This window comes from Antechinus flavipes, chromosome 1 (assembly GCF_016432865.1).
Source record: "Antechinus flavipes isolate AdamAnt ecotype Samford, QLD, Australia chromosome 1, AdamAnt_v2, whole genome shotgun sequence".
In the NCBI taxonomy this organism is placed as follows: Eukaryota; Metazoa; Chordata; class Mammalia; order Dasyuromorphia; family Dasyuridae; genus Antechinus; species Antechinus flavipes.
Window position 1 is genome coordinate 65,347,345 of NC_067398.1, and position 144,179 is coordinate 65,491,523.

The 144,179-nt window shown below is 34.3% G+C and overlaps 1 pseudogene; it reads right to left on the reverse strand.

The window, feature by feature from the left end:
• Nucleotides 1-6,432: 6,432 nt before the first annotated feature.
• LOC127544084 (complement component 1 Q subcomponent-binding protein, mitochondrial-like) lies at nucleotides 6,433-115,038 on the reverse strand (annotated as a pseudogene).
• Nucleotides 115,039-144,179: the final 29,141 nt, after the last annotated feature.

Sequence of the window (144,179 nt, forward strand, 5' to 3'; positions counted from 1 at the left end):
CAGGAGGGGCGGGAATCTGAAAAGAATCACAGATCAATAGGAAATACAGTTTCTTAAAGGGACCACTATCCTCTTCATAATGATTGGCCTCCTCTGGTATGATTAGGAAAAGAATTGCGTATTGGTGAAGATTGGTTCCAAATGAGATTGGTTTGCCATTTAACTAAGGGTATAAATATTTGGCTTTTTCTATCAATACTTTATCAATATGATGCTGTTGTAGTGGCAATGCAGAGTTGTGGGAATCCCCTTTTGGTGGAAGGTCCAATGTGAAAAAATGAAAAAAAAAAAAAAAGCTGAAATATTAGTGACAAAAGAGGAAGTTTTAATTGACACTGAGAAGTCAACTTTGGTAGGAAGACTGACTTCCTGACAGAGAAATAAAAAGAGTTATCCCTGAGAAGATAAATTTTTCACTATGGGCCAGAGTTCTGGTAGGCAAGTTTGCCCTACTCTGGACTTCTGCAAAGATATGCAGTTTAGAATTATCCTTTATAGAAGTCTGCGGCTAAAACTTCCAGTTGAAAAGGAAGACAATACCCCCAGGCCTAGATACTTGGAATTTCAAGCCACTTAATATCACACCCAGATCTCCCAATTGAATGAAAATCCCTTTGAAGGCTTCCTGAATGGGGATTCTGCTTCCCAAAAGATCAGTGGGGGAGGAGGGGCAGAGAGGGGAAGACTTGCCTTAGAAAAGTCCAGTCTGAAACATAACTCTTCTACTAGACTCTTTGAAATCTGAGAGACCCTAAATCCAAAGGGATACAATTTCAGAGTGATTATTTTACAGATTAAAGGGGGCACAATTTCACCCCCATCAAGTATATCAAAGAAGTTGAGCCTCTGGGTAAGTATTACTTCCAACTATTTTGATACTTTGCATTATGTACACATTTTTCATTCCTCATCTTTGTTTTGCCTAGCAGTCACTCTTCCTGAAAGTTATCTCAGTGGATAAATATTCTAAGTGACTGCCCCAGGCAGTCACATTTGCCAAACAAGAGCCAACTGTTTAAAAGCCACTTTTACCTGGTGAGTAGTTCCTGTTTCAGTAAATCCATTCAGCAAATCCATTCCATAAATATTTGCTGAGTACTCAAAATATATTCTCACCTAAAAGGAGCTGACCTTTAGAAACATTTTTAATGCTTTGTTCTTGGCAAATTGTCCATTTTTTTTTTGTTTTTTTTTCATTGCTGATTCACTTATTCTTATCCATTCATATAGTTCTGAAACATGGCAGAACTGCTCTTTAATCATCCCAGATATAGCTGTGAGGGATGTAGAAGACCCTCATCCAAAATGATTACTCAGAGATCACTCAGTAGAAAGCAGAAAAGTTATTTATTAATAAATTCTCATGAGAATGAGCAATTCCACTGCAAGGAGGGAAAGAGAGAAAGCTCTCAATAGAAGGGCTAAAGATTTAGGAAAGATATACAGTTTTTATAGGTTTGTTTACAAAGGATTACATCATAGGTTGGGAAGCATTGAGAAATAGGTGCCCTCTCCCCTAATTGGATGTTAAACATTGGTGCCAAAGGCAGATTAGAAATGGAATGCTTTATTTCCCTGATTCTGAGAGGAATCATCAGTCAGACCTTCAAACTTCAAATTACTGAGCTGATGACACTTAATAATCTAAATATTGATAACATTTAACAAGGATAAATGTCATCATTTCTGGTTAAGTAAATATATCTACTTTTAAGTAAATATTGGCTTGCATACAACGTACTTATGCAGGTCAAAGAGACATAGAAATAATAAAAAATACAGAAAAAAGAATTTAAACATTCCTGTAAGTTCTTCATTTTATCTCTCCACTCCACACATAGCCTTCAGGGGAAAAAAAATGATTAAACATAGTCTGTAAATGAAATAGCACAATTAAAGCACTGACCTTTCTGGATTTGTGACCAAAATGATGTCGCAAAAATGAAATCTATGCTGTTTGGCTTTAAGTAGTTACAAATAAGGATCCCTAAGATCCCTGAGATCCAAAGGTACCAAGACCTTGGAACTTGTCTCTGTGATTTTAATTTCCTCCTACCTCAAAATGAAAAAAAAAAAAGAAGTAATGATGCCATAATAGAAAACTACTTCCAAATAAATTGAAAAATGTATAATAGTCTTGAACTTTGATTTTATTTATATGATATTTTATCATTTTAATTTAAAATTTTAGATTCCCAAGATACTAATTATATTGGATAAGAGAAAGGGCAATGAAATTCCTGTTCATGTCTTTTCCCAACTTTCCTTCTAGACCTGGCTCTTGTGATTGTAATGAATCTTTAGGTGACACTATAGACTCTATGGTCCCTCAATGATTAGCTTTTCTTTCAGGCAGGATGAAGTAAATTTTGAGGAAAGCAACTACAATTTGGAACAGGAGAGGATTTTAGAATAGTCACAAGAAGGTCACAAGACTAATATGTCCTTGGATAATTTGGAATTGGGACTATCCAAAAGTAAGAAGGATTGCTAACATACCAAGTAGAAAAAATAAAATCCAAAAGAATCTTGACAAGTGAGGACACTGGAATGAATCTATTAAAAAATTCAGTAGGAATAAAGGTAAATTGTTACACTTGGATACAAAAGAAAGATCAAGTTCAAAGTATAATAGAAAATGGAACAGCTATTTTGCAAAAGAACATAGTATTTTATTAGAGTGTAAATTTAATGCTATTCTGCTATGATACTTAGAAAAAAAAAAACCTAACACAAAAATCTTAGTATACATTAAAACAGATATAGTTTGCAGGAATGAAGAAGTCATAGTCTCACTATGCTCTTCACCTGTCATTAGTCACCTGGAGTATTGCATTCAGTTTGGAGCTAGAGTGTGCTGAAAGCAGCTCCTAATAGCTTGAAGGAGTCAATCATTAAACTTTTAAATATAAGGATTTATGCTTCAGAACCTGTATATGTTAAAAATCAGGACATTATTTATCATTTTGTAGATTAACTAGACTTAAAAAGAAATGGATAATGTTAATGATGCAGATTAAACTTTATATGTACCATGTATACATCCTCCTTGCCTGTGCCTCCCCCCTCCTCCCAGAGTGCCCCGAGTTACACATTTACAAGCACACTGATTCTTAATGTCATGGTTTGAAAAATCTCAGTAAAGTAGGCATTGTCTGACAGAAGGCAACCAAGATGGTGAAGGGTTTTAAGTCATTGCTAAAATAAAATCATCTGAAGTAATTTAGAAAAGAGTAGAGAAGACTCAGGCAGGACTGGCAGCTATTTTCAAGTATTTGAAGCATCGTTGTCATGTGGAAGAAAGATTGATTAGACCTGTTCTCTTTAGTTCTAGAGAACATCAATTGGAATGATGCATAGAAAAGTTGCAGAAAGCAAAATAGGGATTGGTGTCAGGTTAATCTTGCTAACTATTTGAGGTTTTTAAAGATGGATAAAGGCTGCCTCAAGAGCTAGTGGCTTTCTTTTTAGATGTCTTGAAGCAGAAGCAGGACGCTATTTGTCAAATTTTTTTTGGTGGAGAATACTTCCATGGATTGATTTGATAGCTAAATAGACAATCTATTTATTAACTTTTAGATTTCATGATTCTGTAATTATACCTAGGCCAGTTCTACAACTAAGTAACATTTTGTGTAATGATCCAATCCCACTTCTGAAAATTCCAATACACATTCATGCTTATTGCAAAGTCACACAAATCTCAACTGTATATATGTCATTAAAATAAGTAACTAGATACATGGTAGGGGGAAGAACTATTTCTGTCTTGCACATCATTTAATATCATTAACCTCATGCAGTTGAGTTTCATGTGATGCTACCAGCTCTTACCAGTGGAATTATCTTTCTGCAATTCATTTATTGTTCTCTACATTAAATGCATGAAAAATGATTACTACTTCAAAAATGTCTCAAAGGGATCAATGAAGAACAGCATTTGGAAAGGTATCTAAAAAACTATCCAAAACTGCTTGGATTTAATACAACTTGTTATTTCAATTCAGGGTCTTGATTAATTGCAAACAAATGATGATCAATATTAACTGACCATCAGTCATTTTCCATTGATTAGTTTTGTAAATCTTTGGTGAAATAAAATGTCCTGCCCAATTCCAATCATGGTCAAATTCTATATTTAAAAGTTATTTTATTAAAGTGATTTGGGTTGCAATATTTATTATATAGCAGATGACGTCATCTCATGACATCTCCACATAGTTGAACTCTCTTGGTTCTTTGTAATAAGTACATGGTGAAGCAGTGATAGAGTTGAAATGAGTTTTTTTTTTTTTTTTCTGTCCCATTTCAGCTACTTGTGAAATGCCATCGTGCATTAAAGAAGACATAATTATAGTTATATTTCAGAACTGCCTTTTTCTCTAGATGCTTTTTCCTGGGAGTGTGACAACATTCCCAGAAATATTCTCAAAACTAAACTTCATTAACTTACATCTAAATCTGATTCTCATAACATCTATGGTAAATAGCCAAACTCAATCCAAGGTCCCTAGTGTCTCCAAATAATTAACAAACAAATATAGGGTAGTTGGGAATCTATACAGAAGCTTTCACTCTTCAATAAACACCTAGACAAGAAATACTTCCCTATACAATTTTCAGGTGGTCAGATTTCAAGGAATTTAAACAACATCCCAAGATGTAGCTAGTGAAGAATTATTGAAGCCATATAGTTCTTCTTAATATTTCCCTCTATCAAGACAATAATCAACAAGCAGTTTTTAAAGTACCCATACTAAATGAGGAATTGGCAAGCATATAATGATCATATATTGATAAAGATCATCACAGGAATATATTTACAAAAGTAAGCTTTTCAAGAAGTAATATACTTATAAAAGCAGATTAAAACTCAATTACTAAGCATTTAAAATATTGACATATAACTAAATACAACAAAAAAAAGCACTGCAAACACAGTTTTTAAATCAGAAAAAAAATATCAAAAGTTTATTGTGAGCATGAATCAGTGAAATGCTAATATCATAAGGGAGACTAGAGAGAAAGAGAGAGAGAGAGAGAGAGAGAGAGAGAGAGAGAGAGAGAGAGAGAGAATAATGTCATAAGACAAATAAAATGATTAAAATATTTTAATACTAAGAAGAAATGTGTGGGCTGCTAAAGTAATAAGATCACAAATTACCAAAAAGTAATCATATGGCACTAGTAGATTTTTTTTTTAACTTTTTAAAGAAATTTTTTTAAGTGGGTTAGGAAACACAATTTATGACTGACAGTATTTTACCAAACTTTCTCCATGATAACTTCTAAAAAGTAATTGTTATGGGTCACTGTTTGTAGTGGCTAGAAACTGGAAATTCAATGGATTCCCATCAATTGGAGAATGCTTGGGTAAATTGTGGTATATGAATGTTATAGAATATTATTGTTCTGTAAGAAATGACCAGCAGGATGAATACAGAGAGGCTTGAAGAGACTTACATGAACTGATGCTAAGTGAAATGAGCAGAACCAGGAGATCATTATATACCTCAATAATGATACTGTTTGAAAATGTATTCTGATGGAAGTGGATTTTATTTGACAAAGAGATCTAACTGAGTTTCAACTGATCAAGGATGGACAGAAGCAGCCACACCCAAAGAAAGAACACTGGGAAATGAATGTAAACTGTTTGCATCTTTGTTTTTCTTCCCAGGTTATTTTTACCTTCTGAATCCAATTCTCCCTGTGCAACAAGAGAACTGTTTGATTCTGCAAACATATATTGTATCTAGGATATACTGCAATATTTAACATATATAGGACTGCTTGCCATCTAGGGGAGGGGGTGGAGGGGAAAAATCAGAACAGAAGTGAGTGCAAGGAATAATGTTGTAAAAAATTACCCTGGCAGGGGTTCTGTCAATAAAAAGTTATAAAATAAAATTAAAAAAAATTGTTATGGGCCAAAACTCTGAACTTGAAACAAGGATGCTTACAAAGTACTAAGTGGAATTGATGAGACAATGGTTATCTAGTTTAGCATGGTATGATTGATTTAATCTTACAACAAATAATAATTTCCTACTGATATAATGATTGGTTTATACTTAGTGTGGAACATATAAACAAGGACTGAGAGCCACAGAGAACAAGCTCAATAGAAGGTCTTGAGCCAAGGAGACAGAAATTCATTTCACCTTCAGTCAGGCTCCTGGTGGCTGGCCTGGCCTCCTGCACTTCACCTACTGAGACGAAGGTCCGTCTGAAAGGCTCTCCAGAAAGCTGCCCAAGCCTAGGAATGAGATAATAAAGGATTTTGATTTTAATACCTGGCTGTTCTTGTGGTGATTATTGAACTGAAAGGAAGGCTGCTCCCAGAAACCCCAAGAAAACTGAAAAAGAGAACATTACAGTAACTGTTCTCTTCGGGTCCACAGTAGGCTTTTATAGCCTCAGGCCTCCCTACTAGTACTTGACAAACCCTTTCAGATCTTCCTGAAAGTGATGTATTCCTGGTTCTAAAGCCATGATAAGTTTGACCAGTTCATCTGCAAATGTATTCACAAGTCAGGTCACTCAGAAAGTCTATCAAGTCCTCAAACAGGTCCTAGTCCAGGAAGCCTATGTTCAGTGTGTAGTTTGTATCCTTCCAGTTTGATTTTCTGGTGAGCTGAAAGCTAACTTCCTGGATGAAGAAAATGGTACTCTCATCTTCTTCCTGCCCAACCTCATTCTTTGGAAAATGACAGTCTAACACAAAGGTCTTCTTTGTATCATTCTTTACAACTTCCAACACCAAATTCAGAACTCTACTTGGTCTGCTTGTTTTTTCTGTCCCTCTGGTAGTTTATCATCAAATATGGGCAGGATACTTCAATATTAATATTGAAGGTTACTGTGATTCTCTCACCAGCTAATTTCCAGATTAACTTGGATTCTGTCCCTTGCACACCCAGTTCCTAAACGATGGGCATCTTGGGGGGAGATACGTGTTTCTGGATTTTTCTATCCTCTTCAATTTCATCTGGCAGGAATTCAGCAAAGGCATTGTCTGCTTTTCCCCCAGCCCCTTACCTCCTATGTGGAACTCCCTGCATGTGCACATGCCAGGTCCATATGTAGAAGCTGCAGGAGGTGGGAACCACAGGCCCTGGTTGCTCCTTGATTCATCTACTTATGAGGCCTTTAATAGGCAATTTGCAGTGCTCATGGCAGGACAGGTCCCTAGCTGGCAAGGGCACAACAGCGGGGGCAGCAACAGAGGACCTATGACTGAGACATGAAGAGGGAGTGAGAGTGATGAGTATTTTTTTAAGGATAAAGAAATATAAATAAAAACATAATATCTAATGCATTCAAATATTCCTGTTTATTAGGAACACCAGACCCAGCTGTACGACTGAAATGCTATCTTGGGAGAAAAAGAACCAGCACCCCTGGAGAGCATAAAAGTAATAGGTCAAAGACACTGCTGACTTCAGGCATTTGCAGGAGAGTGGAGCTTTTGGTTTGGTATTCCAAGTAAGAGAAGGGAACTGAAGTGAAGATACAGGAATCACTCTCCACTTCACCCCAAGCTTAGAAATGCTTATGTTAATTGTTCTCATTAAACACACACACACACACACACACACACACACACACACACACACACAAAGCTAAACAAGAAAAAACAAACAAATATAAACTGTCTAAGTTGAAAGAACCCAACAAGAGAAACTTATTATGGGAATAAGAAAGAGGGGGGTTGTCTTCAGAGGAGGACAATGAACTAAAAAAAAATGATATTTCTACCCGAAAGAGTAATATTAAATGGCTATCTATCCAAAAAATTTATAGAAGAATTCAAAAAAGACATCAAAAATCAAATAAAAGAGATAGAGGAAAAACTAAAAAACAAATAAACAAACAAACAAACAAACAAAAACAGAACTATCCAAGAAAAACAAAAAAGATTATAATGGGAGAAAGTTAGCCAACTAGAAAAGGAGATAACAATAAAGAAGAAAATAGTATTTTGAAAATTTGAATTGGACAAGGGGAATTCAGTAAAGTATAAGGTACCAAGAATGAACAAAACAGAATATAAAAACTGAAAAAAGAACAAAAAATGAAATATTATTAAAAAACAGCAAATCTGAGAACATATCAAGAAAAAAACTTATTTAAAAAATTAGACTACCATAAAGTTGTTAACAGAAAGATAGAATATTGACACAATAATGCAAGAAACAATAAAAGAAAATTGTCTTGGAGTAACAGAACATGAAAAAAAGAAGAAATTGACAAAAGCCACCCATCACCATGTAAGAGATTCTACATAGAAAACACATAGGAATATTATTATCACATTTCAAAACTCCCCTGATCCCCTATATGAAACAAACAAACAAACACAAAGCAAAACAAACAAAAAACAATTCAAATATGTTGGAATTAAAATTAAAATCTTTCAGGATTTATCAACAGCTACTATAAAAGACCACAGGTCCAGGGAATAATATATATTGACAATCAAAAGAATTATGCTTGTGAGGAAAAATACATTCAGCATGACAACTAAATGAAAAAAAAAAAAAAAAACATTCAAAGAACTTGCAGATTGGTAGAAAAAAACATATATAATAATAGCCATCATCAAAGACTAAGTTTAAGGCCCTCAACAAGGACAGATTATTTAGATTTTTTTTACATAGAAATGCATATCATATGTTTAAGATTGACATCAATAATTGGAATAGCTGAAAAGAAAGATTAAAGCAGAACTTAGTATAGTCTGACTCTCAGCAAAACTGTCCAGGAAAAGATAAAAATAGTAATTATGATAATATGAATGAAGTGCAGAGGAAGAATTGACACCCAAATATTAGAGAGGAGAGGAGAGGAGAACTGTAGTTATAAAAACATACTCATATATATATATATATATATTCACAAGAATAGCCATGTGTTAAAGTCCAAATCCGTTGTTATATCCTTCACAATCTAGTTTCCTTTCCTAGGGCTTGGGCTAGTTTTCTTAGAGGCCTTCTGGAATCTTGGTTTCAGTGGAGAAGGGCAGAAGGCCAGGCCAGCCACCAGGATACTGATGAAGATGGAATGAATCTGTCTTTCCTTGGCTCTAAGAGCTGGAGCTCCCAACTCCAGTCCACTTGTCTTCTCTGGCTTTGATCCTGGCTGAGGCTCCCAGCTTATATGCTCTCTTATAATTACATTATCATAGCTATGAATCTTGTACAACTATATTAAGTACTAAATACATGTACTGAACTAGAGAACTATTAAGCACCATGCTAAACTAGATAGCCATTGTATTATCAATTCCACTGACTTAACACCTTGTAAGAATCCTAGTTTCAGAGTTCTGGCCCAAAACATAAATTCATGTGTATATATGTATATGTATACACACATATCTCTGTGCTTAACTGTAGACTGTTTGTGGAAGGTGAGGTGGGATGAAAGAGGAAAAAAAAAAAAGAATAAAGTAAAAACTGCACAGTAGGGAACAAAAGAATTTACTACAAGTAAGCAAAGAAAATGACTGTCATGAATATAATATTTTCTATTTTTATATATGTTTTCTTGAAATGGAAATTTATTATTACATGTTTGGAATCACCCTGATGTTTTTCTGTGCACATAACAATGTTTAGTTTTGTTTTACTTTTTTTTTTCCTGTCTTTCTTTTCTTACTTTGTTATTTTTTTTTGTTGTTTTAATAATGTATTTAATAACAAATTTTATTTTAATAAATAAATAAAACATATGAAATGTAACATAAAACAGAATTCAGAATAAAAAAATAATCTTCTTATGCCCAAAGGGCTTTGGAATTGTACATACACTTTTTATTCAACAGTCTCATTACTGGGTCTGTATCCCATAGAGATAGTATAATAAGGAAAAAGGGCCTATATGTGCAAAAATGCTTAGAGCAGCTCTTTTTGTTGCTGTGAGGAACTGAAAATTGTATGGATGACATCATAATATATTAATGTGATAGAATATTATTGTTCTATAAGAAATGATGAGGAGGTTATATTACATAACTTATGCTAGTGAAGTAAACAGAGCCAGGGAAACACTATACACAGTAACAGTGAGACTTGTGAAAATCAACTGTGATTGACTTGGATCTTCTCAACAATGTCGTGATTCAAAACAATTTCAATGGGCTTGGAATGGAAAATGCTAATCACATCAGAAGAAAGAACTATAGAATTGAATGTGGATCGAAACATAGCATTTGCTTTTCTTTTATTTGTTGCTTGATTTTTTTCTTTCTCATGTTTTTCCCTCATTTAAGTCTGATTTTTCTTGTGCAAAATGACAAATATGGAAATAGGTTTAAAAGAATTATACATATATAATTATATCTGATAAAAAAAAACATTAATGTATTTGATTTAATCACATTTTAATTTAATTTAATTAGGTATTTCCTTTAAAAATACATATATCCACCCATATATCCTTAGCAGGAGAACAAGGTTGTAGCTTTTTTCATAAAGTTTAACAATAGATGTATAACAATAAAATACATACATAAATTTTTCATCTCAAGTCCCTTGTTCTTGCTATATGAAAGACTCATATACTCTTCCAGTTTCACATCTCTGGGAATAATTTAATACTGCTTTTTATAAGTTCACCATCATTATTATTCTATAGTCTATGCCAGGCAATTTTTTCATTCCTCTTGATGCGATCTGCATCTTCAAGTAATGTTTTACTCAATACTTTGTGATAATATAGATGTCATCATCAGAAGAATATTGATAATAAAAGATACAGATTACTTTCATAGTCATTGAGCCAGTAATTATCATAAAGCACTTACTCTGTGTCATACAGTTACATGGATGATAAATAATTGATAGGTGGATAGGTATGAATGTATAAGTATATATGTGACCATATATATATACATACATACACACACACACACACACACACACACACATATATATATATATATACATATATATGTATATATATGTATATATATATAAAGGTATTCATATTTGAATAAAAATGAGCGTATAGGGGTGAGAAACAGAGCAAGAATAAAAGAGAGTGAAAGCAAGAGAGAGTAAAAGATGAAAGAGAATTAGGGAGAAAGATAATAAATGTGGGACAGTAACAGACAGAGACAGAGAGAGGAGGGAGAGAGAGGGAGACAGACAGAGACAGATAGCAATATGATGAAATGTGAGCTGAAGTTAAATCATATAAATAAATTAAGAGATTGAGGTGAGGGACAGAGTATTCTAAGCATAGAGAATAACTCATAGGCCACAAATCTGTAGGTAGGTTATGGGGTTTCTACCCCAAGCATATGAAGTCTTTCCCAGTGGAATTGGCAGATGGGAACAATTGGTTTCACAAGTAATAAAGTATAATAGTGAGACATGCAAGATGTCAGAGTCATTCTCTGCCTCCCAGGCTAATGTGAGTACAGATTTTTGACTTGCCATTGGACTGTGATGCCTCTGAAAGGAAGTGGGAGGCTGAAACTTTGTTTCAATTAAATAAAGATATCACCTTGTAATGTCAGTGGTCCTCTTAAAAAAGATGAATTCTGGAAAGAAGGTGGAGTAGGTCAATAAATATTCAAGCTGTCCAGATTTAACCCATAACAGACTGTGCTTTGGGGCCAACATAGACTGATAAAATTAAGAAGACTTGGGAAATGTAATGTCTGGATTAGTTTCTGGAGGATCTCTGGACAAGCCTTGGTCTTTAGGTGGAGAAGTGATGAAGGCAGGAGAGCCACCATGAGACTAGATGGTCAGAGATGAAGTCCAAAGTCTTCTTTGTGACTGTGTTTGTGTCTGAGAGAGTCCTCTGTGTCTGTGGCTGAGAGCGTTTCTTCCTAGTCCTCCAGCTCTTAAATACATTGGTATGATTAGATCAGTACAGCAACTGAACATGTGCAACCATTACATAACCATATCATGTATGTTTAGAGAACCATTATCACACACCGAGTAGGTACATAAGTATAAATACCCTGCTGACCTTGAATCAAATAGATCTTTTCAGAGTTCCAGCCCTCTATATCTCCCTCTTTCTTTTGTTTTTGGAGGAGTGTCTTGATGTTTCTGTTTCTCCTCTCTACTGTTGCTTGTCCTTGAAGATTAAAAGATATGCTAGTGGTGTGTAAAATCTGATACTGTACACAAAAGTGTCCAAAATGTTTAGAAGTATATGCAGGTCCATTATTTGTTTTTATTGCTTGTGCTACACCCATAATTGCAAAAGCTTGTATAAGAAATTCAGTTACTACTCAGACTATCTCTTTTGCTGCTGGTATTGCAGATGTAAATCCTGAAAAGGTGTCTACTACAACACTGGATAAAAGACAGATAACCAAAAAATGGTTCACATCCATTTGCTGAATTTCATTGTGTCTTAAACCATGAGGGTTTTTATAGAGGGCTGAAACTATTGAGTCAATGCACTGAGGTCAGGATTGCCGAGCACTTGTGGTTAACTACCGATTGGACAATACTCTATGGACATGTGCTTGGAAAAATGGTCCTTTCCTCTATCCGTGCTGGCTCAATGATTGGTGTACACAGAGGATTGTAGAAGGGATTAAAGGGTGGAGTAAGACTAGCCAGAGTCACTCTTTTGCAGTAGACAAGGGAGAAGGTGGTCGCAGAGATTCTGCTTCCATCCTGTTCAATTATGCATCTAAGACCAAGAATAAAGATTAAGGACTTTTGCTTATCCTGACTCCAGCTGATTCTGAGGGATCTGGGGTGCTAGCATGATTGTCACAGGTTTTTCACTGGAGGGAACATAGGATCGTGGAAAGGAAGGCAAACTGTATAGCCTTTTACTATGCAACTAGCTTCCTCTTATGTTGTCCCAAATTGTAAACACAAGACTTAAGCAGCCTGATGATATTTAGAATAAGATTCTTGGGCTGCCTGAAATAAAGGAATATTGGCTAACAGAAGACGAACTGCCTTTGAATTTTCAACAAAAATAGGACTTGGAAGTCAACTATGAGAGTGGACATGCAAGATATCAATCTTACCTGGATGCTTTCTCACTTGTTCTTGAAGTTCCTTAAGGAGCTGATATATATATTAGAAGATACAAATTTTATTTGGGCTATGGCAATTCTTTGTACCATACCTACTGAATAAGCTAAATCAGATATTATATTTACATCTCCTGGATAATAAGTAAGAACTAGCATGATTGCATATAATTCATTCTGCTGAGTGGACAAAAACTGACTACTCTCTTTATAGTTAAGTCATGAGAGTATACAGCATAAATGTTACATTTAGATGCAGATATAAAGATAGTTGGTCTTTTAAGAGGGACCTTAGAAACCTTTTCTTGAAAAATCCATTGCAGATTACGTAATAACTGGGTTATCTTTAAAGGAGACCCATGTGTAAAATTTAGAGCTCTAGCCAAAGCATTGGGTAAAGAGTAAGGCTTTGTTATTGTTGTGCTGGGAGGTTCACCCACTCTATCACACTATGTCCTTGATAAAGGACTGCTGTAGGTGTCTCTTTTGTAGCAAAAATTGATATTTCCAAGGGTTTTTGAGTGACTCTTTCAAACACATTGGATAAAGCCAGTTCAACTTCTCTCAAAGCTTTTTGAGTTACTTTTGTAAGTTGGTGTGATGAGTTTAAGCCTAACACTGGACATCCATTGGATATCTCCTATCAATTTCTGAAAATCACTTAAGGTGTTCAATATCTCTGTTCTTAAAGAAAATTTTTGTACTATAAGCACCTTAGGATATACTTCATATCCTAAATATTAAAAAGGAGCATACCTCTGAATTTTTTTTCTGGAGTTGTATGCAATTTGTATTTCCTTAGTGTTTCTATGATCTTTTGTAGACATGTTTTTAACATTTTCTCCTCAGGTACACACCCCAAGATATCATCCATGTGATGTAACAACATAACTTTTGGAAATGCTTTTCTTACTGGAGTAAGAGTAGCAGCCAAACACATCTGACACATAGTAGGGCTATTTTTCATTCCCTGTGACAAAAGTGTCTATTCATATCTTTTATAAGGCTCATCTAAGTTAAAACTGGGCACTGAAAAGGCAAATCTTTTCACATTTTCCTTATCCAGAGTGATGGAATATAAACAATCCTTAATGTCCATAACCCAAAGAGACCATTCTCTAGACAATTGAGTAGGAGATGGAAATCCAGGCTGAAGAGTTCCCATAGTTTCCATCTGTTCATTTACTTTTCTTAAATCAGTCAACATCCTCCATTTTCCAGATTTTTTTTTTTTACAACAAATACAGGGGAATTACAAGGACTAAGACAAGGTTATAAGTGCCCTTGGTCAAGTTGCTCCTGTACTGTATCTAATAAGATCTGATTTTTTTTTTTTTTTTTTTTTTACTTTGTAAGAGCCACTGTTCTAACCACACTGGTATATCAGCTTTTCATTGAATGGGAATAGGTGAGAATGTTGACAGGCCTTCAACAGCAGCCCTGCCTAAAAAGCCAAAGTACTCAATTGTAATCCTAACTATTGTAAGATGTTTCTTCCTTATAGATTGATGGGGATTTTTTGAAGTACAAAAAGAGTAAAAACTCTTGTTTCACCTTCAAACATCTATCTCAAAGGGGTAGCACTAATTTCAACTGTTATTGATCCTCCTATTCCAGACTTATTGGTATCTACCTTAATCTTTGACCAATAATTGGACCAATGGGCACCTCTAATGATTGTACAGTCTGCACCCATGTCTACCAACCCTTTCAATGGTATGTCATTTACATAGATAGTGAGCATAGGATGGTCAGTTGTCACAGCTGCAGACCAGAATATTCCTGCATTCACTTGTCAAATCTTGGCAAATATCAACAAATTGCCTATTAGGAGTATGTATCAATAAACATGATGCTATATTTCTCCTGGGTGGTAAGTCACACATTGTCTGATTGTATTAGTGAGGTATTAGCTACACATTCCCCAATTTCCCAAATTAGTATATAGATAAACATGTTTTGTAATAAGCATTCTTGGGAGGTGAAATGATCAAGCCTACTGTGTGTGGAGACAAAGGATCTATAGGTCAAACAGGGACAGATTTTGCCTCTCCAGGGGATATCTCAGTAGTCCCGATTGCATTCAACTTTATTCTCAGCAATTGTAATCTCTTTCTCCCATAGGATTGCTTTTTGGCTGATTGGTCATGTTGGAGTACTGAACTTCTAAAGACTCTCTGGGTGTAACATAGGCTGTGCTTTTTGGCTGAGGCCCTGGAGCTGAGCCCCACTTAGCGTTTCCCTGAGCCAGTCTATATTCTGATGCCTAATGGAAGCCTTTGTTGCATTTTAGTCATAGGGTTTTGGGTCTTGTTTTCCCGTTTTTTTCACTCTATCTTTATGCCAACATTGAGCTTTCAAATGCCTTACTTTACCACATGGAAAGCATTGACAAGTCTCTCTGGAAGTCCCTTGCCAAAAGGAATCCTGTCTTTCCGTGTTCAGATCTTGGAAAGTCTTCATCATAGCCTGGGTATAAAAGGTATTTGTGCCCACTGTGGCACAGCATCTTATGATCTCATCTAAAGGAGCATCCTTATGTAGTCCTAGTATAATTCTTCTACAAACCTCATTAACATTTTCCTTAGCAAGTTCTAAACATATCCTTGTTATAGATTCCAATCATTAGGGGTTAAAACTTAATATATATATATGTATATATATAACATCTTAACATAAGACAATGTAGATGCATAAAGAGTCCAAGCCTTTTTCAGATATTTGATAATTTCCAGATTAAAAAGAGTATGTCTTCTTTTTTCTTGACCTGAAGAGTCAAACTCTTCAATCACAGAATAAGATTCTAAGTTCAAATCAGATGTAGCCTGTCCTGTCATGGGGTTGGACAAAGCTGCTTCATGGTTGGTGCTGATGGTGTCACTGCCCTTCCCATTCCTCTTACTCCCTCCACCCACAAAGGCAAAATTGAGGGAAGACAGTCAGGAGACGGGGAATGCCTATACTGCTCGTATAACTGAGCTGTGAAAGTGAGAAGCACCACACTCCTTAAATTCATCTGTGCTGTACTTAATTCCTTTCTTGTCCTATTCTCTATGCTTCTCAGCTGCTTTGTCAGTATCACTTCCCTCCTGCTCTTTCTCTTTACATTTCCTTTTCTGGCTGTCCACATTAACATTTTTCCTTTTTTTAGAATTTGTGGGATTCTTTAAAGCCAATTGTATTATATTGTATATAAGGAATGTTTCCTCTGAAATTGAATCAGGACTCATAGCTTCGTAATATTCACTTAGTTGCTCTTCCACTATTTCCCACATATTTGGCTCTAATTTTTTCTTCTTTAGAGATCCAAAAAGATGTGCACTCTAATATATTTGAGTCCAGTGATCTGCTTCCAAGTTTCCAACAAACCTTGCTTCTTGATTAACCTACCTATAAATTCTACATACTTCCCTTGTGTTATGGGCTAGAACTTGAAACAAGGTGCTAAGTCAGTGCAATTGATAGAGACAATGGTTATTTAGCATGGTTCTTTCTTAACATTTCTCTAGTTCAGTACATGTACTCAGTACTTTAGTTCTACAAAATTCACACCTTTGAGAGCATATATAAGCTAGGAGCTTCCACCAGTATTCAGTCAGGGAAATTCAGAAGCTAGAGAAGGCGGCAGGAGCTTAAGCTCTAGGAACCAAGGAGAGAGATAGGCCTCTAAGAAAGTTAACTGGAGCTCCAGGAAAGGAAAGACTTGGAAAGAGACAATAAAGGATTTAGACTTTAACCCCCAGCTGTAGTCTTGTGATTACTGAACTGAAATGAAGGCTACTTCCATAGACCCCAAGAAAACCCCAACAAGAGAAGATTACATTCTAGAGAGAATATTACACTTTTGGGGTGGAGGATGTGCTTTTCTATGTATTTGCCCCATTTCAGCTGAAAAAAAAAATGACTAGTTTAACCCTCACCAACTCTTCCCACTTGCCTATTTTTATACTTACCCTAATTTCGGGTCACCAGCACTGCTTCATTGAACTCAGCCGATCGTGACAGTCAAACTGATTTGTGCCCTGCTTTGCAAGGCCCTGTTTCTAGGTCATCACCTTTAGACACCAAAATGTAATGTCCAGGCTACCTTTCTGGAGGATCTCTGGATGGGTCTTGGTCTTTAGGTGGAGAGGTGAAAGAGGCAGGAAACTCAAGAGGATGGATGGTCATAGATGAAGTCTGCAGTCTTCTTTGTGTCTGAGAGAGTCTTCTGTGTCTGTGTCTGAGAAAGTGCTCTGTGTCTGTGGCTGAGAGTACTTCTTCCCAGTCCTCCCAGTCCTTAAATACTTTAGTGCAATTACATCACTACAGCAACTGGATATGTGCAACCATTATATCACCATATTACATTATATATATATATATAATAATAATATATATAATATATATAATAATAATATAATAATAATATATATATATATATATATATATATATATATATATATGTCACATTAAATATATTATTTCACACTGAGTAGATGCTTAACTAAAAGCACCCTATTGTCCTTGATTCAATTATACCTTTTCAGAGTTCTGGCCCTCTACAAGGGCAGAACAGGGGTTCTCCTGCTACATGTCAAAAACACCCAAAGAAAGATCCTAGGAGGGATTAACCACAGTGTGAAGTGCACACAATTCTAGGATAGCTCCACAGATACATCAAGTTAGGAGCCCTGGGTCTAGCTGGATTTGGCTGGAGCCTCAGCAGGAACCAGAGAAACTTTTACCTTTCGGACTTTGTATGGAGTTGAGGCTGTGAGTACGGAAATACTGAGTGGACCTTGACCAATCAGGAACGCTAGGCCCAGCTATGTTGCAGAGATGTAGTCTTAGTTGAGAAGGAGCCAGGACACTACATGAGTGCAGAAGTACTGAGGCTAGGATGCTGCTGTCTGTTACAACTTGCAGGAGGGTAGAGCTTTAGTTTGGAATGCCAGGTCAGAGGGGAAAGCTGAAAGGAAGTTAGAGATAACAATCCCTCTCCCTATGATTAGAAATACTTACACTAGTGTTTCTCATTTAAAAAAAAAAAAGTGAATCTTCAAAGAAAAAAAAAAAGCTACCTTAGAAACTTACTATGAGAATAGGGAAGACAAAGATTCATATTGGAGAAGAGAATACTCTAGCCCAAAGAGTAATAATATGAAATGGCTATATGCCCAGAGAGAATTTAAAGAAGCAATTTTAAAAAAAAAAAAAAAAGAACTTAAAATTAAAATGAAGAGGGTGGAGCCAAAATGTTGGACAGAGAGCAGGTATTTGTCTGAACTCTTCCTGACTTCACTCAGCATCAACAACAGATCATGACTCTGAAAAGGTATATCACTGTAGTGATAGAAATAATGAATATTTGGAGTGTCATCTAAGACAATCTGAGAGATGTGAGATGGTAGTTCAGATTTGTTTTAATTTGCATTTCTCACATCAATCATGATTTAGAGAATTTTTTCATATGACTATAAGTGACTTTAATTTCATGATGTGAAAATTGGCATAAAATTGTCATTCATATTTTGACCATTTATGAACTGGGGAATGACTTGTATTTTTATAACATTAACATAGTTCTTCATATATTTTACAAATGAGATCTTTTTTTTTTTCAGAAACACTATTTGGAAAGATTTCCCCCCTTCTTGGTACTTCCCTTTTAATCTTGTTTCTGTTGATTTTGTTTATGCAAAACCGTTTTAATTTAATGTAATCAAAGTTGTGCATTTTGCCTTCACTATTGTTCTCTAATTCTTTGGTCATAAATTCCTTTGTCCAAAGATGTGATAGATATAATATTCTTTGCTCTCCTAATTTATTTGTGGCATCATCATTTATGCCCAAACCATATAGCCATTTTAATCTTATTTTGGTATGGAGTATGAGGTGTATTATTTTTGATGTATTATTTTCCAGTTTTCCAAACAATTTTCATCAAATAATGAGTTCTTATATCAGAAATTAGAGTTTTGGGGTTTATCAAATGCTAGATAATTATAGGCCTTCAATATTGTGTTGTATCTAATCTGTTCTGCTGATCTACCACTCTATTTCTTAGCCAGTACAAAATGGTTTTGATGACTGCTACTTTATAATATAATTTTAATTTTGTTAATGCTAAGCCATCATAATTCATATTTTTCATTAATTCCATTGATATGCTTATCCTTTCTTCCAAATGAATGTTATTATTATTTTTTCTAGTTCTATGAAATATTTTTGGCAATTTGATTATGTCACTGAATGACTAGATCAGTTTAGGCAGAATTGTCATTTTTATTATATTAACCTTGACTATCAATCAATAAGCAATTGACATTTTTTCAATTGTTTAGATTTGATTTGATTTGTCTGAGAAGTGTTTTTTAATTGTGTTTATATGATTCTTGGTTTTGTCTTGCCAGATAGGCCCCAAGTATTTTATTTTTTCTAAAGTTATTTTTAATGGAATTTCTCTTTTCATCTCTTGCTGATAAACTTGGTCAATAATAAATAGCAATGCTGTTGATTTGTGTGGGTTCATTTTATATCCTGCAACTTTGCTAAAGCTGTGAATTATTTCCAGTATATTTTTCGATGATTTTCTACGATTATCTAAATATATCATTATATCATCAGCAAAGAGTAATAGTTTTATTTCCTCATTGCCTATTCTAATTCTTTTCATTTATTTTGTTTCTTAATGCTAAACCCAACATTTCTAGAACAATGTTGAATAATAGTAATGATAATGTGCATCCTTGTTTAACCCTGGATTTTATTTGGAATGTATCCAGCTTCTGTTCATTACAAATAATGTTTGCTATCAATTTTAGATATATATTGCTCATTATTTTGAGGAAAGCTCCCTTTATCCTTTTGATCTCTCATATTTTTAATAGGAATGGATTCTGTATTTTGTCAAAAGATTTTTCTGCATCTATTGAGACTATCATATGGTTTATGTTGGTTTGAAAAGTAAATAATTTAATTCTAAAAATGATTGGATCAAACAATCAATATTTAATTTGTAATAAATGTATTAAATAAATATGTGCAAGTGTAAGTGTTGAGACAATGGAACTAGGGTAGTAAATGTTGCATATATGTATAATATGTTTGCATATATGTTTATATGCATATGCATGTTTACATATATATTTATATAAGAAAAGTTTTTGGCTGGATATAAGTTATTGATAAATTCACTTAATTTTTTTACTATGTGTATATTATTATAATAGATTGAGTTTAGATTTCAAACTGTCAGAAATTAAGGAGTGATTCTTTTCTGTTATAGGTAAGGGAAAAAGGAGGTGAACAAGTGAAGAATTGTGTGTGTATATATGTATATGTATATGTGTGTGTGTATATATATATACATATTTACACACATACATATACACATAGTTGTATATATATATTCACATACATGTGTAGATATATGTATATACATACTATATATATGATGTATATGTACACACACACACACACACACACACACACACACTATACACACATAAACAACAGTATTTCAGCAAGTCTGTATTCCTAAAAGGATATATTGTTCAGTTTGTCTGGTTATATTATCATATAAGAAAAATTTCAGATATGATCATTGAATGTGTCTGCTTTGTATAAACTGGTTTTTGTATGCACAGAGACATATATCACTGGTATGCTGAAGGCTAAGTAGATCCTCTTTCATTATAGTAACCCATGAAACAAATAAATGTAAAAATAGAATGCATTACTGTTTCCATCTCTAGGTGACTAGAATCAATATCTAACAATATTTTCTAGAATTTCACTATGAAGTGAAATTGTATTCATTGTTTTATAAACTTTATTCTCTTTTATTTTCATGTGAAAATTGGAACAAATATTTGATTTACTATAATCCTCTGGTATTTTCCTTTTTCTCTAGGATCCTTTAGACTTTATTGACAAGGGTTTCACAATTATACCTGCCAGTTTTAAAAAAAATATATATTTTTGGTTGTAATTGATCTGAGTCCTATGCTCATATTTGAAGAATAACAAGAATCTCTTTTAATCTCTCTTTACATTTTGTGAATATGTGAAACAGATCAGAATAAGCCTCTAAACTGTGAGTGGCCAGAGCCAAATTAAGCAAGGTAGAGACAGGAGAGTGAGGGGAAAACATTTGCAAGTGGAACTTCTCTTGAGGAGCAGAGCTTAACATTCTGGGGCAAAGGCAGTGCTTTCAATACTTAAATGCAAACACACATATACACATACACTCACACACACACACACACACACACACACACACACATATACACATAAAAGAATGGACCATGACATAATCATTCCCAGTCTTTAGTAGTACTTTCCACAGCAGGCTCATATGTGGTCAATATAGGAATTCCTGAGTTCTGCACATTAATTGTCTCAAACAACAACAACAACAACAACAACAACAAAAACCAAAAACCAAAACCAAAACAAAACAACCAAACAAACAAATAAAATTAGAGTGGCAGAAGTGCAGTATCCTGTTCCAGTTTGCTTAACAGTTATAAAAATTAGAGATTGTGACTGTGATAAGAGGTATGTTGGGTGGTCCTTGGGAAATAGGGGAAGCTCCAGCAAAAATGAATAGTTATTATATATATGTATGTCCCTCAGTGGGTATCTGGTGCTGGTCAAAGGAACACACTTTTACAGAGGGTAGAGTCATTTAGAGTTCAAAATATTGTGGTTATGCCAAGTTTATGGCATAACAGTTTGCTTGTTGGGCCTTAGCTCTGGAAAATGTTCAAAATTTCTTCTTGATGGAGAAAAAAAAAAGCAAAATAAAATTTTGGTATTTAATCTTCCCTATCCATTGTCAGTTATCATCTTATCAGCACTAAATAATGCAATCATTTCTTCTTTCATCTTTTTATCACCCTCGAAATTGATAAAAACAGACTTTTGGTGATTTTAGTGTTAATTTTCTTCCTCAACTAATTCTGAACCTTTTAATTTCAGATACAATTTTTACAATAAGAACAATATTATTAGGGGTTTTACTTTAGAGATTTCAAGTAAGAGAAGATGGTGGATTATTTTTAGTGAGATACATTTAATGAAGACATAGGACAGAGTTTAATTTTTTTTTGATTATTGCTGCTGTTCTTTATGATAACAATGATAATGGTTTTCTTGGCATAGAATGTAAAACTGAAGCTATATGAATGAATGTATGTGTGTGTTTGTGTATGTGTGTGCGCATGTGTGTATGTGTGTATGTGTATGTAGAATAAAGAAGAAGGGAACAGTGGTTAAATCACTTGAGGTTCAAAATTATTACTACAAAAGAGTAGAGGGATAAGCTAAAATGGGAGCAGTCAGAGAGAAAAGGGAAGAATTGGTAAATGGAGTACGTTGTTGCTGAAAACAAAGGAGATGTCTTGAATGGGCATGATAATCAGTGACACATGCTCACAAGAAATTAGTTCTATCAAGTTCTAAGAAAGAACTACAAATTTTATTTGAAGCAGGTAATTCATAAACACAGAGAGCAGCTCCAGTGACATAAATGTAGATCTTCATATAAGCAAAGATAGATGAAGAAATGGAGGAATGCCAATGGGTTACTTTTAAGAGTCATATGATTGTGGCATCAATGAAACAGTAGCTGAAATGGATAGTAGAATTCAAACACACCTACAAACATTTTTCAAGATAGATCACAAGTTCTGGAACTGAATGTTTCATTTCATTTATGCATACTTGAGTGTTTTATACTGAATTAATGACCACCAAATGTTGGGGTAATTTCTGAAGAGAGCATTTGTATATGGGAACAACTTCCATTTGTAGGATAGTGGGGGTAAGATTCAGAACCCAGATGGAGTGATCATTTTCATAGGAGAGATGGGTAATCTCTCTGAGAATATAGGAAAAGCATAAAGAGATAAGAAATGGAGCTTTATTGAGGGGAAAGAGAGAAAAAGAGAGAGAGAGAGGAATTCACATTAGAAAATTGCTGCCATCTATGTGATACTATGAAAAATATTGATATTGCAACATTTTAAATGTCAGGTAATAATTATGTTGGGGTACATGTAGGGAAAAATAAGGGAAAGGAAATAAATATTGCTTTATTGTGCTTTTCTAAAAATTATTTTCATGCCTGAATAGAGGGAAAGTAAAGATATAATCTCAGTTTCTATAACAAAAGACACTTCTTTGGAAAACCAGGAGATAACTATTTCTAAGGAACATCTATTAATCATTTCATTTTTTGCATAAGCTGAATAAATGGTTTTTAGGGTTGATTACAACTCACAATCTCCACTTGGCACAGACAATGTTACTTTAGACTTGATAACACTTCCTTTTCCCCGTGACAAGATGAATTGTTTTTTCAATATAATGATGGCATGGATTCTTTTCATGGATGCTGTATATCCTAGTAGCAACAGAGCAAATATTTTGTATATTAACTATCATCACAGGCTGAAAAAAACTTGTGTGTGTGTTGACATTTCTTCACACTTTTCAATTATTAGAATTTTGTCATGTCCTTGAAATAAATATATTTGAAAATTGCATATTTTCTTGACAATTTTTTTTTCACTGTAGGGATGAGTACAGTGAAACAGACCAGGTAACCACATAGATGACATTTATAAGTAGGTATGCCAGATATCCATTTATATGTCAAACTTCTCACTTTCCCTGAAAACATTCTGATTGAATTTTGTTATACTTTAAAACATACACAAAAGAAACTTTTTTCATACTATTGGCTACTTGCCTTGAATTTAATTTCTAATATATGATTAGAGATAATTAAAGGAGTGGTTTTCAAATTATATATATATATATATATATATATATATATATATAAAATGTGTGTGTGTGTATGTATAATTATATATTATTATTTTGCTGTCACAACTGGGATTAAGCAACTTGCCCAGGATCACACAGTTAGAAAGTGTTAAGTGTTTGAGTCCAGATTTGAACTCAGGTCCTCCTGACTTCAAGGTGCTCTATCTACTGCACTAAATAGCTGCTTCATGTTTTCAAATATTTTGAAAGTGAAACAATGATGTATATGATCTAAAATAGATTTACTAAGAAAATGTATATATGATTAATCTCATCTCTATTTTTCAAAGGGAACTCTTTAGATTGGTAGATTAATGGAATTCTATAGATAATCTAACATGTGGATTTCATTAAATGATTTGATTTTGAAAATATTTGGAAAGCACTATTTTAATTATCAGTTTTATAATTTTACTAGGAATGTATCACTAGCTTACTAGGAACTACTTTGAAGAATCCAGTTAGGGAATTTGTAATCTGAGCTAACTTAACCACAAATTAGTTCCACTGTCTGAACCTTTAGTGTACACATGAAAAAAAGAATCTAGTAAAGGTGTAACCCCAAGGAGTTGTATAATTTACAGAATTTAAACAGGTGATCATGTGATGTACTAGTCAAAGAATATTTAAAATAGAAAATTTGTTTTATTTGATTTTCAATTCTCTCTCTTCTAGGATAGGAAATCTTCATTCTTAGTCAATGACTTAGTCCATAAAACAAAGGGAGTGTCCCTCCTTCTCTCTCCTTCTATCTCCCTCCCCCTTTCTCTCTCTCTCTCTCTCTCTCTCTCTCTCTCTCTCTCTCTCTCTCTCTCTTTCTCTACCAAAAATGAAAATAAAATTAAACGTGCTATTTCTTTTTCCAACCATCTCCTGAAACTCCTCCTTTAAAAAGGTAAATAAAGAAAGAGAAGTGAATTTGCAAGTTTCTTACACCAGAAAGAGATAATGGGAAAATAAAAGAGGAAAAAAGTCAAGATTAAATTTTTAATTGTTGATATTCTCTGCTACTTTAGACTTGCCTCTTAGGCTCTTCAATTATTAGAATTTTGTCATATCCTTGAAATAAATATATTTGAAAATGGCATATTTTCTTGACAATTTTTTTTTCACTGTAGGGTATTATAGAGTATTCACATAGGGAATATGTAATTTTTTCACTTATGACATCTGGGTAGTATGAATTTTTAGTTTTCCTGTCTGCTTTATTTTTGTTCAAATGGTAAAAGAAGACTAAATCTTAGAATTTAAGAGTGTCATCAACATGAGAAATGAATGAAGCCACAGTCAGCATAACTATGCCCAAAACTTTCAGCTCAGTTTTACCCTGCTGCTCTTGAAAAATTTCATAATTATCAACAAGTCTCTGTCAAAGTCAAAAAAAAGAGAAGAAGCCCTTCAACTTCTCACAAAATTCTTATCACTCCTCTATCCTATTAAATGGCACCATATCCTTTGAGATTGTGTACTTTTTCAAAAAGAAAAAAAAATGAGGATATGAGTTCAATGTAGACAGTAATTCAACATTTCAAATTGATCTTTTAAAAAAAATCAACGTTTTTTGTCTTATTAATTCAAGTACATGAGAGAACATGCTGTCTCAGAACTCAGGTTTCTAGGACCCCAGATTCTAGCATGATCCTTAGCACACAGCATATGCCTGATGACTGATTTTTTATTTATATGGAAGGTAATTTGGCCCTTACCAACACCAAATATTCCTTAAGCCATACCAGTAGTAAAGGTTTGGTTATTCCTGTTATGCTAAAAGAAATTCTGAGACTTCCCTCTACCACCCTAACTTATTGATACAAAGACCCTCTGACATTGGAGCATATCCCATGACAGCAATTATGAGGATCCCTTAAATCATCTCTTTATGCTAAGTTCTCTTTCTCCCTTTTCCTTTTCCCACTCCAGTTAGACAATGACACTTTCCTTCAGTTCTCAAGCCCTCAGAACCCAGAAATCCTAATTTATTAGCCCTTTGTCCATTCCTTCCTTCTCAATAGTAGTAGGAAGAGCTTCTCTAGGTCTCTTACCATTCCTTCCTCTTCAGATATGTCTCATGACAAAACAAACATTTACTAAAAAACATCTGGTACACTAGCTATAGATTATGGCATATTTATGACTCTTTATTACTTGCCTCCTCCCATCCTAATTTGAGAAGCAAGATATGTTTCAAACATATACTATGGAACTTCCATCCTCTTCATCTTATATAAGAAGATATTAATTTGCTAGAAGAGAAACTGACTTGTTCAAGGTCATACCCAGATCTTTTGACTCCAAATTCAGTGCTGTTTTTATTATAGCATTTATGAAATGCTGATTTTTATATTTCCATATTCTGAGGTAGGTCCCAACCAAAGTACAAAAAAGAATGATAATGGAATATGTAATTTGGATGGAATCCATCTGGCAACTAGGAAAGTATTTTATAACACCATGAGGTTTCATGGAAGGCACACTCTGAATGAGAGGGTTTGATTCTAAGCTGCCAGAAATGTACTGGTTCCTGTGACTATGAATTTCAGATTTCTTTTTCTGAGCACAACTAAAAGACAATAGATTTTAAAAGTACAAAAGATTTTTGGATTCCTTCCCAGAGATTGAACAAAGGAACTAACAAGATTCAAAGTAACAATAATAGAAAGAGTTAGAAGTGACAGTTTATACAAGAGAGAATGCAGGTTTAGGAGTAAAGTTAAAGATAAATATCATTTTAGTATAGTCCCCTGAGTTGTGTATACAATGAATCATGATGGACACTAGTCATGGTTGGTGTAATAGAAAGGATTCTACCAGAGTCCCTTTTGTTTTCTGAATTCTTGAGTTAAAGGAAATGAACACAAGAGCTATTTTCAACTATATGAGCTCATCTTCTAGAGAGCCCCTATTGATATACCCTTGTAATACCCTAATACTCAAAACCTGTATGTAAATAAAATTTCCATGGATGAGCATTCACAGTTTCAGTAAAAGGACATGTAATATAACAGGATGATAACAAAAGCCTCAATACATTTTTCCTCATAAACCTAGCCCTCATTTTCTAAAAAAAACACATTGACCCTCAGTAGGAAGAGTAGGGCTATATAAATGTCTCACTAGGGCATACATACATGAAGAATCCAAGTGCTAAGAAACCACAAGAGGAGGGCTAATTCATGTCTCTGATGCTGCATTGCTGCTAATATCTTTTAGTGATCTTATTATGTCTCCCCTAGAGTTGGTTTTTCAGATAGTCAATATTTAGTCTTTTATTCACAAGGGATGTTATAGCTAATGAACTTCTCTTCCACAGATAAGTACTATAATTCTGTACTTATCCATGATCCAGCTTATACCATGATCTCCGATACTAGAGAGAAAGAGGAATGGCATCATTTCTTAAGGAAAGGATTATAGTTGTTCAGCTTCTGACTGAATATCAGGAACAATGTTCAGCGGAAATACAATAATTTGGAATGGGCTACACTTCTTCTCAAAAAGACTAAAGACCTATTCTTGTCTTGTACCACTTTCTCCAACAAATCTCAGGCTTTTCTTTGCACATATTCTCCAAAGAATCAAGCAGCTTTCCATTCCAAAATTACATGGCATATATAATTTTTTAACATGACCCACTAATAATCTGATAAACATCAGTAATTAATGTAAATTTAATTGAAGATGATTATTACAATTATATTGCACAGTCACAGTATAATCCTTTATAAGAGGTAAGCATTTATGATAAAGAGACTATTTAATGCATAATCAAAAATATTTATATTAATATTATAGAGATTTAGATTCAGCTCTCATGTGTAGACATAGTTTGTATGTATACCCACATACACACATATATTTATTAAGACATCTAAACAATTTTCTCTTTTATCTGTAATATTCAGTATGCTCCTTAAGACTTAATTTTTACTATCACCTATTTGTTGAAACATTACTTGAGTTCCACCCCATCGTGCACATCCTCTGTTTCCTACATCTCCCTTTTCACACATGATTATGTTTTATCCTTCTAGTAGTTTATATGGGACCATTAATGATAGGCATGATTTTGTTTTCCTCATCATCCCCAGGTATATCCATATATTTATATATGGATAGATAGAAACATAGATAGATCTACCTTTAAAATATTATTATGTATCTAGAATACACAGACATTGTGTGTCTTGAAGATAGGAAAACTTCTGTTCATGAGTTCAAACTTAGTCTCAAACATTTGTTTGTTTGTGCAACCCTGGAAAAGTAAATTAACCCCATTGGCCTTAGTTCCTTGTCTGTAAAATGAGGAGCTGTCATTGGGTGGAACCAAGATCATGGAGAGTAAATGTGCCTGGATCTGAGGTTCTCCAAGCTTCCCTCAAATCAACAGCAAATTAAGCCCATGAACTGGTTTTGGAGTGACAGAACCCATAAACATTTGGAGTGCAACAAATTTTCCAGAAGAAGATATTTTGGAAGCACTTCAGAAAAGATTTGTTTCAATTGGGCAGGGGTAGTGGCTGCTGAGCTCAGAGCACAGTGCAGGGAGCCCAGGGCATGAAGCCAGGGCACAAAGCTGGGGCTGGAAGCCAGGGAATTGCCATGCATTGGAGAATCTAATGTGCTGCTCTTTGATTACCCTGTCCTGGTTACAAGTCAGTGGTTCAGAGATTTGACTTACTACACCCAAAGCAAGTGCAAAAGACAAATTGTGAGCCCTTGAGTCCCAGAACAAGAGACTTGGCCATGCCTACCCAGTGCCAGAAGTCAGTCAGAAACAATGACCCAGGCCAAACTAAAGTGGCTGTTCCTGCTTTGCCTTAAGAGCAGACTTCAAACCCTAAAAAATGAATAGCAATAACAACAACAACAACAAAAAGCAAAAGAAAATGAGCAAAAATACAGCTTTTATAGAGAGAAAGAAGAACAGATTTTAAACCCTGAGATTCTTAAACACAAATCAACTTCAGATGAAACCCCGAAGGGTGATATGATTTGGTTCCCATTTCACAAGGCTCTCTAGGAAGAATTCAAAAAGTATCTTAAAAGAGAGTTAGAAGAAAAATGGGAAAAGAAAATGAGATCTTTATAAGAGGGTATGGAAAAAGAAAAACAGGAATTATCTGAAGAAAATGCCTTAAAATAAATATGATGAAATGGGCAAAGCATATAACTCCTCATAAAATAAATTTGATGAAATGGAAAAAGTATATAACTCCTTACAAAATAAATATGAAAAAGAAGCCATTTGTTGAAAAACAATGTATAACATGTAAAAAATGCAATGAACAAAACAGAACAACAAAACAAGAAATTCAATTGTCCAAATACAAAAGGACTTAAAAAAGATAACTACAGAAAATAATTCACTAAAAATTAGTATTAAAAAATGGAAATGAAGGACTCAATGAGACATCAAGAATCAGTCAAACAAAACCAAAAAAATGAAAAGAAAAAAAAGAAGAAGAAAAATAACTGGCCTGGAAAATAGATCTAGGAGAGACAATCTAAAGATTATTAGTCTTCCTGAAAACCATGATCATCATCTTTCAGGAAATCACCAAGTAAAACTGCCCTAATCTCCTAGAACTAGAAGATAAAATAGTCATTGAAAAAATTCACCTATCACTTGCTCAAACAGATTCCAAAATGAAAACTCCAAGGAATATTACAGCTAAATTTAAGAATTTTCAGATCAAGGAAAAAATATTGCAAGCATCTAGAAAGAAACAATTCAAATATTGAGGAATCACAATTAGGATTACCCAGGATCTAGCAGCTTCCAACTTAAAGGATCAAAGATTCTGGAATTTGATACTTTGGAAAGCAAAGGAACTTGGAATGCAATCGAGAATCAACTATAGAGAAAAACTAAGCAGGATGAAGATGGACATTCAATGAAAAAGGCGAATTTCATTTATTTCTGATGAAAATACCAGAGGTAAACAACAACAGTAAAAAATGATTTCCAAATAGAGAATTCAAGAGAAACATAAGACAGCAAAAAGGAAAGAACTCTTGAGAACTATATTGCTGTATGGGTATATTTAGAGCATGCAAATATGACTTGGAAATAACAAGAAAAACATAATTATCTCTGTTTTTGAGGGTAATATATACATACATACATACTAGAATGATACAACATGATCACAAATAGCTTTGATACAGGGCAATTTGAGGAAAGGACTCTAGGAAATGTAGAGAATAGAGTACAATTTCAAATAAGCATGGTTTCAATAAGGAGTTGAAAATTAAGCTAAGACATTGATTATTGGAGGTCAATGACAGAAAGGGAAAGGGAATACATATTTACTTTACATTTGATCCTCACAAAAGCCCATGAGGTAACTGCTATTATAATTTTCATTTTACAGTTGAGCAAACTGATGATGAGAGAAGTTAATTGAATTTCACAGGGCTTTATAGCCAGTAAGAATCAATGGATTTGAACTCAGCTCTTTCTGACTCCATCCCTAGCACTCCATTCCAGGACTTAAAAATTTTTTTCTATTTGAGACTCCCAAATTTAACATGATCCTGGATATATAAAATAGGGGTATAAATCAAACATTTAATGATTGCAAATCATAACTTCAGAAGCTCCAACATTTAGAGTCATGCCCCACTGTTTAAGGTTTTAAGATAGAAAACAAAACAAAGCTTCAAATAAAAATAGAAGTTCACATCCCTAAATAAAAAAGGGAGAAAAAAATCTTCCACCTATTTAGCTATATGATGATAGTTAACAAATCTTATTTCTCTTTGTAAATCATGCTATTTTATGTACTTGATTAAGAATTGTTTATTGAGTGGCTATTCTGAAAATAGTATTCTTATATGTTATTCTTAGGGATAACAAAAAGATACAAGGGAATAGAACTTTTCCTAAAGAATCTTTTAATCTTGTTGAAGAGACAGAACTAAAACATGTGATACTATTTAATTTAGAATTGAAGACAGAGTACAAAATTTGCTTGCTAAATGAATTCAGAAAGGGAAAATTTCTGAGAGGCCTGAACTTTATGGTTGTAAAGGCTTCATTGAAGAAATAAGGAGTAATAGGTGCTTAAAGAATAACTGATAGGATCCTTGGAAGCAAGAGATTATTGAATGGTTAGCAGAGGAAATCTGGACATAGTATGATATATGCTATCAATTTAGGGAGAATAGATTGAAAGGATTTCAGAAGAAGAGTTGGTAGGAGCTGATGGCCTAAGATTCTATAAAACAAGTTGGTTTAAAAATGCAATTTAGAAGATAATAGTCTCCAAAAGATACTGTATCCTTTGCCTGACAATACTATTCAGTAGTCAGAATAAAGTGCTGCCAAACAAGTACATTTTTTCACTTGTTCAAAAACGTTTTCAGCCATAGTGGATTGTAAGAGGATTGAATCCCACAGTTCCTTTATTTGCCTTCTTCTTTTTGTAGTACCATCATTTTTACTGGTTTAAGGTGTGGGTAGATTAACCAATCACATCTTGCCCCTTTTCTCCATCCCATTGTTTCTAAATCCATTCATTATTACATCACTGGCAGTGTACTACTGAATCACTTAAACAACATAGTTTATAACTAACCAAATTAGCTTAAATTAATCAAATAAATAACATCTATGAAGCAAAATAGTCATCTTTTCATTTTGAGTCAACTTCCTCCAAGCAGGCAGCAACTCTAATAGGAAGTAGGTCTAGCACGGGCACTGACTGCCCACATCCAAACTGTTTCCATAGACTGTTTTAAAAATCGATTTATGATTTTCACATATATGAACAGAGAAAAGAGAAATAATTGTACCTGAATCTGCAGGTAAGTAAATAAATAACATTAACATAATATTTACTATATATCAGATCCTGCTTTATACTTATTATATCATTTCATTCTCACAGCAGCTCTGGAAAGTAAGTGTTATTAATATTCCCATTGATAGTTGAGGAAACTTAGGCAAATAGAGGTTAAGTTAACTTGCCCAAATAGTAAATATCTGAGGCCAGATTTAAACTCAGTTCTTCCTGATTTTAGATGCTGCATTCAATAGCCACTGTGTCATCTAACTAACTGGATCTCTCAGGTGACTCTTGTTTATCCTAGCTAAATATATTTTTTTCCTTTCCATTATTTCAACTATTGACAGACTGAGTGTATCATTTTATTCCAAAATATAATATATATCATGGGAACAGTAATTGGAAACAGGCTCTGTATAAAACATTAAGTTAAGAAACATTGATCTAAAATCATAATTGGTCAATGTGGTGTTCACTCAGATCACTTTTGCTCGTCTTTCCCATGGCAATATGGGACATTCTGGAAGAATGTGTCTGTATGGAATGGAGAGATGAAGAACTTAGGGGAATGTGTGAATTCTTTTTCTTTATTTTCATTATTCCTGTGTTTGCCTATGACCTGCATAAGTACAATATCTACAGGCCTATATTTACTTAAACCTTAGTTACAGGCATATTTACTTAACCGAAGTTGGTGACATTTATCAGTGTTTGACATTTATCAATATTTAGTATGTTAGCTTGACCACTGTCAGCTTGATTATCTAAAGCCTGAAGGCCTAAACCAGAAACCTTCCATTCCAATCTCTCCAGATAGCAACAACCAATTAGATGCCCCACCCCATGGTCTCTTACTTGTGATGTAATCTCTTGTAACAAAATCTATAAAAGCTGCGTGTATTCACTGATTCTTAAGCCCTCCTGTTGTGAGTATTTTCATTTTCCTTTATCTCTGGAAACAGGACTGCCCACCTCTCATGAGATGCTATAATAAACAATCTTTCTGCTTTCTGCTTTAAGTGATCTTTGAGTAGTCATTTTGGGTAAGGGTCTCCCATGTCCCACACGTGTCTAAGGAGAATTCACAAGCAGAAGCATGGTATTTCCATGTCTTGGTGCCTAACACTTTTCATATTTACCTGTTTAGTTTGGGGCTGTTTTTCTTTCATACCAGACAAATTGTAATTAGCCATATTCTTTTCCTTTACCAAGGCTGGATATGGATTACAAATGATTAACTGGGAACTGAAATCCACAAAAACAGGAGAAGGTTGTTTGGAAAGTTGCTACAACAAGCTGATGTCACCCTTTCTGATTGAATGGCATCCCTAAATGTTAAAAGAAACTGTTCTTTGTTGACCTGGTGATATTAATTTCTGAAAAAAAAATGAAGAATAGCAGACTTTCAGGCATGGGGAAAAGCTGATGAAAATGCATTGCAGTCATTTCTTCTTTTCTGAAGAAGAAGGAGGGCAATGTCACCAGATAGCAGAGTACCGCTCTGTGTGTGTGTGTGTGTGTGTGTGTGTGTGTGTGTGTGTGTGTGTGGGGAAGTCATAAGAGAACTGAAAAGATGGAAAAAGTTCAGATTTTAAAGAACTTTAAAAAGCAAACTAAAGTTTCTAAATTTGATCTTGTACAACAGAAGCACCAACTCATCCAAGAAAGCTGCCACAAAACAACCAGCACAGACAGAACCAGATTAAATATCATTGGGAATTATTTAACAAGATGAATATAAATACAAACTAATATAAATGATGTCAATTTCTGTTTTTCCAAGTTAATGTATGGCCTACAGGGACATATTTCTATTTGAGTTAGATAAGAGTTGCTAGGCAGTAGGGATTTAGTGGACTTTCTTGAACGGGGAAAGGGAATGGCAGGAGAGTGACACCATTCATCTTGCACTTCAGAAAAACCATTGAATTTAGATAGACTAGTATAGAGGGCCAAGTGTACTTGAAATAAGTAATCTTACAACAAGGTGTTAACTCAGTGGAATCCAGATACTGATTCTCTAGTTTACATATACTATTACTTAGTATAGTTCTACAGGTTGACACCTATTCTACAAAATTGACACCTATGACGATGTACTTATAATAGAGTATATAAGAAGTAAGAGATCTGGGAGGAAGACAGACTCAGTGATAGAGAAGACAGAGGACTGGAGGCTGGAGGGCAGACTGGAAGATAAAGACCTTCATGGTGGCTGTCCTTTAGTCTCCAGTCCTCTGTCTTCTCTATCTCCCAGTCTTGTAAGATTACTTGTTTCAAGTACACTTGGCCCTCTACCAACTAGCATGGCGAGTGATGCATGTTGACTCAACTGACCTTCAGATTACTGTAGTAGTCCAGGGGTGAGGCAATGAAGTCATGAACTGGGGTGCTAACAGTATCAAAGAAGAGAAGGGAACACATACAACATACCTTTAAAAGATTGAATTGCAAATCAGTCTCCAATTGATTAATGGTCAAACGATATGAATGATTTTCAAATGAAGAAATTGAAACCATTTCTAGTCATATGAAAAGGTGCTCTAAATCATTACTCATCAGAGAAATACAAATAAAGACAACTCTGAGGTACCACTGCACATCTCTCAGATTGTCTGAGATGACAGGAAAAGATAATGATGAATGTTGGAGGGGACGTGGGAAAACTGGGAAATGTATTGTGAACTGATCCAGCCATTCTGTAGCCAATTAAATTTGGATGGAACTATGCTCAAAGGGCTATCAAAATGTGCACACCCTTTAATCCAGCAGTGTTTCTATTGGACATATATCCCAAAGAGATCATAAAGAAGAAAAAAGAACCCACATGTGCAAAAGTGTTTGTAGCAACCCTTTTTGTATTGGCAAGAAACTGGAAACTGAGCATGCCTATCAATTGGAGAATGGCTGAATAAATAATGGTATATGAATGTTATGGAATATTATTTTTATAAGAAATAATCATCAGGATGATTTCAGAGAGTCCTGGAGAGACTTACATGAATTTATACTAAATGAAATGAAGAGAACCAGGGAATCATTGTACATGGCAACAACAAGATTATATGATGATCAATTCTGATGTACATGTTTCTTTTGAACAATGAGATTATTGAGGTCAATTCCAATGATTTTGTGATAGAGACATTTTTACCCAGAGAGAGGACTTTGAGAATGTGGAAGCTGAGTGTGGACCACAACATAACATTTTCATTCTTTTTGTTGTTTGATTTCATTTTGTTTTCTTTCTCGTTTTTTGATCTGATAATTATATAAACATGTATGCATGTATTGGATGTAACATTTTAACATATGTTGAATTACTTGCCATCTAGGGGAGGGAGTAGGGAACAAGAGAAGGAAAAAATGGAACATAAGGTTTTGCAAGGATCAATGTTGAACAATTATCCATGCATATATTTTAAAAATAAAAAGCTGTAATAAAAATAATATTTTTAAAAAGGTAAAATTGACAGGAATTGTCAGTGTGTTGAATATCATGTTGGTGGTGAGAAAAAGTTATGAGATTAGGGAAAAACTTAGGTCTTGAGCCTTGATGCCCAGAAGGATGGAAGTAGACTCCACGCAATAATGAAGTTATGAAGAGGGTAGATTTCAGACTAATAATTTATTCAGTTTTTGACATGTTGAATTTAAGATGTCTATAAAATACCTAGTTTGCAAAGTCATGTGAACTGGAGTTCAGGAAAGAAAATAGAATTAGACAAAATAAATTTGAAAATAATTTGCAGATATATGATAATTAAATGCATAGAAACTAATGAGATTATAAAGGGAAATTGTATTTCAATAGAAAAGGACCAAAATAAAAACTTGGGGTAGCACCCAATGTTGATAGGTAAAACATGGATGAAAACATGGATGAAAATCCTACAAGGGGACAGAGAAACATCATCAGATAGGAATGAGGAGAATGAGAAGAAAGAAGTGTCATAAAAATCTAGAGAGAAGAAAGTATCAAAAAGGTTATTAACTGTGTCAAAAACTATAGTGAGATCAAGAATAATGAAAATTGAGATTTAGTGTTTGAGAAAAACATTGGTAACTTTGCAATAAATAGTTTACAGTTGAATGATGAAATATGAAACATGACTGTGAAGTGTTTAAGAGGGAAGGAAAGGGAAAGAAATGGTGGCACCAACCAATGATAAGATGGTCAATTTAAAGAGTTAAATCAAAAAAGGGAGAAGCAACATAGGATGATAGCTAGTATCAATGAAAAGATAAAAGAAGCTTTTTTAAAGTTTACATTTAATTTAAATTAATTTCATTAGTATGGGGGAAATATGAATTTTTTTTAGGCAGTGAAGAGACAATAGGAAGAGTAAAAAAAAAAAAAAGACACTGAGAGTGAGGATCTGATTAAAAAGTCATCTGCTTAAGATTATGGGAGGAAATTGGATCACTTGTACATGTAGATTTATTTACCTTGACAATGAGAAGAATCATTTATGTCCATTAAGAAGAGCTTAAAGAAGATAAAGTATCAGAAAGCATATTAGTGATATGAAATAAGAAAGGCAGAGTTCTGGAAAAAATAGTCTTTTTTTTTTTTTCAGAGAAAGAAGCATGTTTCCCACCCAAAAAAATAAGGTATGTGGGAACCATGGTAGTTTTTTTTTTTTTTAAGGGTTAGAAAAATTTTTACAAGTTATTGTGATGCCTAGAATAATAAATTAATGAGAGGAATGAAATAAGATTTCCTTGTAGTAGTGAGGGCTCAGTTGACACTAGTAAAATTAATTTGTTGTATATCCAGTCAGCATGGTTGCATGAATTTCTTCATGTTTTTTCAGCAGGTAGAAGTCAGCAAATCATGGGAGTAATTTATGGTTAAGACTTGACAGGGCAAGATCTGTGCTAATGAATAAGAGATATGGGAGAATAATGAAGAATAGAACTAATTTGCAAATACTCAAAATGGGGAAATGAAAAGAGCCAAGTCAGTGCAGGAATGCTAGAATGGGAAAGAATGGAGATATGGAGTGACTGAAAGTCATAATTAGAATGAAGAGATAGCATAGTTGCAAGTTGTCACATAATACCACCAGAAGAGGTAGAATGGCAAGATAATGTGATCAGATAGAGATATCATAGTTCATGAACAGGGAAGTGATGATTTCATGAACATGTAAAGGACTACTATTTAATTATTTAAATTATTTTACCCACCATCAATATGTGAGATTCTACATGAACTGTCTCAGGATATAAGCTGAGAAATTCCCCAAAAGGAAGTTTTCTGGATTTCAATAATAAGGAGAATTTAATTTCTTTAAATTATGGTTCAATTATCCAAACTTTTATAACTGCGAAATTATTTTTAAGAAAATTAGATGTTTGTGTATATATATCTCAATGGAATTCAGCACCTCTGGGTGTCTGAATTGGATTTTAAGGGCCATAATGCTCACCTCCTGGTGTGAGGAAGGGGTTAGAAAATGAGCTCTAAAAATTGACTGTTTTACCTAAATTTGACCTACTTATCAAAACAGATAAGATACCATCCTGTGGTTGAAACACTCCCAAACTGTAGAAAGTTTTTTTTTTTTTTTTTTTTTTTTTTTTAATGATTCTTATTTACTTGTGATCTTGTGATTTAGGGGATTTGAGGATTTTTATAAATTAATGTATATTTTAATATAAATTAATGTTTCATTTTGAAAAGTATTCTGTATCAATACAGTTAGCAATTTTGTTGCTTCCAAGTGCTTTGTGTTATATAGATATAGCCCATTTATTTGAGACAGTATTTAGTAAGAACGGGATAACCAGGCTATGCATTAAGATGTTGGTAGTTGAGAGGTGAGAAGGCGGAATCTTTAATTCTGCAGCAATATTTTTTCACATGTTTTTTTTTTTTCTTTCTTGGTTGTCTACCAGCCCTGATATCATTAAGGACAGTCATTCTTAAGTCAGTTTCTTGGGTATTTTGACATACCACCCATTCTATTGAGCACTACCTTTATAAATTCTGTTCAGCTATCCATTATATGACTGGTAAGGCTTCTTACTCTCCCCATTTCCCTCTCTGGACATAATAATTCCTAGTTATAGCTATGATTTTAGTTCTAAGCAATTAATTATTTATCAGGAAAAATGGTAATTTTCTCACTTGATTCAAAATGAAAAAGTTTAGGGGGGGAACAAAATTGAACAACTTTTATCTGTGATGTAACTGAATTTCAGTTGAGTCATATTTTCTCAAACTTATATAATATTTTTACATTCCCCTTAAGCTTCTTTTAAATTATATTTGCAACTTCATTCCATCATCAACCTTGTGTGTATAGTTGAAGACTCTTATTACTGCTTTCAATTTCTTTGCTATTTACTTAATAGCAGGTTTCAGTTGATGTGACCTTTTACATGATAAAAAAGAAAATAGAGCATCAATAGATTGCTACCATCAATAGGATACAATTAACTAGGTGATGATTTAATGAAAGAATAATGTCAAAAGAACTGTGGCGGGAAAGCTATTTTAGGAATGGGAGACAATTTTATGCAAAAAGTGAAGGCAGAAGATAGTGATTTCATTAGCATGCATTTAGCAGTTGACAGTGTCTGATTTTCTCCTCTTTTCTTTAATTTTATGCTTAAATGATCATTGAGGTAATTGATCTGGAAGAGGAGAAAAAAACATTTTTTTTTTGTTTGTTTCTGGAATTACAAGTCCAGGATGCTTATAGCAATCCCTCTCAATTATTTGACTTCTATAGACCCTTTAGACACCAAATAGTGAATATTGTGATACCTATTAAATCTAGTATAATGTTATCTGTTTCAGTCTATGTAATCCAAAAGAACTTCTGATAAGCTCATTATTGCATTGCCTATAACTGCTTGATAGTTTGGATTTGAACAATTAAAACATTCCTTTTGATAATAAAAGATGGAAAATGTTACCTTATTGTTATTCACGAAAAGCATAATGGAATATGTATATAATTACATCTTTTTGAATTCTTATATTTGTCAGTTCAATTTATAGAATTTTGTGATTGATTGAGCTGTTTATTCTGAAATCTATGTTATTCCAACCTTGATGAAGAAGATGATGGACTAGAGGGAAGAGGTGAAACTGAAGTCAAATATTGGTGGTTCTAAGATAAGTTGTTTGTTTGCCATGCATGCTATTTTTTAGGAAGTATCCCTGAATTAGAAACCTTTACTGCAGAGAATTTTTTCCTCAGATAACTATTTCACTACTAATTTTAAATTTAGTTGTTTTGTATAAATCTTTTATTATTAAGATTCTCTATTTTATCTTTTGTGATTATTGATTGATTGATGAGAAACAGTCAGTGCAAGGCCCTGAAATAGAACATGATGGTTGTATGAGTGAACAGAAGGGGAGATAATGATGAGACAGAAATGTTAAGATTGGTAAATAATTTGATTAAAAAATCCACATGTGAAAGTAAAATAACAATGAGGGGTTATATTTTTTTCTTGAAACTCTGCTTTGAGGCTCACATTAAATCTTCCATATTTCCTGAAAATATAAACTGTAGTAATCATAGATCTTACCAAGCTACCCATTTAATGGCATTTAGTTTTTAGTCATTCAATCTTATGGTATATTGGTTACATCAGAAAATATATGAGGGAAAAGATTGTTCAATATGTGTCTCTGAATACTTGTCACATTCGATGCTATTCTGATGATATAAGAGAGAGAAAAGACTCCAGTACATTGGTAAACTTTTGGGAGAATATAGACTAGAACTCAACAGAATGGAAAGGCACAAATAGTTAATGATCTAGATTGTTTAAAAATACACCTCAATCAATAAAACTACTGATGTGTATTGAATATTTCCACTTCTGGGAATTACAATGAAATCTAGTCAAAATATAAAAGTGTTATTTTTTTTTCAATTTGTTATTATTTAGTTGACTATTAATGAGTAGGGAGCTAGAAGCGAGGTGAGTTTTGTTCAGTTATGTCAGTTGCTAGCCATGTGACTGATAAGTAACTTCATTTCTCACCTCATACTTCTCCATGTGTAAAATATAGGAAGTATGAATGAATTAATTTATTAATGAATTGTCTCATGGAGATTTTGAAAGGTTTGACTCCTAAAGTTAAAACTTGGAACCACAGATTTAGAATTAAAAGAGACTTTAAAGATAATCTAATCATATTCTCTTTGTGATGTTCCTCAATAATTGTTCTTTCCTTTAATTGTTCTTCCTTCTGTTAATCGTACCCAATTTATCCTGAATATATATTATATGTACATGAGTGTTTATCTTTTCTCTTTCATTAGACTCAAACTTTCTTATGAGTAGAAATATCTTTACATTTGATTTGTATCACGATAGTAGGCATTTAATAAATCCTTATGTACAGGGATATTTGTATAAAATTTCTTATATTTTGATTAATTTTTTTTTTTTTAATATCAAGACTGAAGTTCTTCTATATTAAGGATTTGGACTATTGGGGGGGACATGTCATATAGAGGTTTTAGTTCTTTTTCTTGACTTTGTCACAATATAAACATGTATAATTTGCAATGCTTCATTTCATTTAAAATTTATTTTCTTGAATAGGGCTTATCACAATGCTTGGAACATAGTAGGTGCTTAATAAGTGTTTGTTGACTGACTATTGAATATTCTGATCATATGTTCTACAGAAATGAGTTGTCCAGGGAAATATAATATTTAGTAAATGTTGTTCAGGAGTTAGAAATCTTCATGTGATCTATCCAGGGTTTCTAATTTTTATTTCCCTCCCTTGAAAAATGGATATAAGATTTAACCAATTTATAGAGATGCTGCCATTTCTTGGATATCCTATTAAACCAAAATTTTGTTGTACTTGTATCACTGTTTTTAATCCTCTTTAGTCAACTAAGGACTCTTGTGTGGGAAATTATTATACAAAAATCCTCCACAGAGCCAAATTAGATTTTTCCTTATCCTCTAAGGAATAATTTCTCACATCTTAAATTGCCATAGGACTTTTCTTGGATATCTTCTTTTTATTTAATATATATCTTCTAGTTGTACTCTCATATACATCTATGTCACTTCCTTCTCCTTAACCCCATTAGATTATATATCATATCTATATTTGTCTCCATTGCTAGATTATAAGATCTGATTCATTGTTTAATATTTCTTTTGTTATCATTAACTATTGTCCTACATCTGAACCTGTCCTTTGTACTTAAACTTCTCAAAAAACCCATACATAATTGGTGCTTAATTTTTTTTTCACATCTCATTTCTACCTTAGGCTTTAACAGCCTGTCCTCTAATTTTGTCATGCTCTCTTAAAAATTATTAATGATATTTTAGTTGATAGACTATTTCTCAATCTCCATTCTTCTTGAACTCTTTGCAACTATTGATAGTGTTGACACTCTCTCCTCCTTGATACTCTCTAGGTTTTAGTACAGCATTGTCTCCTGATTCTATTTCTACGTATTTGACCAGTCTTTCTCAGTTTCCTTTGCTATATAATCTCCAAGATCATACCTTCTTATGATAGGTGTCCCTTAGGGTTAATTCATGGACCTTCTTCTCTGTTCTCACTATAATATTTCAAGATATTATTAACACTTATATATTTAATTACCATCTCTTTGTAATAATTTTCAAATCTACTTATTCTACCCCAAACTTTCTACTGACCCCTAAATTTGCTGGTCCCTAGCTCTAGCTGCTTTTTACTCATCTTGAATTGAAAGTCTGATAGTGATCATAAACCAAATTATTCAGAAATAGAAATTTTAAGCCATTTCCCCTTTTAGTTTCCCTTTTATTCTATAGTCTAAGGCCATCTTCTAAAACTTTCCTTCTTACATCCTAGGAACTATCCTGTATTCCTTACTGTGTCAACCCACTATCTATAATATTCTTCCCTAAAATGTAATGTTCTCTGGGAGCAAATTCCTTAGGGGGCTTCAGTTAGCAGCCTTTGTTTCAATTCAGTAATCTCCCCAAATGCAGCCAGGAGTTAAAGTCTAAATCCTTTATTGTTTCCTTCAAAGTCTTGTCTCCTTCACTTGGGGTTCGGCTAGTTTTTCTGGAGACCTATCTCTCTCCTTGGTTCTGAGAAGCCTGCTTTCTCTGGCTTCTGACTCTCCCAGATTTCAAAGGTTTGTGCTTCAACCTCCAACCACTACAAAGGTGGACGATGGAATGAATCTGTCTCAGCCTCAGAAAGCTTTTAGTGTGCTTATCCTTTCTGGCTCTGACAACTCCTCCTTATATATCTTCTATACTGAGTATATACCAATCATTATATCACTAGGAAACCATTATTTGTTGTAGAATTAAATCAATGCTAAACTAGATTTAACCACTGTCTCCTCAATTCCACTTACTTAGCACCTTGTAAAAATCCTAACATCTCCTTTCTTTTATTTTTAGAACATAGGTGGTCATGATCTCCCTGACTTCTCAAGGTAGTGAGAACCCCCCAAAAGAAAGTGATCATGCCTTCCCTGTGAAAACACCATAAAAAGGAGGTAATCACGCCCTCCCTGGCATCTCAGGAAGGCAGATGAAAACACCAAAGGAAATGGGAAATTAAATAGAATTAGTGGGTTTCTGAAAGGGCTCACTCTTAAAACAGGTATACATAAATCCATCAATATGGGAGGTATTACACATAATTACATAAGCACATAAGCACATAGCAATATAACACAGGCTAGTAGTGATGAGGAATTATACATGTCCATAAGTCCTAGAAATAGTCCAAAAGGAATCTGTTGTCCATTACTACATGTGCCAGGAATCCAATTATTCCTGTAAGTTTTAAAGTCCTACAATAGTCTCATCAACAATTTTTCATCTCAGGGAATCCAATGATTCCTGCTGGTTTTCAAGTCCTGCAACAATCTCATTATTAGCCATGCTCTTTCAATGTCAGATGTTTCTTAGATTTTCTCCTTTGTTTCAAGGTTTTTCTCTTTTTCTGTCTCTCTTCAGGGGCTCATTGGCACCCATTTTTAGAGATACTCTCCAACTGTAGAGATACAAACAAACCTTTCTCCCAAGCAGTTAACCTATCTAGTCCCTTTTAGTTATCACTTTCTAAATCTTTTCTCATCACCTGGCAATTACATTGGAGCTGCTCACACTAGACACTGACCTTCTGTTGGGTTAAAAAAAGCCTGTATTGTACGCAATTGCTTTCTGCTATCTGATTGCTTTTTATGTGGGTTGATCATGTAATCCCTTTCTGCCATGTGATTGCTTTTCAGTTGATTCATCACATCAAAATATCGAGCTTCTAAAGGTGTAACTCAGCTGCCATCATGTCCTAACTGTCTTTTGATTGAGGTCTTGGATCTGGGCCCCACCTCTAATTTCCCTGGGTCAATCTACATTCTGAGGCCTAGTGGAAGCCCTTGTGGCATTTTGGACATAGGGTTTTAGTTCTTCTCTCACCCTGTATTCTCACTCTGTCTCCATACCTACATTAGGCTCTCAGATGTCCAATTTTTCTACACTGAAAACATTGACAAGTCTGTCTAGAAGTCTCTTGCCAAGAGTGATCCTCACTTTCCATGTTCATCATAGTCTGAGTATAATAAGCATTTGTGTCCACGTGTGTGCCACTGTGGCACAGCGTCTTATGATCTCCTCTAAAGGAGCATCTTTGTGTACTTCCCATATAATTCTTCTGCAACCTCATTGGCATTTTCCTTAGCCAGTTGTCTGATCATTATTTCTGTATCTGCATTTTCTTGAATGGTTCTTGTGAGAGCTGTTTGCAAACATCCCACAAAATCCACAAAGAGTTCATTGGGATCTTGCTCTATTTTTGTGAAGGCTTCCCCTCGATCTTTCCCTGGGAGGAAATCCCAAGCTTTTATAGCAGCAATGGCAGTTTGTTCATATGCTCTTATGGGGTAATTAATCTGTGCTGAATTCTCTGCATACTGACCTTCACCTACTAGTTGGTCAAAAGTGATTTGTACATTAACTCCAGTGTGTTTATTTCATTGGGCTTGAATCCTACATAATTCATAATACTCTGAAAGCCACAAGTTTTGTCCAAGTTCTAAACATGTCCTTGCTATGGATTTCCAAGCACTAGGGGTTAAGATTTCATAAGCTAAACTCTCTAGTAACATCTTAACATAAGATGATGTAGCTCCATAAAGAGGGCAATCTTTTTTTTTTCAAATCCTTGATTTTTTCCAAATCAAAAGGAATGCATCTTCTCCTTTGTTGACCTGAAGAGTCAAGTTCTTCAATCACAGGATATGCATTTATTTTATTTTTTTTAAAATAACTTTTTATTTACAAGTTATATGCATGGGTAATTTTACAGCATTGACAATTGCCAACCTTTTGTTCCACTTTTTCCCCTCCTTCTCCTCACCTCCTGCCCTAGATGGCAGGATGACCAATACATGTTAAATATATTAAAGTATAAGTTAAATATAAGTTAAATACAAAATAAGCATACATGTTCAAACCATTATTTTGCTGTACAAAAAGAATCAGACTCTGAAATATTGTACAATGAGCCTGTGAAGGAAATCAAAAAATGCAGACAGGCAAAAATGTAGGGATTGGGAATTCAATGTAATGGTTCTTGTCATTTCCTAGAGTTATTTTGCTGGGTGTAGCTGGTTCAGTTAATTACTGCTCCATTGGAACTGATTTGGTTCATCTCATTGCTGAAGATGGCCAGATCCATCAGAATTGATCATCATATAGTATTGTTATTGAAGTATATAATGATCTCCTGGTCCTGCTCATTTCACTCAGCATCAGTTTGTGTAAGTCTCTCCAGGCCTTTCTGAAATCATCCCACTGGTCATTTCTTACTGAACAATAATATTCCATAATACTCATATAGCACAATTTATTCAGCCATTCTCCAATTGATGGGCATCTACTCAGTTTCCAGTTTCTAGCCACTACAAACAGGGCTGCCACAAAAATTCTTGCACATACAAGTTCCTTTCCCTTCTTTAAGATCTCTTTGGGATATATGCCCAGTAGTAGCACTGCTGGATCAAAGGGTATGCACAGTTTGATCACTTTTTGAGCATAGTTCCAAATTGCTCTCCAGAATGGTTGGATGTATGTTTGCATTTATTTTTAAATCAGATATATCCTGTCCTTCTCTCTTAGCCACAACCAATGCCTTTTGTAATCTTGTCATAGACTGCTTCATAGGTGGTGCTGATTGTGCCATTGCCCCCTCCTCCTTCTCCCTCCATCCATGAAGGGTTAATTGAGCGAAGTAGGTCAGGGGATGCGAAATGCTCTTGCTGTGAAGTGCCACACTTAGAATTGTACTTAACTTCATTATTATCTGATTCTTCATCCTTTTCACCTAGTTTATTAGATCCTCCCCATCCTGCTCTTTCTTCTTTTTTCTTATTCTAACACACATATTTTCTTAAATCCAGTTGTATTGAATTGCATATATAAAGTGTATTTTTGGAAATTGCATTTGGATTGGAATCATAGTATTCATATAGTTGCTCTCTGACTAATTTCCACTCATCTGGATTCAATTCTTTTTCCTTAGAGAACCAAGGAGATGTGTCCTGTACAGTTTCTAAAAGTTCAGTGATCTGCTCCCAAATTATAATCAGACTTTGGCTTTTCATAAGTCTGACAATGCTCTCTAACATTTTGCTTGAATTGGAAAAGAAGGCTATTTTCTAAACATTTGTCCCATTTTAGCTGAAGTATTAGTTTAGCCCTTTAACAAAGTGTCCTTGTCTCTTTTTCTATTCACCTAATTTCTTGGTTGAGGAAACTTTTCCACTGAAATCAGGATCAGAGATTTTTCCACTGAAATAAGGATCAGAGGCTTTTCTACTGAAATCATGATCGTGCCTGTCCCATGTTAGATGCCAAAAATGTAATATTCTCTTCTAAAATGTAATTTTCTCTGGGAGCTGGTTTCTTGGGCACTTCTGGAGGCAGCCTTCATTTCAGTTCAATAATCCCCCCAAATGCAGCCAGGAGTTAAAATCCAAATCCTTTATTGTCTCCTTCAAAGTCTTATCTCTTTCACTTGGGGCTCAGCTAGTTTTCTGGAGGCCTTCTGGATCTTGGTTTCAGTGTTCTCCACAGGACAGCCTGCCACCACTTCTCTCTCTTTCTTAATTCTGCCTGACTGCCTTCTCTGCCCTCTGAATCTCCTCAATTTCCAAAGGTTTGTGCTTGAGCCTCCAGCCACAACAAAGGTGGACAATAGAATGAATCTGCCTTAGCCTCAGAAAGTTTCTAGGGTGCTTGTCTGGCCCTGACAGCTCCTCCTTATATCTTCCACATTGGGTGTACACCAATCATTATATCATTAGGAAACCATTGTTTGTTGTAGGAGTAAATCAATGCTAAACTAGATTTAACCACTGCCTCCCACTTACTTGGCACCCTTTTTCAAGTTCTGACCCATAACAACTAATCATATTTGATTTACTGCCAATCAGAGTCTTTTTTTTTTCATTTGCAACATCTCTTGAAAATGCTCCATTCATTCATTTGACATTGCCATCACTAGAGTGCAGACCATCATCACTTCACACTTGATTATTGCAGCAGTCTCCTAGTTGGTCTGCTTGCCTGAGGCCTTCCCCATCCAATCCCAACTCCATTCATCCACTAAAGTGATTTTCCTAGTTTATCCCAATTATAATGAGCATGTACACTTTTTTTAAAATTTTATTTAATAATAGCTTTATATTGACAGAATCCATGCCAGGGCAATTTTTTACAACATTATCCCTTGCACTCGCTTATGTTTTGATTTTTCCCCTCCCTCCTTCCACCCCCTCCCCAAGATGGCAAGCAGTCCTATATATGTTAGATATGTTGCAGTATATTCTAGATACAATATATGTTTGCAGAACCGAACAGTTCTCTTGTTGCACTTGTTCTTGGAGAATTGGATTCAGAAGGTAAAAACAACTTGGGAAGAAAATCAAAAATGCAAATAGTTCATATTTGTTTCCCAGTGTTCTTTCTTTGGGTGTAGCTGTTTCTGTCTATCATTTATCCACTGAGTTACCAAAACTCAGGTCGCTTTGTCAAAGAAATCCACTTCCATCAGAATACATCCTCATACAATATCGTTGTCGAAGTGTATAATGATCTCCTGGTTCTGCTCATTTCACTTAGCATCAGTTCATGTAAGTCTCGCCAGTCCTCTCTGTATTCATCCTGCTGCTCATTGCTTACAGAACAATAATATTCCATAATATTCATATACCACAATTTACCCAGCTATTCTCCAATTGATGGGCATCCATTCATTTTCCAGTTTCTAGCCACTACAAACAGGGCTGCCACAAACATTTTGGCACATACAGGTCCCTTTCCCTTTTTTAGTATCTCTTTGGGATATAAGCCCAGTAGTAGAACTGCTAGATCGAAGGGTATGCACAATTTGATAACTTTTGGGGCATAATTTCAGATTGCTCTCCAGAATGGTTGGGTTCATTCACAACTCCACCAACAATGCATCAGTGTCCCAGTTTTCCCGCATCCCTTCCAACATTCATCATTATTTTTTCCTGTCATCTTAGCCAATCTGACAAGTGTGTAGTGGTATCTCAGAGTTGTCTTAATTTGCATTTCTCTGATCAATAGTGATTTGGAACACTTTCATATGAGTGGTAATAGTTTCAATTTCATCATCTGAAAATTGTCTGTTCATATCCTTTGACCATTTATCAATTGGAGAATGGCTTGGTTTCTTATAAATTAGGGTCAGTTCTCTATATATTTTGGAAATGAGGCCTTTATCAGAACCTTTAACTGTAAAGATATTTTCCCAATTTGTTGCTTCCCTTCTAATCTTGTTTGCATTAGTTTTGTTTGTACAAAGGCTTTTTAATTTGATATAATCAAAATTTTCTATTTTGTGATCAGTAATGGTCTCTAGTTCATCTTTGGTCACAAATTTCTTTCTCCTCCACAAGTCTGAGAGATAAACTATCCTATGTATGAGGATGTACACTTACACACACACACACACACACACACACACACACACAGATACCTTATTCAATAAACTCCAGTGATTCCCTATTGCCTCCAGGATCAAATATAAAATGCTGTTTGACATTCAAACTCCTTGATTACCTCCCCTCTATAAGTGTTCATACATTTTATTCCCATACAAGTATTCTTTGATTAAATGACACTGGCATTATGACTGTTTCATAAAAACACTCCATATCTAGGCTCCAGACCTTTTCTTTGGCTACATCCCAAGTCTAGAATCCTCTCCCTTCTTTGTTCCCACCTTCTATGAGAAAACCCCTTCAACTTTACTTGATTTTATTATCTTCAATTTGGTAATAATTTCTTACTTATCCTGATTATAGTTTGCTTCACATGTATTTATTTTTATTTTGTCTTTCTTAGGAGATTGTAGATTTCTTGAGAGTAGGGACTTCTTTTTGCATATTTTAAAATCCTTGTCACTTAGTAGTTGGTTAATACATGTTTATCAATCAAGTTGTTGAATTTATCTTCAGAAACAAATTTACTTCCCAAAACACATTTTTTTTTTTTTTTTTGGCCGATCAACAGGCCTTGGTTCTGAGTCCTTCAATGCCAAGATCCAACCCTTCCTTAGAACTTGTTTGTAGCAAGAAGTATGAAGGAGCATAATTTTGTCTCTGTTACTTTTGCCTAGCAATTTTAGCCCAATGTGTACAACTCACAGTAAATAATGTGTTTGAAAGTGTTGAGAGAGTATTTTTGATAGCAAATAGGTAAGATATGATATGGCTGAATGGTTAAAAATGGGACGTCAATAATTTTTAGTAAGCAAATAAAGGCAGACTTGATTGACAAAACTTGTAAGTAAGAAAGGAAACAAAGCAAGGCCAATTTAGTTTAAATAACATCTTCAATTCAAAATATTCCAGTGAAAACCTTCTCCAAATAATGGTTAGGAAAGAAAAACTTAGTATTTTCTGGATTGTTTTATAGTATCACAGAGTATTTTTTCTTTCTTTCATTTTTAGAGAACCAGATAAAAGAAAGCTTCTCTCAATTCCTTTGTTTCAGATATGAACAAAATGAGGCTTATGATTATTTATTAAATGCTTTACACTAAGTTCTTGTTCTAAAAAAGATGACTTTCCACCTCTTCATAATGCAACTTGTCTCCAAGTTACAAAATTTTGCATTGTCATTTGAAGTTTAAGTGATTTGTGTGGTAATCATAACTACAATCCTTTTATAATTCATTTGCTTAATTTCAATTAAACACTCATTTATTAAATACCTACTATATGCAAAGCCCTTGATAATATTTCAGGCATCAAGCTTACCAGAGAATTGAAAAATAGGAAAATTAAAAATCAGACTTCATGGCCATTATTAAATAAAATTTATATATTTTCTGTTTTTATTTTTCATTTATTTTTTTCAGTGAACAAAAATTGGTTTTCTATCTCTTCCACTGCAATCTCATTAGGAAAAAACATACCAAAAAAAACAAAAACAAAAAAAAACAAAAAAAATACTTAGTTAAACAAAAATATTTTATTGTACTGGAAAACCAGCAGTATGATATGTGCATTTTTTCATATGATATGTGCATTTTTTCATTGCTGAACATCAATGCTATACATCAGAAAAAAATAATTGTTTTTTTTTAATGTTTTCTAGTTTGTAAGGACACTGAAAAGTGAAAAAAAATGAAAAAATATTATTTAGAAGAAAGTAACTTTCTTCTTTATTTAGTATCAATTGAATATATGAGTTGAGGCCACCAGAACTGTTTAAGATGGGATAGAAAAGACTGAAGAATCTCTAGCTCTAAAATATCTGGAGATACATTAGTGTTTGGAAGAGAGATTGGGTTTTCAGGGGTCCTCAAACTATGGCCCGCAGGCCAGATGTGGCAGCTGAGGATAATTATCCCCCTCACTCAAGCCTATGAAGTTTCTTTATTTAAAGGCTCACAAAACAAAGTTTTTGTGTTACTATAGTCTGGCCCTCTAACAGTCTGAGGGACAGTGAACTGCCCCCCTATTTAAAAAGTTTGAGGACCCCTGCCACAATTAGATCCTAGAAGTGAGGACTAGAAGCAATGAGTACACTTTGTAAAGTATCCAATTTAAACTTGATGTCAGGAAAACTTTCTAAAAAGGAGCTCTTTCACAAAATAGTATGCTATCTCTAGATGTGGCTATTTTCCCCTCACGGGAGGTCTTCATACAAAAGATGGACACTCATCAGGCATCTTATGGAATAGAGTCCTCTGTGGTTATGGTTTGGATGAGGTGACTACTGAGATGTCTTCTGATGCTAAAATTCTGTAATTCTCTGAATAATGCTTGTATTTTCAATTACACAACAAAGCAATCTAGGTTATCTACAATTCTGGGTCCTGCTGAGTCTGGCCATGAACTCCTGCAGCTTTGTCATTCACTCAAAGGCCATGACTGCTACAAAGTAGAGTTTGCATTTAACTTTATGTCCAATTAACTAGGGGTTATGATTCTGGTGTGGAGGAGGCCATTGCATTAGCATATGAAAGCATCGAATTGCAATGGACAAGCTGTGAGCTGGTGGGAGGCCAGACCAATGAGTCTAGGTCAGTTTGTTACAACATTAGATGCTCACACCTTAAAGCATTCTGAGTGCAATGTTTCTCAAAATGGCCCACAAAAGTTCAGTGATATAATCTCAAATATATTAATATATTGGATGCAAAAGATCTCTGATTTCATCAGTGTGGGAGAGTTTCCAATATTAAAAAAAAAAAAAGTTTAACAATACAGACCTAACCAATTCTATTCATAACATAATATATTTCAAACTGGAAGGGATCTTAGGAATCATCTAGTCTAACCTGTTCATGTTACAAATGAGGAAGTTGAGGCCACATTATTAAAAAATAACAACAGCAACTTGTCAAAGTCACATGAGTAGCAACAGAATCAAAATTGGAGCTCAAATTCTCTCCTTCTAGATCCCCAGAGCCCTTTCTCCTGAAATATACTGTATCTCTTAGCAAATCCTTCCTTGAGCAGTCCCCCCTCCACCATTTCCCATGTAGATTTGTGAGGAATGGAGGTTAGGGGATTTGTCCACAATCTCATAGCTGCAAAATGTCATAGATAAGTTGGGAGTTGAACATAGATTTCTTGACTGTAAGTACAATGTTTTATTGACTATACCATATTTTCTTTATTCATATAACATCAGCACCACTTTCTTTTAGCAAAAAATATTTCCTCACATTAAAAATAAACAATTTGTTTTATGTCCAAAACTATCAATTTTACTATTAGTTTTGGTAGTTTCCTGTTAACTGACATAGCAGATATCAATAGTTTCCCAAAGACAGTGCAGTGAATTTGGTAGGATGGAACTATCATGGTGATGTACTGAATTTGGAGTAATGAATGTTGTATTCAGAGGCTTGCATGAACTTTGCCCTTCATGACTTCTGTGCATTGGGCAAGTCATTTAATCTCTATGGATCTTGTTTTCTGTATTTGTAAAATGAAGTTTTGAGTTTTCTTTTACCGCAAGATCTATGGTTCTACAGACATCCAGAGTTTGGATAAAACAGCTTTAAGAATTGAGTCATCTCATTATTCTATGATATAGAAATACGTTTCCTTCTTTACTATCATTATAGTGAGTTATTTTGTTAAATATTCATGAAAACCATTAGACTGGCAATATTACCCTTATCTTATCCTTCCTCACAATTACTTTGTGTTTTTTTTTTAATCTTTACATTGTATATATTTGATATTTTTAATATAAGAATATTTGTCATTCATTCCCAAACCTTTTATGGGGAAAATTATTTTATTTTGTCTTTCTATGCCCAAAAGCCTAACATTGCTTTGTATATAGCAGACATTTAATAAATCCTGGTTAATCATTGTTATTGTGAAACAAATACTAGACTGAGACCTAGGACCTAGATTATAGTCTCAGCACTACCATGAATCAGATGAGTTTCTGTAGGCATCAGTTCCTCTATCTATCAAAGAGAGAAATGTGGCAGATGTTACCCTAAGTCTCATTCCCAATCCTGTGATTCTATAAAAAGTAGATGGGATATGGGCATGATTCAATTCAATTCAATAAAAAAAAATTACCCTTGCTCTAGGTGAGGGAATAAAACTCTAAATTCAATAAATTTTATGTGGGGTTACTCTTTTGATAAATAGGATTGATAGTATTTTAAACAATTTACTAGCCCCATAACATAAATAAATCATATAAAACCTCATCAACAAGTTGTTTGTACAGTAACATAGCAATTGGTTTATAATAGTTCTTTCATTTTTATCTTCTTATTTTGATGTCTGTCATAGACTGATAAATTTCCTTTTTAAATTTTTTAGATACATAAAAATATGTTTTTGGACTTTCACTTTTATTGTGCCTTTTTTTTTGGCTGCACATCCTTTTAACAGCAATATACTTTTCACTTATATCAATAATGGAAGTGGGTGTGAAGAAGCTAATATGTCTAATAACAGAAGAAATGAAAGGTGGCTGAATTTTTATTATCATTTGAATGAAAAGAAATATAAAATGTTCCTTTGCAGGATAAACAGAAATTATATATATATTTACAAGTACATATGCATATATACGGTCATTAAGATCTAAAACAAATCATGATTTCTTCCAACCTATATGACAATAGTGATAAATATAGATAAACAATATTTAGTGAGAGAAGTAGACAAATACAATTTTAATCCAGTGCCTTTTCTACAAAGGGAGCAGCATATCCAACTTTTTTGGTCCTCTTCCAATTCAAGTTTAGGATGTAATTAGTTTCCCTTGAATAGGTATGGCCAAAATTGTGAAAAAAAAATTATTTCATACATTTGCTTAACCCATATGAATATGTAATCTAGATAGGATGCATAATCTCCATCCTAACTCAGAAAAGTCCTATAGATTTGTTGTTGGAATCCAGGAAGAGTCTTTGAGGAAAAGAGGAAGCAAGATAATTCTATCTGGCTGCAATGGTTATTTAATTTTAAAAGCATAATTATTAATCCACTAGTCTAAGTGTTCATTCTGAGAAAAATGAAGCTCAAGACTCTCATATTTACTATGTGGTAATTAATCCCACCCACATCCCATCTACAAGCCATTATACAACTAGATAAAGCATTATTTTTATTGACAGTTAGGTGACACAATGCATAGAATGTTGGACATAGAAAAGACCTAAAAATGAATACTATCTCAGATCCTGGATCCTGAACAAGTCACTTAACCTCTCAGTCTCAATTTACTCAGCAATGAAAAGACATCAATAACACCTGCCTTTTAGGCTTGTTATGAGGATCAAAAAGGATAACATATATAAAGCACTTTGCAAAGCTTAAGTGCTGAATAAATTCTAACTGGTATTTAGCTAGGATTTATGAGCAAACATAGGGAAAATCTACCAAATGAGAAGGTAGGAAGACATAACATTATACATTAATGAAAGAAATCACATGACTTCACAAAGCTATCAAATATCAAAACATTTTTATAATTTAAATGAAATGATAATGATGACTTTACATTTATAAATACCTTGGAATGTACCAACAGTATTTAAATTTAATTTCCTTATATTCAGAAAATCTGGTTCCTACTAGGAGGTCTTTGCAATACAATTCCTAATAAAGACCATGTCTTTGTAATTCTGGAGAAACTGAGGCAAGATAGTGATTAGAGAGTTTTTAATATTTTATTTGGATTTCTGAGCAGGAGAAATTGTGTTGAGAGCATGCTGCCCCCAAGGGCTGATGTCCAAAGCATCCAGCAGGGAACGTGAGTTCTCAATGGCATATTTATAGTATTTAGCTCAGGTAGCTAAACAAAGGCAGGGTATAGAGTCCAAACTCTGGTGAGCAGGAATCTCCAAGCAGGGACCATCAATCTGGTTCTGACAGTTTGGGGGGGGACCATAAATTCTTATAAACTAGGAGTTAAGGAGGTGTCCAGCTTAGAGCCAGTAAGTCCGAATTTAGAGGTATGAACAATGCCACTTAGGTATCGGAGATAGGACATCTGGAGTCTTATCTTCTGGAATGTCAGATCTCCACAGCCCTAATTATCTCAGTTCTAATGAGCAGAAAGTGGCATTGCAACCAGAGAAACTGAGGCAGAACAATTCAGAGAAACTGAGGCAGGATAATCCAGGGAAAGTGAGGCAGGACAATTTAGGGAAATTGAGGCAGAACAATTTAGGGAACTGTGGCACAACATCTTAAAGTTCATCTATCTATTTTCTATTTCAAAATTTAGACATTTCTACAGTTAGCTATTCCATAAGATCACAGTCTCTTAAAACCAAATCTGGTTTTTCTTGGTGAAGATATTGAAAGTTTACTATTTCCTTCTGCAGTGCACTAAGGAAAACAGAGATTAAATGAGTTGTTCAGGGTGCATATCTACTATGTCTGAGGCCAGATCTAAAGTCGTGTTTCTAACTCTAGATTCAACACTCTATTCACTGAACCACCTAGCTGCTTCCTGGATTATGGAGTCATTATTGGATTTTGTTTTTTTAGCCTTAATTAAGTGATATATTTCTTTCTTCTGTAGAGTTTGCTCTTCTAAGCAATTGACTATTCTTCCTAACAATATTTCATATCTCTTGTACCCTATGAGTAGAATATACATTTCCATGAAGTCATTTGTGGGCCATATTTATTTTTTTTTGGTTTTTTTGTTTTTTTTGGTTTTGGTTTTCTTCATCTTACATTTCTCTGTATAATTTTGGTAATGCCTTTAGTAAAATTAGCATCATTTCTGAGCTCTAATCTTTTTTGCATACTTGTGATTAACTGACTGTGTGGTCTGTAACCTTCCACATATAGCCTGGACTCAATTAAAAATAATTGCTCAATATTTAACCAAATAAATAAAAATATGACAAAACAAATGCAATGCTATTTTATATTTTTCTAAGCTAATATGTCATTAGCAGGGACTTGTTTGTATTTGAGTTTTACACCATTGCATTACACTTCCAAAGAGAAAATAACATGAGATACCCTTGTCTCTGTTGTGTATTTGTGAGGATGTATGCATGTATAATAAATAGCAATATATTATTGTTATTGCTGTTGTTGTTGTTAGTTGATTTGGGGACCATCAGCATCCCTGAAAAATAGAAAAGGATATTCAAAGAGAATAAAAACTGAAAAAAGTTTGCTAGATTTGGCTAAATTGAGGATGCATATTTTAATTCCCAGGAAAAGGAGAACAATTTTACTGATAACCTTAGGGCAGTTTTTAATGGATTAGCATTGAAAATAGTAAGATTATAAAAGGTAGAGTAAGTGAGTGGTAAGGTAGAAGCAGCAAAAATAGAATACTCTTTCTACAAATTTAGTGGTTAGCTTTAGGAAAAAAAACATGATGACAACTTGAAAGTCTGAAAGGGTATAAGAAATGGGTGTGACTGTGTTTTAGTCTTTTAGTGGCAAATGATGTTGGAGTATGCTTGTAAGTCCAGAGAGTAAGCCTATTGAAAAGGAAGAATTGAAGATAAAGGAAATTAGATAAAAGGATGATTACTGGGTCAAGGCCATGGAATATAGAATGGATGTTTGTTCAGTGTCTAAAGTAGAGGGGTTGGATTTAGTCATTTCAAGGGCTTTGAGATCAGAGAGAAAGATGCTGAAATTATAGGGCAAACAATTATTTAAGTGAGAGATGAGGACAGCATGTATGAAGAAGTATAGAAAAATGGATTTACCCTATAACCTCAGCCTTCTCCATGAAATAGCAGAAGATCATTTAATCTAATCAATTAGAGATTGGAGGAGAGCTAAGGAGTGAAGGTCTTTAGGAGAGAACTGAAGTAACTGCCCTGGTGAAAGTGATAGATAAATTAAGGAATTTCAAAAAGAATCCTCGAAGTTAGATAGCATATATTTGCAATGAATTTTTCCTTCAGCATTATTATTTGGATTTTTAGGGAGATCAATGAATACAGGTGGTAAGTTTAGTAAAAAAAAAAAAAATGAGTCAAAAGATGAGGTCAAGGACATCAAGAATAGAAGCCATCCCTTTTTGAAGTGTTTGATGGTAAGATTAGTAACAGCTAAGAAAGGCTACCAGTCTGTAGAGGAAAGTGAAGCTCAATTAGGGGTAATGGACTGGGAGAACTATGACAAATTTAGGGTCTAGAAGGTGAAAAACAAATTTCAAAAGAGCAGAAAAAGAGAAAGAAAATTTTGATTAGAGATTGTAAGGGTCAGGGGAGGAACCTTTCATGGTGCAACAAGGAAGTATAAAGGCTTTAATGCCTGAGGCATCTGGATGTGATCTCTGTAGCTAGCAGGAACTGGCAAGAGTACAGAAATTCTTGCTGCATTGAGGACACATCATTAAGAGGATTCATCTCCTTCTCTTATTGACTGTGTGTGTGATCTCATAGGCCCGATTTAACCAGTGCGACCAAGAGATAGTGCAGAGTGCAGGAAAGATAGTGGGAGTGCAGGATGTGATAATGTACAATAAAGACTTATGCTCGCAAAATATAAATAAAACAAAACAAAACAAACAAACAAAAAACACCTCTAATGGTCATATACTTAGTGTGATATAGTGATGTAATGTTAGTGCATGCTAAGTTGTTGTAATGATGTAATCATATTGAGGTATTTTAGGGCTGAGAGGACTGAGAACTGATAGTCCAAGCCACAGACACAAAGAAGACTTCCAACTCCATCTTTGACCATCCTCGTGGCTCTCCTACCTTCATCACTTCTCCACCTAAAGACCAAGGCCCATTCAGAGTTCCTCCAGAAAGCTAGCCCAGATATTACAAAAGATGGCAATTTAAGAGTCAAGATCTTTTAAAAGAATAACATGTGATCCTTAATTTCAACATAAGACCACTTTTATTGAGAAAATGAACTCAAGAGGGCAATTTCCTGAGAGGCCAAAGTAGTAGAGAGGATATTCATTCAAACACTGATATTATGAAATGTTATGTCAGTGATTGTAGTGAAGAAGAAAAATATGGGTCACATTTAAGGTCACTGGGGAAAATAGAAGAACATTTTAGAAATCAATAGACAACATGAACAAAAATTTAGATTGGTAAAATCTTTTTTTTTTTTTTTTTTTTCAGTATAGACCTATGATTAGTCGTATCAGCAGCTCTCACTATGGAAACTACACATTGATGTATGTGTATGTGTGTGTGTGTGTGTGTGAGTATGTGTTTTCCTTTCAATGATAGATGAGAGTAGAGCATGTTTATAAGTGTAGAGATAGAAGCCTGTAGAAAAGGAATGATTGAAGACAAAAGAGAGAGTTAAAATGACTGATGGAACAAGGTGATGGTATAGACAGGAGAGTTAAGTCAGTAAGAGAGATCTTAATTAATCATTAACTGAGACTTAGTTGTTTGTGTCACTGACACATTTAATGACATGGCCACATACTTTTATATATCCAAGAAAAGACTTAGAAGCAGTTCTTTCTGCTTCCAAGGTCAACCTGTCGCCATTTCAGGAAGATGTGTTTTTACCTTCAAAATTACAGATTAGAAAATTATTCAGGTTTCAGAAGTTTATTTCTGCTATATAAAAAAATGCCTGAAAATAATAATTATGCTTCTCTGCATGCTGAAGAAACTATAAGATGGACTACTGTTATTTATTTAATTTTATCCAGGGCATATTTATAGTCCAAACATGTAAAGAACTTTAACATTTTCAAATAATTCTTCTCCGAGGTAGTATAATCCTCATTTCACTGTTAAAAAAACTGAGGATTCTTGTTTTTTTTTTTTTTTTTTTTAATTCATGCCTAAGGATTTGAGGATAATACTATCTAATTTCCCTGAATTAGTCTTCAAGACCTCAAGCTGTCTCAGAAGTTGTATTAAAGAAAAATGGGAGTGGGGAAGAAAGAGAAAATAAATTTATTCAATAAAATATATTATAACTGTAAAAGGAATAACAAATTGTACATAATAAATTTGTTGTTTCATGTGAAATAATTTTATTATACACTTATGGAAATGCTTATTTTATTCAATAAATTAAAATAATTAAAAATGATTATTTAAAATGTACTTGTGTGTGTGTGCATTTATGTGTGTATGCATGTGTGTGTGTATAGGTACAGAGAGATGGCCCATCAATCGCAAATTTTTTGTGATTCAAAAGTGTGACACTGCTGATTAGTCTAATGTGATGTGAGTTCAGTACTTGGAGGATACATACTTTATTAGTGCTAGCTTTTCATCATGGCCATAGGCAATTTGTTTTGATGATAGAATTCCTTAAATATTTCTAGGTTGGTTCTTGAATTGGACATGACAGTTTCAGACCTGAAAAAAGATCTTAGAAGTCATCTAGTACAACATAATTATTTCACAGGTTTAGAAACTCAAACCCAGAGAAATTAAGAAATTAGCATATTAGTACAAATTTGTACATAACAGAATCAGGATTTGAACTCATGTCCTTCTGATTTCAAGCCTGATGTCTCATTTACAATACCACACTGTACAAATGATATCAGTTTCTCTTGATTTTTAAGGTAGACATTCACCTGCAATATGACATCTCCCTCCTTTTCCATTCCAGTTTGCCTACAATTAAAGAAAAAAAAAACTGGTATAAAAATTGTCAGTTTTTGACCATAATGTGAAATACAGTGTGGGATAATAATGTCTTTTCAAGAATATTACTCTATTATAATTTTTCATGATCTCCCAACTGCAAACAAAGGAACTCAGGCTTTTCCTGACACACCAGTTCCTTGGGTCTCCAATCCTTATATTAGTATATGCTTTTTAAGATAGTCTTTATACAATTGTGCAAATATAAGACATATCTTCTGAAAACTCCTCGAAGAGCTGTTTATAGCAGCTTCTTCCTCAGGTCAAACTAACTAAATAATTTGGAAATTGAGAGGATGTCCATCAATTTGGGAATGCTGGAATAAATTGTGGTATATGAATGGAATATCATTGTTCTAAGAGAAATGATGAATAGGATGCTCTCAAAAAATAAAAAAAACAAACACAAAAACAAAAACCTGAAAAGTCCTCCCTGAATTCAAGCAAAGTGCATTTTACTATATAGAAAGTAATAGCAATGTTCCCTTTGGCCAGCTGTAAATGAGTTTGCTATTCTAAGCAGTACAATGGTCCATAACTACTCTGGAGGACTTATGATGAAACATCCTATTCATACTCAGATAAGAAACTGATTGTGTCTGAATACAGATTGAATCATTTTCTCCCACCCTATCTCTCTCCTTCTCTTTCCCTTCCTTCCCTTTCCTCTTTCTCCTGCCCCCTTCCTTCCTTTTCCTTCCGCTCTCTTCTCTCTTGTTCTCTCTGTGTGTGTCTCTCTCTCAATTTTATTTTTCTTGAGCTCGTTGTTATTAGACTAGGAGATTTATGTTTTCTTTAACAACATGACTTTTATGGAAATGTTTGCATAACTTCACATGTGGTTTCTTAATGGGAGCTAGGAGTGGGAAGAAAGGAGAGAATCTGGAATTCAAAAGTTTTGAAACAGCAACTATTAAAAATGTTTTAAATGTAACTAGGGAAATATTACATAAATAAATAAGAAAAAAAATTTCTTAAAGGCAGAAACTTTAAATTTTACTTTTTATTCCTAGCATTAAGCACAGGTTCCACACACACTAGGTACTTAACAATGCTTTCTTTTTTTTTTTTAAATTTTATTTTATTTAATGATAACTTTGTATTGACAGAATCCATGCCAGGAAAATTTTTACACATCATTATCCCTTGCAATCACTTATGTTTCATTTTTTCCCCTCCCTTTCTCCTCCCCTCCCAAGATGGCAAGCAGTCCTATATATGTTAAATATGTTGCAGTATATCCTAGATACAATACATATTTGCAGAACCGAACAGTTCTCCCGCTGCACAGGGAGAATCGGGAAGAAAATCAAAAATCAAATAGTTCACATTCATTTCCCAGTATTCCTTCTTTGGGTATAGCTGTTTCTGTCCATCATTTATCCAATGAAACTCAGTTAAGTCTCTTTGTCAGAGAAATCCACTTCCATCAGAATACATCCTCATACAATATCATTGTCGAAGTGTATAATGATCTCCTGGTTCTGCTCATCTCACTTAGCATCAGTCCATGTAGGTCTCTCCAAGCCTCTCTGTATTCATCCTGCTGGTCATTCCTCACAGAGCAATAATATTCCATAACATTCATATACCACAATTTACCCAGCCATTCTCCAATTGATGGGCATCCATTTATTTTCCAGTTTCTAGCCACTACAAACAGGGCTGCTACTAACATTTTGGCACATACAGGTCCCTTTCCCTTTTTTAGTATTTCTTTGGGATATAAGCCCAATAGAAACACTGCTGGATCAAAGGGTATGCACAGTTTGATAACTTTTTGGGCATAATTCCAGATTGCTCTCCAGAATGGCTGGATTCATTCACAACTCCACCAACAATGCATCAGTGTCCCCGTTTTCCCGCATCCCCTCCAACATTCATCATTATTTTTTCCTGTCATCTTAGCCAATCTGACAGGTGTGTAGTGATATCTCAGAGTTGTCTTAATTGGCATTTCTCTGATCAATAGTGATTTGGAACACTCTTTCATGTGAGTGGTAATAGTTTCAATTTCTTCATCTGAAAATTGTCTGTTCATATCCTTTGACCATTTATCAATTGGAGAATGGCTTGATTTTTTATAAATTTATAAATTTATTTTTCCCTTCTGAATCCAATTCTCCCTGTGCAGCGGGAGAACTGTTCGGTTCTGCAAATATGTATTGTATCTAGGATATACTGCAACATATTTAACATATATAGGACTGCTTGCCATCTTGAAGGGGGAGGAGAAAGGGAGGGGAAATTTATAAATTTATATAAATCTATATATTTTGGAAATGAGGCCTTTATCAGAACCTTTAATTGTAAAGATGTTTTCCCAGTTTGTTGCTTCCCTACTAATCTTGTTTGCATTGGTTCTGTTTGTACAAAGGCTTTTTAATTTGATATAATCAAAATTTTCTATTTTGTGATCGGTAATGGTCTCTAGTTCATCTTTGGTCACAAATTTCTTTCTCCTCCACAAATCTGAGAGATAAACTATCCTATGTTCCTCTAATTTATTTATAATCTCGTTCTTTATGCCTAGGTCATGGACCCATTTTGATCTTATCTTGGTATGTGGTGTTAAGTGTGGGTCCTTGCCTAATTTCTGCCATACTAATTTCCAGTTATCCCAGCAGTTTTTATCAAATAATGAAATGTTATCCCAAAATTTAGAATCTTTGGGTTTGTCAAACACTAGATTGCTATAGTTGACTATTCTGTCTTGTGAACCTAACCTTTTCCACTGATCAACTAATCTATTTCTAAGCTAATACCAAATGGTTTTGGTGACTGCTGCTTTATAATATAATTTTAGATCAGGTACAGCTAGACCACCTTCATTTGATTTTTTTTTTTCATTAATTCCCTTGATATTCTCGACTTTTTATTGTTCCATATGAATTTTGTTGTTATTTTTTCTAAATCATTAAAATATTTTCTTGGAAGTCTGATTGGTATAGCACTAAATAAATAGATTAGTTTAGGGAGTATTGTCATCTTTATTATATTCGCTCGGCCTATCCAAGAGCACTTAATATTTTTCCAATTATTTAAGTCTGACTTTATTTGTGTGAAAACTTTTTTATAATTTTGCTCATATAATTCCTGACTTTCCTTTGGTAGGTAGATTCCCAAATATTTTATGCTATCAACAGTTATTTTGAATGGAATTTCTCTTTGTATCTCTTGCTCTTGGATTTTGTTGGTGGTGTATAAGAATGCTGAGGATTTATGGGGATTTATTTTGTATCCTGCTACTTTGCTAAAATTATGAATTATTTCTAATAGCTTTTTAGTAGAATCTCTGGGGTTTTCTAGGTATACCATCATATCATCTGCAAAGAGTGATAGTTTAGTTTCCTCATTGCCTACTCTAATTCCTTTAATCTCTTTCTGGACTCTTATTGCAGAGGCTAGTGTTTCTAATACAATATTGAATAATAATGGTGGTAGTGGGCAACCTTGCTTCACTCCAGATCTTACTGGGAAAGGTTCCAGTTTTTCCCCATTGCATATGATGTTTACTGAAGGTTTAAAATATATGCTCCTAACTATTTTAAGGAAAAGTCCTTTTATTCCTATGCTCTCAAGTGTTTTTATTAGGAATGGCTGTTGGATTTTATCAAATGCTTTTTCTGCATCTATTGAGATGATCATATGATTTTTGTTTGGTTGGTTGTTGATATAGTCAATTATGTTAATAGTTTTCCTAATATTGAACCAGCCCTGCATTCCTGGTATAAATCCTACTTGATCATAGTGTATTATCCTGGGGATGATTTTCTGTAATCTTTTTGCTAATATTTTATTTAAGATTTTAGCATCAATGTTCATTAGGGAGATTGGTCTATAATTTTCTTTCTCTGTTTTCAGCCTACCTGGTTTAGGTATCAGTACCATATCTGTGTCATAAAAGGAGTTTGGTAGGACTCCTTCAATCCCTACTTCTTCAAATAGTTTATTTAGCATTGGAGTTAATTGATCTTTAAATGTTTGATAGAATTCAGATGTAAATCCATCTGGTCCTGGGGTTTTTTTCTTAGGGAGTTGATTGATAGTTTGTTCTATTTCTTTTTCTGAGATAGGCGTGTTTAGGATATTTACTTCTTCCTCTGTTATTTTAGGCAAGTTATATTTTTGGAGGTATTCTTCTATTTCATTTAAGTTGTCGAATTTATTGGGGTAAAGTTGGGCAAAGTAACTCCTAATTATTGCTCTAATTTCCTCTTCGTTAGTGGTGAGTTCTCCCTTTTCATTTTTAAGACTAACAATTTGATTTTCCTCTTTCCTTTTTTTAATCAGATTTACTAAGGGTTTGTCTATTTTGTTGGTTTTTTCATAGAACCAACTCTTAGTTTTATTAATTAATTCAATAGTTTTTTTACTTTCAATTTTATTGATCTCTCCTTTTATTTTTTGAATTTCAAGTTTAGTGTTTGATTGAGGGTTTTTAATTTGTTCCTTTTCTAGCATTTTTAGTTGCAAGCCCAATTCATTGACCTTCTCTTTCTCTATTTTATACAAATAGGCCTCTAGAGATATGAGATTTCCCCTTATTACCGCTTTGGCTGCATCCCATACATTTTGGTATGATGTCTCATTATTATCGTTTTCTTGGATGAAGTTATTAATTATGTCTATAATTTGCTGTTTCACCCAATCATTCTTTTAGTATGAGATTATTTAGTTTCCAATTATTTTTTGGTCTACTTTCCTGTGGCTTTTTATTGAATGTAATTTTCAATGCATCATGGTCTGAAAAGGATGCATTCACTATTTCTGCCTTACTGCATTTGAGTTTGAGGTTTTTATGTCCTAATATATGGTCAATTTTTGTATAAGTTCCATGAACTGCTGAAAAGAAGGTGTACTCCTTTCTGTCCCCATTACATTTTCTCCAGAGATCTATCATATCTAATTTTTCTAGTATTCTATTTATCTCTTTGACTTTTTTCTTACTTATTTTGTGGTTTGATTTATCTAATTCTGAGAGTGCAAGGTTGAGATCTCCCACTATTATAGTTTTACTGTCTATTTCTTCTTGCAGCTCTCTTAATTTCTCTTTTAAGAATTTAGATGCTACACTACTTGGTGCATATAGGTTTAATATAGATACTGCTTCATTATTCATTCTACCCTTTAGCAAGATATAGTGCCCTTCCTTATCTCTTTTGATTAGATCAATTTTTGCTTTAGCTTGATCTGAGATCAGGATGGCTATCCCTGCTTTTTTGGCTTCACCTGAAGCATAGTAGGTTTTGCTCCAACCTTTTACCTTTAACCTGCATGTATCACCCCGCTTCAGGTGTGTTTCCTGTAAACAACATATTGTAGGATTCTGGCTTTTAATCCATTCTGCTAACCGCTTCCTCTTTATAGAGGAGTTTACCCCGTTCACATTTATGGTTAAAATGACCAATTCTGTATTACTTGCCATCTTGTTAACCCCGGTTTATGCTTTTCTCCCTTCTTACTCCCTTACCCCCCTTCCCAGTATTAAGCTTGTGAGCACCACTTGCTTCTCACAGACCTCCCTTTTTTAGTATCCCTCCCCCCCCCCAGCTTACCCCTTTCCCTCCCAGTTACCGTATTCCCTTCCACTTAGCTTATTCCTTCCCTTTTCACTTTTCCCTTCTCACTTTTCAATGAGGTGGGAGAAGTTTCACCATAGATTGAATATGTCTAAAATTCTTCTCTTAATGCCAATTCTGAAAGCAGTAAAATACTCACTATATTCATCCCTCTCCATTCTTTCTCTCAGATATAATAGGTTTTCTTTGCCTCTTCATGAAATGTAGTACCCCCACTTTCCCTTTTTTCTGGTACAATGTCCTTTCCACATCCAGTTTCTAGAACAAGGTATACATGTATTCTTTATACATCTTTATAGCCGAAATATAGTTCCCAAGATTAATCTTTACCTTTTTAGATTTCTCTTGAGTTCTGTGCTTGTAGATCAAATTTTTTGTTAAGTTCTGGTTTTTTCATCAGAAATAGATGAAATTCGCTTACTTCATTGAATGTCCATCTTCCCTGGAAAAAGATGCTCAATCTCGCTGGGTAAGTTATTTTTGGTTGCATACCAAGTTCCTTAGCCTTTTGGAATATTCATATTCCAGGCCCTTCGATCCTTTAATGTGGATGCTGCCAGATCCTGGGTGATCCTTATTGTGGCTCCTTGATACTTGAATTGGGTTTTTCTAGCCGCTTGCAGTATTTTTTCCTTCGCCTGAGGGTTCTGGCATTTGGCCACTATATTCCTTGGTGTTTTGATTTTAGGATCCCTTTCAGTAGGGGATCGATGAATTCTTTCAATGTCTATTTTACCTTCTGTTTCTATGACTTCTGGGCAGTTCTCTTTGATAATTTCCTGGAAAATAGTGTCCAGGCTTTTTTTTTCATCATGCTTTTCTGGAAGTCCCATGATTCTCAGGTTGTCTCTCCTGGATCTGTTTTCCAGGTCTGTTGTCTTCCCCAGAAGGTATTTCACATTCTTTTCCATTGTTTGATTTTTTTTGGATTTGCTTGACTGATTCTTCTTGTCTCCTGGAGTCATTCAATTCCAATTGTTCGACCCTGATTTTCAGTGAGGTATTTCCTTCACTCACTTTTTAAAGATCTTTTTCTAATTGTCCAATTGAGTTCTTTTGTTCTGTGGAATTTTTTTCCATTTCGCCAATTTTGTTTTCCAGTTCATCAATCCTATTTTTCAAGGATTTGGTTTCTTTATCCACTCTCTCTTTAACTGACTTCTCCAGGCTCTTTTGCCAAGCCTCCCTCTCCTTTTGCCAAGCCTCCCTCTCCTTTTGCAAAGCCTCCCTCTCCTTTCCCCATTTTTCTTCTAGCTCCCTTGTGAGAGCCTTTTTAATTTCCTCCATGAGATTCATCTGTGCTGAGGAACATATGATCTCCTCCTTTGGGGATTCACCTGGGGACTGTTTGTTTTTAGTCTCCTCAGGATTTGGAGTCTGCTCTTTATCTGTATAGAAGCTGTCAAGGGTTAAATTCTTTTTCAGTTTCTTGCTCATTCTGTCTAATAATCAAAGACAAACTATCAAAGAAACAGAAGAAAAAAAACCCTTGAATGGAGGCTGCTTTCTTTAAGGGAGGGGCAGGGTATTAGTGAGGCACGGGTCCTACTGTGCTATGGCGCCTGCGCTCTGAGACACTGTGGGGGAGGGGTGGCCAGGTCCCGAGAGACTCCAGCTGTTTGGGGTTGTATTCTTCACCCCCGGTGTTTTTAGCTTCTCTGCTGGGCTGCTAACTCGCTGCTGGAGCAAAGTATCTAATCCTGTAGCAAGCTCTCCCCACAGAGACGGCTGCGATCACGCCCCACCCCCTCTCTGCTCTGCTCGGCTCTGAGCTGCTATCTGTGCTCTCGCTGCAGCTGCTGCCCGCAGACTGCTTCTGATTTAAATACTTTCCCTGTCCTCGCGCAAAAACAGACCTTTCTTGACGAGTCTCAAGGATGGTTTCTCTTGGTAAGTAATTGTATGTTTTTTTTCAGTCAAGCATTAATTCAGAGGCATGAAATGAAATGGATAGTGAGAGAAAAACACGGAGGTTACACAGCAGTGTATTTCCTCTCCGCCATCTTGGCCGGAAGTCCAACAATGCTTTCTGATTAATGTTTACACTGGAGGAATAAGTAACCTTTTTCTTTCTGTGGACCAAAGGGATTAAATAGATATTTCCATTCCTAGTGACTTGAAATATTCTGAACCTTCAGCAATTTTAAATTCTTAACACTTCAGAAAACTGGAAAAAAAAAAAGAGAGTGAAGGAGATGTAATAAGCATGAGTGTATAGTGAGAAATAAACTGTCTGCTTAGTCATAGGAAAGATTGGAGGAGAAATGCAATGGGAGTTTAAACTTGCTAATATATGACTTTTTTACAAACTTCTCTACTCTGCAGATTGTTATCAAAATTTCTTGAAGTTTAAGGAAGTAAATAAGGGAAAATCTGAAGCAATGTTTTATAATCCTTATCTGTATGTATATTATTAATGAGGGAAGAAAAGAAAAAAAAATATTGATACAGCACACCTTCCATCTCTTCAAATGTTTGAGTGATCATTAGACTGTATGAAAGGCAAGAAATACTTGTCTTATCAGTACTCTCATTTATGAAGAGTTAGACAATGATATAACAAGTCATCTCACTGTGAACCCAGTGATAATTTTTTTTTGGTTCAGTCATTCATTTCAATACTTGTAACTTCCTCTTCTAGATTATATTACAGATGAGGTTACACAGATGACAAGTGTCTGAGTCCAGATTTGAACATAGGAAGATGAGTCTTTGTGAATTGAGACCCTGCACACCACTCACTATGTTATCTAGCTTTTTATACATAAAGTATAAGTAAGCTTAATTAATGCATGTTGACTGGCTGACATAAGCTCAACATTTCAACCAAAATGGACTGCCATTTATTTACAAATATGATCCTGATATCTCACACCTTCATACCTAAAAATATTAATTACTCTATGCTTTAACTATATCTTTATTATGCATAATTTTAAAAAACTAATTTATTTTATTTAAAAAGAACAGAATAAGAAAAAAAAACAGAAAAGGAATACAAATTAAAATGAAACAAAACAAAAGATAACATTGTCAAGTACCCAATAGAACATCAGGAGATTCATAAAAATTACCAAATCAGTAATATATATGTATATGTGTGTGTGTGTATGTGTGTGAAATTATATTCATGTTGATCCATCTTCACTTCCTTGTTAATTGTTCCTGCTGGTCATATTCTTTACATTATTCTTTTTTTCTCTTTTAATGCTCTGTCCCCAAGCAGGCTATAATTAAGAACAGATATATTTATACATACACTTACATACATGCGTGACATGCACACACACACACACACACACACACACACACACACACTTTTCCTATGCCTGCTGACTCTTCTTTAATTCTGCTCCTAACTTGCCTTGTTATCACTTTACCTCTATTCACCCCTGGATCACTCCCTTGTCTTCTTCCCTCATCTTTTGTTTCCCTACCTCTCCATCAATCTTCCTTTATTTGTGGATTTTGGAGGGTGACATACCCTTCATGATATATATGTAGTAATGCCTATTTAACACATTCCCAATGTGAATAGGGTTTTTAGAATTCTAAGCCCTCTTACTCCCTTTAATGCCCCTATGTCTATTCTTCCTCTGCACCTCATTTCTATAACATAATTACCATTTTTATCTTACTTCTGCTCTAGTATTTCTTTTGAGTTGCTCTATTGTTGATGTCAATTTTAAACATGTGGTATTTGTTTCCCATGTTAAAAAAAAAATTTGTCCATGTTGAGTGTCTTGAAATTAATATTTGATATTAAGTTGTATATGTTAAATTTTCAGTTAAGTTTGGGTTTGGTTAATAGAATGTTCCAAAAAATCTGGAAGTCCATTGAAAATCCATTTTTTCCCATTCAATATTAGAGATAATTTTGCTGGACATGTAGTTTTTGACCATAGGCCCAGTTCTTTTGATTGTCGGTAGAAATGATTCCAGGACTTGCAATCTTTTATTGTGGCTGCTAATAAATCCTGTACAATTCTAATTGTAGTTCCAACATATTTGAATTATTTTTTCTTATTTCTTGCAAAATTTCCTCTTTGATTTGGGGGTTTGGATATTTGGCAATAATATTCGCGTATGTTTTCCACAAAGAATCTCTTTGAAGTGGTGATTGGTACATGTTTTCTATTTCTATTTTCACTTCATGTTCTATCACTTCAAGACAATTTTCTTGGATTATTTCTTGCATTATTGTGTCGATGTTATTCCTTTTTGGTCACAACTTTCAGGCAGTGCAATTATTCTTATGCTTTTTCTTCTTGATTTGTTCTTCACATTTGTCATTTTTCTTATATGATATTTCATATTATGTTCTTTTTTTCATTCTTTATAATCTGTTTTGTTATTTATTGGTCTCTCATTGCTTCAATGTGTGTGGAACAGTGAATCCAAATTAAAATCAGAGATTCTCATAATAAGAAAAGCAAAAAGCAGTTTATTACATCTTGTGAGAAATGCCCAACAAACAAGGTGTTAATAGGGGAATGCAAAGCACAAACTACAAAACACAAGATTAAATGGACCCTGAACCCAGAAGACCCCACTTCTCAATGGCTTTTTGTCCCACTGTTTGGGGGAATCCTGGCTTACATTCTAAATCTGGAAATCTATCCCAGAAACAAAAGAATAAATTACCTTTAAATTGCTAATTGCTCATTAAGAGTTGGTGAAACAGGAAGGGGATGTTCATTCAAGACAATCAAACATATACAGCTTTTTAGCTATAGCTCAACTTTTTACTGCAGTCTAAAGTCACATTTAGGACATAGGCCAAAGTTACATTCTTATGAGAGATCTTCATTCAATTTATCCCATACAACTGGTTTCCCCTTGTCTAATTCTAATTTTCAAAGAGTTATTTTCATCTTTGAGACTGTATCTCTTTTTATAGATGGTTAACTTTTTTTCATAATCTTGTTTTTCTTTGATGGCTTTTATTTTTAGTTCTTCCTCAATGTGTTTCATTTGATGTTTAAGTTCTTTTTTGAGTTCTATAAATTCTCTCTGGGCAGGAAGCTATTTTCAATTACTCTTTGGGGTTAGAAGCTTTTTTTTTTTTAATTTTAATGTCCTCCTCTAAAGATAAACTCTGGTCTTCCCTATTGCCATAGTATGTTTCTATAGTGGGGTTCCTTCTTTTTGCTAGTTCAGTTTTTGATAAAACATATAGAAGGAAGCACCTCTAATCTTGGCATGGAGGGCATCTGGATTTACCTCAGCTCTCTTATCTGATCAGGAACCCTAAACTAAGAGTTTCACCCTTCTGCAAGTGTTCACAGCCAGTAGTATCCTGGCCACACTGTCTCTTCACTTAGCAGGTGCTGGTTCCTTCTCACACAGGGTTGCGACTCTGCAGCACAGCTGGGTTTGATGTTCCTGATCAATCAAGCTTCCCTCAGTCTTCCCAGATTCAGACCCCAACACCACACTAAATTTATGTGGTTCCTACAGAGGGTCCAGCCACACCCAGTTAATCCCAGGGCTTTCCACTTGTAGGGCTGGTGTCTTTTTGGATCTTCTTGGGTTGTATTAGGAGGACCCTAATTCTGCCCCAAGTCTTCTTGATTTTTCACACTCTAGGTTCACTCTGAGGTGCAAATTTGCTCTGTTTGTGGGAGAAATCTGAAGAGCTTGAAATTTCTCAATCTACTCTACCTTCGTCACAAAATCCTCCCTGTATACTTGTTACATCCTTATTTTCCCTCAAGGACTACATAGATCTGATGAATTCTCCTCATAATACTTAAATTTGAAAAAAAAAAATATAGCTACCTCTCTTATTAATTACATGTAATAGTTTTTTTTTTTTTTTTTTTACTTTTTAAAAATATGAATAGTGTTTTACTGGTTTGTAATTTGGAAATATGCCCAAAAGGCTATAAAATTGTGCTTACTTTTTGATACGGAAGTGCCACTACTGGATCTGTATCTCAAGGAAATCATATAGGAAGGAAAAGGATCCACATGTGCAAAAATGTAGCAGCTCTTTTTGTTGTAGCAAAGAATTGGAAAATAAGTAGATGCTCATCAATTGGTGAATTGTAAAGTCCATGTGTAGATCCCTGGAAACCTTAGGATCAGCCAGAGTGAGGATAAGTAAAAGTCCTTGGTCTTTAGGGGGAGAAGCCGGCAAACCGCCAGTTTTGCCAAGGATCTCTCCTGGATTCTGGAGTTCAGAATCTCCACCTTTCTCCTCCTTGTCCTGCCACCAAGTGAGTCTGGCACTTCTCTCACCCCACCCTCTAATCTTTGCCTACTATTATCTGTATACACTAAACACTGAGTAAGCACCAATGGTGAGAAGGGCAATTTTTCCAAATATATGCTAATAGAGTCATATTGAATAGGTAATTAGCCTTAAGTGCTCAGTTATCTGATTCAAGCACACTTTTTTGGAGTTTCAGACCTTTATGTCTCCCGCTTTCTTTTGTTTTTGGAACGCAGGTGGTCATGCCCTCCCACCTTGACTTCTCAGGAAAAGAGATGAAAAACACCAAAGGGAAGTGCAGAGTCAAGCCAGATATTGCTAGCGGGTTTCTGGGCTGAAGGGTCTTACTAGAAACAGGTCTGTACAAACCCTCAATGGGAGGTATTACACAAGCACATAGAAATAAAGCACAGGCTATTAGTGATGACTCTCTCCACAGCTGGTGCTGGCTCATTGTAGTGCAAAAATATGAATTGTACATGCAAGTAGTGATATAACAAACAATATGAATCAACATGGTGTAAAAGATTCCCAGAAGTCATAGAAGGAGGATATATAAATAATAATTACATATATGCCTCCTTCACCAGCCAAGAGATAGTCCAAAACCAACCTATTGTTCATTACTCCATGTGTCAGGGAATCCAATGATCTCTGCAAGTTTTTGAAGTCCTGCAACAATCTTTTTATCTTGTAGGGAATACAATAATTCCTGCAGATTTTGAAGGGCTGCAACAGTCTTATAATTTCTCAGAAAATCCAATGATTCCTGAGGGTTTTCAAATCGTGGATCAGTCTCATTAACAATTTTTGATGTCCATGAGTCAAAAGCCATAACTGCCAGGCTCTTTCAGTGGTGAGCACAATCAGCAATGGAACCACCCAATATTTCTTGGGTCTTCTGCTTCGTTTCAAGGGTCTGCTCCATCTCTCTTCGATGGACAAGGCAAATACAGCTCATTGGCACCCATCTGATTCCTTCTCCACCTGTAGAGATACAAGCAAACCCTCTCTCCCAAGCAGTTAACCTATCTGGTCCCTTCCATTCACCATTTTCTGAATCTCTTTACAACATCTGGCAATTATCTAAAGATAGTGGAGCTCCTTGCACTGGACACTGACCTTCCCGTGCGTTATAAAATCTGTCTGCTGGAGCCAGTGCATCTTTGTCAAAAATCAAGAAGTTAATAGTATAAAGGAATAGATTTAGAAGTTCTCTAGGGTTACCAGTGGCTCCCCCTTTCTTTTGTTTTTGGAGCAGTTTCTTAATGTCTGTGTTTCTCCTCTCTACTTTTTGCTTGTCCTTGAGGATTAAAAGGGATGCCAGTAATGTGTAAAATAATATATTGTGCACAAAAGTGTGCAAAATGTTTAGAAGTATATGCAGGCCTATTATCTGTTTTTATTGCTTGTGGCACATCCATAATTGCAAATGCTTGTAAAGGGAATTCAGTGACCACTCAGGCTGTATCTTTTGCCACTGGTATTGCAAAAATGAATCCTGAAAAAGTATCTACTACAACATGGATAAAAGACAGATGACCAAAAAATTTATAATGAGTCACATTCCTTTGCCAAATTTCTTTGGATCTCAAACCATAAGGATTCTTCCCTGGAGGGAGTGTAGGAACGTGGAAAGGAAGGCAAGATGTACAGACTTTTACTATGCTTCTCTTTTCCTCTCTTGTTATTCCAAATTGCAAATGTAAAGTTCAAGCAGCCTGATGATATTTAAAATGAGATTCTTGAACTTCTTGAAATAAAGGAATATTGGCCAACATAGTTAGAAGAAGATCTGCCTTTGAATTACCATCAAAAATGGCATTTGCAGTTATGGCATTTGACTCATGGACATAGAAAATTGTTGGACTTGAAAACCCTCAGGAATCATTGGATTCTCTGAGACATAAGATTGTTGTAGGACTTGAAAACCCTCAGGAAGCATTGGATTCTTTGAGACATAAGACTTGAAAGCCCTCAGGAATCATTGGATTTTCTGAGAAATGTTAAGACTGATATAGGACTTCAAAATCTGCAGGAATCATTGGATTCCCCAACATATAAAAATACTTTTGCAGGACTTCAAAAACTTGGAGGGATCATTGAATTCCCTGATATTTGAAGCAATGGACAATAGATTGGTTTTGGACTATCTCTTGGCTGCTGAAGAAGGCGTATGTGTGACTGCTGTTTAGATACTCTCCTTCTAGGACTTCTGGCAATATTTTACAACACCATGTTGATTTATATTGTTTGTTATACCGTTACTTGGATGTACAATTCATGTTTGTTACATCACATCAAGCCTGCACTGACTGTGGGGAGAGTTATCACTAATAGCCCCTGCGTTATTGCTATGTGCTTGTGTAATACCTCCCATGCGGATGGGTTTGTGCATACCTGTTTCTAATTAGACCTTTCAGCCCAGAAACCCGCTAGCAAACCCCACTTCCCTTTGGTGCTTTTCATCTCCCTTCCTGAGATGTCAGGGAGGGCGAGATTATCTCCTTTTTAGTGCTTTCACCTCCTTTCCTGAGAAGTCATGGAGGGTGTGATCACCTCCCCTTGGGGGCTCTGACCTAGCTGAGGAGTCAGGGATGGCATGACCACCTGTGTTCTAAAACAAAAGAAAGCGGGAGATGTAATGGGCTGAGGTTCGAGTTGATGCACTGAGATCCCAAGCATGTGAGGCTAAATAGTAATTGGACCATACTCTATTAATATATATGCTTGGGGAAAGAATGGCCCTGCCCACTCTTTGTGCAAGTCCTGATGTGTTGTATAGGAAATTATGATTTTGGTGGGTGGAGGCAGGGGAGTGGAAAGGTAAGTGGAAAGAGAGACTGCTGGCTGGCATCTTGTCACAGCTGCTCACATTGCTATCGCAATCGTCCTTCACCTCCAATCCCCCTCTGCTAGCTGACTTCCTATCTGCCCATATTGCTATTGCAATCCTTCTTCACCTCTTCAATTCAATAAAGATTGAAGATTTTTCCCTTAACCTGAATTCCTGACTCCAGCTGATTTTAAATATGCAGTCATCACAACTATCCAAAAATCACAATAGGTTCCCTCAGTGGTAGCAGATTCCCCTTTCGGGAAGTCTTCTAATAAAGGCTGTATGAACTATTGACTGAGTATGTTATAGTAAGATTTTCTATCCAGGTACTAGCTGTGCTATATGGTAGCTAAAACCCTTTCCAAATCTGAGACTAACTGGTTTGTGAAGGATTAGATATGTTTAATCAAATTATATTTTTAAGAGACTGAAGTTGAGAGCCTTGGTTGGACAAATGAAGAAGGTCTACATTTTCACTTTCACATTCTTTTTTTTCCTTAAAGAAATTATAGCAAACAATAAGAGGCATGGTGCTCATTAGCTTATTGAACCTGGCACAAGGAAGACTTCCCTGACTCTTAGGAAGCCAAGTACTTTAATCCATGAAATAGTAATGTGTCATTGCCAACTACTCAGAAACTAAAGCAAATCATAATGAACAAGCAGGAGAGTAGATATTTATCAACTTAGGCAGATAAGATGGAGCATTACCTAATAAACAATAATAGACAGTTAATAAGAACTAAAAAAAAGAAAAATCAATATTCTGTCAACGATGATGCCAGTGAAATTTAACTAAGATGAAAAAAATGAGCTTTTCTTTCTTTTTTTTTTTTTAAGTTCCATTAAGTACTTAAGCAGCTGCAATCCAAATAAATTACAACTTATATGTGTCAGTCCAAGGGAGTTCTATAAATATAGAACTTCAGGAATCCAGGCTGGTCAGCATAATTCATAGATCATATGGATGCTGTGGATCATAATTTAAATCATGCTACTATAATTTTTTATATTATTATTATATTATATATATTTATGTTATATATTAAATATTAATTAAATTAATTAAAATAAAATATTAAATATATATTATATATATTTATGAGTTAATAATAATCATTGAGGAAAAGCAGGGTTTGCTATACAATGTTGTTGTATACTAAGTTATAGCCTGATGAGCTCATTTCCTTTTTTTTTCTCCATCACTTATTTTGAGAACAATATTCTCAGGGGTGACTAAAATGTTTGCCATGATGTCTGAATTCTGTATTGGTGATTCTACTAGACATTCTTTTATAATAGGAGAAAGAGTGATCTTCCTATTGCCCAATGAAACTCACCCCATTCTCTGATTTTTGAAGTTTTCCAATGGAACTATTATTATTTTTATTTTTTCCCTTTATTTAAAATATTGAATTTATGCATTGCTACTTTAAGCTCAACCTTTATTCTCTGTGTCCCATATGTGAGAGGAATGGTGTCTGAACATCTGTTTATTTATTTAGCTGAGACAATTGAAGTTGTGACTTGCCCAGGGTTACACAGCTAGGAAGTGTTAAATGTTTGAGATCACATTTGAACTCAGGGCCTCCTGACTTCAAGGCTAGTGCTCTATCTACTCTGCCACCTAGCTGCCCCCAAAGAACATTTTTTAAGATGAGATAGCATAGTGTGGGAAGCACAATTCCTCTCTATTACATTCTTCAATCATCTAATCTTTTTTTAATCAAATAGAGTTCCCTTCTGCTCTATTACATTTTTTAAAATTCCCTTTTCTGCTACACTACATTCTTCTTTAATAATGAAGAGAATAAGTCTGGTCTCCTCTTACCTCTAAAAGCCTTCCCACAGTTGGAGCCACTTTTTTTTTTTATGTTTCTGAATACAAGAAACAAAACATTCCCTGCTTTTTACTCTTTATTGAGGAATAAACATTAAGTAAACAGATGATTTGCAAAAGTGATTTGGAAGTTTTTCATTTCTACCCTATTTTTCAAGAACAACTAACGGTATTTTCAGTGTTGTACAGATGTAGCTTAATCTTAACTAAATTATTTTGTATTTTCTGGATTACATTCTATTATAATGCACTGCTACATATGTATCCAAAGTAAATATCTTTCAATATTTCTATTTTCAATTCACTTACATCTATTGGATTTTAGTTAAGTATTTTCTTTTCTTGCTTCATTTCTAAACCAGTCAAATAACGTAATCTCTACAATTGCATTTAAAAAAATTTTTTTTATCATATCATATTGCATCTTACTGATTGTTTAGCTCAATCAAAAGACATTTTCTTCAGAATTAATAAAGAATGGTAGTATCAATAAGATAGCTAGAAATAGCTTTGGGGAAAATGAATGTGTTGAAGCCTTTTGATTATGTTGAAGAGGATTGAAATGGTTTACTCTATATAAATTTTTACTATATCTATTTCATAATCAGACTCAATATTCTAATCCCTGACCATATTTATTCTATGCCACTTGTTATTTTTACCCTTTATACTTTTTCCCTTTCCCTTTACAATTCTAGGATCTAATGATAAGAGTTGACTCTTTCACATCTAGCCTGGAGTTCTCATTGTATACTGGAAGGGAGGCAGAATATCTCTCTTCCCACCTTTCATCAAGGAAGACTATAATTGATGCTAAGAGGGGAAGCAGGAGATTGGAGCCAAAAAGTTAGTCACTTAATTCTCCTCAAGGAGTATAGGTAAGGGGCTAAAATAATATCTATTTGCTTCCTTAAAAATATTAGCCTAGAGGATGTTATTTTCAAGTTAATGCCAATTTCTGATTGCTACATTTTAATGGTGGAGGAGTAAACTAAGCTTTATATTTAATGCTGGACTCCCTACTAAAATCAAATTCAAAGTGAACACATACATAACAAAGAAAACCATTTATTCAAGTATGGCAAAACAAAAATTAAAGAAAGACTTTATAGGAGAATAGATCAGAAAGTAGAGAATGAAGAAGCTTTCTAATTGGGATAAAGGTAGCTCAACTCAGCCAAGAGAAACAGATCACATCCAAGGGGAAGTTCCTTGACGTCTTTAGCGTGACAAGTTTGGTCTTTCCATATCTGCTATTTAATTATCTGGAAGGCATTTACTGGAGATGTTAGCTCCTTCTAGTTATTCTTCTTCCTAGAGCCCTTTTTTATTCAGCATCCTTAGGGTTGTTATCATCATCCATTTTTTCTGGAAGCCATAAGCAATACACAGCCCTAAGAGATTCAAGAATTTAAAAAGACTCAAGCTCAAAAAGCAACTCCTCCCTTTCACTATGTCCCACACCTCACACAGATATAGCACATTCATTTTTTACCAACAGAGTATCATATCAATAGAATTTTGAACTTAGGTTAAATAGAGAACAAGAATATAATGAGAACTACCACCTTCCTGAGTATTTACTCCCTTCTCTGGCTTCACATGTGACTTGTGAATCACTGTGGTACAGCAAAATGATATAGTAGGTAGACCATTATGTTTGTTGTTAGGAATATCTGAGTTTGAATCCAGATTCAGACACTTTCTAGCTATGCCAAGCTGGGCAAATCATCCAAGAATATTTTCCTCAGTTCCTTAGTTGTAAAATGGGGACATACTGAGGAAGGACATGACAAACCATTAAAATAACTTTGCCAAGAAAACGTCAGGATAAAAAAAAAAAGTTTGGGGGGGAGGGGGTGGAGCCAAAATGGCAGAGAAGACACATGCAACATTTTAAGCTCCTCTCATAGCCTGACTACTAATTACCAAATTCAGCCTCAGAAATAGTGCTTGACTGGTAAAATCTATGAATATTGGAAGTACAACAATTTACCAGCAGAAGATAATCTGGAAGATTGCCAGAAAAGGTTTGCCCTGATCAGGGGGAGCAGGCTAGCACAGGCAGGGAGAGAGAACCAGAGGCTAGCATACTGAGCATACTAGGTCAGGGCGATCTCCATGAGGGTGGAGATTTTACAGGGAAGACTCTACCATAGGTTGGCTGGTCTGCTTTGGTTGTAAAGCAGTAGATCAGCAGAGAAAATACAAAAAGGCTGAAGGTAAAGTGTACTCCAAAAAAAAATGCCAGAATCTAACAGGATCTGGCTACACCCACATAGCATCAGAAGTGAGTGACTCAGCACAGACCACAGCATACTTGTGCAACCACATTCTGCAGCATGGGGCTTTTGTTCCTGGCAGCCATACTTCTGTTAGACAGGGTGGCTCAGTGAGGAGTAGCCTTTAATCTGCACAGGGCAGGGGTGGGTTCTGCCCAGGGCAGCCATAAATATGCATAGCAAGAGGGCTTTGCCCAGGGCAATTGAACTTCCCCAATGCTGCTATGCTTCCCAGGGCAGAAATACTTCCAGTGAGGGGCTATTCCCAATGCAATCGCTAATCCACACACAGTGGGATTCTGCCTGAGGCAGCAACAGTTTTGCCACTCAGCTGCTAGGACCAGGGCAGCTGCTGATCTGCAAAACTATTCCCAGTGCAGAAACACATCTGTTGCAAGGCTCTTCTCATAGCACTTCCACAACTTGGCTGCTTTAAACATCTCTTTGCAGGACTACTACTGCCCATCTATCTATCCCTGTTCTGTAGAGGAAACTGGTAACTTCCTTATGCTGAAGGAAGACCTCAAGGAATATTAAAAAATGCATAAAAAAGCCAAGAGAACTCTAACCATCAACAGCTTCTATACAGAAAGAGAGCAGACAGTCTCTAAACAAAACTCCAAAGGGGGGATGTAACCTGGTTGCCACAAAAGGCTCTTCTAGAAGAAATTATAAAAAAAAAATCTTTAAAAAGAGCTAGAAGAAAAATGAGGAAAGGAAAGAGAAGCTCTACAAGAGAATACAAAAAAGGATTATAACTCACTTAAAGAAAATTTTGATAAAGTGGAAAAAGAAACAACTTCCTTAAATGTGAATTGGAAAAGGTAAAGAACTCCCAGGAAAGTAAGATTGGTGAATTGGAAAAAAAAAAAACTCAATAAAAAAACAAACAAACAAAAAATAGTGAACTAGAAAAAAATTCCATAGAGAAAAACAACTCACTTAAAAACTCAATACGACTTATACAAAAAGAAATGGAAAAGCTAATGAAGAAAATAAAGCAAAAAATCTGAACTGAACAATTAGAAATAAATGATTCATTGAGACATCAAGAATCAGTCAAGCAAAACAAAAACAAATGAAAAATTAGGGAAAAAAAGTTAAATATCTATTTGGAAAAACAACAGACCTGGAAAATAGATCTAGGAGAGATAATCTGAGAATTATTGGAATTCCTAAAAATTATGATTTAAAAAAAAAAGCCTAGACAATGTTTTACAGGAAATCATCAAAGAGAATTGCCCAGAGGTAATAGAATCAGAAGGTAAAATAGGCATTGAAAAAAAATTCATTGAACACCTTTGGAAAAAGATCCTAAAATAAACCCCCAAGGAATATTGTGACTAAATTTCAGAACTACCAGCCTAAGGAAGAAATATTACAAGCAGTCAGGGGAAAAAAAAAAAAAACAAATTCTACCAAGGAGCCACAATAATGATCACTCAAGATCTAGCTGCTTCCACATTAAAGGATCAAGGGACCTGGAATCTGATATTCTGAAAAGCAAAATAACTTGGAATGCAGCCAAGAATAAACTACCCAGCTAATCTGAGTGTTTTCTTTCAGAGAAGAAGATGGACATTTAATGAAACAGGTGAATTCCACTTGTTTCTAATGAAAAAAAAAAAAAACAGAATGAAAAAAAAATGACCTCCAAATATAGGACCCAAGAGAAGCAGAAAAAGGTAAAAAGAATTCTTGTGAACTGAATTTCTGTTATGAATATACATAAAGACTGCATATATAATTAGATTTTACTGTTATAAAATAAAGGGGAAGTAGAAATGACAAGGGGATAGTATCAGAAAAAAGGAAAAGGGGAGATAAAAAATGGGAAACTACATTCCATGAAGAGGCAAAGGAAACTTATCATATGTGAGGGAATTTAGATAAGGAGAGGATTATTTTGTGAATCTTACTCTCATCAGAGTTGGCTCAAAGAGAAAATAATTGACATATTTGGTTTACAGAGAAACTTCTCTCACCTCATTAAAAAGCAGGAGAGGAAAAGGGAAAAGGAAAAGAGTAATAACGGAAAGGTACAAGAAACAGGAAGGCATTCAAAGTGGGGTAGGAGGGACTCTAAAGAGGGACAGCTGCATAAGGCAAGTGGGCTCATAAGTTTAATACTGGGAAAGGGAGTAAGGGGGGAGGGCAAAAAAAAACCATAATCTGGGGATAAGAAGATGGCAGGAAATACAGAATTAGTCATTTTAACTGTAAATGTGAATGGGATGAACTCTCTCATAAAGCAGAGGCAGATAGCAGACTGGATCAAAAGCCAGAGTCCTACAATATATTGTTTACAGGAAACACATTTACAGCAGGGAGATACATACAGAGTAAAGGTAAAAGGCTAGAGCAGAATCTATTATACTTCAGGTGAAGTAAAAAAAAAAAAAATCAGGGGTAGCCACCCTTATCTCAGATCAAGCAAAAGCAAAAATTGATCTAATCAAAAGAAATAAGGAAGGAAACTATATCTTACTAAAGGTAGGTAACATAGACAATGAAGCAATATCAATTCTAAACATATATGCACCAAGTGGTATAGCATCTAATTTCCTAAAGGAGAAGTTAGGAGAGTTGCAAGAAGAAATAAACAACAAAACTATAATAACAGGAGATCTTAACCTTGCATTCTCAGAATTATATGACACAAACCACAAAACAAATAAGAATGAAGTTAAAGAGGTAAATAAAATATTAGAAAAGTTAGGTATAATAGATCTTTGGAGAAAACTGATTGGAGACAGAAAGGAGTACATTTTCTTCTCAGCAATTCATGGAGCCTATACAAAAATTGACCATATATTAGGACATAAAGACCTCAAAATTAAATGCTGAAAAGCAGAAATAGTAGATGCTTTCTGTTCAGACCATGATGCAATAAAAACTACATTCACCAAAAAGTTAGGGGAAAATAGACCAAAAAGTAATTGGAAACTAAATAATCTCATCCTAAAAGATGACTGGGTGAAACAGCCAATCATAGACCCAATTAATAATTTCACGAAGAGAATGACAATGAGACAACATACCAAAATTTATGGGATGCAACCAAAGTAGTAATAAGGAGAAATTTTATATCTTTAGAGGCTTACTTGAATAAAATAGAGAAAGAGAAGTTCAATGAATTGGGATTGCAACTTAAAAAGCTAGAAAAGGACCAAAAAAAAATCCCCAATCAAATTCTAAACTTGAATTCTAAAATTAAAAGGAGAAATTGATAAAACTGAAAGTAAAAAAAAATAACTATTGAATTAATAAATAAACTATTTTATTTTTTATTTATTTACTACTTATTATTTATTTAGTTTCCAGCACTTTTTTATTTTATTATTTATTTATTTTATTTGTTATATTATTTATTTATTTAAATAAAACTAAGAGTTGGTTTTATGAAAAAAAAAAAAACAAAACAAAACAAAACAATAAAATAGATAAACCTGTGGTAAATCTGATTAGAAAAAGGAGAGAAGAAAATGAAATTGGCAGTCTTAAAAATGAAAAGGGAGAACTTTCCACCAATGAAGAGGAAATTAGAGCAATAATTAGAAGTTATTTTGCTCAACTTTATGCCAACAAATTTGACAATCTAAGTGAAATGGATTACTACCTTAAAAATAGGCTTCCCAGATTAACACAGGAAGAAGTAAATTTCTTAAATTTAGAAAAGAAATAAAACAAGCTATTAACTCCCTAAGAAAAAAATTCCCAGGACCATATGGTTTTACATGTGAATTCTACCAAACATTTAAAGAACAATTAAGTCCAAAGTTATATAAATTATTTGAAAAAAATAGGGAATGAAGGAGTCCTACCAATTTCCTTTTATGACGCAGACATGATACTGATACTTAAACCAGGTAGGTTGAAAACAGAGAAAGAAAATTACAGATCAATCTCCCTAATGAATATTGATGCTAAAATCTTAAATAAAATATTAGCAAAAATATTACAGAAAGTCATCCCCTGGATAATACACCATGATCAAGTAGGATTTATACCAGGAATGCAGGGTTGGTTCAATATTAGGAAAACTATTAGTATAACTGATATCAATAACCAAATTAACAAAAATCATATGGTCATCTTAATAGATGCAGAAAAAGAATTTGGTAAAATCCAACATCCATTCCTATTAAAAACACTTGAGAGTACAGGAATAAATGGACTTTTCCTTAAAATAATCAGTAGCATCTATTTAAAACAATCAGTAAGCATCATATGTAATGGAGATAAATTGGAACCATTCCCAATAAAATCAGGAGTGAAACAAGGTTGCCCACTATCACCATTACTTTTCAATATTGTATTAGAACTGCTACCTTTGACAATAAGAGTTGAGAAAGAAATGAAAGGAAATAGAGTAGGTAATGAGGAAACCAAACTATCCCTCTTTGCAGATTATATGATGGTATACTTAGAGAACCCAGAGATTCTACTTAAAAGTTATTAGAAATAATCCACACCTTTAGCAAAGTTTGCAGGATACAAAATAAACCCACATAAGTCTTCAGCATTCATATATATCACTAACAAAATCTAACAGAGTTACAAAGAGAAATTCCATTTAAAATAACTACTGATAGCATAAAATATTTAGGAATCTATCCGCCAAGGGAAACTCAGAAACTTTATGAGCAAAACTATAAAACACTTTCCACACCAATTAAGTCTGATCTAACCAATTGGAAAAAAATATTAAATGCTCTTAGATAGGGCAAGCAAATATAATAAAGATGACAATACTACCTAAACTAATCTATTTATTTAGCACTATACCAATTAGACTCCCAAAACACTATTTTAATGACTCAGAAAAAATAACAAGAAAATTCATCAGGAAGAACAAAAGGTCAAGACTTTCAAAGAAACTAATGAAAAAAAAATCAAATGAAGGTGGCCAAGCTGTACCAGATCTAAAACTATATTATAAAGCAGCAGTCACTAAAACCATTTGTATTGGCTAAGAAATAGACTATTTGATCAGTGGAATAGATTAGGTTCAAAGGACAAAATAGTCAATAACCTTAATAATGTTTGACAAATGCAAAGACCCCAGCTTTGGGGAAAAGAATTCACTGTTTGACAAAAACTGTTGGGAAAATTGGAAATTAGTATGACAGAAACTAGGCATTGACCCATACTTAATACGGTACACCAAGATAAAGTCAAAATGGGTTCATGATCTAGGCATAAAGTGTAATGGGCTGAGGCTTGAGTTGATGCACTGAGGTCCCAAGCACATGAGGCTAAATAGTAATTGGACCATACTCTATTAATATGTAAGCTTGGAGAAAGAATGGCCCCCACCCACTCTTTGTGCAAGTCCTGATGTGTTGTATAGGAAATGACGATTTTGGTGGGTGGAGGCAGGGGAGTGAAACAGAGAAACAAATCAGCTAAGAGAGAGAGAGACACAAGCCGAGCCAACTGTGGCAATGGCAGTCCCAAAAGTCTCTCCTCCCCTTCCTTTTCCACTCCCCTGCCTCCACCCACCAAAATCGTCATTTCCTATACAACACATCAGGACTTGCACAAAGAGTGGGTGGGGGCCATTCTTTCTCCAAGCTTACATATTAATAGAGTATGGTCCAATTACTATTTAGCCTCATGTGCTTGGGACCTCAGTGCATCAACTCAAGCCTCAGCCCATTACAATAAAGAATGAGATTATAAGTCAATTGTTAGAACATAGGATAGTTTTCCTCTCAGACCTGTGGAGGAGGAAGGAATTTGTGACCAAAGAAGAATTAGACATCATTATTGATCACAAAATAGAAAATTTTGATTATATCAAATTGAAAAGCTTTTGTACAAATGAAACTAATGCAGATAAGATTAGAAGGGAAACAATGAACTGTGGAAATATTTTTTACAGTAAAAGGTTCTGATAAAAGCTTCATTTCCAAAATATATAGAAAAATGAATCTAATTTATAAGAAATCAAGCCATTCTCCAATTGATAAATAGTCAAAGGATATGAACAGGCAATTTTCAGATGAAGAAATTGAATTTATTTCTATCCATATAAAATGATGCTCCAAGTCATTATTAATCAGAGAAATGCAAATTAAGACAAGTCTGAGATGCTACTACACACTACACAGTCTGATGGGCTAAGATGACAGGGAAAGATAATGCTGAATTTTGGAGGGCATATTGGAAAACTGGGATACTTACACATTGTTGGTGAAATTGTGGATACATCCAGCTATTCTAGAGAGCAATTTGGAAATATGCTCAAAAAGATATCAAACTGTGCATATCCTTTTATCCAGCAGTGTTACTACTGGGCTTATATCCCAAAGAGATCTTAAAGAAGGGAAAGGGATTTGTATGTGCAAAAATGTCTGTGGCAGTACTTTTTGTAGTTGCCAAAAACTTGAAACTCAGTGAATGCCCATCAATTGGAGAATGGCTGATTAAATTGTGGTATGTGAATGTTATGAAATATTATTGTTCTGTAAGAAATGACCAGCAGAAGTTTTTCAGAAAGGCCTGGAGAGACTTACATGAACTGATGATAAGTGAAATGAGCAGGACCTGGAGATCATTATATACTTCAACAATAATACTATATGATGATCAATTCTGATGGAAGTGGCTCTCTTCAACAATATGATCCAAATCAGTTCCATTTGTTCAATAATAGTAGAACCAGCTATACCTACTCTCCCCCACCCCCCTCCAAAAAAAAAAAACAAAAAACAAAAAACAAAAACTCTGGGAAATGAGTGTGAACCACTACATAGTATTGCCAATCCATTTGCATTTTTGGTTTCCTTCACAGGTTAATTGTACATTATTTCAAAGTCTGATTCTTTTGCAGCAACATTTTTTATCAAAGCTGGGTACATGTTTACAATTCAAAGACTCAAAGTGTGTGGGTACTTAAAAATTTTTGTAATTATCAAGAAATCATTTAACTGTATCTAACTGATCATAGAAAAATCATTTTAGAAGTTTGATTGCTTCTGCATAATAGGAGTTTCTAAGTTCTTCTCATTGAGAAAAGAACATAGCACTTTATTTTACATACATTTGAAGGTGTGAAAAGTTTTTTTTCTTTATTCTAAGAATCAATTATATTGATTCATTAGGATAGTTGGATTTACTATTGAATAAGTTGCACTCACAAATAGCCAAAAATGATTATGTAGAGAATAGAAAAAATAGAATATTCATATCATAAATTATTAGGAAAAGGGGAAAAGGCTTAATCTCATGTCACAAAATATTATTTCCTTCATAAGAAAGTTTACAGTGGATTCATAAAAATATAACTGAAAAATCTGCCCCTAGACTACATCTATTTGAAACATTATGCATTAGTTTAATTTCTCTCTGTCTGGAGACTCAAACATTAAAATAAATGTCTTCTACTACTGAAAAAATCTGAGTAAAAAATCTCTAATAAGGTCCATAAATCATTCAGTCTTAAATAAAATGTGTTTGAGTAGGTTTACTATGTGTCAGAATTAAGGGAAATGCTAACACTGGATGTTAAATTTGGTTTATCATAATGGAAAATGGACAAAGATCAGAAATGAATCCTTTACATTTGACAATGAATTGTGAATATTACCTTAGATATAGTTCTGTAAAATTCAATATTTGAAGAATATGGATTTCCTCTCCCATTACACATTACCATTTTCCTTAAAACCCAGGGATGACTCCAATGATTAATTATAAGAAAACAACTCTATTTCCTTTATATTTAAAAGAGAAAATATTCTGTGTCTGCATATTTGGAATCAGAGATGATCTAGAGTTACTGACTTCAATTAAAGACTCAATTTTAAAATTCAGAAACTCCTTCAAATAAAATGTACAGGTGAGGGTAAGGGATAAATCGACAATTAGTAGGCTAGCTTGAGGAAATTAGTGTAGGAAGATGTCTTCATCTATCAGATATTCTTCAGAAATAAGATTCTTCTTATCAAACAGATCTATCATAAAGTCAGTGTGGATAAATAAATGCAAAAATACGTACATAGCTCTATATTCCTCTAAGCAATTAGATTAGGACTTTTGAAGGGAAGAGAAGGAGAAGGAACAGTCACATTTTGAGTACCTATTAAATGCCAGGTACTCTACTATATATGCATATATGTGTATATATTCCATACATGCATGTGTCTACCCATCTATCTATCTTGGACAGTGTACTGCTATTTCTGTTTTCTATCCTAATCAGCAGTAGCCCAGTTATTCAAGTAACTCTCACCTGTCATTATTGTGTGAAAGTGACTATGGCTCCTGAAAACTATACTGATTGAACAGAAGTTCTGACAAGCCCTTCCACAATTGATTGAGTGATTGTTCTTTTTTCTGTCAAGACATAGTTTGTTCTAAAAGTATCTGAATCATCATTGATCAATACAGATATATTCCTTGAAATCATTAGAAATTCTCATGGTAGGAGAGCACACCTTCATTTAATTCGGGAAACATTATATTTTAATAAGATCTTTTTGAACCTATGAGGAAAAGAAACTATGACTCTCTGGGGAAGAATACCTATTGTGAAGTACTCCCATGTACATGACAATATATTATTTTTTTTTTCAATTTCAGTAGTTTGATCACTGTGTATATTACTGACATTGGGTTCTTTCATTTATCCATTCTTTACATAGCAGATCTTTCATAAACCTTTCATAAAATAGATACACAACTTCATAACTTTTATTGAAATTATATTGAAGCAACACATTTTATTATATTGATATTTGAAAATAATACTTCATTTTTGTCTGTAAGTGTTTTCAAAAGACTGTTACATACATTTAATATAGCTCATATTTTTCCTTCCCCAATTTCAGTATAATAAAGAAACAGTAATTCAGGTAATAGAATATTTTGTGGCATAAATTTAAAAGACATTTTTATATTTATTTCTTATTTTGTACTACATCATTTCCATATAAAATTACAAATATGAACATATCAGATTACATTTCTACTGTCCCTTTAATATTTCAATCCTTTTACTACATTCCATTTTTCTTAGTTAGCTTTTTTATTGAATTGTCTTGTAAGACTATAACAAACAATAAACTTTGAATTATACATGATTTAACACATTGCACAATCCATTACTCAGTGAAAAAAAAATAACTTGAATACATCTAATAAAAAAATTTCCTCCTCCCTTGGGACCATAAACAACATCATTATTCTAGAATATCATAAACATATTAAGATTGTTGATCAATCTATCACTGTATCCTCAGATCCTCAAGGACTCATATCTATAAATCAGGTCTTACATGAAATTGAGAGATATATGCAATTACCCATTTTATTGGGTGAAAGTGGACTACATCTCTTCATTTATATTACCATGAATGCTACATACATTTACAGAATGAAATAAGGTTTAACTCTTCACATCCTATAAACCAAATCAGAATGTAGCAGAAAATGCAGACAAAAAAAAAAATCAAGTACGTTCTATTTTGATCCATTAATTCTTCAACAATGTTAAAAAAACAAACAAACCCAAATCATTAGTTTTATATAAATACATATATGCATATTATATAATAATCTGATTCTAGCTCTTCCTTATTAATGACAAGTAAAGAATTATTTTAACAATAAATTAAAATAGAGAAGATTCTGGGAATATGGCAGAGTAAGTCAAATTTAAAGCCTTCCAGTTCCTTATACAAACAAGAAAAAATTGCACCTCAGTGTGAACATAGAGCAGTTAAAAATATATAGCTGGGACACAATAGTGGTCCTCTCAGAACAATTAGAGAAAATCCAAAGGGAAAAAAATAGGAAATGGAGTGATAGAACATGAGGGGAAAGTAGAAATAGAAAAATATCACTGATAACCACCTCAAAAAGACCCTTTATAGAAAAACACATAGGAATATTTTCGTCAAAAATTGAAACCCTCAGATAAAAGCGAAAATTGTGTAAGAAATAAGAAAAAAAAAAACAATTCAAATACACTGGAGCTACAATTATACTTGTAAAAGACTAATCAACAGCTACAATAAAAATCATATCTACAGAGAAAAGAACTAGATCTGCAGCCAAAAGTATCATATCCAGCAAAATTTTGTATAATTTTCAATGAGAAAAAATGAACATTTGATGAAATTACAGATTTTCAGGACTTTCTTTTAAACCCAAACTTGACAAAAAATTTAACATAGTAGAGCCAATATCAAAGATCAGTTTTAAGCAACTCAACATGGACAAACTATTTAAACACAAATAAATTGTTTATGTTTTTTCTACATGGGAAAGGTATACTTTAATTTTAAGATTTACATCAATAATACAGTAAACTCGAAAAATGGGCAGAGTAAAGTTAAAAATAACAATGTTATACAAATGAGGTGCAGAGGAAGAACAGACACAGATATTAGAGGTAGGAGAAGGGCTTGTAGTTCTGAAAACCTACTTTCATCAAGAATGGGTTCAATAGGCAACACTACCTACATATATAACATGAAAGATATAGCATCATCCAAAATGTATGAAGATATAAGGGGAGAAGGGATGGATGGATAGGGAAGCAAAGGGTGAAGGAAGAAGACAAGGGAAGGTGAAGGGAGCTTAAGTAGTTATGGAGTGGATTTTAATGAGGCAGCAGGGATAGGAAACACATATGTGCATATGGATTATGTGTGTGTGAATCTATCTATCTATCTATCTATCTATCTATCTATATATATATACATATCTTAACTGTAACTTGCTTGGAGGTGGTGGAGGAGATGAAAGGGAGATATATGTGTGTATGTATGTGTATGTATATATCTATATATGTATATATAAATATATCATTTCTTAACTGTAGTTTGCTTGAGGACAATGGGGAGATGAAGATGGGAGATAAAGCAAGTTGTATGGGAGAGAACAAAAGAACAATTTACAAGGAAGTAAAGAACAGATGATTACTTTTTAATATAATTTCTTCGTATATAAGTGTATGTATGTATATGTGTGTATATATATTATTAAATTGGTATTTGGCATATATTATAAATCCTCCCTAATGTTCTTGTTCTGCTGGGCACATGATAATGCTCTCTTATTTTTATTTCATTTTGTTTTGTGTTGCTTTTGTTTTTTTAAATTTTTTTTTGCTTGTTGTTTTTTCAAATAAAAATACATTTAAAAAAAGAAATAAATTTGAGGCATTTAATCCCCATTTATATTTAGCAAACTATATAGTATCCCTTGTACGTTTTCCATCAAATCTTTTTTTTTTCTTTATTAATCATGTTGGGAGAGAAAAGTCAAAGCAAAAAGGAAAATTGTGGATTAGAGAGAGAAAAAAAAAACATAAAAAAGTGAACACAGCATGTGCTGATTTACATTCAGTCTCCTTAGTTCTTTTTTCTGAATTCAGTTGGCATTTTCTGTCCAAAATCTATTGGGATTTCTTTGGATCATTGATCTACTGAGAAGAACCACTTGGCTTATGGAGGAATGAACTAGAAATGAATCCAAACTTTAAAGGCTTTGTGCCTGGTGCCCTCTTAAATTTTTAGATAGGGAAGTTGAAGGCCAGAAAGGGGAAGTCCTTTGAACAGGGTTTGTCATATAGATCTTTTGGTGGTGGGTAGTTCTTTTCTTCTGCACTTCAGTTTCCTTATCTGTAAAATGAGGAGAGAAATATTTTCCCAACTAATCTCACAAGAACATTATGAATATAAATATGATAGAACTAATGGTGCTAAAAAAGAAAAGCAATAAAATCTCTCCTCCTCCAAGGAGTAACATCAAATAGTCACTTGTCTAAAAATGTCATAGAACAAATAAAAAAAAAAAACCTTTAAAAGTGAAATGAAAGAGATTGAAGAAAAGCTAAAATAAAATTACAATCCAAGACTATGTAAAGAAAGTCAACCAACTAGAAAAAATCTCATCAAGAATCTTAAAGAAGAATTGGTCAAGAGGAAGCCAGATAAGTTATGAGACCAAGAAATAATACAAAATATGAAGTATGAAATAGTAAGCAGAAATCAAGATATTTCATAAAATGTTATGATTAATATTTAAGATTATTAAGATTAAAAAGAGAAAACATAAAAAGGATTGGATTATTTGAAACAAAAAAAAACTAATATTATAATTAAAGAAATACAGAAATTATGTCTGTCTTAGAAGAAAAGGGGAAAATAGAAATTGAAAAAAATTCTTTGATTCTAAGTAATAGGATAATATAAAGTAATTCTAAGAGAAAAACATACAAGAAGATCATAAATTCCCAAACCCCCAAATCAAGGAAAAAATATAATATACAGGAAGAAAAAAAATCATATATGATGGTGCAACAATTAAAATCACAGAAAATCTATCAGTGGCCACATTAAAAGACCACAGGTCTTGGAGCACTATTGATTGGGGAAAAAACAAAGAAACAAAAAACCTAGGCTTGTGGATAAAAATGTATCAAATTTATACCTAGCAATGTTAAGCACAATCTTAATAGACAAAAAACAAAACAAAACAAAAGATAAATTCAATGAATTACTAGACTTTCAGAATGATGTTGCCAAAAAAAAAAAAAAAAAACCTGAACTCAATGAAAAAAAATTGACATAAAAGATCTCAGAGAAATATAAATATCAAAGATTCATTTCAAGGCACTCAATAAGGACAAACTCTTTATATTTTATATATGGAAATGTAAATGATATATCTAAAATTCTTATTAATAGCTGGATAATTTAAAAGGAAGATTAGGGTGGAGCTGAATATAATGTGATTCTAAAGAGCAAAATTTTACAGGAAAGGTAAAAAAAAAAATAATTAGGTTACATCAATGAGAGAGAAGGGCTAGTTGTTCTGTAATCCTTCCTACTCACTTTGGAAATGGGTTAAAGAGGAGAAAAAATATAGTCATACACACACACACACACAGCCTAAAGACCCAAAGCTACATAACTCATTTTGATAAATTCTAGTACCAATCCATCTATGGAAGGAAGTTTTCTTTTATATATAAGTGAATCTCTGATTTTGTGCCCCAATACCTATTTGTTTTTAACTGTTCTGTGTTTACCCTGAAGTGCCCTTGTATCCATTTTTCTGACTTCCCTTTGAGCACTTGCCTTGTATGAGTTTTCCTTAGACAAATGCATGTCTGGCATCTTAACAATATGGCCAGCCTACCAAGAGTTGTGCTCACTGTAGTGGAATTTGAATAGTTAGCAGTTCAGCTTGAGAAAGGATCTCAGTCCCTGGTACATAACTTGCCAGGTGATTTTCAGAATGTTCCCATGTCCATTCAATTGGAAGTAGGTCATACATAAATGAGGTCAGCACAATCCATCTCTAGACCTTAAGTTTAAGCAACCAAATATATCTTCTCTTCCATACTTTCTTTTAGAACTTCCCAAATTCTGAGCGAACCGTGTTAACACAAAATCAACCTCATCATCCTTTAGGACATCCCTTAGAAGTACACTGTCAAGGTAAGTGAACTTTTCCCCAGAATACAAAAAATTCTGCATTTGCTTTAACTGATCGTTCCAAATATGGATGACATGGTGGCTCTGTTTATCTTTCTATTAGCTCTTTCAAGAATATCTCAAATATTGAACATAGACAATTACTTGGACAACAGAGCATTTGATGCATCTCAGTCAATAAGCATTTAATAATCACTTGTTACATTTCAATCACTATGCTAAGTGCTGGATATACAAAGACAATTAGTACTTAAACTCAAGGAATTTACAAGGAGAAGATAACATGCAAACAACATACAAACAAGCTATATATAGCATAAATTAAAAATAAATAAATGAAAACACTAGGATTATGAGAATAAGGCTAAGAAATTCTCAACAGCAAACTTGCTATTAATGAAATAAGTAGAGAAGATTCTATTTCTAGGGATACAATTAAAAAAAAGTTTGTTATATAACCTGTAACATCAACTTGTATTGTTCTTAACTTCCATATTGAGCAGAACAGATTAAATTATATGACAAATTTAGAATTCTTAATGTATTCTGAATGAAAGAGTAATACAGGAAAAGGGATCACTATATTCTACCATGTGAAATAAATCAATTTCATTTAAGAAAATTTCGATTCCTTTTCTCAAGGTCAAAATGGCTTTTTGATTCTAAGACAGTTTTTTGATGCTTTTTTTTCTTCCTGAGTTTAAATCTCATCTCAGACATTCATTAGCTGTGTGATCTTGGGCAAGTAACTTAACCCTTTTTTTGCTTCATTTCATCATCTATAAAATAAATGGAAAAGGAAATGAAAAATCACTTTAATAACTGCCAAGAAAATCCCAAATAAAATCATGAAGAGTGGGATGCAACTAAAAAAAAAATGAACACCAACAAAATTTCTTATACATGTAATTGTTTTCCTTTAGGCTGCAGTTTATTGCAATTAAAAACCAGCAAACTAATAGGCCATTGATGTCCTGACTTCTGGGTATAGGTTTTATGTTGACTTCTAGAAACAGCAAGGACAGAGCTATGAAGTTTGACCATAAAAAATTAGTGGAGATTCTTCAAATAATAACATTCTCAGACCTCCATTCCAATTACTTGCAACAGAAATAAGCTTGAATCCTGGAATCAAGCAAGTAGTGTTCATTGTAGGAGTTGAAAACTTTGGGCAAATTACTTAAATTTTGGGGGATCCATGTATTTATTTTTTGATATTTAATTCAATAAAACAAATAGTTACTATGGGATCCAATGACAAAAAAGAAAAAAAAAAGCACCATGCATTTTAGGAATTTTACTTTTTTTTTTTTTTTTTTGAGGAATGAAACTAGGGTAGGAGAGACCTATACAAGACAAACAAGCAAATGAATATATAGACACAGAGATAGTTCCATGGATAGATGTTGGATATATGTCTATTTCTGTATATGTGTGTATGTATATTTTATGTGTATGTATATGTGTGTGTGTGTGTGTGTGTGTGTGTGTGTTTTGAACACATTTTTTTCCTCTCAAGTTCTGTTGAATATATGGTGAGGGCTACACAGCTACTACTTCATTATTCTTTTTCTTCCTTAAGAAATATAGGAGGATCCCCTTGTATTCTGTCACCTCACAGTGCATAGGGTAGTGCTTTGCTGAATAATAAAATTCTACATTGTTTCTTACCTGGACTGCCTCAAGTTGCTGCAGTATAAAATAAATGATAAAATTTATCAATGGTACTTTGTAACTCATGGTCCCTTGGTAAGAATTAGAGTTACTTTTGTGTTTTTTAAGACTTGCTTCTATTATTTTCTGAAGGGATTCAAACTAGTCATTTAATAATCATTAGATAAGTACTTATTGATGGACTGAGAAGAAAAAAAAATGCATTCTAGCCTTTTAGGTTAATATTTCACATATATATTTGCTTAAATTATTGAATTATAAGAAAAATATTGAAGCATGAGTGAGCTAATTGGAATTTAAGCATTTAATATATACCATCTTGTTAGAGACAATCCTTCTGAGAATTGCCATGTTGGCCATGTCAATTGATAGGGTGGACCCAGAAGGTGAAAAGAGGCCTGACCTCTGAGGTAGTAAGTTGTGTCTTACAGGTGGTTAGATCTTTTTTTAGGACATGGCACTAATTCCAGGTGTTTCCCTTCTGTGGATCCACCTACAGAGTACTGAGTGTGCTAGGCACAGGGTAATTCCAGAGGAGAGTAAATATAAATGGCTAGCTTTGCCATAAGCAAAAAAAAAAAGGATGGGGAGAGAAGTAGAGAGAGGCAGAGATGTAGAAAGATTCAGGGATGCAGAGAGAGAGATGCAGAGACATACATACACTTACTCTTGCTTCCTGCTAATCCCTGCTGAGAACACCAATAAAGGAAGGCTGTTTGACACCTTAACACTTGTTCATTTCTATGTCTATTCAGGGAAGATTGGTATGTATGGCCCTGGCAATTGGTAGCCTCGAGGTAAGAGGGTACACCATCCACTATCTTACCTTTTGGAGATGCCAAGAAAAACAAAAGTCTAGTTTCTCTCATCAAAGAGCTCACCTTCTACCAGGAAGATGAGGAACATGAGAGACTGGGAAGAAAGTCTGCTGCAAAAAGTGGTATCTGATCTGTATTTAAAGCAAAATAAGAAAGCCAAAAAAAATAAATAAATAAAAAGGAACAAGAATATTCCAGGCATAGTGAACATTCAGTGAAACGGCATTGAGTCCAGAGACTGAGTATCAAGTATGAGAACTACCCAAATACCAGTGTAATTGGATTATATATACAGGTAAGGATGTGAATATAAGAAAAGTAGAATTATATGAAATACTTTAAATATAAAACAATATCTTTTTTATTTTTTAATAATTTTTTATTGATAGAACCCATGCCAGGGTAATTTTTTACAGCATTATCCCTTGCATTCACTTCTGTTCTGATTTTTCCCCTCCCTCCCTCTACCCCCTCCCCCAGATGGCAAGCAGTCCTTTACATGTTGAATAGGTTACAGTATATCCTAGATACAATATATGTGTGCAGAACCGAACAGTTTTCTTGTTGCACAGGGAGAATTGAATTCAGAAGGTATAAATAACCCGGGAAGAAAAACAAAAATCCAGCAGTTTATATTCATTTCCCAGTGTTCTTTCTTTGGGTGTAGCTGCTTCTGTCCATCTTTGATCAATTAAAGCTCTCTTTATCGAAGAGATCTACTTCCATCAGAATACATCCTCAAACAGTATCATTATTGAGGTGTATAATGAACTCCTGGTTCTGCTCGTTTCACTTAGCATCAGCTCATGTAAGTCTCGCTAGTCCTCTCTGTATTCATCCTGCTGGTCATTCCTTACAGAACAATAATATTCCATAACATTCATATACCACAATTTATTCAACCATTCTCCAATTGATGGGCATCCTTTCATTTTCCAGCTTCTAGCCACTACAAACAGGGCTGCCACAAACATTTTGGCACATACAGGTCCCTTTCCTTTCTTTAGTATCTCTTTGGGGTATAAGCCCAGTAGGAACACTGCTGGATCAAAGGATATGCACAGTTTGATAACTTTTTGAGCATATTTCCAAATTGCTCTCCAGAATGGCTGAATGTGTTCACAATTCCACCAACAATGCATCAGTGTCCCTGGTAAAACACTATCTTATAGATTATCTTGGAGATAATAGGAAAGCACTTGGATGTGTTGGTTAAGGGACTTACACAACCATTTTGACACTTTAGGAAAATCATTGTCCTAGTAAAGTATTAAATTAAAAAGAGGCATAAGGCAGAAACATCAAATATAATGTTATTACATTGAACCATCTGAGATATAATACAGATTTATACAAATGTGGAAGCTATAACAATAAAGAGAGACAATTAATTCATAACTACCAGGGGGTCATTTTCCCCACTGAATTATATGAAGAATGACATCAGTTCAATTCATTATGAGAATCTATGCCTGAGACAAAAGAATAATTTTTTTTCTTCTACAATAAATATTGTCCTTCCAAAGCAGAGTTCAAAGCACAGGATAGAACAAAATCTTTTAGAGGTTGCACGTGCCTTAGAAGATAGATTCATTAGACAGAATGGTTAGTGCAAGGTCTCTGTTTTCAAATTGTGTCTTAGGGAAATCCAATCAATAATGTTCTGATGAGTCTGAAAAAAAAAATTAGCTTTCATTCATCTCCAGGTTGTATTCAAACTCTGGAATTACTCTATCAAGCCACAGAAGTCTCAAGTTTTTTGTTTGCTTGTTTTTTGTTTCATTTTTTTGTTGTTGTTTTAGATTCTTTTTATATTGTCCTTTGCCATTGAAAGAAAAATGTATTGAAGGCAGGGTCTGACTTTCTTATTTTCTGCTTGTACTTCTATTTCCAGCACTTAATAAATTACCTGGGATATATTAAGTGTTTAAAAATGCTTGTGACTTGACAACTGGTGAAGACAGGGAAAAATTTGGCATTGTCAGTCAATATTTATCAAATGTCTACTATGGTCCAGACACTGTTCAAAGTGTTGAAGACACAGAGATAGGCAACATACTATCTCTGCTCTTAAAGAGCTCAAGGTCAAGGGGGGGGGAAATAATATACACAGAGCTATGTACAAGGAAGGTGTATATACATACATACATACATACATAAATACATATATATATATATATATATATATTTACACAGAGAGGGAGAGGGGGAGAGAGAGAGAGAGAGAGAGAGAGAGAATGAGAGCCAATAGATAGTCAACAGAGGAAGGTACTAGAATTAGGATTGGGAAAAATGTCCTATAAAATCTGGGATTTGAATTTGAATTTGAAGGAAACCAGGGGGAAGTTGGGAAGTTGAGATGAGAATGGAGAGAATTTTAGAGTAGAGGAGATGGAAAAGAGGGAGTGACAGCTAGATAAACAAAACAAACATACATACATGTATAGAGAAAAACAACTTAGAAATGAAGCATCTTCCAGAAGGAACAACAAGGAGAACTCAAGAATATAGGGATTTAGGATGAATAAAGATTGGACTCTCTCTCTCTCTCTCTCTCTCTCTCTCTCTCTCTCTCTGTGTGTGTGTGTGTGTGTGTGTGTGTGTGTGTGTGTGTGTGCGTGCAGGTTATGGAAGATTTTGAATACCAAATAGAGCAATCCTCTGGAGAAGATGGATTGAAATGGTATTACTTTTGCATGTAGGGGGACTTTTTATCAAAATGAAGGGCTACTTTATTATTCAAAATAGAAGCAAAACCAAATATAGTAGCAGAATACATCTGGAGATGTGAGTTGAAAGGGAAAGAGAAACCTGTCAGTGAATGGGCTCATTTTTTTTTTTTTCAGTGAAACATGAGGCAATTATTCTTCACCTCAGAAACTGGAGTATGGGGAGTGATTCAGAATTTAAAGAGTTATAAAAGGTCTTAGAAAACTACTGTGGTGAGTGGAATACTGAGTCATTTTGAGAGGAATTAGTAAATGCCTTTTAGCACTTAGAATCCCTTTGAGAATATGTAACATAAATTTGTAGTGGGTCCATTTGTTGGTGAATATTGGTTGTGAAAGCCTTAGAAAGAAATTAATTTGACCAATTTGTAGGAACTAAACAACAATCAAATATTTGAATACTAGTATCCTAATAAATAATAGTTTGAACGTATTATTTCTTAAAATATAGCAAGTGGGTTTTTGTTTGTTTTTGTTTATAGTCTTAAATATTTAATTGATATTTTTTTTATATTTAATATTCCAGCTCAAGATCCATTAGTAATATTTGTCATTTGCTTAATATATATATATATATATATATATATATATATATATATTATATATATATATACACACACACACACACACACATACATGTATGGATATGTATGTATGTATATGTGTGTGGATATACATGTATAATTTTTGGTTTATTGTTTCCTAGGCTAAGGAATTAGGTGTGGATAGCATTATATTTTCTAACAATTTCCCTGATTTCTTTTGCAATAATTTTTTTTTTGTCATTTATTTTATTTATTTGTTTTTTTTTTTCCTGAGGCAATTGGGGTTAAGTGCCTTGCCCATGGTCACACAGGTAGGAAGTGCTAAGTGTCTGAGACCACATTTGAACTCGGCTCCTCCTGACTTCAGGACAGGTGCTCTATCCACTGTGCCACCTAGCTGCCTCCATTTCAAATATTTTTATAAAATTAGCAAATGCCCTTTTTATCTTATAATAATTGTTGAAAAAATAACTGCTAGTTTTATGCATTGCTTTTTATTTTCTTCTTTAGCTGATTTATCTCTCCTAGAGAATTTAATTGATTTTCAGAAATATAATTATTTATTTTTGCTTTATTTTTAAATCACAAAATCAATTCATCTTGTATATTTCACTTGTTTATGAAAGTTTTTAGAGGCATATATTTTCCTTGAAGTACTATTTGGAATGAATCTCATGTATTTTGGCAAGTTAATTCATTTTTATTTTCTTAGCTAAAAATGACATTTCTGCAATTTGTCCTTTAACACATATATTCAATAAGATTATATAATTTAGTCTTCATTCAAGTATGAACTATTTTAAATTCTATTTTTAATTTAATTTAATTTTTGTATACATTGTATTATGATAAAGTAAAGAATATTTGTTATATCCAATAGATTTTATGTATATATTATGGAACATTTTATGCCCTACAGAATAATCAGTTTTGAAAAAGGTGTCAACTAAAGATGAGAAATATTTATATACATTAAGAAGCCTAGTAAACTTCAGCAGTTGTCAGAGATGACTGTTTTCTAAAATTTGAGATTTTGAGATTTCTAAAAATGAGATTCAATAGAAATAGCAAATTCTACTCTTACTAGTATATAATCATGTAATCCTTTGTTTAACCCCTACTAATTGTTTAAAATGAATCTGTCTTTCTAATGTGTTTTTGCTTAAGGGTGCTCTTTGAAATATTCTATTATGTCCTGGGATTTTTAGGAGGAATATTTGAACATGACATATTAAATTACAGATTATTCCCTACCCTACGTTCTCAGAATTATTTTCAGTTTTATACTACATGCTATTTTATGTTAAAGATCCCCCCCTCCTTTGTTTACTGGAATATTATATTCTATGTGTTTTTCTCCCTTTTCTTTATACTGAGACCATCGTCTTATTATTATTATTATTTTTTTTTTGTGCTTACTCTAATACATTGGTCTCATTTGCTGCTTGTTTACCCTTGCTTTGTTTAAGAGTTCCGTATAGTTTTCTTTTATGATTTCTTAAAATATAGCTAGTGGGTTTTTGTTTGTTTTTGTTTATAGTCTTAAAGAATTTCATCAAATTACCTGTCATCACAGCATTTTCTAAATAAGCTATTGATATAACATACTTCTTTTGGCTTTGACTCTGTCCTAACCTTTCTCATTGATTCATTGAATGGTTAAACTTTGCTTCATTCTGTTTTTTTTTTCAGGAAGTATAATACTTGAATAGATAGTCTCTCCCATGTTTCAGTCTAAAGTTTATATTCTCCTTCAAAGTGTTCTGTTTCGGACTTCTGGCCAAGATGGCAGAGAGGATGCACACATCTACTTAAGCTCCGCATTTTTGCTCAGAATTTATTTCATGACAGTCTTGGAATTAGTGCTCGACTGAAAAAAAATACAAATAATTACCAAGAAAAGACATCCTTGAAATTCACCAGAAAAGGTCTGTTTTTGCTCGAGGGCAGGGACAATTTTAGATCATGTACAGGCTGAGGGCAGGCAGCTCACAACTGAGCAGACTGGAATGGAGTGGGGTATAATCTTAGCCATCTCTGTGGGAAGAGCTTTACGAGAGTACTGGATACTTTGCCCTGGCAGCAAGCCAGTAGACAAGCAGAGAAGCAAAAAACACATGGAGTGAAGACTATAACCCTGAAAAGCAAGGGTATCTCAGGACCTGGCCACAAACACTCATAGTCTCAGCACACTCTCAGAGTCTCACAGTGCAGACACAGCACAGCCCTTGCTGTCCAGCTAGTGCTTTGCTGCTGCCCCCCGCAGTATGTAGAGGAAGCTCAGTAACAACATCCAGCCATACTACCCCCTCACCCCCCAAAAAAGCAAGCTGCATTTTTTTCTTTTGCTAGTTTGTCTTCTTTGATTCTTCTCTGACAAAATAAGCAAAAAATGAAACGCACCCTAATCATTGATTGTTGCTATATGGATAGAGAGCAGACTTTAAACCCCCAGGAGACTAAAAACAGAGTGTCTCTAGATAAATCCCCAAAGGGGGATATGATCTGATCCTCAACACAGAAGACTCTCATAGAAGAAATTAAAAAGGCTCTCACAAGAGAGCTAGAAGAAAAATGGGAAAAGGAAAGGGAAGCGGCAAAAGAGTCTGGATAAGTCATGCCACTCATTTAAAGATAGAGTGGATAAAGAAATCAAATCCTTGAAAAACAGAATTAGTGAACTGCAAAAAGAAACTAGCTCACTAAAAATAAAATTGGTGAAATGGAAAAAAACTCCATAGAACAAAACAACTCACTTAAAAACTCAATTGGACAATTAGAAAAAGATATAAAAAAAGTGAGAGAAGAAAATACTTCATTGAAAATCAGAATCGAGCAAATGGAATTGAATAACTCGAGGAGACACCAAAAATCAGTCAATCAAAACAAAAAAAAATGAAACAATTGGAAAAACTTGTCAAATACCTTCTTGGGAAAACAACAGAACTGGAAAATAGATCTAGGAAAGACAATCTGAGAATTATTGAACTCCCTGAAAAATATGAAGAAAAAAAGAGCCTGGGCATTATTTTAAAGTAAATTATAATAGAGAACTGCCCAGAAGTTATAGAAACAGAAGGTAAAATAGAAATTGAAAGAATTCATTGATCACTTACTGAATGGGACCCTAAAATCAAAACACCAAGAAATGTAGTGGCCAAAGTCCAGAACAATCAGATGAAAAAAAAAAAAAAATCCTGCAAGCTGCTAGAAAAAAATCAATTCACATAGAGAGGAGCTACAATAAGGATTATTCAAGATCTAGCATCATCCACATTAAAGGATCGAAGGGCCTGTAATATGGTATTCTGAAAAATTAAGGATCTTGGTATGCAACCCAAAATAACTTACCCTGCAAAAAATGAGCATCTTTTTTTTCCAGGGAAGAAGATGGACACTCAACTAAATAAGCGAATTTAACCTATTTTTGATGAAAAAAAAAACAGAACAAAACAAAAAGTATGATCTACAAATAAAGAACTCAAGAGAAACCTAAAAAGGTAAAAAGAAATAATGGGAACTATATTTCTTCTATAAAGATATATAAAGAATACACACACACACACACACACACACACACACACACACACACCCCTTATTCTAGAAACTAGAAGTGGAAAGGAAATTGTATCCAGAAAAGGGTAAAGTGGGGGTACTACATCTCATGAAGAGGCAAAGGAATCTTAATATATCTGAGAGAAAGAATGGAGGGGGATGTATGGTGAGCTTCTTCTTCTCAAAACACAGCCGGTTTAGCTTAGAGCCCTCCGGATGTCTCCAAATCCAAAGGTTTTGTCCTTCAGCCTCTGCCTCTGCTTTCTTCAGCCTCCAACCAGCACAGAGATGGAATGAATCTCTTGTCTCCTTCACTTGGGGCTCAGCTAGCTTTCTGGTGAGTCTTTTAAACCAGCTTGGTCTCAGTGGGGGAAGTGCAGGAGCCCAGCCACCAACTCCTCTCCAACGCAGCTGAACTCTCTTCTGCAACCAGCCAGACAAGTGGAAAATATATTCTCTCTTGCCTTGCCTCGGAGAGAGGGCTTCTGGCATAATTCCGCTGAAATCTGACCGAGAGCCTCTGTCTGTTTCTTTTATCCAAGAGGGATGAATTGTGGGATACGAGAGAGAGGGATTATGGGTTTTCTCCCATAGTGCTCTCTGGCCCAAAGAGCTTGAAGGGAGGTGTGAACTCACAAAGGTACAAAGTTTACTTTGTGAAGCTGGCATACTTGTGAACTCCAATGAGTAAAGGTGCAAACACAAGCATTGTACTAATTAGTTCTACTTAGTACCTTGTTTCAGGTTCTGCCCAAAACATCTTCTTGTAATATTAGATCAACTCTAATTAGTTAGCAGTTTGTAAGGATTCCAACAGGGATGAACATAGTATGTATCTTACTGCCATCAGAATTGGCTTAAAAGAAAAATATTAGACATATTCAATTTATGGTGAAACTTCTCCTACCTCATTGAAAAGTGGGAAGGGAAAAGTGAAAAGGGAAGGAATAAGCTAAGTGGAAGGGAATACAGAAATTGTAAGGAAAAGGAGTAAAATGGGGGAGGAATTCTAAGGTGGGGGCAGGGATACTAAAAAGGGAGGCAAGTGTGAGAAGCAAGTGGTGCTAACAAGTTTAATCCTGGGAAGGGGGGTAAGGAGGAAGAAGAGAGAAAAGCATAAACAGGGGTTAACAAGATGGCAAGTAATACAAAATTGGTAATTTTAATCATAAATGTGAAAAGGGTAAACTCCTTCATAAAGAGGAAGCAGTTAGCAGACTGTATTAAAACCCAGAATCCTACAATATGTTGTTTACAGGAAACACACCTGAAGCAGGGAGACAGATACAGAGTAAAGATAAAAGGTTAGAGAAGAATCTACTATGCTTCAGGTGAAGTAAAAAAAAACAGGGGTAGCTGTCCTCATCTCAGATCAAGCAAAAGCAAAAATTGATCTAATTAAAAGAGATAAGGAAGGGTACTATATCTTGCTAAATGGTAGCAAAGATAATGAAGCAATATCAATATTAAACATATATGCACCCACTGGTGTAGCATTTAAATTCTTAAAAGAGAAATTAAAAGAGCTGCAAGAAGAAATAGACAACAAAACTATAATAGTGGGGATCTCAACCTTGCACCCTCAGAATTAGATAAATCAAAACACAAAATTAATAATAAGTCAAAGAGATAAATGGAATATGAGAAAAGTTAGATTTGATAGATCTTTGGAGAAAACCAAATGGAGACAGAAAGGAGTACACTTTCTTCTCAGAAGTTCCTGGAACCTATACAAAAATGGACCATATATTAGGACATAAAAAACTCAAACTCAAATGCAGTAAGGTAGAAATAGTAAATGCATCCTTTTCAGACCACAATGCAATGAAAATTACAGTCAATAAAAAACCAGGGGAAAATAGACCAAAAATGATTGGAAACTAAATAATCTCATACTAAAGAATAATTGGGTGAAACAGCAAATCATAGACATAATCACTTCACCCAAGAAAATGACAATAATGAGACATCATACCAAAATGTGTGGGATGCAGCCAAATGGTAATAAGGGGAAATTTCATATCTCTAGAAGCCTACTTGTATAAAATAGAGAAAGAAAAGGTCAGTGAATTGGGCTTGCAACTCAAAATGCTAAAAAAGGAACAAATTTAAAAAAAAAAAACAGTCAAACACTAAACTTGAAATTCTAAAAAGAGAAGGGGAGCTCAATAAAATTGAAAGTTAAAAAAAAAAGCTATTGAATTAATTGATAAAACTAACAATTGGCTCTATAAAAAAACCAAACAAAATAGACAACTCCTTAGTAAATCTGATTAATAAAAGGAAAGAGGAAAATCAAATAGTTAGTCTTAAAAATGAAAAGGGAGAACTTGCACTAATGAAGAGGAAATTAGAGCAATAATTAGAAGTTACTTTGCCCAACTTTAGGCCAATAAATTTGATAACTTAAATGAAATGGAAGAATACCTTCAAAAATATAGCTTGCCCAGATTAACAGAGGAAGAAGTAAATATCCTAAACAGTCCCATTTTAGAAAAAGAAATAGAACAAGCTATTAAACAACTCCCTAAGAAAAAATCCCCAGGACCAGATGGATTTACATGTGAATTCTACCAAACATTTCAAGAACAATTAGCCCCAATACTATATCAACTATTTGAAAAAAAAATAGGGAATGAAGGAGTCCTACCAAATTTCTTTTATGACACAGACATGTTACTGATACCTAAACCATGTAGTTTGAAAACAAGAAAGAAAATTATAGACCAATGTTCCTAATGAATATTGATGCTAAAATCTTAAATAAAATATTAGCAAAAAGATTACAGAAAATCATCCCCAGGATAATACACTATGACCAACTAGGTTTTATACCAGGAATGCAGGGCTGGTTCAATATTAGGAAAACTTAGCATAATTGACTATGTCCATAACCAAATTAACAAAAACCATAAGATCATCTCAATAGATGCAGAAAAAGCATTAAAAAAAAAGATTTAATAAAATCCAACATCAATTGCTAATAAAAACACTTGAGAGCATAGGAATAAATGGACTTTTCCTTAAAATAGTTAGGAGCATATATTTAAAACTGCCAGTAAGCATCATATTCAATGGGGGAAAACTGGAATCTTTCCCAGTAAGATCAGGAATGAAATAAGGTTGCCCACTATCACCATTATTATTCAATATTGTATTAGAAACACTAGCCTAGGCAATAAGAATTGGAAGAGATTAAAAGAATTAAAGTAGGTAATGAGGAAACCAAACTATCACTCTTTGCAGATGATATGATAGTATACTTAGAGAACCCCAGAGATTCTACTGAAAACCAATTAGAAATAATTCATAAATTTAGCAAAGTTGTAGGATACAAAATAAATGTACATAAATCCTCAGCATTTTTATACATCACCAACAAAATTCAACAGCAACAGATACAAAGGCAAATTCCATTCAAAATAACTGTCAATAACATAAAATATTTGGGAATCTATCTACTAAAAGAATGTCAAGAATTGTATAAGCAAAATTACAAAACACTTTCCACACAAATAAAGTCAGATTTAAATAATTGGAAAAATATTGAGTACTCTTGAATAGGCCGAGTGAATATAATAAAGATAACAACACTCCCTAAACTAATCTATTTATTTAGTGCTATACCAAATAGACTCCCAAGAAACTATTTTAATGATCTAGAAAAAATAACAAAATTCATGTGGAAGAACAAAAGATCAAGAATCTCAAGGGAATTAATGAAAAAAAAAATCAAATGAAGGTGGCCTAGCTGTACCTGATATAAAACTATATTATAAAGCAGCAGTCACTAAAACCACTTTGTATTGGCTAAGAAATTAGTTGATCAGTGCAATAGGTTAGGTTCACAAGACAAAATAGTCAATAACTATAGTAATCTAGTATTTGACAAATCCAAAGATCCCAACTTTTGGGATAAGAATTTATTATTTGACAACCTATACTTAACACTGTACACCAAGATAAGATCAAAATGGGTCCATGGTTTAGGCATAAAGAAGGAGATTATAAATCAATTGGAAGAACATAGGATAGCTTACCTCTCAATCTTGTGGAGGAGGAAGGAACTTGTGGCCAAAGATGAACTAGATATCATTATTGTTCACAAAAATAGAAAATGTTGATTATATCAAATTAAAAAGGCTTTGTACAAACAAAAGTAATGCAAACTAGATTAGAAGGGAAGCAATAAACTGGGAACACATTTTCACAGCTAAAGGTTCTGACGAAGGCCTCATTTCTAAAATATATAGAGAATTGACTCTAATTCATAAGCAATCAAGCCATTCTCCAATTGATAAATGGTCAAAGGATATGAAGACACAATTCTCAGATGAAGAAATTGAAACTATTTCTAACCATATGAAACGATGCTCCAAGCTATTATTAATCAGAGAAATGCAAATTAAGACAACTCTTAGATACCTGTCATACCTGTCAAATTGGCTAGAATGACAGGAAAGATAAGGCAGAATGTTGGAGGGCATGTGGGAAAACTGGGACACTGATGCATTGTTGGTGGAGTTGTGAACGAATCCAACCATTCTGGAGAGCAATCTGGAATTATGCCCAAAAAAGTTATCAAACGGTGCACACCCTTTGATCCACCAGGGCTACTACTGGGCTTACATCCCAAAGAAATACTAAAGAAGGGAAAGGGACCTGTATGTGCCAAAATGTTTGTGGCAGCCCTGTTTGTAGTGGCTAGAAACTGGAAAATAAATGGATGCCCATCAATTGGAGAATGGTTGGGTAAATTGTGGTATATGAATGTTGTGGAATATTATTGTTCTGTAAGAAATGATCAACAGGATGTATACAGAGAGGTTTGGAGAGACTTACATGAACTGATGCTAAGTGAAATGGTCAGAACCAGGAGATCATTATATACTTCAATAATGATACTGTACGAGGATGTAACCTGATGCAAGCGGATTTCTTCAACAAAGAGAAGATCTAACTAACTTTCAAATGATCAATGATGGACAGAAGCAGCTACACCCAAAGCAACAACACTGGGAAATGAATGTAACTGTTTGTCTTTTTGTTTTTTTTCCCCAGGTTATTTTTTCTTATTCTTCAGTTTTATCTTGAGATTCTTTTAGTCTAGACTATTTCTTCTTAATATAAGGAAGATTCATTTTTTTTTTTTGCAACTCCATTTAGGGTTTTCTTGGCAAAGATACAAAAGTGGGTTTCCATCTCCTCCTCCAGTTTATTTTACACATGAAGAAATTGGGCAATTGGAACAAATGAGGTTAAATGACTAGACTGGAATCAGTCAGTAAGTGTCTGAAACTTGATTTGAACTCAAATCCCCCTGAGTCTAAGATCAGAACTCTATCCACTATATTATCTTGCTCCACAATGCCTACACTAGGTGTCATCTTATGCACCAAGTTCTTCCTGACAATTCTCTTGCCCCAGATAAAGTTGGTCTTTCCATCCTCAAAACCATGAAAACACTTTATCCTGATTTTTCTTCATAATATTCTACTGAATAAAGTACTTATTAGTATGTATTTCCCTATCTTAACCTGGTTTATTTATAATCTTATTCTCTTTCATCAATATTCTTTTCCTCACATTAGAGGTTTTTGTTGGGTTAGTCATTTTTTTCTTTCTATTTTTTTTTGTTGTTTTGTTTGTTTTTAAGAATCATTCCAATTTATTATTCGAATGTTTTGATGTTTGACTTTTTCTTTTATGAACTTTGTCATTAAATTTCACATCTTTCTTTCCTCAGTTTTACAAACTCAAGAAACTAGGAAGTTAAGTAATTTGACCTTCCTTTCTTTGGAGGATACAGGCAGGATGGCAGGGTCCAAGTTTGAGAGCAGGGGAGGAAATTCTCCAGAAGGAGGATTCCTTTTTTTTTTTCCTATGAGGTCCAATGTCCCTTTCCACTTCAACTAGGAACTCTGAATGGAATATGTATGTTTTATTTCTCTCAAATTCCTCTGTGCTCTCTCATTCTTTCCATCTTATAGAAATGACAGAGAAACTGTCTGTCTGTTCTTGCAGGACTAAAAAGGGAAAAACCCTTTAGTTAAACATTCATTTACAAATCTGTCAATTAATTTATTCTATTGAGGAGTGATACTGACTGAGAGATCTTACTATGAATACAATCTAGATTTACCTCAAGATGCTATTTTTTGACTTTATGTACAGATTTGTAGTCTGGTTTTTGAAATCATTTGGAATATTTCTATGTAGAGCTCATAATGTCTTTCTTCAAAGTTTTGGGATTTGAAAAATTCTAGAAAAAGTGACTAGATATGTTGCTATTTTCTTGCTTAACAAACCCCCTGAAAGGTATTAATTGATCTGAAATCTGGATGCTCCACTGTTTACTGTAAGTGATTCTCAAATCTTCAGAGGCTTTGTTTTATGCTTTCCCCTTGGGGATTTCTTTACTTACTCAATATATTTTGTTGATAGCATTATCAGAAAGACTAGGCTACTTACAGTGTGACTGACTTAATTCTTGAAGATTTTTTGATAAATACTTTTAAACTATGGCAAATCTTTGCAGAAAATACTATATAAACTTTATGGGATTCCACAAATGAGACTCAATCTAAACACTCCATTCATTCTTTTTTAAAAACGAAATGGTAAATAGAGGAGATATTGTAACTTGAATAAGTAAAGACTGTGATGTATTAACAGTTCTAGTGAAAGTGGCAGACAGTTTGAGGTTTGAACTGGCAAAAAGAAATGTGAAATGGAAGTACCAGTCATGGATTATGCAGAGCATTTCAAGCGAGCAAAAGCAACAAAATAAGGGAAGCGATCATTAAAAATATATATAAAGAAATGGCATCAGAAATATTGAAAGATGAATAAAGAAATCAAAATACAAAGTCATAAATGTGAAAAAACGGAAATATCATAGTGTTGATATTATAAAATAACATTTGTGTTTTTCTCTATCAGTAAGAATTCTTGGTATATATTTTGGCTGGGAAATATACATATGTGCATACATACACACATACAGGTGGGTGCATACATATATACACATGAAGATATATGCACAATGCAATGTGATATATTAAACACATTAAATATATGATATCATATATTACTGTGTATGTCTCTTTTCTGTCTGTCTCTGTCTCTTTCTCTCACACTCTTCCTCTCACTTTGGCTCTCTTTTTCTCTCTTTCTTACACACTCAGGTTATTTACATAAAAATATTTTAAGTTTTTGGAACATCTTACAAACAGAATGGGTAATATGTATGCATTTATACATTATCATACACACCTTTATTTGCTTTGGCAATGTATAGTCACAGGTATATACAGAGTTTATGCATATACATATGTTGGAATCCTTACTAACTGCTAACTAATTAGAGTTGATCTAATCTTACAAGAAGATGTTTTGGGCAGAACCTGAAACAAGGTACTAAGTAGAACTAATTAATACAAGGCTTGTGTTCACACCTTTACTCATTGGAGTTCAATGAGTTCATACCTCCCTTGAAGCTCTTTGGGCCAGAGAGCACTATGGGAGAAAACCCATAATCCCTCTCTCTAGAAGGAGCATAAATAGGCCAATGGGCCAGTCGAAGAAGTTCTTTAGAGTGAAGATGCTACAAGTCGAGATTTCAGCGGAATGACATGAAGAGTGGGGCTGGCTGGAGGCTGAAGAAAGCAGAGGCAGAGGCTGAAGGACCAGACCTTTGGATTTGGCAACATTCGAAGAGAGCTCTTGGAACCAAGCAGAGAGATAGGCCTCTAAGCTAACCGGGCTATATTGGAGATAATAAAAGATCTGAACTTTTATCACCTGGCGGTGTTTTGAGAAGAAGAAACTCACCACATACATATATGTTTATAAACACATATGTGTATCTATACATAATCATAATTTTTCTCTAAAAATAAAATAAGATTGCTCAGAACTTAAATGATTAATATTAATTATTATTGTGATGATTAAATGATTATATAGGGTGATTATGTGAAACTTTGGTTTGATTATAAAGAATAATAGGAGGGGAAGCACTTAGGATGTGGGAAAAAGTCAAGAAATGGCTTGTAGTGCTTCTTTTTATACCAATCAATCATTTGATTCCCTGTGTTTGGTTCTAGGGAGAGAAAGACAAAAATAAGACAGTCTTTGTTTTTAAATAGCTTGCATTCTATGGGGCAGACAATATATACATCTAGAAACTTTTTTTAAACAGATATAAAATTTAATTGTCACTAATGACTGGGGAAATAGAAAAAATCTTCATGGAGAATGTGACACATAAGTTGAATCTTGAAGTAAACTAGTGACTTTAAAAGAATCAAGTGAAGTTGTAGTACAGTCCTATTCAGAAAAAAATATTAGTGCAAATCTACAGATACTACATTTTAAAAAAATATTAAATTTATTAAAAAACTACAATAAAAAAGATAAATTTTAAATTATAATTCATGTGGAAATCTGGTGGAAAGATTGCTAACCAAAACGTGATTTTTTTTTTTTTTTAAATTAGAAAAGAAACAATTTATTCCTTGTGGTGAAGAACATAATAGAAGTGAAAGTGAAAGGGTCTTAGAAGTTGGTAAGTGTCATATTTTAGGGTTCAAACAAAAGATTACTCTCCTCAAATTATCATTTTTAAAGTGAATCATGCCAAAGATTCATGAAAAGAAAAAACAATGAATAATCAAAGGAAGTATATAATCAATTAAACATGAAAAGATTACAAGAACTATTAAATTAAGACAAAATCAAATATGTTGTCTTAATTGCAATTATATCATATTACTACTTTCAAGACATACTAGAAAAGATCTTGTTTTCTGTGCACTTTCATAGATTCCTTAAAATTTGTACTACATGTCCAGCAACTGAAAATATGCTTTACAATCATCTTAATCTCATGAGAACCCCCAATAACAAACATAAATTAATCATGATTAACCACAATTAAATACACTTGGCTTGAGCTTCCAAAACACAGAATGGATATTTGGCTATTCTCCCTTTAATTTAGTCATTGTAGACATTAAAATCAAGCTATTCAGACTACAAATCTTCTCTGGCATCTGAACTAATACAGCTGTCTGCTTTTATCACATTAACTATACCTTCACTCTAATGTTATACTTAGAGTTCATGTCATGAGGTTATTTCAGTAAAAGATCTTGAGACATAAAAACTACACCCTCTTTCCTGTTCCTTCTGTTGCAATCTATACCAACAGGCATCAAAAGGAACTGAGGATACAAAATGTAACAAAAACAATCCTTCATTTTAAGGGGTTTATATTTTGTTGGGATGATACAATATATAAAAACAATGTGTGTGTATCTTCATAATATAATGACAAAGGAGGAGATAAAGAAAAACTTATTGTAGGAGGTGGTAAATGAGTTGAGACTTCAATGAACCCAGGAATTTTAAAATCAAGAGGGAAATGACTTTTCCCTTCTAGCAATGGGAAACAACCTAGGCAAAATAAAGCAGCAGCAAATTGATTAATTAAAGGGGGAAAAATAAGATTGTTAGTTTGACTGGACTTTGCAGTACACAGACAAGAAAATGAACTTGTAGACTGAAATCATATTACATAGGGCTTTAAATGCCAAAGTGAAGAATTTGCATTAGGCCCAAGAGATAAGAGGGAGCCAGAGTGCCACTGAAGTTTTTGTGCAATGATGGTTGAACTTATGTTTTATGAAGATTATTTTTGCTACTTGTGTGGAGGATAGGTTTGAAACAAATGAGACAAGTAAAGTGAATGATTTTGCCTCATTTCCTCAGCACAAAATTTATGTAGATATGCCTAAATTAGTGAATTTGGAGAAAATTGAGAGATAACGTGGTCATAGCCATATTTTCAGGAAGACAAGAAAATAAAGCTCGACCCAGTAAATCTAGTCAATCTCCTCACTATGTTTAAACTTTTTGAATAATACACATTTTTTTCTACTGGTATTTCTGTCATATCAATACATATCTCTTGTGAGGTTACTCCATGGTGATTAATTTCTCTTTTTTTAATGATTTGGTGATGGGAAAAGTCCTAGCACTCACCTGAATTGAACCCAAGGACTCCCGATGCGTCTATGGATTCAAAACAGTCAATGGACTTTCATGAAAAAAAAAATTATATTGATTTTAAGGATTTATGACACAGAATGGGTAATAACTATCTATCTATCATATCTCTATATATACATATATATATTATATATATATATAATATATATGTATCTATCTCTATATGTATATGTATGTGTATATATAACGTATATCATGATATTTGGGACATAGTTGGTCCTTAACAATAAATAAATATTATTGTCTTACCAAAGGGTTCATGTTACTAAAATAAGTTAAGATCCCCAGATCTAAAGGTACATCTTAATAAAGTCTCAAAAGAATACAAGTTATATTTAAGTCTAGAAACTGGTCTTAAGCATATATTCTTTACATATATGCTGGAGCAGCTCAAACAGACCCTTGAGGGAGTAATTAGTTTGAGCATTTACACCTTGGGAAAAGAAAAAAATATATATATAAATCAGTGCTTGATTTAGGTTTTTTTTTGTCATTTTTTTCCAAACTTAAGAAAATGATGGACAAAATTTTAATAAAACAAAAAGAAGATTTAAAATATGTCTTATGTACTACTCTGGGAGGATAAGAAGAGGGGAAAGACCCTGTTATTAAAATTTTACCATCATATTCCTGACTTGAGCTCTGGTAAATTTGGGGGATCGAATACTATTTTAGATTCTGTGAATATAAAATAATGGAAATACATATTAATCTCCTTCTTTGTGAAAGACATTGTACTAGGCACTAGTGATGATTCAGAAATAAACACTGGATCCCTTTAGGTGTTTACATGTTATTTGGGAGAACAACATATTGATAGATAGCTAGATGGGTAGATAGATAGATGATTAGGTGCATGTGTATGTATATGTATGGGCATGTACATCTACATAGGTATGTATGTATATAGTGAAATGAATAACAAGACTATTTAGGAAAAAAGGATATTAGCAATTGAAGGTATCAAAGAATGCTTTATGAAGGAGACGGCTTTAATTGAGTCTTGAGATAGCCACTATAGAGGCAATGACAGGGGATATGATATTAGGATCTATGAAAAAAAATATATACACATGAACATACATGCACACATACATATATATATGTATGTATGTACATACACATGTATATAATCAATTTCCCTTATCTCATGTATTTTATTTTATATTTATAAATATTTTAACAATAGATCTATAAGCAGTGCTAAAATGCCACTGGAGCATAACACAGAAAACATTATTCATTAAATTCAATTAATCAATTATTATTCTATTCAATTATTCAGTTTGATTATTCTTCTATAAAAAATGATGAGCAGGATGATTTCAGAAATGTCTGAAAAGACTTATATGAACAAATACTAATTGAAGTGATAGAAGCAAGAGAACATTGTATACAGCAACAACAAGATTATTTGACTATCAACTTATGGACTTGGTTCTTTTTAATAATGAGGTAATTCAGACCATTTCCAACAGACTGTGATGGAAAGAGCCATTCACAACTAGGGAGAGGACTATAAAGACTGAATGTAGATCACAGCAAAGATTTTTCACCTTTATTATTCTTTTGTTTGTCTACTTGTTCTTGTTTCTTCCTCATTTTTCCCCTTTTGATCTGATTTTTCTTGCTCAGTATGATATATGTTTAAGTATGTTTAGAAAAATTTCACATGTTATCCTATATTGGATTACTTGCTATCTAGAGGATGAGGAAAGAAGGGACAGAATTTTGGAACACAAGGTTTTGCAATGGTGGATGTTGAAAACTATCTTTGCATGTAGTAAAAAGCTATTATTATTTTTTAAAAAAGAACCTCCATTCAAGTCAATGAAAGATACTTAAAGATATCATAGAATGACAGATTTAAAGCAGGAAGGCATAATAAAGGGCATTTAGTCTAACTTCTTCATTTAAAGTGAAAAAAAACAAACAAACAAACAAACAAAACACAGAAACCCAAAGAAGCAAAGTCATTTTCTAAGGTCACCTACATGATAAGCAGAGAAGCTGGACTCTGAGCTCAGTCTCTTGATTCCACCCACATGGAATATGGTGTTCCATTATAACATGTCTCCTCCCTGTTATTTGATTCTTGTAATTTGAACAACCTCACTATTCTAGTAGTAATAACTATCAGAAAGAAATAATAGTAATAACCATTTTAAGTATACATGGCACTTTTCTGTGTCACTGGCAAGGGTAAAAATAAGAAATGGAAGAATTATAGAGTGGGGTTTAGTGTGCATGAAAATAAACTATTTCTCCTGCTTAGTCATAAACAATCATTCTGTCATAACATCACCAGAAGAGAGGAAGGTCAAATCTAGATGAATCATAATTCTAAGAGCCATGTAACTAAACATTATATTTTTGTGCTGAAATGAAAAATAACTTTAATACAATCCAGTGGCATGTTTTTAATATTTCAAAGGGCAAAGAGGCTGAAGTTTTGAAATTTGTTTCAAAATGATTCTTAGGATACCAGTGCCCTCACTGACATAGCCATATGGCTAGAATCAGGAATATTTCAACTTGTTTAGAGGTGTTCATAAATGAAAACTGTTACCTCAATTATGAGCCAAGATGAAGTTGAGCTAAAAGAAACAGACTATAATATGAAATAATTCATTTCAGGACACAAATGGTCCTGGTTCATTGATTGGATTATATGAAGTTCTACTATTGTGTACTTTAACAATGTAAATACTCTCTGGATTACTGAATGCTTGAAAATATTCTATTGTTATAATAACCTTGGTTAAAACATGCTGTTTAGACTTTGTGCCAATTTCCCACCAAGTGGAAAGTGATAGGGAATCTGATCAACAGAGGTTGCTCATGTAAATATATATTTTTAATGTACTTAAAAATTTAGTAATAATTAAGTATCTATTTAGGAAAAAAGGCAATAATTTCTGACAAACATTATTTAGTCACTTAACAAGCATTTATGTACCCAAAATAGGTTAAGCCTTGGGTATAAGAGGGCATAAAAAAACCTCACCTCTCCCTTCTTTCAAAGTATATAGGTTCATTTTTTTGGGGGGGAGTGGGGAAGTTGCACACATTTTACTAAGGGGAATGATGTATAAATAATTAGTTAGAAGTCATATCTCTCTATCTTTTTCTATATCTATCTATCTATAGTGTGTGTGTGTGTGTGTGTGTGTGTGTGTGTGTGAAAGGAGATTTAATATAATCTGAGAGAGGAAGTCATTAGCAGTTAATAGAAGCAGGCAAGATCCCTTGCAGAAAGTAATATTGTTGTTGTCTCAAGGAAAGCAATGGAAAACAAAAAAGAAATGAAATGAAGGGAAGACATATTAAGCATAAAGGGTATCATTAAAAATCCCAGAAATGGAAGACAGTAAATCCCATTTGAAGACTGGTAGATAAGCCATTATGGATGCATGTAGAATATAGAGATGATATTTCCAGAAGGCTGGAAATAAAGCAAGAAGCCAGATTCTGGAGAATATTAAGTGCTAAAAAGAAGTTTAAGTTTAATCTTGGAGTAACGAGAGAGCCTGTGGATGTCATTGTGAGGTAGATATAAGGATACGAGTACTTATTATCAGATTTATGTTAAAAATAATTTTAATAGATCATTTAAAATGGATTGGAATGGGGGAATGACAGATTATTATAATAGTCTAAGAGAATGAAAATGAGGATTTATAGTAGAATGAGGTTTCTGTATGGAACGTTACATATACCAAGAAGCAAGAAATGTCCTTGATGCCTGTTGTAATCAACTTTTGTTCCCTGGACTTTCCCCCCTAACATGTATTCTTATTGTTATTTTCAGGTATTTAGTGTAATATATTCCCCAGTTACATGTGAAATAAGTTTTAACATTGATATTTAAAACTTTTAATTCCAGATTCTCTCTGTTCTTCCCTTCCTACTCCAACCTTTTCAATTTAATATAGGATATATATGTGCAGTAATCAAAACATTTCCACAATAATCATATTGTCAAGGAAAATATAGATTTTGAAAAAGTAAAGAAAAACAAACCAAAATCAAAAAAGTGTAAGATTCACTCCTTCCATCTTAGATTCCCTCCCCCTTGTAAAAGCCTTTTCTTGTCTCTTTCATTTGAAATAAATTATCCCATTTTACTTATCCTTCTAATGTTCTCCCAGTACATTTATCTTATTATTATTTTTAGATATTAATATTATTTTTAGATATCATTACTTCACATTAAATGCATACCTATGCCTTCTGTCTATTTATATTTCTTCTAACTGTTCAAATAGTGAGAATATTCTTAAAAGTTACAAATATCATCTTTCCATGTAGAAATATAAACAGTTTAACCTTATTAAACCTCTTATGATTGCCCTTTCCTGTTTATTTCTTATCCTTCTCTTGAGTATTGTATTTGAAAGTAAATTTTTCTATTTTCTTCTTGTTTTTTTTTTTTTTCAAGAATTCTTGAAAGTTCTTCATTTCATTGAGTGTCAATTTCCTCCCATTCAATTTTGCTGGATAGGTGATGCCTGGCTGTAAACCTAAATCTTTTGCTCTCTAGAATAGTATATACTGAGGGGGCAGAGCAAAGATGATGGAGAAGACACACATGAATTCTAAGCTTCTCTCATACCCTCACTACTAATTATTAAATTAAGCCTCAAGAATAGCACTTGACTGGTAAAATTCACAAAGATTGGAAATACAATATACCAGCTGAAGATAATCTGGAAGATCTCCAGAAAAGGTTTGTCCTGAGTGGTGGGAACAGACCAGTGCAAGCAGGGGATAGAACCAGAGGCTAGCATATAGAAAGGACCGGGAGGGAGTGGTCTTCCTGGCTGGAAGAGGACTCTACCATAGGTTGGCAGTTGCTCTGCTTTGGTTGCAAAGTAGTAGACCAGCAGAGAAATTAAAACCAAAGGTAGAGGTTATTCTAAAAAATACCAGAACCAAAGAGGAACTGGCTATACCCACCCAAAACTGGAAAGAGTGACTCAGCACAGACCACAACACAGTTGTGAAGCAGCATTCTGCAGCAAAAGGCTTTTGCTGAGGCAGTCACAAATCTGCCCAGCAGGGGGACACAGCCCAGGGCAGCCCATAAGCTGCACAGTGAGAGGCTCAGCCTGGGCCAATAGAATTTCCACAGCATGACTGTGCTTCTCAGGACAGAGACATTTCTGATGCATGTGGGGCTATTAGCAAAGCAACTGCTGATACATATAGCCCTACAGTGGGCTTTTGTCTGGAGTAGTTACACTTTCACTGTTCAGCCTCTAGCCCCAGGGCAGTCACTAATCTGCACAGCAGGGCTCTTCACAGAGCGCTTCCGCAGCTCAGCCTGTGATACCCAGACCTGAGTCACTTCTGGTGTAGAGCTTTTCCCAGAGCTCTTCTGCAGCCCAGCTGCTCTTTGCAGCCTGTTGGCAGGATAGCTACTGTCCACATACTTGTCCATGCTTTGCAGAAGAATCTGGTAACCTCCTTGCGCTGAAGACAGACCCTAAAGGCTTTTTTAAAAAAACGAGTAAAAAAGTCAAAAGGACCATCAGTAGCTTCTATACAAAAAGAGAGCAGGTTTTCAAACCCAAGGAGACTAATAACACAGTCTCCAGACAAAACACCCAAAGGGGATATAACCTGATACCCATCACACAAGGCTCTCCTAGAAGAAAGTATAAAAGCCTTTAAAAGAGAGCTAGAACAAAAATGGGGAAAGGAAAGAGAAGCTATGCAAGAGAGTAACAACTTCCTGAAATATGAATTGGAAAAGGTAAAGAACTCCCAGGAAAGTAGGATTTGTGAATTGGAAAAAGAAAATAACTCAGTTAAAAAAAATAGTGAAATGGAAAAAAATTCCATAGAACAAAACAAGTCATTTAAAAACTCAATTGGACATAGAAAAAGAACTAAAAAATGCTAATAAAGAAAATAACTCATTAGAAATCAGAACTGAACAAATAGAAATGAATGATTCATTGAGACATCAAGAATCAGTCAAGCAAAACCAAAAAAAGAATAAAAAATTAGAAAAAAAAAGTTAAATATCTACTTGGAAAAACAACAGACCTGAAAAATAGATCTAGGAGAGATAATCTAAGGATTATAGGACTTCCTGAAAATTAGAATGAAAACAAAAAGAGCCTAGATACTATTTTACAAAAAATCATCAAAGATAACAGCCCAGAAGTAATAGAATCGGAAGGTAAAATAACCACTGAAAGAATTCATCAAATACCTTCTGAAAAAGACCCTAAAATAAAAACTCCAAGGAACATTGTGGCTAAATTTCAGAACTATCAGACTAAGGAAAAACTATTAAAAGCAGCCAGAAAAAAAAAAATTCAAATACTGAGGAGCCACAATAAGGATCACTCAAGATCTAGCTGCTTCCACATTAAAGGATCAAAGAACCTGGAACCTGATGTTTCAAAAGGCAAAATAACTTAGAATGCAGCCAAGAATAAACTATTCAGCTAAGTTGAGCATATTCTTCCAGGGAAGAAGATGGGCATTTAATGAAATAGATGAATTCCATTTGTTTTTGAGGGAAAAAAAAAAACAGAACTAAACAAAAAATTTGATCTGCAACCATAGCACTCAAGAGATACAGAAAAAGGTAACAAGAACTATTGAGAATTGTATTTCTGTTATGGATTTACATAAAGAGTATATGTATAATTTGATTTTACTGATATAACATAAAAAGGAGGAAGTAGAAATGGAAAGGGGATAGTATCAGAAAAAAGGAAAAGGGGACATAAAAAGTGAGACACTACATTCCATGAAGAGGTAAAGGAAACATCATATATAAATTAATTTAGAGAGAGGGAGGAACATTGTGTGAATCTTACTCTCATTACAGTTGGCTGAAAGAGAAAATAATTGACATAATTTTTTACAGAGAAACTTTTCTCACCACATTAAAAAGTGGGAGAGGAAAAGGAAAAAGGAAAAGAGTAGTAAGGGAAAGGTACAAGAAAGGGGAAGGCATCCAAAAGGAGGTGGGAGGGATTCTAAAGAGTGAGAGCTGGGTAAAGCAAGTGGGGCTCATAAGTTTAATATGGAGAAAGGGAGTGGGGGGGGGGCAAAAAAAAGAAAAGCATAATCTGGGGATAATAAGATGGCAGGAAATACAGAATTAGTCATTTTAACTGTAAATGTGAATGGGATGAACTCTCTTATAAAGTGGAGGCAGATAGCAGACTGGATCAAAAGCCAGAGTCCTATAATATGTTGTTTACAGGAAACACATTTACAGCAGGGAGATACATATCGAGTAAAGGTAAAAGGCTGGAGTGGAATCTATTATGCTTCAGGTGAAGTCAAAAAAGCAGGGGTAGCCATCTTTATCTCAGATCAAGCAAAAGCAAAAATTGATCTGATCAAAAGAGATAAGGAAAGAAACTATATCTTGCTAAAGGGTAGGTAGCATAGACAATGAAGCAATATCAATTCTAAACATATATTCATTAAACTTCCTAAAGGAGAAGTTAAGAGAGTTGCAAGAAGAAATAAATAGAAAAAACTATAATAGTGGGAGATCTCAATCTTGCACTCTCAGAATTAGATAAATCAAACCACAAAGCAAAAAGAAAGAAATTAAAGGGGTAAATAGAATATTAGAAAAATTAGGTATGACTGATCATTGGATAAAACTGAATGGTGACAGAAAGGAGTATACTTTCTTCTCAGCAGTTCATGGATCCTATACAAAAATCGACCATATATTAGGACATAAAGACCTCAAAATGAAATACAGGAAGACAGAACTAGTAGATTCTTTCTTTTCAAACCATGATGCAATAAAAACTACATTCAACAAAAAGTTAGGGGAAAATGGACCAAAAAGTAATTGGAAACTAAATAATCTTATTTTAAAGAATGATTGGGTGAAACAGCAAATTATAGACACAATTAATAATTTCACTCAAGATAATGACAACAATGAGACATCATACCAAAATGTGTGGCATGCAGCCAAAGTGGTAATAAGGGGAAATTTTATATTTTTAGAGGCTTACTTGAATAAAATAAAGAGAAGATTGATGAATTGAGCTTGCAACTTAAAACGCTAGAAAAAGACCAAATTAAAAACCCCCAATCAAATACTAAACTTGAAATTCTAAAATTAAAAGGAGAAATTAATAATATTGAAAGTAAAAAAAATTGAATTAATAAATTAAACTAAGAGTTGGTTTTATGAAAAAACCAATAAAAATAGATAAACCTTTGGTAAATCTGATTAGAGAAAGGAAAAAGGAAAATCAAATTCTTAGTCTTAAAAATGAAAAGGGAGAACTTTCCACTAATGAAGAAGAAATTAGAGCAATAATAAAAATAATGAGTTACTTTGCCCAACTTTATGCCAATAATTTTGATAGCCTAAGTGAAATGAATGTTTACCTCCAAAAATATAGGCTGCCCAGATTAACAGAGGACGAAGTAAATTCCTTGAATAGTCCCATTTCAGAAAAAGAAATAGAAGAAACTATTAATTAATTCCCTAAGAAAAAATCTCCAGGACCAGATGGATTTCCAGTGAATTCTACTAAACATTCAAAGAACAATTAGTCCCAATGCTAAATAAACTCTTTGAAAAAAATAGGGAATGAAGGAGTCCTACCAAACTCCTTTTATGACAGAGACATGGTACTGATACCTAAACCAAGTAGGTTGAAAACAGAGAAAGAAAATTATAGACCAACCTTCCTAATGAACATTGATGCTAAAATCTTAAATAAGATATTAGCAAAGAGACTACAGAAAATCATCCCCTGTATAATACACAATGACCAAGTAGGATTTATAACAGGAATGCAAGTCTGGTTCAATATTAGGAAAACTATTAGGATAGTTGACTACATCAATAATAAAATTAACAAAAACCATATGATCATCTCAATAGATGCAGAAAAAGCATTTGATAAAATCCAAAATCCATTCCTATTAAAAACACTCGAGAGTATAGGAATAAATGGACTTTTCTTTAAATTAATCAGTAGCATCTATTTAAAATCATCAGTAAACATCATATGTAATGGGGATAAACTAGAACCATTCCCAATAATATCAGGAGTGAAACAAGGTTGCCAACTATCACCATTACTTTTCAATATTATAATAGATGTGCTAGCTTTGGCAATAAGAGTTGAGAAAGAGATTAAAGGAAGTACAGTAGGTAATGAGAAAACCAAATTATCACTCTTTGCAGATTATATGATGGTATACTTAGAGAACCCCAGAGATTCTACTAAAAAGCTATTAGAAATAATCCACACCTTTAGCAAAGTTGCAGGATACAAAATAAACCCACATAAGTCATCAGCATTCTTATATATCACTAACAAAATCCAACAGTTAGGGTTACAAAGAGAAATTCCATTTAAAGTAACTACTGATAGTACAAAATATTTAGGAATCTATCTGCCAAGGGACAATCAGAAACTATGTGAGCAAATGTACAAAACACTTTTGACACAAATAAAGTGAAATCTAAACAATTGGAAAAATATTAAATGCTTTTGGAGAGGGCAGGCAAATATAATAAAGATGACAATACTACCTAAACTAATCTATTTATTTAGCACTATATCAATCAGATTCCCAAAAAACTATTTCAATGATCTAGAAAAAAAAATAACAAAGTTCATATGGAAAAATAAAAGGTTAAGAATTTCAAGGGAATTAATGAAAAAGAAAATCAAATGAAGGTGGCCTAGCTGTTCCAGATCCAAAATTATATTATAAAGCAGTGGTTACCAGAACTATTTGGTATTGGATAAGAAATAGACTAGTTGATCAATGGAATAGGTTAGGTTCAAAGGACAAAACAGCCAATAACTTTAATAATCTAGTGTTTGACAAACTCAAAGACCCCAGTTTTGGGGGTAAGAACGCATTATTTGACAAAAATTGCTGGGAAAATTGGAAATTAGTATGACAGAAACTAGGCATTTACCCACACTTAACACCGTATACCAAGATATGGTCAAAATGGGTTCATGACCTAGGCATAAAGAATGAGATTATAAATAAATTGGAAGAGCATAGGATAGTTTATCTCTCAGACCTGTGGAAGAGGGAAGAATTTATGACCAAAGAAGAACTAGAGATTACTATTGACCACAAACTAGAAAATTTTGATTATATTAAATTGAAAAGTTTTTGTCCAAACAAATCTAATACAGACAAGATTAAAAGGGAAGCAATAAACTGGGAAAACATTTTTATAGTCAAAGGCTCTGATAAAGGCCTCATTTACAAAATATATAGACAATTGACTAATTCATAAGCAATCAAGCCATTCTCCAATAGATAAATGTCAAAGGATATGAAGACACAATTCTCAGATGAAGAAATTGAAACTATTTCTAACCATATGAAATGATGCTCCAAGTCATTATTAATCAGAGAAATGCAAATTAAGACAACTCTGAGATACCACTACATACCTGTCAAATTGGTTAGAATGACAGGAAAGATAATGCAGAATGTTGGAGGGAATGTGGGAAAACAGGGACACTTGACACATTATTGGTGGAATTGTGAACACATCCAGCCATTCTGGAGAGCGATTTGGATCTATGCTCAAAAAGTTATCAAAATGTGCATACCCTTTGATCCAGCAGTATTACTATTGGGCTTATATACCAAAGAGATTTTAAAGAAGGGAAAGGGACCTGTATGTGCAAGAATGTTTGTGGCAGCCTCTTTGTAATGGCCAGAAATTGAAAACTCAGTGGATAGCCATCAATTAGAGAATGGCTGAATAAATTGTGGCATATGAATATTATGGAATATTATTGTTTAGTAAGAAATGACCAGCAGGATGATTTCAGAAAGCCCTGGAGAGACTTACATGATTTGATGCTGAATGAAATGAGCAGGACCAGGAGATCATGATATATTTTGACAACAATATTATATGATGATCAATTCTGATGAATGTGGCCTTCTTCAACAATGAGATGAATTAAATCAATTCCAATGGAACAGTAATGAATTGAACCAGCTACACCCAGGGAAAGAACTCTGGGAGATGACTATGAACCACTACATAGAATTCCCAATACCTCTATTTTTGTCTGCCTGCATTTTTGATTTCCTTCATAGGCTAATTGTATAATATTTCAAAGTCAGATTCTTTTTATACAGCAAAATAACTGTATGGACATGTATTCATATATTGTATTTAACTTATACTCTAACATGTTTAACATGTATTGGTCAACCTGCCATCTTGGGGGAGGGGTGGGGAGAAGGAGGGGAAAAGTTGGAACAAAAGATTTTGCAATTGCAATGCTTAAAAATTACCCATGCATGTATTTTGTAAATAAAAAGCTATAATAAAAAATATATATATTATATATTAGATTGTATATCTAATACAATATTCTACTTTTACATAGAAGCTGCTAAATTGTGTATTATCCTGAAAAGACATAAATGAAACGAATTCTGTTTGTTTTTTTTTTCCCCTCCCTTTGACTGGTTGCAATATTTTCTTTGGAATTTGACTGTAACATTCTTGGGGTTTTTATTTGTTCACTCAACTCGTTGACTTCTTTTTCTCATCTTGACTCTGTCCTTTTCTAATATTTTAAAATTATCTCCTTCATCTTTTCTTATAGTCTAATAGTATCCAATCATTTTATATACCATAATATTTCATTTATTTCTGAAATCAAAGCCTGCCCCAAGTTCCCAATTTTTTGACATCACAAAATAGCTATTTTAAATACTTTTCTATCATTGAATGATTTTTTCTTTTACTTTTAAATGCATGGAATATAGATCTATTAGTAGTAGGTCAAAAGACATATAAATTGTTGTAGCCCTTTGGACAAAATTCTCCTTTGTTCTCCTGAGTTGTTGAATTTATTCCAAATTCCACCAACAATGCTATTTTTTCATACCCACTTCAGCTTTTGTTATTTTCCTTTTCTGTCAACGTTAGCCAATCTGATGAGAATGAAGGAATAGCTTATAATTGTTTAAATTTTCATTTCTATTATAACTAGTAGTTTGGAGAATTTATTTCATAGGACTATTGATAGCTTTGATTTTTTTCCTCTGAAAACTGCCTATTCCTATCTTAAGTTGCAAATTTACTCATAACTACCCTATGCTTTTCTAAGGTTCTTTAGATGACCTACATCTTTAACTCATCTGGGACTATAATACATTCTACAAATTTTATTATTAGATTATTCCATGTAACAGTGATGTGGTTATTGGCAGTACAAACAGTTGAGGTATGGAAATCCCCTTCTGGTCTGTCAGGTTCAACATGAAAGAATTCATGAACCTAATTATTAGCAGCAAAGAAGGAAATTTTATTGTTGGCCCTGAAGAACCCAGCTTTGCTAGGAAAAAATGACTTCCAAGTGACAAGGCCCTGGCAGAGAAATAAAGATAGGTTATCATTGAGAAGAAAATGTTTTCATAGCTGGCAGGGACCCTGGCAGGCTGCTATGCCAAGGAAAGAAAGAGAGGTTTCTTGACAAGGCATAGTACTGCTTTGGGCCTCTGCAAATTTTGAATTTGAAATTGCCTTTTTTTATAAGAGATCAATTGAAATAAATTCTTTTTTTTTTAAATAACTTTTTATTGACAGAACCCATGGCAGGGTAATTTTTTACAACATTATCCTTTGCACTCACTTCTGTTCCATTTTTTCCCCTCTCTCCTCCCACCCCCTCCCCAGATGGCAAGCAGTCTTTTACATGTTAAATAGGTTACAGTATATACTAGATACAATATATGTGTGCAGAACCAAACAGTTTTCTTGTTGCACAGGGAGAATTGGATTCAGAAGGTATAAATAACCCGGGAAGAAAAACAAAAATGCAAGCAGTTTATATTCATTTCCCAGTGTTCTTTCTTTGGGTGTAGCTGCTTCTGTCCATCCTTGATCAATTGAAACTGAATTAGCTCTCTTTATTGAAGAGATCCACTTCCACCGGAATACATCCTCAAACAATATCGTTGTTGAGGTATATAATGATCTCCTGGTTCTGCTCATTTCACTTAGCATCAGTTCATATAAGTCTCGCCAGTCCTCTCTGTATTCATCCTACTGATCATTTCTTATGGAACAATAATATTCCATATCATTCATATACCACAATTTACTCAACCATTCTCCAATTGATGGACATCCATTCATTTTCTAGCTTCTAGCCACTACAAACAGGGCTGCCACAAACATTTTGGCACATACAGGTCCCTTTCTCTTCTTTAGTATCTCTTTGGGGTATAAGCCCAGTAGAAACACTGCTGGATCAAAGGATATGCACAGTTTGATAACTTTTTGAGCATAGTTTCAAATTGCTCTCCAGAATGGCTGGATGTGTTCACAATTCCACCAACAATGTATCAGTGTCCCTGTTTTCCCACATCCCCTCCAATATTCCGCATTATCTTTCCCTGTCATTCTAGCCAATCTGACAGGTGTGTAGTGGTATCTCAGAATTGTCTTAATTTGCATTTCTCTGATTAATAATGATTTGGAGCATATTTTCATATGGCTATAAATAGTTTTAATTTCTTCATCTGAGAATTGTCTGTTCATATCCTTTGACCATTTATCAATTGGAGAATGGCTTGATTTCTTATAAATTAGAGTCAATTCTCTATATATTTTGTAAATGAGGCCTTTATCAGAACCTTTGACTGTAAAAAATGTTTTCCCAGTTTATTATTTTCCTTCTAATCTTGTCTGCATTTGTTTTGTTTGTACAAAAACTTTCAATTGAACTAAATTCCTTCAATGTTGTCACTGCCCTCAGGCCTAGATTTTCGATTGAATGAGACCACTTAAGTTCTAGCTATGTAGGAGTGCTCCTGGACTATATTTTAAACTCAATAGTGGGTACAGCTTGTCTCACCAAGATAAGAGAATGAAGCCACTTCATCTTGATTCTCTGAGGTGGGCCTCTGCCAGAGGAGTTTCCAAGAGTTCAAAGACAGTTTCTCATGAGTTCTTCCCATGGTTTCTTCCCCAAAGTCAAAGGACAGTTTCAGGGTTCCCCCTTTCAAGCAGTCACCCCGAAATTCTTTGGGGTAAAGGTCTATTTTTCCTTTACTTCAAGCTGACAAGGATAGCAGAAATGTCCCTGAAATCTTTGGGGATTCATGCTAAGAGGGGAAGACAACAGCAGGGCTTCTTAAGGGTGTTGGTTGTTCCAGTCATCCCATGATCTGCAAGCTGTAAATTCATAACCTGAAGCTTAGAGAAAACAAATCTCAGGGGCAGATTAAAAGTGGGGTATCAACCAAGGTTAAGATGGTGACATTTAGGCATGGGGCCTTTTGCAAAAAATGCATTGGGTCACATCTGTGGGGTAACTTAAGAATGCTGGTAGCCCATCCAACAATGCTGAATAACTGCCACTGCCCACAGAGCTCCTTAGCTGAAAGGAGTTAAGGAGTTAATTATGCTGGCAGGGGCATAGAATGCTAATCAAAAAGTAGGAGAAAAAATGCTAGGAACAAAATGTTCTCATCTTTGGAGTGAGAAAAAGTTAGGGAGAAATGTGAAAGTGAGGGAAAAAAAGGAGCCAAGTCCATTCCACCCTCCTTTCTCCAGAGTGCTCACAGGAGAATTCTGAAATATCTTAGAAGTAAAAGCAGGACTTTATCTTTCTGCAAGGAGTTTAGGCAGGTTTAGCAAGTGCCATGATGCCTTCAGTACTTTCTCAGTTCTGCAGAGAAAAATCTTAACAAAACCAAAAACAGTTTGGAACTCTCTGCAAGAGAGTGTAAAGTCTATGTGCCAATCTTCACCTGGGTATGTGGGAACTGGCTTCAGGAGAGAGGGAGGTTTAACAGCTCCCTCAGTATTTACTTGGGCACAAACTGGGTAAGCCTGATGAAACCAGATAGAAGGGGAAATGATGTGCTCCCTTTCTTCTGCAATGTTTTTTTTTTTTTTTTTTTTTTTTTTTTAATCTGTGAAATATATGAAGTGCCATAAGAATCAGGGATTTGAGGGATTAAAAGTGCCATAGTCAGGGGTAAATGGACAGTATCTTTAGCAGCTGAATCTGCAAGCCTGTTTCCCTTGTACTGAAGGGACTCTCCCTTCTGATATATTTTACAAAATATTACTGAAAACTCCCTGGCTGAACAGCTTGCAATATCTGTAGAATTTCTCCTGCATGTTTAATAGAAGAATTATTTGCTGTCAACAGACCCCTTTCTTTTCAGATAGCCCCATGAGGATGCAAAATATGAAAAGCATATTTGGAGTCTGTATAAATATTGACTGTCATTCTCTCCCCCAGTTCCAAAGTTCTGGTTAGTTCCAAAGTAGTTCCAAAGCCTTCCAAGGAGGCAATGGCTTAGCCTCCAGGGTGCTATTAAGAGTCACCATAGAATAACCTGCCTTTCTTTCCCAATTTTCAGGGAGCAGAGTAGCAGGGTCAAGAGTGTGACATACCTAGAGAGTCAGATCAGGTAGGAGACTCTAATATCTATTAAGCTTCCAACCAAACCACTGATGTCCTTTGGCTTCTAAAGTGCTCTGAACTCTGGAGGAAAACCTCTAATAGCCTTCCCAAAGTTAGTTTTTAGGCTTCTTCAATTAAAAGGGCCCTGGCAGCTACTGCTCTAAAGCAGGATGGCCATCTCATGGGAAACTGAGTCCAGTTTTAAGAGATAGATGACTGGTCTGGTCTGGGCATGGACCTCTCTATCAAGACTGCAAATCAAGATAAGACTGCCAGTAAGCTTCTCAAGATCTTCTAACTTTCTAACTAAAAGTTCTTGCATGAAAACTTTTTCTGGATGTCTGAAAAGAGAAAACCAGGTCCCTAATCTCACCATTAAATTGTACCACAACAAGGCAACAGGAAACAAGCATTTAAATGACAGGTTACCAAGCAGAGGCAGAGAAGATGTCTCAAGACAGATCCCCCAACTCTTTGGGGGGAGGGGCAGAGGAGACTAGAGGGCCAGAGCAAGAGTAAAGCAACAGCCCCTTCCCATAACAAATTTACCTACCACCAGGTGCTAGTGGGATGAGGGAGAGCTTGAACAAGCCCCAGTCTCCTGCAGGAGGGCAGGGATTGGTGAACAGATCAATCCCTGCAGGCAATCTCCCCTTCAGTGCTTTTCCTGCTTGAACTGAGGATAAGGACTGTGGAGTTTAAAGCAGAGACCTTTGTGGTTCCCACAAATGGCAGCAAAGAATAGGGACTTTTCTCCAAATTTCTCTTTAATTCAGTGACCTCTCTCCTTCACTAAAGCTTGATTCCTATCATTAAAGACTTGAGGGACCAAATCTGGCTTCTGCATCTTCTTCCATATATCTGGGACAGATTAATTAACATCTCCTCAAGACAGATCAAGGAGGGCATTGGCTCACCTTGGACCCTTCAAAAGTCTGGGTGGGGTCCTTAGAGTAATGGTCAGGTTTTTCTGCAGTCTGGAAGAGATTTGACATATCCTGAGAAGGAGAAAAAAGCTGGAACTCTCAGGGTTTAGTTCAGGTGAGAGAGATAGAGTTAAATTGTTGGATCATTTCCAAAATATATAGAGAATTGACTCTAATTTATCAGAAATCAAGACATTCTCCAATTGATAAATGGTCAAAGGATATGAACAGACAATTCTCAGATGAAGACATTGAAACTATTTCTAGCCATATGAAATGATGCTCCAAGTCATTATTAATCAGAGAAATGCAAATTAAGACAATTCTGAGATACTACTACATAACTGTCAGATTGGCTACAATGACAAAAAAGATAATTCAGAATGTTGGAAGGGATGTGGGAAAACCGGGACATTGATACATTGTTGGTGGAATTGTGAATACATCCAGCCATTCTGGAGAGCAATTCGGATCTATACTGAAAAAGTTATCAAACTGTGCATATCCTTTGATGCAGCAGTACTCTTGGGCTTATATCCCAAAGAGATTTTAAAGAAGGGAAAGGAAGCTGTATGTGCAAGACTGTTTGTGGCAGCCCTCTTTGTAGTGGCCAGAAACTGGAAACTGAGTGGATGCCTGTCAGTTAGAGAATGGCTGAATAAATTGTGGTATATGAATATTATGGAATATTATTGTTTGGTAAGAAATGACCAGCAGGATGATTTCAGAAAGCCCTGGAGAGACTTACATGAACTGATGCTGAGTGAAATGAGCAGGACCAGGAGATCATGATATACTTCAACAACAATATTATATGATGATCAATTCTGATGGATGTGGCCTTCTTCAATAATAAGATGAACCAAATCAATTCCAATAGATAATGAATTGAACCAGCTACACCCAGCAAAAGAATTCTTGGAAATGACTATGAACCACTACATAGAATTCCCAATCCTTCGATTTTGTCTGCCTGCATTTTTTATTTCCTTCACAGGTTAATTGTACACTATTTCAAAGTCCTATTCTTTTTGTACAGCAAAATAACTGTATGGACATGTATACATATATTGTATTTAACTTATACTTTAACATATTTAACATAGTCAACCTGCTATCTGGGGGAGGGGATGGGGGAAAGGAGGGGAAAAATCGGAACAAAAGGTTTTGCAATTGTCAATGCTGAAAAATTACGCATGCATATATCTTGTAAATAAAAAGCTATAATAATTTTTAAAAAAGATATTGCCGGCCTATTCTGCAAGGATTCAAAGTCCTCCTGATATGGACTGCATAGAAGTACAGAAAGGGGCTTCCTTGTCCCTAGAAGAGCTGGAAGGAGGGAGTTTGATTTCCTTCCAGCAAATTTAATCAGTATCCTATAATTCTATCTTAATTTAAACTTTCCAGTCTTGAGATCTTTCAGGCCTAATTTGTCTGTTTTTTAAGTGATAGCCTAAAGGAGAATTTTTAGGAATAGAGGAAGTAAACTATGCCATTTTTGCCAAGAAAGCCTTATTTTCCCCAATTCTATATCACCTTATCCTTCTCTAAATGTCAGTAGAGATGAAGGGATGACAAAATGCTTCCTGAGTAAGGGGGGCTTTTTATCAGAGAATGCAGGTGTTCTCAACAAAGTGTCCATAAGAGAATTTTGCTCGAGCCTGAGGCTCCAATGACTCAAATCTTCCCAGTCATTTAAGTGTCCACCTATAGAATAAAATAACAAGAAAATGCTTTAACTTGTCCAGATTTTTGGGGATCCTGGTCAGAGAACCAAAATGATGTGGTTAGTGGCAGTGTAGAGAGTTGAGGTGTGAGAATCCCCTTCTGGTCAGTGTAGGTTCAATGTGAAAGAATTCATAAACCCAAAATATTAGTAGCAAAAATGAAGTTTTATTGTTGGCACTGCAGAAGCCAACTTTGCCACAAATACTGACTCCCTCAATGGCAAATTCCTGGCAGAGAAATAGCAAAAGGTTTATTACTGAGAAGAAAATGTCTCTTCACAGAGGGCAGGGATCCTGGCAGGCCTCTATTTCAAGGAGAGAGACAGAGAGAGAGAGAGAGAGAGAGAGAGAGAGAGAGAGAGAGAGAGAAGAGAAAGAGAGAGAGAGAGAGAGAGAGAGAGAGAAGAGAGAGAGAGAGAGAGAGAGAGAGAGAGAGAGAGAGAGAGAAAGAGAGCGAGAGAGAGATTCCTTGACAAGGTATTCTCCTGCTTCTGGCCTCTGCAAGTTATGAGTTTAAAATTGCCATTTTTATAAGAGATCAATTGAAGGAAATTCCTTTAATGTTGTTACTGACTCCAGGCCTAGATTCCCAATTGAATGAAACCCCTTACATTCTAGCTAAGTAGGTGTGGTCCTGGACTAATTTTCAATTTAATAGCGAGTACAGCTAGTCTCATCAAGATTACAGAATGAAGCCACTTTATCTTTATTCTCTGAGGCAAGCCTCTCCAAGAGGAGAGTTTCTCAAGAGTTCTAGCAGAGTTTCTCAAGAGTTCACTCCATGGCTTCCCCTACAATATCATAAAGGACAGTTTCAGGGTTCCCCCCACTTCCCATATTAATGTTATGAAAGACTCAGAATAAAAGGCAAAGCCCATGAAAAAATGTAAAAAACAAAAGTGACAATATTATTCTTTAAGCTGCATACTCTATAATTCTTTTTTTGTTTTTGAATGTGGGTATCATTTTCCACCTTGAGTCCCTTTAAATTGTCTCACATTATGGCATGGTTAAAAATTACTGGCTCTACTTAGTAAAATGATGACTATTTAAAAGAAGCTTAACAGAATTATACACACACATATGTGTGTGTGTATATACACATTTTATATCATATACACACATTTAATTTACTTCTTTACTATAATTTCACACTTACTTGTAAAAAAATAGTTTTTGACAATTATCATTTTAAGATTTTGAACTCCATATTTTTTTCCCTCTTTCTTCTTCCTCCTTTCTCTCCAAGATAGCAAGCAATCTCATATAGATTGTAAATGTACAATGATGTTAAACATATTTCCATATTAATGTTATGACTCAGAACAAAAGGCAAAGCCCATGAAAAAATGTAAAAAACAAAAGTGACAATATTATTCTTTAAGCTGCATACTCTATAATTCTTTTTTTTTTTATTTTTTTGAATGTGGGTATCATTTTCCACCTTGAGTCCCTTTAAATTGTCTCACATTATGGCATGGTTAAAAATGACTAATTCTGTCACAGTTGATCAATATACAATGGTGCTATTAATGTCTACAATGTTATCATGGTTCTCACTTCACTTGGGATCAGTTTTTGTAAATCGAGGTTTTTCTAAAATCAACCTGCTCTTCATTTCTTATGGCAAAATAGTAATCCATTTGTTCAGTCATCTCCCAATTGATAGTAATACTCTTGATTTCAAAATTTTTATCACCACAAAAATAACTAATATTAATATTTTTGTACATGTAAGTTCCCCCCTTTTTATATTATATTATCTCTTTGTATCAGAGAGGATGTATCATTTGATTTCTTTTTGGATATAGCTCCAAATTGCTCTCCAGTATAGTTGGTACAATTCACAATTCTACCAACATTACATTAGTTTTCCAATTCTCCCACATCTCTAACATTTGTAATTTACTTTTTCTATTATATTAGCCAATCTGTGGTACATCAGAGTTGTTTTAATTTGCATTTCTCTAATCAAAAGTGATTTGAAGCATTTTTGGTAAGACTACAGATAGCTTTAATTTCTTCATCTGAAAACTGACTACATATCCTTTGGCAATTGGGGATAAATTGTATTCTTGCAAATTTGATTTACTTTTTTATATATTTTAGAAATTATGTCCTTATCAAAAACACTGATTGTAAAAAAAAAAAAAAAGTTTCCCAGGTTTTGCTTTCCTTCTAATCTTGTTTGTATTGTTTTTGTTTGTGCAAAAGCTTTTTTCTAAAATTAATGTAATCTCAATTATCCATTTTGCATACAATATTCTCTGTCTCTTTTTTGGTAAATTTTTTTTCTTTTCTATTGCTCTTACATGTAAACTATTTCCACTAATTTCCTTTTGATGTCACTCTTTTTTTTAAAATAACTTTTTATTGACAGAACCCATGCCAGGGTAATTTTTTACAACATTATCCCTTGCACTCACTTCTGTTCCGATTTTTCCCCCTCCCTTCCTCCACCCCCTCCCCCAGATGGCAAGCAGTCCTATACGTGTTAAATAGGTTACAGTATATCCTAGATACCGGAGGTAGAAATAACTTAGGAAGAAAAACCAAAACGCAAACAATTTACATTAATTTCCCAGTGTTTTTCTTTGGGTTTGCTGCTTCTGTCGATCCTTGAGCAATTGAAACTGAGAAATGACCAGCAGGATGAATACAAAGAGGATTGGTGAGACTTATATGAACTGATGCTAAGTGAAATGAGCAGAACCAGGAGATCATTATATACCTCAACAACAATACTGTATGAGGATGTATTCTGATGGAAGTGGATTTCTTCGACAAAGAGATCTAACTCAGTTTCAATTGATGTCACTCTTTATGTGCATATTATGTAGTCTTTTTGACCTTATCTTTGCATAGTATGTGATTAGTAGTATTTTTTTTTAACCCAAAGAAACAAACAACAGCAACAAAAAATTGGCTTCGTGGAGCAAAAAACAATTTTATTTTATTTTTTTAATAACTTTTTATTGATAGAACCCATGCCAGGTTAATTTTTTACAGCATTATCCCTTGCACTCACTTCTGTTCCGATTTTTCCCCTCCCTCCCTCCACCCACTTCCACCCAGATGGCAAACAGTCCTTTACATGTTGAATAGGTTACAGTATATCCTAGATACAATATATGTGTGCAGAACCAAACAGTTTTTTTGTTGCACAGGGAGAATTGGATTCAGAAGGTATAAATAATCCGGGAAGAAAAACAAAAATGCAAGCAGATTATATTTATTTCCCAGTGTTCTTTCTCAAAAAACAATTTTAACAAGTTGACCCTAATAGACTGACTTCTGGCCAAGATGGCGGAGAGGAGGCACACAACTGTGTAAGCTCTGTGGTTTCTCTCAGAATCTATTTCATTACAAGCCTCTGAATTAATGCTTGACTAAAAAAAAAACAAAACACACACACACACACACACACACACACACACACACAAATAGTTACCAAGAGAAGACATCTTTGAAATTTGCCAGGAAAGGTCTGTTTTTGCTCGAGGGCAGGAACAGTTTTAGATCAGGCACAGGAAGAGGGCAGGCAGTGGCAGTGAGAACCTAATAGGCAGCTCACAGCTGAGCAGACCGGAGCGGGGTGGGATGTGATCTTAGCCATCTCTGCGGGGAAGGCTTTGCTACAGGATTGGATACTTTGCCCTGGCAGCAAGCCAGTAGACTAGCAGAGAGGCTAAAAACACAGGGTGGTGGAGTGAAGAATACAACCCCAAACAGCTGAAGTCTCCCAGGATCTGGCCACCCCTCTCCCACAGTGTCTCAGGAAACTCTTGGAGTCTCAGAGCCCAGGTGCAGTACAGCCATCACAGTCCTGCTAGTGCCTCACTGCTGCCCCTGCAGTCTGCAGAGGAAGCTCGGTAACACCACCTAGCCCCTCCACCCAAAAAAGCAGATTCCATTTGGGGTTTTTTTTCGTTTTTTCTTTGCTAGTTTGTCTTTGATTCTTCTTTGACAAAATGAGCAAAAAATTGAAAAGGACCTTAACCATTGACAGCTTCTATATGGATAGAGAGCAGATTCTAAACCCTGAGGAGACTAAAAACAGACTGTCCCCAGATGAATTCCCAAAGGAGGAGATCATCTGTTCCTCAGCACAGATGAATCTCATAGAAGAAATTAAAAAGGCTCTGACAAGAGAGCTAGAAGAAAAATGGGAAAAGGAGAGGGAGGCTTGGCAAGAGAGTCTGGAGAAGTCATCCCACCTATTTAAAGACAGAGTGGATAAAGAAATCAAATCCTTGAAAAATAGGATCAGTGAACTGGAAACACAAAATAGTTCTCTAAAAAATAAAATTGGCAAAATGGAAAAAAAAATTCCAAAGAACAAAAGAACTCAATTGGACAATTAGAAAAAAGATATTAAAAATGTGAGTGAAGAAAATACTTCATTGAAAACAGAATCGAAAAATGGAATTGAATGACTGGAGGAGACAACAAGAATCAGTCAAGCAAGACCAAAAAAAATCAAACAATGGAAAAAAAATGTGAAATACCTTCTTGGGAAAATAACAGACCTGGAAAATAGATCCAGGAGAGACGATCTGAGAATTATTGGACTCCCAGAAAAATATGATGAAAAAAAGAGCCTGGACACTATTTTCCAGGAAATTATCTTTTTTTTTTTTTTTTTTTTAATAACTTTTTTATTGACAGAATCCATGCCAGGGTAATTTTTTACAGCATTATCCCTTGCACTCACTTCTGTTCTGATTTTTCCCCTCCCTCTCTCCACCTCCTCCCCTAGATGGCAAGTAATCCTATATATAGGATTATTATCCTATTATATTATCCTATAGTTAGTTATTATCCTATATATTATCCTATAGTTAGTAACCTAACTAATAAATAGGTTACAGTATATCCTAGATACAATATATGTGTGCAGAACTGAACAATTTTCTTGTTGCACAGAGAGAATTGGATTCAGAGGGTATAAATAACCCAGGAAGAAAATCAAAAATGCAAGCAGTTTATATTCATTTCCCAGTGTTCTTTCTTTGGGTGTAGCTGCTTCTGTCCATCTTTGATAATTGAAACTGAATTAACTTTCTTTCTTGAAGAGATCCACTTCCATCAGAATACATCCTCAAATAGTATCGTTGTTGAGGTATATAATGATCTCCTTGTTCTGCTCATTTCACTTAGCATCAATTCATGTAAGTCTCACCAATCCTCTCTGTATTCATCCTGCTGGTCATTCCTTATGGAACAATAATATTTCATAACGTTCATATACCACAATTTACTCAACCATCTCCAATTGATGGGCATCCTTTCATTTTCCAGCTTCTAGCCACTACAAACAGGGCTGCCACAAACATTTTGGCACATAGAAGTCCCTTTCCTTTCTTTAGTATCTCTTTGGGGTATAAGCTCAGTAGAAACACTGCTGGATCAAAGGGTATGCACAGTTTGATAACTTTTTGAGCATAGTTCCAAATTGCTCTCCAGAATGGCTAAATGTGTTCACAATTCCACCAATAATGTATCAGTGTCCCTTTTTCCCACATCCCCTCCAACATTCCACATTATCTTTCCCTGTCATTCTAGCCAATCTGATAGGTGTGTAGTGGTATCTCAGAGTTGTCTTAATTTGCATTTCTCTGATTAATAATGATTTGGAGCATATTTTCATATTTCTATAAATAGTTTCAATTTCTTCATCTGAGAATTGCCTGTTCATATCCTTTGACCATTTATCAATTGGAGAATGGCTTGATTTCTTATAAATTAGAGTCAATTCTCTATATATTTTGGAAATGAGGGCTTTATCAGAACCTTTGATGGTAAAAATATTTTCCCAATTTATTGATTCCCTTCTAATCTTGTCTGCATTTGTTTTGTTTGTACAAACACTTTTCAATTTGATATAATCAAAATTTTCTACTTTGTGGTCAATAGTGATCTCTAGTTCTTTTTTGGTCATAAATTCCTCCCTCTTCCACAGGTCTGAAAGGTAAACTATCCTATGCTCTTCCCATTTATTTATAATTTCATTCTTTATGCCTAGGTCATGAACCCATTTGGACCTTATCTTGGCGTACGGTGTTAAGTGTGGGTCAATGCCTAGTTTCTGCCATACTAATTTCCAATTTTCCCAGAAATTTTTGTCAAAAAATGAATTCTTATCCCCAAAACTGGGATCTTTGCAAATTCTGTTTCCCTTCACTTCTTGGGAGTTTTTTATTTTTTCTAATTCACATTTTAGGTAGTTGTTGCTCTTTGCATAGCTTCTCTTTCCTTTCCCCATTTTTCTTCTAGTTCTCTTTTAAGGTTTTTAATAGTCTCTTCTAGGAGAGCCTTTTGTATTAGGGACCAACAATTGTCTGGAGACTCTCTGCTATTAGTTCCTTCAGGGTTGAAAAGCTGTTCTCTTTCTGTATAGAAACTATCAATCATTCTTTTGATTTTTTTACTCATTTTGTTAAAGCCTGTAAGTTCTGTCTTCAGAGCCAGGAGGTTACCAGCTTCCTCTGCAGAGCAATGAAAGGTGTATGGATGGGTAGCTGTCCTGCCAGCCGGCTACAAAAAGCAGCGAGGTACTGGAGTGCTCTGGGAAAGAGCTCCCCATCTGGGAGTAACTCAGGTCGGCAGGGCAGAGCTGGAAAAGTGCCCTGCAAAAAACCCCAGCTGTGTGAGGTAACAACTGCCCTGGAGCTGTGGGTGTTAACAGTTGAGCAGTAAATGGATTTGCAGGGACTGGAAGTATCTGCCGGGAAGCATAGTCTGCTGTGGAAGTTCTATTATCCCAGGCTGAGCTCCACACTGTGCCGATTAGAGTCTGCCCAGGCTGTGTCCCACTGCAATGCAGATTTGTAACTGCCCCCGCAAAAGCCCAGAACTTCAGGATGTGGCTGCAGGGCTGCATTACACTCTGCCCGAGTCACTTCTTGTTTTGCGGGGTTTCAGCCAGATCTGGTTAGGTTCTGGCGTTTTTTAGAGTATCCTCTGTTTTAGGCTTTTATTTCTCTGCCAGTTTACTGCTTTGTAGTCAAGGCAGAGCAGTTAGCCTATAGCAGAGTCGTCTCTATAATTTCTCTAGCCACAGAGATCATCCCCGCCCCTGGTCTGCTCAGGATGCTAGCCTCTTGCTGCCTGTGCTAGTCTGTTTCTGGCCCCTCAGGACAAACCTTTCCTGGCAATCTTCCAGATTGACTTCGGCTGGTAAGTTGTAGTACTTCTAATCTTCATGAATTTAAGCAGTGAAGAGCTATTTTTGAGGCTGAATTATATAGTTGGTTATGAGGGGAATGAGAGGAGCTTAGAGAGTTGTGTGCCTTCTCTGCCATCTTGGCTCTGCCCCCTAAGTTCTGCCCCAGGAAATTATCATAGAGAACTGTCCAGAAGTTATAGAAAAAGAAGGTAAAATAGACATTGAAAGAATCCATCGATCACCTACTGAAAGGGACCCTAAAATCAAAACACCAAGAAAGATAGTGGCCAAATGCCAGAACCCTCAGACAAAGGAAAGAATACTGCAAGCACCTAGAAAAACCCAATTCAAATATACAGGAGTCACAATAAGGATTACCTAGGATCTAGCAGCATCCACATTAAAAGATCAAAGGGCCTGGAATAAAATATTCCAAAAGGCTAAGGAACTCGGTATGCAATCAAAAATAACTTACCCAGCCAGAATGCACATCTTTTTACAGGGAAGAAATTGGTCATTCAATGAAATAAGCGAATTTCACCTATTTTTGATGAAAAAAACAGAACTTAACAAAAAGTTTGACCTACAAATATAGAACTCAAGAGAAACCTAAAAAGGTAAAAAGAAATCTGGGGAACTATATTTCTGCTATAAAGATGTATAAAGAATACATGTATACCTTGTTCTAGAAACTAAAGGTGGAAAGGACATTGCACCAGAAAAAGGGTAAAGTGGGGGTATTACATCTCACGAAGAGGCAAAGGAAACCTATTATATCTGAGAGAAAGAATGGAGGGGGATGAATATAATGGGTATCTGACTGCCATCAGAATAGGCTTTAAGAGAAAAATTTTATACATATTCAATTTATGGTGAAACTTCTCCCACCTCATTGAAAAGTGGGAAGGGAATAGTGAAAAGGGAAGGAATAAGAGAAGGGAATACAGAAACTGTGAGGGGAAGGAGTAAGATAGGGGGAGGAACTCTAATGCTGGGGGAGGGATACTAAAGAGGGAGGGCTGTGAGAAGCAAGTGGTGCTCACAAGTTTAATACTGGGGAGGGAGGTAAGGGGGGAAGAAGCGAGAAAAGCATAAACAGGGGTTAACAAGATGGCAAGTAATACAGAATTGGTAATTTTAACCATAAATAATTGGAAACTAAATAATCTCATACTAAAGAATGATTGGGTGAAATAGCAAATCATAGATATAATTAATAACTTCACCCAAGAAAACGATAATAATGAGACATCATACCAAAATATATGGGATGCAGCCAAAGCGGTAATAAGGGGAAATTTCATATCTCTAGAGGCCTATTTGCATAAAATAGAGAAAGAGAAGGTCAATGAATTGGGCTTGCAACTAAAAATGCTAGAAAAGGAACAAATTAAAAACCCCCAGTCAAACACTAAGCTTTTCTCCTCTTTTCTCTCTGTCTCTCTGTCTCTCTGTCTTTCAATATCCTTTTCTCTGTGTGTCTATTTCTCTGTCCATTTATCTCTATCCATTTATATATTTTTTTCTTCCTTTCCCCCCCTTATAAGGGCCTCCGATTCAGATGGAATCTCTTCTCTTTCTTTTGGGAAAACTAAATAAGATTACTAATAAAATACAAATAAGATTAGCTCAACAAGCCTGCTGTGTTTTTAATCTAGAAAGCAATATTTAAGATAGTTATGCCCTATAGAGCGCTGAAACTCTTGAGTCGTTGCACTGAGGTCGGTTCAAGCACTTAGGGCTAATTAGACAATACTCTATAAACATATGCTTGGAAAATGGTCCTTCCCACTATCCTGTGCTGGCTCAATGATTGGTGTATACAGAGAATTGTAGGAGGGGCAAGGGGCTGGAATAAGACTAGCCAGAGTCACTTTTTATGGTGGATGAGGAAGAAGGCAATTGCAGAGATTCCACTCCCATCCTGTTCACTTCTACCCCTGAGGACTAAGAATAAAGACTAGGGACTTTTGTTTATCCTGACTCCACTTGATTCTGGAGTGTCTGGGGTGCTAGTGTGGTCATCACAATATCCCACTAATCTTAACAGTGAAAGCATTCCCCTCAACATTGTTGATCTCAATTAAAGACAAGCACACAGAATAATCACTCATTTTTTATGGAGAGAACTGGGCTTGAAATATGAATAAATAAATAAAGAACAGATTACCAGGGAAACAGGAGAGTTTGGATTTAAATTATTGTTTTCTTAATAAAGTAAGAAAGTATGAGAGATAGTGAACAACATAATGATAATCTTCATCTGCTTGGATTTGTTGCCACTAGAGCCATTAACAATTAGAGATTGAGCTTACTAATCTTTGGATTTATTTTACATATGAGTTTTTACTTTCTTGTTTGCTATACTAGACAAAGATTTTGGCAGTTCCAGGGTGGATGGATAAAAATAATGTTTCAAAAATCTACTTGTCTTCTGATCTCCTCCAACTCCATGTACAAAACTTCTTCAGTTCTAACGTATAATATTACCTGGCTTTTGAAATTGTGTGATATAATACCATTAAGATCATGGACTATAAAACTCAAGATCCTTGGCTAATCTTGGTATGTCTCCTTTTCTATCAGACAAATAATTGTTCCCTTACACTATTGGGTTCCTGAATAGGTGTAGGGTGATATGAGTAATGTAAGGACAAATCCTGTTACACTTTTAATGGATAAGATTTGTCAAAGCTAGTCTGCAGCATGCTACCTAATGGTGTCAGATCATGTCTCATTTTTTTTTTCTGGTTAAAAAAGAAAAAAAAAAGTATAGCTATATCTAATAAAGCTTTGCAATTTTATCTTAGAAATTAGACAAAATGAATTTAACAATGCCTTGTACAATAGTCTTATAAACAAAGTTTTAAATTTAAATGCTTAGGCATTTAATATTTAAATGATATATGTATTTAAGTCTTCTCAGTGAATAAGTTTGGTTAGAATTGCTATCTCTTTTCTCCAGGGGAACCAAAAACACAGAATATTTAACCATATAGTGTACTCAGGTTTAAAATCATAGCAATTTATTCCAAGTCTTTTCCACAGTGTGTTGAATATCTCTGCTTTGAGAATTGTGAGATTTTCAATAGCCTTTGAGGAATATATATTTTAAAATCCTAAATCCTAATGCATGAATATAATTTATAATTTATACAGAAAAAAGTATTTATCTCTTGGAATTTAAAAAAGAAAAAATTTCTTCCTTGAACATTTATCACATCAATATTTTCTTTAAAATAATGAGGTTGATTAAATTAGCATTTAAACATTCAACATTTTGAAGTTTCCCCCCCCAAGATAATAATGTATTTCCACCAGGATCAAATAGTGCTTTGACCATGCATATACGAGGATATTTTAATCTACCAAAGAAGGACATTGTGAACATATTTCTAAAAGGCAGGAAAATAATGACTGCCCACTTCTGCTACATGTTAGATTGCCCTTGTTATCACTCTTTTCTACTATTCAGACAATAGTTTTGAGAAATAAAATTTTCATGAGGTGATTTTGATGTTCAAAAAGAAAAAAAAATAAAAGGATTCTAGGATGACAATACCACATTCTGCAGAGTAAATTACTGAATTCCTTTATGAACGAAAGACCTCTTGGAAATGAAGAGCATTTTTGCATTATAATTGATAGTAGCTGCTTCTGATGCACTGTCATCTTTCTATCACTTTTCCTATGGGACAGAAAACTGCCACTTATAAAGAGCACATAGTTCTAATCTTGTTACTTTCTGAAATCAGAAAATTTACATCTGTACTTTCTTTGATCCTTGTAGGAATACAATTGCTCAATCATTATTATTGAGGTACTGAGCCTTGGCCAAAAAGATGTAGAATGCAGATATTTTTATTAAAGATTTTCTGTCAGCAGACTAAGATTCAGCACATTCCTTTTAATGAAAAAACTAAGAGTAGCTTTAATAGCCTAAAGACTTTTCCATTAGTGACTCCTGCAATTTCTAGTTCCCAAATCCTGAGACTGAAAGTCATTTAATATTCTTATTTTGTACTGTTGTCATATGTGATCATTTTTACTTGGGCATTCTAGAAAGCAGCTTTAAAATTTTCATACATTCGTATTCCTTTCATTTGAATTTTGAGCAAAAAATGTTACTTTTGGGAAAGGGTAACTGGAACTTTAAGTAGCTTCAAGTCTGGGACCCAGTCTTATCTAAAAAAATTAATTGATGTTTGGTGTGGAAAGTATTAAAAGACAGAAATCATCAGCTTTAGTAACTCAAAATTACCTGTCTGATTTCTGGATTTTCTATAAATCAGATCCTAAATGGATCTTGAAAGGATACTTCTTAATTGAGTTCCATTAGAATTATATGTGGAGACTCTACTTAGTCACCAGAAATGAAATAAAAAATAAAATGGATTTTTTCAGTGTCAAAAACTTGACAAGTTGAGTCCAAGAGAGTCTGAGCAGCAACAAAGGAATTTAGTCCAAAATACATCTTGCTTTTTTAATCAATAAGTTAAATAAATGTGGTTGACTAAAGGTTAGAATGATGAAAGAGTTGGCAGTTCATTGGTACTATGTTGTGAAAGACCTAATAGGCCTTTCTATCTCTGAAGGTCTCTGATTAGTAGACTAGTAGAACAATAAAATATGTCATGAAACCACATGACAGCTGAAGATCAGATTGTGGCAAAGTTCAATAGAAATTCCCAGTAGAATATGATTCAATAGAAAAAACAAATTGGTAGAAAATCATGGCTCACCAAAAATTTGATAACTGCTGAAGAGTAAGTAGCAGGAACAGATGCAGAAAAGAGGTGCAGCAGAAATACCAACTTAGTAGTATGTACTGGCTATATATATTATGTTAATTATTTATGTGTATCCTGGCAAGATCAGGTGCTCACATATGTGCCCCTCCAAGATTGTTCCTTGGAGAGGTACACATGTATGTGCATATATGTGTGTGTATATGTATGTGTGTATATATACACACATATATATTACATATACTATACACACATGTATATGTGCATATGCATGTACAAGTATACAGAACATATCTACAGATGTGTAGGTACATGCATACATATACATATATTTCTAGCACTAAGGATTGTTGTGAGGACAAAATGAGATGATATTTGTCACATCCTTTGCTAATTTTAAAGTGCTTCATAAATGCTAACTAGTATCACTAGGTCACAAGCTGTCGTTATTAGAGTTCTTTTACTATCCCAACAAGAAAACACATTAGTTCCAAAAAGAATAAAAAAAGACATAAAAATTAAGTAGCATAACAAAATTAGTATCTATCTGTCTGTCTATATATGAATGTGAGGGGGAGTTAGGTGGCAGGGGATAGAGCACTGGGAATTAGGAAGACTCATCTTCAGGAATTAAAATCCAGCATCAAACATTTTCTAGCTGCATGACACTAACCAAATCACTTAATTGTGTTTGCCTCAGTTTCCTCATCTGTAAAATGAACTGAAGAAGAAAAGGACAATTCACTTGAACATCTTTGCCAAGAAAATCCCAAATGGAATCTCAAAGTGTTGGGCAAATGACTAAACAAAAGCAATAATTAAAGGTATTTATACACACACACACACACACACACGCATGTATATCAATCAAGAAACATTTATTAAGTATCAATATGTGTCAGCTTTTGTACTAGTTCATGTCACTTTTTTTTCACTAGTGTTATATGTTCTGTTCCCACTTTAGATATCTCTGTGGAAGTATATCTTGGGCATGTATTTATGCATTGGGAGAAATATTTCTCATCACATCTTTTGTTATACTATTTAGTTTTAGATATCATTTTTGGAGCTAATATGTATCCAAATGGAAGGCTGGATTTTAAAGGAACTACAGTAATGAGGATTTGTGTACCCATGATATCAACTAGTATTTCTGTTAACACTTTAAAGTTCACAAAGTACACTGCAAATGTTTTTTTTTTCATTTTATTTTTACAGCACTTCTCAATCATATGTGCTATTATTGTTACATTTTTACAGTTGAGAAAACTGAGACAGACAGTGATTAACTGATTTATATGGCTCATAGCCGCCTGAGGTTGGATTTTAACAGAGTTCTTCTTAACTCCATATTTATGTCTCTATTCATTATACTAACTAGTTGTTTCATGTTTGCAGGTATTGTTGACTTACAGTGCAACATGAATCTTAGATGCTTTGCAGGGGATCCATATAAGAAGTTCTCAAGTTCAAAATCCAAATATCTGTACTCTGAGAACTGTTTTACTTTTATGGACTGGACAACAATTCTTCACAATAAAGTGTGGTGAATTTGTTCTTTAAATAAATTATTCAGTATTTGAAATAAAAACAAATAAATAAAAAATACAAAGGTATGTTTTATTCCTATTTGAGGCTAATTTATTTTCACTTCTTAGAAATGGCTTTAAATTTAATTCCAAAAGAGATATTTTAAAACAAAATATTTCAAGTAGTGGTGTACCATAGAGAATGCACAGATGTTCAATGTGGACACTTTAAGAGGAGATAAGGCAAATTTATATGCTTAAAATATCATATCTTGGTTAAATCACTTCCTTTTCAGTAATATTTTTCCATGCATTAAATAAAGGACTTGAATGAAATCAGTATTTCCCAACGTAAATTTGAATTTTCAAAAATTAAAATACTACATAACTATATTTTTAGGCAGCCTTATATATACTTCTTCACAACTTCATCTTAATAGGTAAGTTCATATTATCAAGGAGCTTGAAAAAAGTAAAAGAAAGCTGGTGGGGGTTGGGGGGAAAGCCAAGGTGATGGAGAGGAGACATCACTTTCTGTGACCTCCTCTAACTTCTCTCAAACCAATAGCAGATTAAGCCTCTAAACTGGTTTTGGAGTCAAAGAATCAACAAATATTTGGAGTACAAGACATTTCTTAAAGAAGATACCTTGGAAAAAATTCAGAAGACGTCTGTTTCAGATGGGCAGAAAGACAGTCAGTCAAGCTCAGACTGCAACAAAGGGACACTGAAGCAAGAAGCTGGGGTGGGGAGTCAAAGCATTGCAGCTTCCACCCACCTGGGAAACTTATGCAAACCTCTTAAACTACTCTGTCCTGCTAGCAAGCAGGTAGTTTGGCAATTTTGCTGCAAAAGTAAAACACTGAGCCCCGGAAGAATGCCAGACCTAGCCACAATTAACTAGCACAGGTAGTCAATCAGCAGAATTGCCCCAGGGCAAACTAAGGCAGCTGTCTCTCCTTTCTGTTAAGAACAGAACCCACAAAAAAGATGAGCAACAACAAAAAAAAAAAAAAATGAACTCTCAATACAGATAGATAGCTTTTATGGAGAAAGAGAAGAGACCTTAAATCCTGAGGTTCCTAAAGGCAAAGCAACTCCTTATGAAGCCCCAAAGGGATATAAGCTAGTCCTTATTTCACAAGACTTCCTTAGAAGATTGCATAAAGTATTTCAAAAGAAAGTGAGGAGAAAAATGGGAAAAGGAAATGAGATAATTGAAATAAGGAATGGAAAAAGCATATAATGCCCTACAAAATAGATATGAAAAAGATACCAATTCATTGAAAAACAAAATTTATGAAATGGAAAAAATGCAATGAACAAAACAATTCAATTGGTCAAATACAAAAGGAACTAAAAAAGGTAATTGAAGAAAATACTACACAAAAATTAAAATTGAACAAATGGGAGTGAATGGATCAATAAGACTTTAAGAATCAAACAAAAGCAAAAAGAAAAAAAAATAGAAGAAAATATGAAATACTGCCTAGGGCAAATAATTGACTTGGAAAATACATCTAGGAGAGACAAACTAAGGATTATTGGACTGCCTGAAGGCACGAGAAAAAAAAAAAGAACCATACATTATCTTACAAGAAATCATAAAGGAAACCTGCCCTGTTATCTCAGAATCAGAAGGCAAAATAACCATTAAAAGACTTACCCAATCACCTCCTGAAGGAGACCCCAAAATTAAATCCCCAAGGAATATTATGGCTAAATTTCAGAACTATCTCACCAAGGAAAAGATATTGCAAGCAGCCAGAAAGAAACAATTTAAATACCAAGGAGCCACAATTAGGATTACCCAAGAATTAACAGCTTCCAACTTGAAGGATTGAAAGGCAAAAGAACCTGGATTACAGCCAAGAATAAACTATCCAGCTAAAATTAGCATTAGCTTCCAGGGAAGAAGATGGACATTCAATGATATAGGTGAATTTCACCTATTTCTATTGAAAAGACCAGAACTGAACCAAAAAAAAAAAAAATGATCTCCAAACACAGACCTCAGGAGAAACAAAAAAACTAAAAAGGAAAGAACTCTTGAGAACTATATTACTGTTATGGTTATACTTAGAGAGTGTGGGTATAATTTGATTTTATTCTGATAATATAAAAAAGAAACTAGCAGTGGAAAGGGCATCATACTGGAAAAAGACGAAAAATGAGGTGAAATAAGGATAATTTTATCACATAAAGAGGCAAAGAAAACCTATTATAATTGAGGGAAAAAAGGGAGAGGGATGAGCATTGTATGAATCTTATTCTTATCAGATTTAGCTCAAAAAGAGAATATCAGACATATTTCATTTCATAGAAAAACTTGTCTCATCTCATAGAGAAGTGGGAGGTAAAGGGGAAGAAGAAAGGCAAAGATTAATAGAAGGGAAACAGAAGTATTAGGGGAGAGGTATATAAAAGGAGGGGCTTTAAAGAGGAAGGACTATTTGAAGGAGGTGGTTATAAAAAGCAAAATGCTGGGGAGGAGGGAAGGGAATAAGGAAAGAGAAAAGCATAACTTAGGTTAAATAAGATATTAGGAAATACAGAATTAATAATTTTAACTGTGAATGTGAATGGGATGAACTCTCCCATGCAATGGAAGCAGATAGAAGATTGGATTAAAAAGCAGAATCCTAGAGTATGCTGTTTATAAGAAACACATTTCACACATCATGATACATGTGAAAGTAAAGAACTGGAGCAGAATCTATTAGGCTTCAGATGAAGTTAAAAAAAAAAAAAAAAAAAAAAAAAAAAAAGCAGAG